This window comes from Hordeum vulgare, chromosome 4H (assembly GCF_904849725.1).
Source record: "Hordeum vulgare subsp. vulgare chromosome 4H, MorexV3_pseudomolecules_assembly, whole genome shotgun sequence".
NCBI classification, from domain to species: Eukaryota; Viridiplantae; Streptophyta; class Magnoliopsida; order Poales; family Poaceae; genus Hordeum; species Hordeum vulgare.
The window spans coordinates 475,970,173-476,114,351 of NC_058521.1; positions in this window are offsets into that span (position 1 = coordinate 475,970,173).

A 144,179-nucleotide genomic window follows, 5' to 3' on the forward strand; every position below is an offset into this window, starting at 1 on the left:
TCCTCAACCTGATCAAATTCTTCAACCCGCACATCCAAGGATTGCAAATGAAGTGCAAATTGAAAAAAAATCCTCGATGACATGCACCAGGTCCCCTCACTCGCTCAAATGCTTCACATTTGATTAACTTTTGTGGGCATTCTTCCTTCGTGTCTATCAAGGAACCCTCAAAAGTGGATGAAGCCTCCATGGAACCCGAGTGGATTCAAGCCATGCAATAAGAACTTCATCAATTCAAGCTCAACAATGTGTAGGAACTCGTCAAGCGGTCTGATCCTCACAAGCACAATGTGATCAGTATGAAGTGGATCTACCTAAACAAGCAAGATGAAGATAGTTAGGTAGTGAGTAACAAGGCACAATTTGTATCCCAATGCTACATACAGGTTGAAGGAATTGACTTTGATGAAAATTTTGCACCTGTTGCTAGACTTGAAGCTATTCATATATTGCTTGCTTATGCTAACCATCACAATATCACATTGTATAAAATGGATGTGAAAAGTGCATTCCTCAATTGTAAGCCCGAGGAAGAAGTATATGTTTCTCAGCCCCCAGGTTTTGAAGACCCAAAGCATCCTCACAAAGTCTTCAGACTCAACAAGGCTCTCTATGGCCTCAAGCAAGCACCTCGGGCATGGTACGACACATTGAAGGAATTCCTAGTGAAGAAAGGCTTCAAACCTGATCCACTCGACCATAATCTCTTCACAATATCCCGTGATAATGAACTATTTGTGTGCCAAATATATGTGGACGATATCATCTTTGGTTGTACTGACAAACATTACAGTGACGAATTCACCTACATGATGGGTGAAGAATATCAAATGTCCATGATGGGGGAGCTGAAATTCTTCCCAGGGCTTCAAATTCGTCAACAACGCAAAAACATCTTCATTTCTCAAGAGAAATACCTCAAGGATGTCCTGAAGAAATTCGGCATGCATGAATGCAAAGGTGTCAATGTTCCATGCCTACCAACGGCTATCTCTGCAATGACGAAAATGATAAAAATTTCGATCAGCAGGTATATCGCTCTAGGATTGGATCTTTGTTGTACCTATGTGCATACATGCCAGATATTATCCTTAGTGTTTGCATGTGTGCCCATTTCCAATCAACACTGAAGAATCACACAATAAGGCTATGAAGCGTATTCTTCGATATCTAGCTCACACACCAACGCTTGGATTATTGTACCCCAAGGGCTCAAATCTTCATCTCATTGGATATTCTCACTCTGACTATGCTGGTGACCGTGTGGATCGCAAGTCAACATCAGGCACCTGCCATTTCCTCGGACGATCCTTAGTGTGTTGGTCCTCAAAGAAGCAAAACTGCGTGTCACTTTCCACTGCTGACGCTGGGTACATTGCTGCTGGTTCATGTTGTGCTCAACTGTTGTGGATGAAGCAAACCCTCAAGCACTACAACATCAACATGAAGAATGTGCTACTATTCTGTGACAATGAGAGTGCAATCAAGATTGCATACAACCCAGTAAAACATTCGAAGAGCAAGCACATCCAGATTCGTCATCATTTTCTTCGTGATCATGTACTCAAGGGCAACATCGTCATGGACCACATGAAGACTGAAGGCTAACCAGTAGATATCTTCACTATGCCCTTGGATGAAAATAGATTTTGCAAGTAGCGGTGTGAGCTAAATATCTTAGAATCTTCGAATGTTCTATGAAAGGACACACATCCTAACACTTATGCAAAATTGATGACTTAGATGTGCAACACACGAAGTAACGTTTTTCTTCAATCAATGAAGAATAACACTCTAAGTGTGAAGGAATTAATGAAGAATTTGATTCTCAGGACCCTACGACAATTGTACGCGGTGCCTGAAATCATCATTCTTATACGGTGGGTCACGCCACCAACGCAATTTGAAATTCTTCAAAGTTGAGATTTTTGCAAATTCTTCAAATGTTCAAAGTCTTTAGTTTTTGAAATTCCTCAAGTTTGCAAATTATTCAGAAGTTCAAATTCTTCAAACTTTTCACATTGTGTTGTTAATTGAGTATATAATTATTTGTGAGCTTTCAAGTCCTCAACAACATCCACTTATAGCTAAGTCTTCATGTTGAATTGTTCTTCTAAGTGAATGTGATCGGACCCGTTCCTTTTCTATGCTAAGCTCAACCCAGTCTGTTCTCAAATTCTTCATACGTGTTCTGTTTGAAACTCGTTCAAAGTCTTCATTGAATCGTTGTCAGATGAATAATTTCCGAACAAAGTCCACAAAATTTTATTTCAATTTTTTTCAACTGTTACAGCACAAACCGTTGTTACGCACAAACCGCACCCACTACCCATGATTGGATAAGTACAATCTACAAGATCTCCACTAACTCCACAACTTAATACGTGAGTGCCATGTGTCGAGCGGAGAGGAAGGGCGAGGGGCAATCTGGTTGAAATATTTTGGGCCGGACCGTTTTCACCTGGGCTATAAATACCCCACTCTCACCCCCGAGTCACTTCTTCCTCTCGTTTCCACTTCTCGCTGCTCGAAGCCAGACCTAGTGCCGCCGTTGGAAATCATCGTCGCTGGTCAGGAAGAGATTCACTTCCTCGATCTCGTCGTCACTGTACTCATGCCGGCCGCGGATCTCCTTCCTCCACCGCCATCATAGCTGTCTTGAGCCGCCGAATTAGGGCGCTGAAGATTTGAACTGACAAGCTTCTGTTTCACCCTCCACAGTTCCTCGTGTTCTTCTGTTCTTCAACTAGGGTAATTAAAATATAATTTTACTGCCCCTCTACATCTTTGTGTTTCTGTAAAAACTTCAAAAAGTGTTATTCCTCAGCAAATTCATCAGATGAACACTTCCATGTCTAGAACACTCGAATAATTTCTCCATGTTAATCAATTGTTCATGAGATTCCTCAATTGTGTGAATTTTTGGATATGCACAACTCTGGAACCCAAGACAAGAATACTTAGCGAAATCTCTCAAAAATAGTATTGGCCAATTTCCTCAACTCAAGTCATTTTTAAAAATCTTCTCAGAATGCATATGACCTCTTCAAATTCTTCGCACCTATACTCTGTTCACAGATACAAAATGTCTGTTGACGAATCACTAGGTTCTCATCAACTTAACTCATTTGCAACATTTGTTGAAGAAAATTTGCATACCTCATGATATTCCTCAAAGGTTCATATTCCTCAAGTGAAGAAAATGGCTGATGAGAAGAAACCGAAGGGAGGAAAGAAGGCTGATACCAACACTCCTTTTGAGATACTTGACGACATCTATGTTGAATATTGCACCCCTGATGAATCAGTTTATGGAAAAGATACAAAAGAAAAGTGCAAAAAACGCTTGCAGAAAATTGAGAGAAGATGGGCCAAAGAATGAAAGTAGTACAGGTATTTCACTCCCAAATACATGAAGAATTTCGTCGTGAAGACTCCATGCAAAAGTCCTCATTTGGGAAATCGATGAGTTACTGATCCAACAAGCCTTATAGCCATTGAAGACTATCCCGAAGAATGGGCAAAGAAACAGGCCAAACTGCAAAAAGTTACAAAACAGGTCGTGAAGAAATTCAATGAGGAATCTGCTGCTGCAGCTGTTGCTGAGGCTTCTGGTACTGAAACTGCTCCAAAGCAAGTTATTTTGAAGAAGTCACTTGTCAAGCCTAAGTCCTCAATGTAAAATCCTTCACAGTAAATTCCTCAGTCAGCTCCTCAGCTGGCAGCAAAGTCCTCAGCTGCTGCCACACAATCCTCACCATCAATGAAACTGACCACAAGTTAGAATCCAATGGGTACTTCAATTCCCTCACGACCCTCTGCTTTTGGCTTTGCACATACTTCTTCAAGTGCAAACATGAAGAAGAAGATGACCGCTAGGTGTGGAAGAAGGCCCAGCCCTAGCAAAGTCCCCAACTTGATGATGAAGTACTTGCTGCTATCATCGGAAATAAGAAAGAATGGGTCGCACAGGCCAAAGGCACCACCATTCCCCTCATGATGGATCCAAATGTGATACTAGATTTCATAGATCTATGGTATGAAAATCCTCGAACTCCTATTGACGACTTGAAGCTTCCACCTGGACCATGTCATGTGCCGACTGCCTTCATCAACGAGGAAAAATGGAAGGTTTAGAAAGCTAAACAATCCAGAAAAGCACAGACTCAGAAACAGAACTTTCTGAAGAACATTCTGACTATGTCCCCTGATCAGCTCCTCACCGCTCAAACTGAGATAAAAAACCTCAGTGAAGAATACTATTGCTTTCATGCGGACTGGAAGGGCACTCAGATTCATCAACATTGCAACCAAAGTCTTCATCGACCACAACAAATGGGTTGTAACTTCTACGCAACCTCAAATATCTCATGTTTGCTACACTGTTGAACTACGTGACGACACTGATGACGAAATTCCTCCAACTGACGAACCTGCCAGGGCAGCTGAAGAAATGACTGTGCATGAAGAAACTATTACTGTCAGGACAACTGCATCAGCCGTGCGTGAAGAATCTGCTCCAACTCCAAAATCTTCACAAGTGAGGAAAGTGAAGTTTCTTTCTGCATCGGAAGTGAAGAAATTGAAGGCTGCTGAAAAACAAGCAACAAAGAAGAGAAAGGCTTCAACGAGCTCAGAGTCCTTAGAAGCAAAATGCTTGAAGACTTTGACAATTTCCTCAACAACACCAATCGACGCCACTCCTATCAACACATCACCCTCCTACATGATGTTGCCTCCAGAAGGGGATGAAGAAATGGAAGATACTCAGTCTGTTGCCTCCAGAAAACCACTTGATGAACAAATTGAAGCTGATACAAATCCTTCAATTCCTCAAGCCTCATCTCCTCAAGCACAACAGAAATCAAGTGTGGGAGATGAAGAAAAATATGAAGAAGTTGATATTGGAAGCGCAACTCTAGTGATCAATACCGACTACTGGGAAGAGGCTCATCCCAACTCACCATTAACAACTCCAATTCCTCAAGTTCCTCAGCCCCCTTCAACAACTGAAGAAATTCATTTAGGGTCTGAATACAAGAACACTCCGATAAAGTCCATCCCGAAGACTGAATGAGCTGCATCGGTTGAAGAAAAACTAACAATCAAACATCAACTGAAGAAACTGTTGCACCAAAAATTGATGAATGTGCGCAGCATATTCCTCAAACTGAGAAAAGTGTGGCTCAAGACCATGTTCCTCAGAGTGAAGACACTGCCTCTGAACCTCATGTTGATAATCCTCAGTCCACTCTAGTCTTGGCTTATATTCCTCAGACTGCAGATCTTCAAAGACTTGTGGGCCGCTTCAAGCCAAATCTTTAACCCAAAACTCTTCACCCTTACATTGGAACAAGAAGGCGAAAGTTTGACAAGGCGAGATTCTTTGATGAACAACACTATTTCATCGGAACAAATCCCTTTAAATCTCCAAGGATAATGCGCAATAGATTCTGGACCACTACTCAGCTGAACTACTATGGTGTTGTACTCTTCAACAAGAACAAAGTTTTTCAGCATCGACAAATTCCTCATGCAGATATGGAGAACATTCCTTGCTTTTTCGAGTCTTCGGGTTATTTTTGATGTTGGACTACTGCCATTTTGCATGGACATCTGTGATTGGAATGAGGAAATCAAGCTTGAATCTATGCTACCTTGCACATGTCAGGTGAAGTATCAGATGTCAACACTTGGGTTCTGGACTGGATGACTAAAAACACTCATTACAAAGCTCCTGCCACGGAATTACTTCGTGCAGCCCGAGTTCCAATTCCCTCAGAGGGAGTCAGATGCATCTATGAAGAAACTGAACTGCCCAATCATATGATGCAAGTGATGATGAAGCCTTTGGCTCCTAGAACGCCGCCAAGGACCACATTCTCGTGAAGGAATCCATTTATGTGCCCATGACATTATACTGCATATTGACCAAACCCCTCAGTCCTATCAAAGGCCATAACTCTGAAGATGAAGATGTAGTGAGAATCATGAGGAATTTTCTATTCAATATCATCCATGGGATTCCGATAAATATTCACGATTTCTTCATGAGGACTTTCTCCAACAATGCTATGTCTCAGGGTGGGCATTCGGTATAAACCGAAAATTTGGTTTGTACCAATCGGTTTTTAATTAAATTCTGTTTGGAAATCTAGAAAGCAAAAAATTATGACTTGAAATAACTAACCAAAACTTTGGTTAACCGACAATTTGGTCCGATTTTCGGTTTTATACAGAAGTGTCGTGCTAAAGTAGTTATGCTTAGGCTGCAGCAATGGTTCCCTCTTATATAGGCAAAATGTCCTGCTCATTTTCTCAGTCGCGCGAGGTGGGACTAAAGGAAACACATGACCTGACCGACTGTTCATAAGATACGCACACGCTCCACAAAAATGCCATGTGAATTGGGCCTTGCATTATTGCATTCTTGCATGTAGTATGGCTAGGTAGGCCCACCACCCACGTTATGTGAGACATTCTGCATAGCTGCAGGCTGCACCACTGTAGTATGGCTAGGTAGGTCCTTCACCTACTAGTGGAAAGCCACGTGCTTGCGCTGGTTGCTCCTTTTAAGCGATCGTGGGTGCGTAACCCCCGAGGTCCCGAGAGACATCGTGCGGCCAGACTACAGCTAACTCGGTGTTGCTTCTTCAGGTAACTTCAGTTTTTGTTCCAGTTAAAAGGTATAAAACTGAACCGACCGAATTGATTTCGGTTTATACATATGAAAATCAAATTTTACTATATAAGTGATAAAAACCCAAAATTCGGTTTTTTCGGTTTCGACATCGGTTCGGTCTTTGGTTTGTCGGTTTTTATGCCCACCTCTAGCTATGTCACCTTTTGATCTAAAGCCTTATGCGCCATAGATTATGAAATTCATGAGGGCCAGATTTTCAATTCCTTACAAGGCAGATTTTCATAATCACCTCAGCTACTCGCCTCCACTTGAAGTCGTCAATAAATCCTTTGAACTGATTGAAGGAAAAGGAAAATTTGCGATTGATGAAGGATCTCGGCCCTTTGATGGCCAATTTTGCGAAGCTGCGTCCTACTCCACTAATGATGACACTGTTCCTGAAGACTCAGTTGCAAGAGATAAATCCCCTCATGAATCTGCACCATGTTTGACGATTGACCGTGAGCTTTTGCTAAGTCTTCATCAGAATGTTGATCGCAACCACAAATGGGTAAAGCATCATTTTGGTGCCATTGTGCATGATGTCAATGCAACTAAGAATTATGTGAAGAAACATCACTATTATGTTCATGGGATTTTTGACCGCACATGGGGCATTCTGTCTCACCTCAAGACCTCTTAGGAACTCACTGAAATGGAGTTCTAGCAAGACTTTGATTGGTCCTGGCCGCCCAAGAAGAAGTTCAAGAACATTCCAGTTCCTCACTTGGTGGCCAGTTCATATTCTTTAACACGCACCATTGATGAAGTTGAAGATCTTTACGACACAACTACGATGAACGACCCGAACAACACCGACGCTCCTCCTCCACTAACAAGTTGATATTCTTCAAGGGCGTTAGTTCTCTATTTCGTCCCTTTTCATCACTTGATGACAAAGGGGGAGAAATCTGAGTTAGTCTTCAAGCGGGTCTACTTTATGGGCTTTTGAACTATATTTTCCTTAAGTTGAAACTCTTGTTCTTCTGAAGTGTTTGGTTGTATGAGTTGTAAACTTAATGCTGGTGGTGGTCTAACACTTCTCAACCGTTTTTCCTTGCATGATTATTCCTCACGTTGATTAATGCACGAATGCTGAAATTCGCTAGACTCCACTTTCCATCATGCATTTCAATTTCCTCATGATATATTTCAAATGCCTGCATGGATTACAAGATATAGGGGGAGATCTCCATGAATAAATCCTCAATGTGCATTTGCAGTCCAAAGCAAATTCCTCAAATATAAACATATTTAGTGGGAGTTTCTCTATATCTTGCATTCAAATTCCTCAAACTGTGTACTTACACTTCACATTATTATCCCCGTTGAAAACTTGACCTATTTGTCATCAATCAGCAAAAGGGGGAGATTGTAAGTGTATCTAGTGCCCCTTAGTGATTTTGGTGTATTGAAGACTTATAGGTTAAGAGACTGATGTGTTTGTGAGTGTACATGGGCTCTATAAGGCACTGAGGAGTTTGAGTTATTCAAAGAATATCGACCCCTAAAAATGTATGTCTTTGGTTGAAGACTATGGTATTTCCTCAAAGACCTTGGAAGTGAGGAAATTGGTGTGTCCATGAAGAAATTGATGCGAGGACTTTGAAGCGTGAAGACTTTCATTTTCATAGTTTCATTTTTGTATTCTGTGACATAGGACCACCGTACTGTTAAAGGGGTCGATGTAAAAATAAGGAAAAGTTTCCAAGTGATGCTCATATCAAAGCCTACACATACAAACCCTTCAAGTGAAGCCTTTGGAAATCTTCAATAGTCTAGTCAAGTTTTTGAGTGATATAAACGAAGATCTTCTAGTCTCCGAGGAATTTGCTCTAACTAAGGAGTAAGGTTTTTGCTAGTGGGAATCACCTACCTCTGAGGAACATGAGTGACATGAGGACTTTCACAGTTGAAACATTCTAACTGTTGCTGCGCCACGTGCCAGTTGTCCCTAACCTTATCCACATAACGGTCATATCATTAGGGCATTTTTGTGAATTCATGTCAGGATTGCTCCCTGACTATAAATAGCCAGCCCAATAACCACTAGTTGGTTGGCTGCTCCGCGAGAGAAACTGACACTTGTCATTTGAGGTCAACCCATTCCTCGAAGACTTTGAGAGAAAATCATCAATGAGGAAAAACCCCAAATAACAAACCAAAACCCAGAAACCCCAAAGTGATTGAACATCATTGAAGAGATTGTTCCTGTGTGGAACCGATGCTTGTTACCTTTGAGGACTGTGCATCCTACAGATGGTTAGACGTCATTGTCTAGAGCATCCAGCAATGAATTATGGATCACCAGGTGACCAAGTTTGTGAGGGTTTGGAAGTCTGCCCTAAAGACTTACCACGAGTGTTGGGCGAGGACTATGTGTCCTTATCTTAAGGAGAAAATGGTAAGGACTGTGTTTCCTGGGACCGTGTGTCCATTGGTTTAAATACCAAGCCACACCAAACTAGACGTACGACTGTCACAACACTTGGAACTGGGTTATCAAACCATTGTCTTCATCGAGCACCTGGTTCCAATTCCTCAACCCTTTCATTTCCTCAATTGTATGTTGATAACTTTGATCATTACTGTTTGAAGAATTTGACTGAAGGCATTCTCAATTTCCTCACCCCAAATTCTTCACTTAACTTATTCTTTACCTACATGTCCTTATCACGCTACTTGTGCAATCCGAATGTTTCATTTCACTCTGACGACTATGCTATTGCTGTTTTCCACACCTGCGTGAGTATTTCTTCCGCTGCATGCAGTTCGTGACTGAGGACTTTCCTGAAAAGGAATTTCCTCAGTGATGAATTTATAAAAATCGCCTATTCACCCCCTCTAGTCGATATAACGCAATTTCAATAACACTTCTATTATAATGCTTAAAGAAGTTATTTTCCCTAGCTTTGAAGTCCCTACATACTTGATGACTGATGGTGGTTCACATTTTATTCATGGTGCTTTCCATAAACTTCTAGCTAAATATGATGTTAACAATAGAATTGCATCACCTTATCATCCTCTATCTAGTGGTCAAGTTGAATTGAGCAACAGAGAAACAAAATTGATCTTGCAAAAGACCGTCAAAAGATCTAGAAAGAATTGGTCTAAGAAACTTGATGAAGCATTATAGGCTTATAGAACTGCTTATAAAGATTCTATGGTATGTCTTCGTATAAAATGGCCTATGGGAAAGCATGTCATTTACCTCTTGATTAAGAACAGAAAGCTTATTGGGAAATTAAAAAACTTAATTATGATTTCAAACTTGTTGGTGAAAAGAGGTTATTTGATATTAGTTCTCTAGATGAATGGAGGACGCAAGCTTATGAAAATGCCAAGTTATTTAAAGAGAACATTAAAAGATGGCATGACAAAATAATCCAAAATGGGAATTTAATGTAGGAGAACAAGTTCTTTTGTATAATTCTCATTTAAGATTCTTTGCAAGAAAGCTCCTCTCTAAATGGGAAAGAGCATATACCGTCAAAGAAGTTTAGCTCCCCGGAGCTATTAAGATCAACAATGTCGAAGGGACAAATTTGAGAGTGATAAATGGAAAAAGAATTAAGCACTATATCTCAGGTACACCCACTAATGTTGATGACACCGGAACAACACATAGGAGAGACCTTCCAGAACACTCGAGAACCCTGAAAAAGAGTAGGTATGTGATACGGTAAGTAAAATGACTCCGTGAATTCCATAAAAAATATTTATGACTGTTTTGGAATATTAGAAGAACTACAAAAATAAGAATCATCCGAGGGGACCCATGAGGAGGTCATAAGGCAACATGGCGCACCCTGCCCCCTCAGCATGCCCGGTTGCCTTGTGGGACCCTCATGTGCCCTCCCGACTCCGTTTTCTTCCACGACATGTATTCTGCCATAGAAAAATTCATTATATATACTCCTATATGTTTTGACCAACGTAACGCAAGTTTCTCCCATGTTCTTGTTTTGGGATGTTTTTTCTTTGTCAAATATCGAGGTCCCAAAGCTATGTCGTCCTCCTCGTCCAACAATGTTGGGGATGATGCTTGGTTGCTGCATATGGAGCTCGAGAGAGAAGGCTGATACGTCTATAACATATCTATAATTTTTGATTGTTCCATGCTATAATATTACCATTCTAGGATGCCTTTTGAGCATTTGTTTACTAATTCATATTATTTTTTAGCACTAACCTATTAACCTAGTGCCAAGTGCGAGTTTTTTTCCTGCATATATTTGACCTTTGAGGTTTACACTACCAAACGGAGTCCAAATACCACGAAACTTTTTGACAATTTTTTGGATCAAAAGAAGACTTCGAAGCTTTGGGAGAAGGCCCGGGGCCACACGAGGGCCCCACAAGACAACAAGGCATGAGAGGGGGTGGTCGTGCCGTGTTGGGTCGTGGGCCTCTCATGGATCTCCCGACCTTGTTCTCTAGCTTATAAATTCTCATACACCCTAGAAACCCTAGGGGAGCTCCCAAAACACTTTTTTCGCTGCCTCAAGTCTCTATTCGGCCGTGTGCCCATCTGAAGCCCTATTCCGGTGCCATGCCGGAGGGGGATAGATCATGGAGGGCTTCTACATCATCCTTGCTACTCCCATGGTGATGTGCGAGTCTTATTTGCTCCATGAAGATTTGAGTCTTCTCTGAATTATATGATTCTTATTTGCATAATTATTATAGCTTCGTAAATCTCTGTGATCTATTGTTCATTTGGCCAACTAGATTAATCTTTCTTCAGTGAGAGGGATGCATTTTAGTGGGTTCAAATTGGTGGTGCTTTTATATCCCAATGACATAAAGGGACAAGACACGTCTTTGTATTATTTCCACTAAGGATAAAAGATGGGTTTAATTCATATTGATTACATTATGTTTGTCTACATCATGTCATCATTCTCTAAGCATTACTCTGTTTTACTTAATACTCTAGATGCATGCTGGATAGCGGTCGATGGGTGGATGATAATCCCCAAGTGAAGGAATCATCGTAGCACTTTCAAAAGATGGAAGTTATAAGTATGGAGTGTCAAACCCACAAGGAGCTAAAGGTAAGATCAACATTCTCTCAAGTCCTATCTGCTGCAGATACGACTCTACGTACACTCAACGCTTGCTTCTATCTAGTAACGAGAAATAAAGTTGTGTTATGGGTATAAAGAGGATAGCTTTGAAACAAGTTGGAGAAAATATATGAAAATATTAGCTACCTAAACAAATTTAGAATATATTACAATATATTACAAATAGCAAGTTTGGAATAGTGATGGTATGGTGCGCGGAATCATCCTAGGCAATTCATAACAAGACCGGTAATCATTCTTGCAATTTTATATGAGCGAGAGGCATGAGCTAACATAATTTCCATACTTGGATCATATGAACTTATGATTGGATCTCTAGCAAGCATCCGCAACTACTTGAAATCTTTAAGGTAAACCCAACCATAGCACTAAACATCAAGTCCCCTTTACTCCCATACACAAATAACTCCCTTTGTCGGGTGTAAGCTTCTGTCACTCTAGCCACCCACTATAAGCGAATCATGAACATATTACAAACCCTACAACGAGAATTCCCTCATGTGTGCATGTCACAAAGGGCACCATAGGATAACACCAAAAAAACATACACTCAAATAAATCAAGATAATCAATCAACCCAAAATACAACATGAATCTACTCAAACATCATAGGATGTCAACACATCATTGATTAATAATATGTGCTATGAAACACCATGTTAAAGTAGGGTATTATAGCAGGGTGCGGCACAGTGGACCACTGAAAAGAGATGAGGAATGTAATTAAGATGGTGATGTTGATGAAGACGTTCATCACGGCGATGGCTCCCCCCCCCCGCGGCACTCCGGTGCCATTGGGAGAGAGGGGGAGATAGTCTCCCCCCTTAGACTTCCTCCTCCCCGACCTCTCCCTAGATGGGTAGAGGTTCTCCCTTCTGGTCCTTGGGCGCTATGGCCCCCGGAGGGGCGAGAGCAACTCCGATATTGGATCTCTCTCTCTGTTTGGCTCCCGTTTTCGCTGTTGTATTCTGGTCGTTCACCGTTTCTTAAATATTTGGAGATCCGTAACTCCGACCAGACTAAAATTTTGAGGGGATTTTTATCGGAAAAATATCTTTCTTGTGGCAAAATAAGGGCCCCAACCGAGTTAAGGGGGAGCCACAAACCTTAGTGCATGCCAACCCCCTGAACGCGCCCTGTTGGCTTGTGCCTCCCTTGGGCACCGTGTTGTGTTGTTCTTCCCAAAATTCCCATATATTCCAAAGAAGTCTCTGTAATTTTTTATCGTATTTGGACGTCATTTCATATGGAATTTCTGCAAAACAAAAAATACAGAAAAACAAGAACTTGCACTTGGCACTGGATAAGTTAGTCCCAAAAATAATATAAAATGTTGCCAAAAGTATATGAAAGTTGTAGAACATTGGCATGAATACTTCATAAATTATCGATACGTTAGAAACATATCAGCATCCCCATGCTTAGTTCCTACTCATCCTCGAGTAGGTAAATGATAAAAGAAATAAAGTGTGAATCTAGGATAGTGTATAAGTTTAACCAATGTTACTTCAAATCACTTTTTCTAGCATCATAAAACAACAACTCTTTTATCATAGAAATTCTCATGATCAAGTAACAAGCTATTCACATGTTAAAGTATAGACCATAAACTTTATTAAAACTAGCAAACTATGTTTTTAGTCATCAAACCAATACAATTCATCTTATTTTCATGAAGGGTCTATGTAAGAGCTTTGATTTAGCAAATTCCAGATACTCAACTATCATTTAGTCTTCCATGATTGCTGACATTCAAGGCATATTTTTAGAACAAGAAGTTTCAATCAAAAACATAGGAATATAGGGGCTTAATGTTCCATCTTCTAACTTATTGATCTCAGGGATAATGTCAACAACAATGAATCATGATCACCTAACAATTGGATATATGTGTGTGGATCTTTCCCCACCACATGATGCTTGCCAACTAAATAATTAATAGATTGGAATAGGGATGAACGTTATTGATTCTTGCATAAAAGAAAAAATATAAAATTAAAAGATAATCCCTTCATAGAGGGAAGCAGAGGTTGTCATGCGATTTTTTTGGATGTGCAATCTCTTAATGAAAAGGAACGCCACTTTATATTGCCCCTTGTGATAGCAAACTTTATTTTGCAGTCTGTTGCCTTTATTTCTTTGACATCACAAGATCGTACAAAAGCTTATTTTCTATTACAATAAAAGATCATACATGTTTAGGAGCAATTTTTATTGCTTTGTGCACCGATGACAACTTACTTGGAGGATCTTATTCAATCCATAAGTAGTTATGGTGGACTCTTATGGGAAGAAACTAGGTTTTAAGGGTTATTGATGCACAAGTAGTATCTCTACTCCGTGCGATTTTTTTGCTAGCAAAAGATCCTAAGAAAGCACCACACGTTATAGGATCCATGACAATATAACTACTATGTGAATATAAGCAAGCATAACCATCCATTGTCTTCCTTGTCCAATGTCAACTATTTGATTAAGATTGAAAATAATTGATGGGGGCTCACAATCATTGAAGATGTCCAAGATATCATATTTATATGTGAAATCTCTATTCCTTAAATATTCTTTCATGAATTGTTCAACTGACCAATGCTATGTTTGCTAACCTCCAATAAATTTTATTGCTTATACTCTTAATATGTGAAGTCGTTGCTCCCCATGGGAAAGGCATATTGTCCGAATTGGGGCTCCGGGGACCCAAGAAGTTCGAACTCTCGGGTGCGCAGGCTATCCTGCCCCACTCTACAACACAACACCATGACAACACTCCGGCGTGTTCGAGATAAGGAAGAGGAACTAAGCACACGACATCTACCGAGGTTCGGGCCACCTCGCGGTGTAAAACCCTACTCCTCCTTGTCTAGATTGCTTGAAAGTGTGTGTGAGAGAGAGTACAAAGGTGTGTCCTAGCTAGTTCTGGGGACGATCCCCTTCTACGGCGGCAACCCGCCTTATCTTATACTGGCCCCGTCCTCTTCCTCCGAAAACACATGGCGGGAAGGGTTGCCACAACGGCCAGTTTGAAGGGGGACAAGATCATAGTATACCATGGCAAAAGCAGTCGACGCCTGCAAAAGCTTTCTTCATGATGCGTTGGGGGGCTCGGGGATGACCTCCAGCCCCGACGATCCTCCCATCCTCGTCTCCTTGCACCAAAGAGGAAAACCTTTAGGGATTGCTTTGTGAACTAGCGGTGGCCCTACTCCCTTAGCACAAAAGGGGAAAAGCCTCCTCATCCACGCCCGCTTGTGCGCTTCTTGGAACCGCCTAGCGCGGAGCTCGTCACCCATGCAACACTGCAGGGTCATTCGACCTGCTGAGCCACCTTTGACTGGCCCGCCCCGCAAGAGTCCCCACGGCAGCCTCGGGGAGTCCCCTAGCGAGACGGGGCTTGACGTGGCGCCCGACATCGCCCGCGGGGGTTCTCCTCGTGAGGCGGCGGTCCTTGCGAGGGTCTTGGTCACGAAGTCCGAAAACGGGTCACGGTGGTCCCCGACACAAGTTGTGCCTGGGACCGCAGGCACACGCTCCTCGATACCCCTGGTCCGACGGGCCCGACACATATGAAATATATATAATTTCATGTTTTATGACATTCGATTTATTCGACATTTTCTCTTAGGATATAAGTGAAGCACAAGAGTGATCATCAAACTACTCTCAACAAGATATAAATGAAGTTGATAGAAAATTCTTCAATGAATTTAGAGAGACCAATATCCAAGTTCAAAATATATAAGTGAAGCACATGAAGCATTCTACAAAGCCATACTCAAAAATTGAAGGGAAGCACATGAAACATTCCATAAATCAACCAAGGATTATCTCATACCAGCATGGTGCATAAAATAAAAGTGAATAGTAAACACAAAATATGCTCCAAGAATAGCACATGTGAACGAATGAAAACTTAGGATAAACATTGGCTAACCGATAATTGTTGACGAGTAGAGGTGGGATGCATAGCTTCCCCAAGCTTAGATGCTTGAAACTTCTTGTAATATTTACTTGGGTGCCATGTGCATACCCAAACTTGAGGTTTTGTATCCTGTTCAATCCTCTCATATCCGGTTTCACATAAGTCTCAAAAACTTCATCCACACAAAACTTGAAAAGAACTTGTGAGATAGGTTAGTACTTATAAGAATGAATCAACACTTCATATGCTGACAAGACAAGTTGCATACTAAATATCAAGAATTTGGTATCGTATTACTATCATTTACAAAATTTATATCCACCAATATAAGCCATGACAACTCTAGGACAAGTAGATAACAAAACTATGACAACAATCTATCCAAACAGAATTGTCTGTAGTAATAAATTTAAATAGTGTACTTATGTATCTCCAAAAATTCTGAAATTTTATGAAAATCTAAAGAGTTTGTATGTAAGTACCGTGTAAAACCTTTATAAACTTTCCACGTTCCAGTAAAATCTCATAATTGAAATACTACGGAAAAAGTTTGTGTTTTTATACAACACACCTCACACATGCAATTCAAGCATTCTAAAGACAATTCTTGGAACTTTTTGTTGAAAACAAGATTATAAATAACATAAGGAAAATACTAACAAAATAAAAAATGATTCTACAAGCAAAACACATATTATGTGACGAATAAAAATATAGCTCCAAGTAAGATATACCGATAGTGTTGAAGATGAAATAGGGGATGCCATCCGGGGCATCCCCAAGCTTAAATGCTTGAGTGTTCCTTGGATATTATCTTGGGGGTTCCTTGGGAATCCCCAATATTAGGGTCTTGATGCTCCTTATTCTCCTCATATCGGTATCTCACCGAAAACAAGAAAACTTCAATCACACAAAACTTAATAGAAATCTCGTGAGATCCGTTAGTATAATAGGCAAATCATAATCTTTCTATACTTTTATAAATTGATTAATATTTAATTATTGCAAAAGGTACTGTATTCTAACTTATCCATGGCTTATACCCCCCGATACAATCCATAGCATCATTAAAACAAGCAAACCACGCAAGCAGAAAATCTGCCTAAAATAGAACATTCTGTAATGATTAGCACAAACGACATACTTCCGTAACACAAAATTATGAAAAAAATAGAAAGACATGGAAAATTTGTATATTAACATTGTTTAAAAACTGCTGATCAAAAACATATTCTAGTAAAATCACAGAAATTTTGCACTGGACATCAAAGTTTTTGTTTTTGCACCGTATCAATTCTACTTATCATCAAAATAATCCCAATGGCTTTACTGGCACATTATTGAAATAGGAGACACAAAACATGATTAATATAGTATTTTAATCATGTGAAAACACAAAAATAGAAAGGATAAGTGTTGGTTTGTTTTCCAACAACCACTTTTCTTTAAAGCCTTTTAGCTAGGCATGATAATTTCAATGATTCTCACATAAAAATGGTAGATGAAACAAGCAAATGAGCATCGTGAACATTATGACAAGCACATTATTTTTATGGTGTAGTGGTATATACAAGGGGATAATTATTTTTATGAGAAACTTCCATGAAAAATTCTACATTTTTCCATTAGCATGAACAGAAGTGTTCAAGGTCGACCCTCACTTCTCTAATGCATAACTTTCCAATCATTTCTCTTATAAAAGGCAAGTAAATTCTTCCCTATTTTTATTTTTCCAATTTTTTTGTTTGCTTCACCCACAACTAAATAAAAAATAGAAACAAAACGAAAACAAATTCTACTTAGCGATGGAAGCAAACAAGCATGCACGTAAATATTAACCCCACACTATTGCTCCCTGGTAACGGTGCCAGAAAAGAGCTTGATAATCCCCACGTGCCAGGAATCATTGTAGCACTTTCCAAAGATGGAAGTGACAAGTATGGAGTGTCGAACCCATGAGGATCTAAAGGTAAGATCAATATTCTCTCAAGTCCTATCTGCCATCGATACGACTCTACATACACCGAACATTTGCTTATATCTAGTAATGAGAAATAAAATTGTGTTGTGGGTATAAAGAGGATAACTTTGCATGAAATTGGAGAACAAAAATATGAAAATAGTCGCTGCCTAAATAAAGTTAGAATATATTACAAGTAGCGAGTGTGGAATAATGATGATATGGTGTGCGGAATCATCCTAGCCAATTGATAACAAGATAAGTAATCATTCTTGCAATTTTATATGAGGAAGAGGCATGAGCTAACATACTTTCCATGCTTGGATCATATGAACTTATTATTGGATCTCTATCAAGCACACACAACTACTAGAAATCATTAAAGTAAACCCAACCATAGAATTATACATCAAGTCCCCTTTACTCCCATACGCAAATGACTCCCTTACTCAGGTGTAAGCTTCTGTCACTCTAGCCACCAACAATAAGAGAATAATGAACATATTTCAAACCTACAACAATAATCCCCTCACGTGTGTAGCACACAAAGGGCACCATAGGACATCACGAAAATAAAACATACACCAAATCAATCAACCCAAAGGACAACATAAATCTACTCAAACATCATAGGATGGCAACACATCATTGATTATTAATACGTGGCATGAAACACCATGTTCAAGTAGGAGATTACAAGCAGGTGCAGGATAGTGAACCACTTAAAATAGATGAGGAAGGTGATGAAGACGGTTATGTTGATGAAGATGACCACCGCGATGATGTGTCCCTCGATGGCACTCTGGCGCCATCGAGAGAGTATCCCCTTATGCTTCCTAATCCATGGCCTTTCCCTAGATGGCGAGAGGTTCTCCCCTCTGGTCCTTGACCGCCATGGATACTGGTGGGGCAAGAGCACCTTCGAGTTTGGATCTCTCTCTCTCTCTCTCTCTCTCTCTCTCTCTCTCTCTCCAGTTTTCGCTGTTGTTTTCTGGCCCTGCATCATTTCTTAAACATCCCGAGATCTGTAACTCCGAACAGGCTGAAATTTTGAGGGGACTTTTATCGGAAATTATCTTTCTTGCGGCGAAACAAGGGACCCAACCGACTTAAGGGGGAGCCACAAGCCATTAGGACGCGACCAACCCCCCTAGCCACACCCTGTTGGCTTGTGCCTCCCTCGGTCACCGTGTTGCGTTGATTTTTCTTATCAAAATTCACATATATTCCAAAATAATCTCCGTAAATTTTATGGCCTTTGGACTTTGTTTGATATGGAATTTCTGCAAAAACACACACACAGAAAACAGGAACTGGCACTAGGCACTAGATAAGTAACTTAGTCCCAAAAATAATATAAAATGTTGCAAAAAGTATATAAAAGTTGTAGAACATTGGTATGAATACTTCATAAATTATCGATACATTGTAGACGTATCAGTGGAGTAATATGATGGGGAACACTACATGGGAAACAAAAAAAATTCGCTGCACACTGAAGATCTATCCACGGAGATGCATAACTATGAGAGGGAAGTTGTGTACGTTTCCTCTTAGCGATCAATTGATGTAGTCGTACGTGTCCACGATCCAATCGAGATCCATCCCGATCTAGTCCCGAATGGACGACACCTCCACGTTCAACACAGGTGCGTCTCGATGATTTGTCCGCCTCCTCGATCCAGGGAGTGAGGGTAGAGTAGTAGATGAGTTCTCCGGCAACACGATGACCTGGTGGCAGTGCTGGTGGTGCTATCCCGACAGGGCTACGCTGAGTGCTACCAAAACCGCAAACAAAGAAGAAAACGATCTAGGGAGAGAGAGGGGCGCCAAGGGCTTGTTGTGCCCTCTTGCGGCACCCCTCCTATCTCTCTCTCTCTCTCTATCTATCTATCTATATATAGGTGGATGGGCTTGGGGAATAGCCCTAGGACGCAACCAAATGGGAGGAGGTGGAATCCTAGTCTTCCACCTTCCCTTCCATACAAAGGTGGACTTTCCACCTTTCCCAACTGCATGGGCCTTGAGGGACTTGTGCACCTGACCCAATAAAGCCAGGACACTTCCGCTCAGCTCATGCAAACCCGTGGGATGTGGTGGAATACTTGGTGGACTTCCGGTCTCCCCCGGAAGTTTTTGGAACCTTCTAGAAGCTTCTCAATATAATACCAAAATATGACTTCCATATATTAATCTTTCCCTCCGGACCGTTTCGGAGCTCCTGTGACATCCGGGACTTCGAACAACATTATATCACCAACAACATAACCGAATAATACTATATCGTCACCGAATCTTAAGCGTGCGGACCCTACGGGTTCAAGAGTCATGTGGACATGACCGAGACACCTCTCCGATCAATAACTAATAGAGAGACCTGGATGCCCATATTGGTTCCCACATATTCCACGAAGATCTTTATCGGTCGAACCACGATGCCAAGGATTCAATCAATCGCGTATGCAGGTCCCTTTGTCCAGCGGTATTTTACTTGCCCGAAATTCGATCATCGGTATCTGCATACATAGTTCAATCTTGTTACTAGCAAATCTGTTTACTCATTACGTAATACAATATCCCTTGGCTAACTCCTTAGTCACATTGCTTACAAGCTTCTTGCGATGTTGTATTACTGAGAGGGCCCGGAGATACCTCTCCATCAAAAGGAGTGACAAATCCCAGTCTCGATCCATGTCAACTTAATAGAAATCCTTGAAGATACTTGTATATCATCTTTATGATCACCCATTTACATTGTGACGTTTGCTACACACAAGGAATTCCTTTGGTGTGAGGGAGTTGCATGATCTCATGGTCTTAGGAACTGATACTAGACATGTAGAAAGAGGAAGCAATAAACTTTGTGATATGATCAAATGCTATACTTACAGTTGGGTCTTTCCAGCAAATCATTCTTCAAATGATGTGATCCCGTTATCAAATGACAACTCATGTCCATGTTTAGGAAACCTTAACCATCTTTGATCAATGAGCTAGTCTAGTAGAGGCTCACTAGGGACACAGAGTTATTTATATACCCACACATGTATGTGAGTTTCCAACCGATACAATTATAGCATGGATAATAAATGATTATCCTGAACAAGGAAATATGATAATAACCAATTTGTTATTGCCTCTAGGGCATATTTCTAACAGTATCCGAGTTGCACTAGAGTCAATAATCTTGTTCACATCGCCATGTGATTAACACCCAATGTGTTCTTGGGTTTGATCTTGTTTTGCTTGTGAGAGAGGTTTTAGTTAAAAGCTCTGCAAAATTCAGATATATGTGTACTTTGCAATTATCTATCTCATACTGTAGATATTGCTACCATGCTTCACTTGGAGCTATTCCAAATGACTGCTTCACTATACATATCCGATTTCCTACTTAGATTCATCCGGATAGGTGTCAAAAGCTTGCACCAATGTAACCGTTTACGACGAACTCTTTAACACCTTCATAATCGAGAAATATTTCCTTAATACACTAGTTACTAAGGATAATTTTGGCTGTTGTCCAGTGCTGCACTCCTGGATCACTCTTGTACCCCTTACCAAACTCATTGGAAAGGCACACACCAGGTGTGGTACACAACATGGCATACAATAGAACCTATGGCTAAGGCATAGGGGATGACCTTCGTCCTTTCTCTTTTCTTTGTCGTGGTCGAGCTTTGAGTCTTACTCAAATTCACACCATACAATACATGCAACAAATCCATCTTTAAATGATCCATTTTGAACTCCTTTAAAATCTTGTCAAGGTATGTACTTATTGGAAGTTTTATCAAGCGTCTTGATCTATCTCTATAGATCTTGATGCCCAATATTTAAGTAGCTTTATCCAGGTTTTACTTTGAAAAACTCCATGCTTTGCAGAAATTCTACATCATTTCTGATGAATAATATGTCATCCACATATACTTATGAGAAATTCTATAGTGCTCCCAGTGACTTCCTTGTAAATACAAGTTTCTTCATAACCCTTGTGTAAACCCAAAAACTTTGATCACCTTATCAAAGCACATATTCCAACTCCGAGATGCTTGCACCTGTCCATAGAAGGACCGCTGGAGCTCGCATGACTTTTAGCATCCTTAGGATCGATAAAATATTCTAGTTGTATCACAAACAAACTTTCCTTAAGGAACCCATTAAGGAAATGTTGTTTTGATATCCATCTGCCAGATTTCATAATCAAAATATGCAACAATGGCTAACATAACCCCAACAGACTTTAGCATCGCTACAGGTGAGAAAGTCTCATCATAGTCAACTCCTTGAACTTGTCAAAAACCTCTTTGCAACAAGTCGAGCTTTATAGACGATGATATTACCATCAACGCGTGTCCTTTTCTTAAAGATCCATTTGTTTTTAATAGCCTTACGAACATCAGGTAATTCTTCCAAAGTCCATACTTTGTTTTTATACATGGATCCTATTTCGGATTTCATGGCTTCTAGCCATGTGTTGGAATTTGGGCCCACCATCGCTTCTGCATAGCTCGTAGATTCACTCTTGTCCAACAACATGATCTCCAAGACAGGATTACCATACCACTCAGGAGTAGTACATGTCCTTGTAGACCTATGAGGTTCGGTAGTGACTTGATCTGAAGCTTCATGATCATCATCATTGGCTTCCGCTTCAATTGGTGTAGGCGTCATAGAAACACCTTTCTGTGTCGTGCTAATCACTAATTTAAATGACACTTCAATAACCTCATCAAGTTCTACCTCCCCCACACCCAATTCTTTCGTGACAAACTCATTCTCTAGAAAGGATCTATTCTTGGTAACAAAGACTTTGCCTTCGGATCTTGGATAGAAAGTGTACCCAATTATTACCTTAGGGTATCCTATGAATATGCACTTCTCCACTTTAGGTTCAAGCTTATGAGGCTGTAGCCTTTTGAAATAAGTGTCGCTGCCCCAAACTTTTAGATATGACAGTTTAGGTTTCTTGCGAAACCAGAATTCGTACGGTGTCATCTTAACAGATTTATATGGTACCCTATTTAAAGTGAATGTGGTTGTATCTAATGCATAACCGCAAAACGATAGTGGAGAATTGGTAAGAGACATCATAGTACACACCATATCCAATAGAGCATGGCTACGACATATAGACACACCATTACACTATGGTGTTACAGGTGGCGTGAGTTGTAAAAAAATTTCCACGTTGTATTAAATCCATACCAAACTCGTAACTTGGTATTCACGTCCACGATCATATCATAGAAACTTTATCTTCTTGTTACGACGATTCTCAACTTCACTCTAAAATTGCTTGAACTTTTCAAATGTTTCAGACTTGTGCTTCATTAAGTAAATATATCCATATCCACTCATCATCAGTGAAGGTAAGAAATTAATTATATCCACAACGCGCTTCAACACTCATTGGACTGCACACGTTAGTATGTATGATTTCCAACAAGTCACATGCCCGTTCCATTGTTTTGGAAAATGGGATTTTTGTCATCTTGCCGATGAGGCAGGGTTCGCATGGATCAAGCAATTCAAAATCGAGTGATTCCAAAAGTCCATCAGCATGGAGCTTCTTCATATGTTTTACACCTATACCTAAGAGGCAGTGGCACAAGTAAGTGGTATTATCATTACTAACTTTGCATCTTTTGGCATCAATACTATGAACATGTGTATCACTACGATCTAGATTCAATGAACAATTCGCATTTGGTGCATGATCATAAAGATATTATTCATATAGACAGAATAACCATGATTTTGTAACTTTAAATGAATAATCATCTCGCAATAAACAAAATCAATATAATGTTCAGGCTCAATGGAGGCACCAAATAACTTCTATTTTCATTTAAAACAAATCTCAAAGGTGGAGCGAGTGTGCCGATGGTGACCACATCAACCTTGGAAACACTTCCAACACACATCGTCACCTCACCCTTAGCTAGTCTCCGTTTATTCCACAACTCGTGTTTCGAGTTACTAATATTAGCAGCCGAACCATTATCAAACTTCCATGGGTTACTACGAGCACTAGTAAGGTACACATCAATAACATGTATATCAAATATACTTTTGTTGACATTGCCAACCTTCTTATCTGCCAAATATTCGAGACAATTCCGCTTCAGTGATCGTTCCCTGTTACAACAGAATAACTCAGTCTTGGTTTTGGGCCCAACCTTGGGTTTTTCTATTGAGCGACAACTGGCTTGCCATTCTCGAAGTTTCTGTTCTTTCCCTTTGGCCTTATTGAAACTAGTGGTTTTACTACCCATCACAGTTCATGCTCCTTCTTGATTTCTACCTTCGCGGTGTAAAACATGGCGCATAGCTCAGGGATCATATTCTCCATCCCTAGCATGTTATAGTTCATCACAGAGCTCTAGCAACTTGGTGGCAGTGACTTGGAGAACTCTGTTAGTCACTATCTTATCTTGAAGATTAACTCCCACTTGATTCAAGTGATTGTAGAACCCACACAATCTAAGCACATGGTCCTCCATATTGCAGGCAAAGAACTTGTCGGAGGTCTCATACCTCTCAACACGAGCATGAGCCTGACATTCCAATTTCAGCTATTGGAAAATCTCATATGCTCCATGACGTTCAAAACATCTTTGGAGCCTCACTTCTAAGTTGTAAAGCATGACACACTGAACTATGAAGTAGTCATGAAAATGTGCGTGTGAGATGTTCACAACACCCACACACAATGCTTGGTGGGGGGAGGGGGGGTGGGGGTGGCAAACCAAGTTGTCCATCAAGGACATAAACCTTCTATGTAGCAATGAGGACAATCCTCGTATCACGGACCTGGTCCACATAATTTCTACTATCGTCTTTAAACTTAATTTTCTCTAGGAACGTATCAAAATACAGGAGCTATTGATCAACAACATAATTTGGAAAGACAACCTTAGAATATGTTCATGAGAATGAGTTTAATTACTCATATTACTAAAGAACTCCCATACAAATCAACCTCCCTCGGGTTGTCTAAGTGTGACATGATCCAGACCACCAACCCAAGTTTGATCACCACGTGCAATGAGGTGGTTTCAATGGTGAACATCTCCATGTTGATCATATCTACTATATGAATCATGTTAGAAGTTTTGGTCTCATGTGTTCTGAGGCCATGTTTTAGCATGCTAGGCTCGTCAAGTTTAACCCAAGTATTCTGCATGTGCAAAACAGGCTTACACCATTGTATGAAAACATAGAGTCTATCACACCCAATGAGCATGAGGTGCTTCGAAACTTCTGCAACGGTGCATACTTGGGGAGAACACAATTTTATCTTGAAATTTTACTGAGAGATCATCTTATAATTCTACCATCTTCCTAAGCAAAATAAGATGCATAAAAGGTAAACATCACATGAAAACCATACAAGTGGCATGATATGGCCATTATCATCTTGTGCTTTTGATCTCTATCTCCAAAGCACCCGCATGATTTCCATCATCACCGACATGACACCATGATCTCCATCATCATGTCGTCATGTGGTTGTCACGCCAACTATTGCTTCTACAACTAGTGCTAACTCATAGCAATAAAGTAAAGAAAATGGCACAAATAAATTAAACACAATCCTATGACTCCTGCCAGTTTTGGTTCTCATCGACATGAAAGTCATGATAACTATACAAAACATGACCATCTCATACATCACATATATCAAATCGTGTCTTTGGCCATATCACATCACAACATGCCCTACATAAACAAGTCATACGTCCTCTACTTTGTTGTTGCAAGTTTTACGTGGCTGTTATGGGAAACTAGCAAGAACCTTTCTTACGTACGCAAAGCCATAACGATGATATTCTAGTTGCTATTAAATCTTCTACAAGGACCGCCTCTATCGAATCCGATTAAACTAAAGTGGGAGAAATAGACACCTTACGCAACCAAGTTGCATGTTAGTCGGAGGAACCGGTATCTTGTGCGTGGACAAGTAAAGTTGGTCCGAGCTGCTTCATCCTACAATACCGCCGAATCAAGATAAGACTAAGGAAGTAATCTATATGAACATCAACACCCACAAACACTGTGTGTTCTAGTCGTGCATATCATCTACGCATAGACCTAGCTCATGACGCCATTGATGGGGAACGTTGCATGGGAGACAAAAAATTCCTACGCACACGCAAGATCTATTCATGGAGGTGCATAGCTATGAGAGGGGGAGTGTATCTACATACCCTTGTATATCGCTAAGCGGAAGTGTATATAACACCGTTGAAGTAGACGTACGTCTTCACGATCCAATCGTGATCCATCCCGATCTAGTGTCGAACGGATGACACCTCCGCATTTAGCACACGTGCGGCTCGATGACGTCTTTGCTTCCTCGATCCAATGAGCAAGGGTGGAGTAGTAGCTGAGTTCTCTGGCAACACGATGGGGTGATGGCCGCGGTGGTAGTGCTATCCTGGGAGGGCAATGTCGAGCGCTACCAAAACCGCGAACGAAGGAGAAACAATCTAGGAGAGAGAGGGGCGCCAAGGGCTTGGTGTGTCCTCTTGGGGCGCCCCTCCCCTCTATATATAAGTGGAGGGGCATGGGGAACATCTCCTATAAGCTATAGGGAGCAGCCAAGGGGGAGGAGGTGGAATCCTAGTCCTCCTCCTTCCCTTCCATACAAAGGTGGAGTTTCCACCTTTCCCAACTACATGGGCCTTGAGGGACTTATGCGTCTGGCCCAATAAGGCCAACGCGCCTCCCGTCATCCCATGCAAACCCTCAGGATGTGGTGGAACCCTTCGTGGAATTCTGGAATCCTCCGGAAGTTTCTAGAACCGTCTCGAAGCTTCCGAGTACAATACCGAAAAACATGAAACTTTTCCTGTAGCCAAAATATGATTTCCCATATATAAATCTTTACCTCCAAGCGATTCTGGAGCTCCTCATGATGTCCGGGATCTCATCCGGTATTCCAAACAACATTCGGTCACCAACATATATAACCCAATGATATAATACAGTCACCGAACATTAAGTGTGTGGACCCTACGGGTTCGAGAATCATGTGGACATGATCGAGACACCTCTCGTGTCAGTAACCAACAGAGGGACTGATACGTCTCCAATGTATCTATAATTTTTGATTGTTCCATGCTAATATATTATCATTCTAGAATACTTTCGGTGGTATTTATTTACCAATTTATGTTATTTTTGATCACTAACCCATTGACCCAGTGCCAAGTGCCGATTGCTGTTTTCTGCGTGTTTTTCACTTTTTAGGTTCTCCATACCAAACAAAGTCCAATTGCCCTGAAACTTTTGGTGATTTTTTCTGGAACAAAAGAATACCAACGAGCATAGGAAGAAGCGTGGAGGCCTCACGAGCGGCCCACAAGCCAACATGGCGTGACGTGGGGGGTGCGCCCCCTGATGGCTTATGCCTCCCTCGTGGCCCTTCCAACTCCGTTCTTTGGATTATAAATTCTCATCTACCCTAAAAACACAGAGGGAGTCCCGAAACACTTTTTACGCCGTCGTAAGTCTCTTTTCTGATGGGAGACCATCTCGAGCTCCATTCCGGCACCCTATCGGAGGGGGGGGGGATCAATCACGGAGGGCATCTTCATCAATCTTGCTGCCCTCACGATGATGTGTGAGTAGTTCACCATGGACCTACGGGTCCATAGTCACTACCTAGATGGCAATCTCACTCTCTTTGATCTTCAATACAATGATCATCACATCTTTGCTTGATACATATGATGTAATTTATTTTGTGTGGTGTGTTTGTTGGGATCCAGCCAACGACATCACACCAACGAGGGCAAGCAGCTGTGGCAGCCCAAGTACACCTTGGAGAAAATGCTTGACGGGTCATGCAAGATCCACAACGGGTCCCAGCCGGCTAGGCACATGGCCTGACAGTGTAGTTGGTTCACCAAGATCGTGCTTGGTGACGCCTTGCCTGCGCCTCCACCTTCGCCGCCCGCCACCTGCTCCCATAGTAGGCGCTGTCCATGACAACTACCCCCGCCAAGACACGACCTACGTTTTCTTCACCACTGAAGATGATGACAGGCGCAACCAACGTAGATGTGCGCATTGACGACAATAGCAACATCAACATCCTCTACCATGACACGATGAGAAATTGGGCAACAAGCAAGCCCAGCTCGAGCCGAGCCGAATGGTCTTCCACGACATCGTGTCGGCCTCTCTTGTTCCCTGATTGGCAAAATCAAGATGGACGTTTCATTCAACACTGCGACGAATTTACGCTACGAGCCCATCTGGTTTTTGGTGGTTGACTTGACCAGCCCCTACCATGCACTCCTAGGTCATCTCGCCCTGGCCAAGTTCATGGATGTCCCCCACTATGCTTACTTGAAGATGAAGTTGTCAGGCCCCAAGGGCATCATCACCATCACTAGTGAATACAAGAAGTCCTTCGAGTATGCCCTGGCCGGCTCCAAGCTGGCAGAGTCCCTCGTCATCGTTGAATAGCGGCACGAGATTGAATAGCTCATGGTCGTGGCCCGCAAGAAACCACCCATGCCCGAGCCTAATTTAAAGCAACCAGCTAGGGAAAATCAGTTCCAGCCGGCAACCGACAAGGATACCAAAAGGGTCCTGCTCAACTCGGCTAATCCGAGCAAGTTCGTTGTGGTTGGAGCCAGTCTCGACATCAAATAGAAAAGTGAGCTCGTCGACTTCCTCCATGAGAATGCTTGTCAACTTCCTCCGTGAGAATTAGGATATCTTCGCATGACCCCCCAAAGAAATGCCTGGAGTTTCGAGGAAGCTCGTCGAGCACTTCCTACATATTTAGCCAAATGCCAAACTAGTCAAGTAACGATGTGTCGCTTTTCCAACGAGAAGGAGAAAACCATCGGTGAAGAGATCGCCTAGCTGCTAGCAGTCGAAAGTTTTCCATCCGGATCGGCTAGCCATCCCAGTCCTGGTGCTGAAGAAGAATAAGACTTGCCGCATGTGTATCAACTATGCGGTCCTCGACACGACATACCCCAAAGATCCTTTCGCTCTGCCGCGGATTGATCAAGTGATCGATTCCACGATCGTGTTTAACTACTGTCCTTTCTGGACACCTACTCGGGCCATCACAAGATCGAGCTCAATCTAGCAGAACGGATCAAGACAGGTTTCATCACCCCCTTCAGGGTGTTCTCCTACGGCACAATGGCATTTGGGCTAAAAAATGCCGACGCGACCTTCTAGCACTACTTGCAGCGATGCCTCTTCATGCAACTTGGCTGCAACATTCGCGTGTACGTGGACGATGTTGTGGCCAAGACCAAAGAAAGCCACACCCTCTTGGCCAATCTCAAATATACGTTTGTGAGCCTTCTCGTATTCGAAATCCGACTGAACTTGGAGAAGTGCGTGTACGACGTGCCAGCCGGCTAGGTCCTTGGTTTCCTTGTTTCTGAGCGCGGGATTGAGGCCAACACAGAGATGATCAGGGCCATCAAGCGCATGGACAAGCCGACTACTCTAGTCAGAGTCCAAAAGACCACCGACTCTTTGGCTCACTCAGCTGATTCTTCAGATGGCTAGGGGAGAAGTTACTCCTCCTCTACCGGTTGCTTAAGAAGACATATGTGTTCGACTGGTCCGCGCATGCCGACGAAGCATTTTGCGACCTCAAGCGTGCGCTCTCCACTATGCCCATTCTGGCCGCACCGGCTTACAAGGAGCCCATGCTACACTATATCATAGCCACCAGACGGGAGGTCAGTGTCGTCATGGCAGTGGAGTGCTTCAGCCGGGCCGCACCTAACCGCTCTAGCCACCAGTCTACTACTTCAGTGAGGTGTTGTCTGCCTCAAAGCAGAACTTCCCCACTACCAGAAGATGTGCAATGATGTCTTCCTTGCGGCTCAGGAGCTCAAGCCATACTTCAAGGAGCACCCCATTACGATGGTGAGCACTGCACGCTCAGGGAGATCATGGGCAACCGGGACGCAGTTGGCCGAATCACCAAGTGGTCCGTCGAGCTGGCCGAGCACCACATCACCTATGAGCCTGGAACAGTCATAAGTACGAGGCCTTGGAGGATTTTCTTGTTGAATGGTCGGAGACGGGGTACCTCACTGGCGCATGCACCTCGACGACTCGAAGATGCGCACCGGCCTGGGAGCCGACATTGTCCTCACCTCCCCCAAGGGGGACCTACCGCAGTATGTTTGACAGATCCACTTCACCGCCTCGAACAACATGGTGGAGTATGAAGCACTCACCCATGTCCTCTAGATAGCCATGTATATCAATATCCAATGCATCCCGTGCTTAGGTGATTCCGACCTGGTGGTGTAGCAAACGGGTGGGATGCTAGGGACACGAACTTGGCCAGCTAATGGTTCCTGGTCAAACAACTTATGGGCGGTTTCAAGGGTTATGAGTTCCACCACATCCCCCGGGCTCGCAATGAGGCTTTAAATATGCTCGCCAAGATTGGCTCCACCCGACAGCCCATCCGAGCAAGCGTCTCCCTCGAGCATCTGCGCAAGCCCTCCACCAAGCCTTCCCGAGACCCCGAGCCCATTTTCATCTCGACCGACCCGAGTGTCGTGGGAATGATCCTAACAATAGTACTAGGGGTATGAACTACGAGGCGAAGTCTAGCTAGGCGCAGTGGATGCACTCAGATTTACGAGTGCAGGCCCCACTCGGAAGTGGTAATAGCCCTACGTCTCGAGTCGTGAGGCTGGTGTTTTCTTATGGGGTGTAAAATATTACAAGTGCTCAACACTTGAGCAGGATCCCGGGAGTGGCTTACATAGAGTGTGGCACGACCGGCCGAGCACCATCACTAGGGGATTTAATGCTAATAACTAGGGGAGTTACTAGAAACTGTGACTTTAATTACAATATTACAGGTAACGTGGGTCTTCATGGGCCTTCACGCACATGTTTAAGTCCTTGGTCGTTGCAGTCTCTTCGTTGTCCCTGCCTTGCTGTGGACCGAGTACTGGGGAGTGTCTGATTGCCGCAAACCAGACCGAGTGACCTCATGTTACCGAGTGAGAGCACAATGACCGAGTGTGGTTGAGATTATCACGCTGACTTGTAGGACACTGATGTCCTTACCGGTACTTAGGTCGGCCCTATGGAAACGGGTCCATAGGCCTACCACTTAAGTATAACCCCGTCAGTAGCCCCCGAATCAGTAGAGGTTTTCTGGCAGAGTGACTGACTCCCTTGGTGTTTCAGAGACACAGGGGTTGCCATTAGAGGCAGCGTCGTTCACACTCTTAGATAGCCACTGCGGATTCAAGAGTAAGAAATCCTGAATGTCCGGGCATGCCGAAAGTTCACATTTAGTGAGACCGAACACCTTTTAGGGAGATTTGTTCGTTGATTCGGACGATCATGGGCCCAGAGCTCTATGTATCCAGTCGGTGAGTCGAAACGGATCCGCTCGTACCGGGGTAGGGTGACCTGATCGCCTTTTTGTGTTGCCCGAATGATTGGGGTCCCACGGAGGGACAGGCGGGCAGAGCGCTCGGCCATTCTCGTCACACGCCGTGGACGCGGAGTCCATTCGGGTCGCGAGGGGAGCAGTTTCCTCCGTAGATTTTGAATTCAAAGCGCGCAGGGGTGGCCAAATTGGAGGCGACGTGGTTAGTGGAGGTAGTGGCGCGATGCCTCGATTTCCATGCCTGCACTGTCGTGTTGTGCTATAGTGCGCGCTATCACTGGGATCCTATGGATCTTCCGCGGGACGGCAGTGCACTTGATGGGGCATCTTCTTCATTGTATTTAAAGCCTTCAGCTGAGAGTGGGAAGGGACTGTGCCTCAGATGCGAACTCTTCTCTCCCCGTCTCTAGGCCTCACATCTAAAACCAGACACGGCGTTCCGACGTCGGAATCTCCTCGTCCATCTCCTCCCACTGAGCGCCATGGTTAAAGGGGTGACGACGAAGGCCGAGCGAGCCAAGAGGGGATTACTCGGATCTTCTTAGAGCATCGGGACGCTCCTGCCGGGCTACCTCCAGGGCAATTGGTTGCCATCTTGGGTCATGGCCGGGCGTCTGCAGGAGCTGGAGGGCGAGGGCCTCATTACTCCAGGAAGCTGGCGGCTGCCCGGCGCCGGCGACTTCGAGCCAGCGCCGAGAGATGATGATCGAGTGCTGCTTGTCACTCACGTCGAGAGAGGTTTCTCCCTGTCTCCAAGTTCTTTCCTTCGAGCTTTCTTAGCCTTCTTCGGTGCACAGTTGCACCATCTCCGACCGAATGTTGTCTCCTACATAGCTGCTTTTGTATCTCTCTGTGAGAACTTCCTAGGTTGCCATTCACACTTGGGTTCGTTCAAACACCTATTTACTTGTCGAGTGATGACTGTTAAGAAGTCTTCTCAGTCGGGGGCAAAACCAACGTAGTGTAACTCTGCGGAGGTCTAGGTATCCAGCTCACGGGCAAGAGTAGCTTCCCTCAAATGTGCTTTCCCGATTCCGTGAAAGGGTGGCAAGACTCTTGGTTCTACTGCCAATATGTTTCTGTTGGCGAGGGTCATTCGGATCTTCCACCATATTCCACCTATAGGGTTCAGTCGGCTCATGCCTTGACCATGTCAAAGGGTGAGAAAGTTGATGTAGAGATTCTGGTGATTGCGCTACTTGTTGTGATGTGTAAAGGCCTCAACGGAATGGACCTCCTGGAAGTCTTCTTTCAGCGTAGGATCAAACACCTTCAGGCCACAGCCCATCGCATGTTGATGTACAAGGGGCCGGATGACCAAACTCGTGTTCACCCGGAGGAGCTCATAGAGAAGCAGCTGGAACAAAACATCATGGCCATCACTCCTATCAGGGACAATCCCACGGGGACTAGGGCCGTGCCTCCTTTCTTAGTGGAGATTCTGCCGAATGAGGTAAGCTACTGCCCTTTACGTCCGAGTGATTTCTTCATTGTCCGAGTACTTGTTTATAACGTGATCTTCTCCATTCGGCAGGCTTTTACTAGGCTAGTCAGCTCCATCCCGGTGGTTGACCAAATGCCCATAGATGTGGAGGGCGACACCGAGCACCCGGAGGGCTCGGATGCAGGTGCCGATGAAGATGATGGTGATGAAGACGACAACGAGGAGGTGGAGGAGAGTGACAACGATGATCAGGGGGATGAGGCGGAGTCCTCTCCGTCGGATGAGGTCCCGCCCGAGGCCCACAACAAGGCACGCCAGAATCGCTGAACCTGTGCTGGCACCTTGAGGACCCCGAGGGTGAAAAAGCCGAGTGTATCAAGCAATGCCGACCCGCAGTTCCAAAGGGGGCAGAAGTGAGGCTACGATGCCGCCAGAGAAGACTGCCAAACAGCCAAAGGTCGCAAGCTCCAAACCTCGGAAGGCTGTCCTGCCGCGTAACAAGGTCGATGTACCCATCACTTTGGCGTAAGCTTCATCGCCGAATGACTTTGTCTTTGTTGGCTATGTTTCACCGAATGATTGTTGTATTCTTGTTGTGTTCATTGCAGACCCGATACTTCGACCGCTTCTCTGGAAGCTAAAGCAATTGACAAGGGGAAAACTAACACTGATGCTGCTTCTTCCAAAGGTAAGTATTGACTTTTCTGAAGGTTCACTCAGTGTTCTGCGCTTGGCCATTTACTCCTTGTGAACATGTGCAGAACCACGGGACGTGATTGAACTTGACCCTGAGGCTCCTTCTGCAGTTGAAGAGGCACCCAAGCAGGCCGCCACTCCTAGTCGAGTGGTTGCTAGAACCAAGACTTCCGTGGCCCATGAGACCACCTCGGCCGGGACATCACTTTGAACGGGTTCGTTGTCTCCTCCATCGGATCGCCGCATGTTCTAGCTCCAACAAATCCCAAAGGATCAAGAGAAGGCGCGCAAGGAAGCCTTGGCTCAGCTGGACCTGATGGTCAGACGATTGAAGGAGGCGTATGACGCGAGTGAGGCCGTGACAAAGATGTTCACATAAGTTTGAATCCGAGTGGGTACACACCCACTGGGTGTTGGTGTTGCTTTACAGTGGGGGCGCGCTGAGCGCACCCACTCGGTTTAGTCCCCGAGGCTACTATCGGCTGAGTCAGTAGGCAGTAGTCTCAGTTTTTTTGCTTTTTTGATTGACAGAATCTTGGAGGGTAGAGAGCCCTTGCCTTTCTTCCATCCTTCCAATGGGGGCGCGTTGAGCGCACCCACTGGGTCTAGTCCCCGAGACTACCATCGACTGTGGCTGTCGGCAGTAGTCTAATGTTATGCCCTTTTTCATATATGTTGATTGCAGACTACTTGGGGACCCATTGGTCATGATGATGCCATGGAAGAAAAGCTACGAGGACTCCGGCTGGACCTAGATGCTGAGAAGGCCAAGAACACAAGCGATTGGAGGAGGAAAAACGAACGGTTGAAGGTATGTCCTTGCAATCCAATTGACACTCCATTCGGCCATCTTTTCTTATCCGACTGAGGCTGTCTTGTCACATCGCCTTTCTGAGAGGCTGAAGAATTCCATTTCTCTACTCACCATGAAGGAAGTCCTCGAAAAGAGGGACGAAAAACTTGCAACCTCTTGGAAGGAGATCAAGCAAAAGACACTGGCGGTCGAGTCCAAGCTCAAGACGGTTGGCACTCCGGAGGAAGAAAATCAGCTCCTGAAGGTCGGCGCTAAGAAGACCGCGAGACAGCTTGCTGAACTGAAGATGCATAATTCCGAATTGGAAACCAACTTCAAGAATGCCACCGCCAAGAAGGCTGAGTTGGATAAGTTTGTTGAGGACTTCAATGTAGTACTCTGTGAGAAACTCCGAGGTGCGTCGAGTGTTTTAAAGTTTTCCCATGATCACTCTGAAGCCTTTGAGTAACGTTTCTCATCCTTCATTTTTTGCCGAGTGTAGCCTTTGCTGCTGACGCTGAGGAGGAGACGTCCCGGATCGAGAATGAGCTCAATCCCAAGAGAGGGCTCCTGAAGGACAGTGCTGCCTTGTCTCTCCTCAAACTAGAGGAACATGTCGGATATGTGGCGTCTTGTTTCAAGCTTCTTTAGTCGGGTGTTGGAGATCTCGACTAGGATAAGGCGCCCGAGGACACTCCTATGAAAGATGCTCAAACCGCCATGAGACGAGTGAAGGCCATCACTAGTGAGCTCAAGTCGTGGAAGAAATCATCGGCGAGGACATGCCAACATCGCCCTCTCGCTTGTCTGCATCCATCTCAAGGGAGTGGATGAATAGACGTTGAAGAATCTTCGGGTCATGAACCGCAAGAGCGCCAAGTTCGAAGACTTCATGGAGATGTTCATGGCGGCGGCCACATGGATCGCGGAGGGCATTGACCTTGATAACTTCGTCAAAGCAGTGGAGTCTTCGGCCTCCAAGTGAAACTCGGAGGAAAAACATTAAGTTTAAATTTGCCTCGGTATGCCGAGTGCTTTGATGTAACGCCAAACTTCGAGCGGGCCCTAGGGATGCTCTTTTGCGCACCAAGAGTTGAACTCTATCTATGTTATCTGCAGCTGGTCTTGGGTTTCATCTACTCGGATTTTCTTTTGTTCGGGGTTGTTTATACTCGGCCGGACGTGGGTTCGTGCTCGAGTCCCCGAGTGTGGAGGTTGTCCTCACTCGGGTATGTTTGTGACTTAGGCGAGAGCTGGTTCGTGGCTAAGCCTCCGAGTGCAGAGGTTGTCCTCACTCAGACCCGTTTCTCCCTCGGTGAAAGCAGAATCATAGCTCGGGATGATTGTCCTGTTCATCTTGGCGCCCGAATGAAGTTCTTGCCTTCATTCAGAACCATTTTAACTTAGGCGAAGGCTGGTTCGCGGTTAAGCCCCCGAGTGTGGAGGTTTCCACGATCACTCAGGGTAGGGTTTGCCTTACGCGAAACTGGGTTGCTATCAAGAAATGATCGTCCTTTTCATCTAGGCGCCCGAATGAAGGTCTTGCCTTCATTCAGAACCCCTTTAACTTATGCGAAAACTAGTTCACGGCTAAGCCCCCAAGTTTGGAGGTTTCCATGATCACTCGGGGTAGGATTCACCTTTGGCGAAACAGGTTCGCTACTGAGATGATAGTTCTTACGAACTCGCTGATGGTCCTGTCCATCAAGGTACCCGAATGACGATCACGATTTCATTTGGAACCATCTGACTTAGGTGAAAGCTGGTCCGTGGCTAAGCCCTCGAGTGAACAAGTCGTCTTCACTCGAGGCAGGATTTTCCCTAGGCGAAAGCAGAATCGCTGTTAAGGAATGCTTGTTGTGTTCATCTTGGCGTTCGAATTGAGGTCTTGCCTTCATTCGGAACCCCTTTAAATTAGGCGAAGGCTGGTTCACGGCTAAGCCCCCGAGTGTGGAGGTTTCCACGAACACTGAAGGAAGGGTTTACTGTAGATGAAATAGGTTCGCTACCAGGAAATGAACATCCTATTCATCTTGGCGCCCGAATGAAGGTCTTGACTTCATTTAGAACCCCTTTAACTTAGGCAAAAACTGGTTCGCGGTGAAGCTGTCGGTGTTCTCGGAATGGGGGTACCTAGACCTGCCTGCCTGTGGGCCAGGGCTGTCCCACTTCACCAAGCAAGCACCATCGGGCGCAACATCGCTCAGGGCAAGACCCTCATGAGGGGCCAAGCCTCGCGAGGAGGAACAACATCAAGACCCGCATGGGGCCTCATCAGGACCCCTCCGGAGTGGTGGATATTCCGAGGCGTAGCCTAGCTGCAGGAGTTAAGGATGACGTGGAGGAAGGACAGGCGAGCAGTAGAAAGCAGGACGGAGCAGGTTCCCCTTTGGTGCAAAGGGGGCGAGGACGTACCAGGGTTGGCAAGGCATCTTCCGAAGTTTTCCTTTCTGGTGCAACAAGGCCATCACTGCCCGCCAGCAGGTCAGACATCATCCCTCGACCCGTCCCTGCAGCGCTGACAGCCACTTTGCACGCGAAGACAACCTTTGGGTAGGGGAGCAGGTTCCCCTGTTCCCCTTCAAAATTGGCCGTTGTGGGATCCCTTCCCGCCAAAACGATAAGGGAAGAGGACCATGACCGCCACTATAAATATAGAGGGTAGGTTACTTCGTAGAGGGATCCAATTTCATTCGCTCGCCCACTTGTTCCACACAAATGCCATCCAGCCTCCGGAGACCCTCGGGCACTATACTAGTTCATCCACCAACCTCTACGAGAGGCAATCCACCAAAGCAGGAGTAGGGTATTACGCTTCTCAGCGGCCCGAACCTGGGTAAACTGCCTTGTTTAGTGTTTTCCTCACCATCGAGTGAGTCCTCTGCCATCCACAACGAGTAGCGAGTTAGGTGAGGTGAGGCCGCGAGAGATCTTTGTACACGCCCCTGAGTTTGAATCTTTAGGGTTGTGCGGAGCCCGAAATCCGACATTTGGCGCACCAAGTAGGGGACCTGTCAAGGTTTCCTCCAAGCTCCGCCTTCACCAAGCTTTGCCGCTCCGATGGATGACGCTTGCCGGGCTCGCGCCGAGCGCCGCACCACCCGCATTGCTCAGACAGCGCCCGTGGGCTCCGCCAGCGCGCGCCGGTCACCGTCACCCATGGTGAACGCTGCCACGGGCCTCAAAGCTCATGAACAACAAGGTTCCTCCCAGCCGGCTATCGAGCAGGCCGACGGCCGCACAACCACTCCGTCGCTCGTCCACGCTTTCGGGCCGGCCTCGCGCGCATGGATGGAGATGCCGCACGGACGACGCGTGCTTGCCATAGCCACTAAGCTGATCCGCTACCGGCTCGCTCCTGACTACCACAATGACTCGCTCCAGCACATCGAGGAGCTCGTCGCCACTGCCGGAGACTCCGCAGTGCTCTCGTGCTCGCTTCCACCCCAACTGTCCCTGGCGAACGACGAGGAGCAAGAAGCGCCACCCCCACCCTCGGAGTGGCGTGCAACCTGAGCCCATGCAGGAAGGGCGCCCCCGCGACCAGCCTCGCGAACCCGAGGCAGGGCCAGGAGACGAAGCAAGTTGCGAGGTGGTTCCTTGGCCTCGCGCCGATGCGCGCACTTCCCGTCGTTGCAAATCCCGCGCCGCAAGCGTGCCCCGCTTGAAGCAGACCCATTGGAGCAACAAGACCCGGTCGTTCCCGCGTGCGCCACACTTGTCGTGCCTGTGGGGTGCCTCGCCATCGCCCCTGAGCTCTACCCAACTACGTGGCCCTACAAGTTCAAACCCGACCTACCCCCGCGCTACGATGGCACCCTGGACCCGACTGACTTCGTGCAACTCTACATGCTGAGCATCAGGGCGGCAGGATGAGGCGACACGGTCATGGCATGTTGGTTCCCTATGGTGCTCAAGGGTGGCGCGCTCTCTTGGCTCCTCAACCTCCCAAGGGCGTCCATCACCTCCTGTGATGATCTACGTGAACACTTCATCGCCAACTCCCAGGGCAGCCGCAATCGTGCTCCCACCGTGAACGACCTGCGATGCATCAAGCAGCAGGATGGGGAGACCCTGCACAAGTTCATACAACGCTTCATGGCTATGCGCCTCAAGATCCCCAAGGCGTCGGATGAGGCCGTCATCTCGGCCTTCTCCGACGGGGTCACCGACCTCAAGATGAAGGAGGAGCTCACCATGAATGATGAACTGAGCACTGCACTGGAGATGTTCAACATGGCAAGCAAGTGCGCGAGGGCTGAAGAAGGTCGCCTGTCGCTCCTCGGGCCCCAGTCGGCGGACCGAGAAGAGAAGAAGGCCAAGGCCAAGGAGACGAAGTGCAAGGCTCCGATGGTGCTCGCCGCCGAGCCTGAGGCAAAGCACGACCGAGGGGGAGAACGTCCGTCCGGAGGGTGGCTGACACATCTCCAACGTATCTATAATTTTTTATGGTTTCATGCTATTATCTTGTCAAAGTTTGGATGTTTTGTATGCCTTTTATATATTTTTTGGGACTAACTTATTAACTCAGTGCCAAGTGCCAGTTCCTATTTTTCCATGTTTTATACCCCTTTCAGAGGAGGATTTTAAACAGAGTCCAAATGGAACGAAACTGCCAAAAAGATTTTTTCCGAAACAGAAAAAGATTGGGAAGCCTGAGAATCAGGGCAGGGGGCCTTCAGGGACCCCACAAGCCCCTAGCCGCGGATAGGGGGGCCCGCGCCTCCCAGGCTTGTGGGCTCCCTGGGCCACCTCTGCCCTAGGTCTTTCGCCTATAAATTCCCTAAAATCCCAGAAAAAAATCAGGAGATCATCGAAAGTACTTTTCCGCCGCCGCAAGCTTCAGTCTCCGCAAGATCCCATCTGGGGCACGTTCTGGTGCCCTGCTGGAGGGGGATTTGGATACGGATGGCTTTTTCATCAACACCATGATCTCTCCGATGATGCGTGAGTAGTTCACCATAGACCTACGGGTCCATAGCTAGTAGCTAGATGGCTTCTTCTCTCTCTTGTATCTTCAATACAAAGTTCTCCATGATCTTCATGGAGATCTATCCGATGTAATCTTCTTTTGCGGTGTGTTTGTGGAGATCCGATGAATTCTGGATTTATGATTAGATTATCTATGAATCTTATCTATGATCATATTATCTATGAATCTTTTGCGGTGTTGTTGCCATCAAGGGTAAAAATATGGGTTTTTCATCATTGGTTTGAGATTATCCCTCTACATCATGTCATCTTGCTTAAGGCGTTACTCTGTTCGTCATGAACTCAATACACTAGATGCATGGTGGATAGCGGCCGATGTGTGGAGTAATAGTAGTAGATGCAGAAAGTATCGGTCTACTTGTCTCGGACGTGATGCCTATATGTATGATCATTGCCTTAGATATCGTTATGACTTTGCGCGGTTCTATCAATTTCTCGACAGTAATTTTTTACCCACCGTGATATTTGTTATTTTGAGAGAAGCCTCTAGTGAACACTATGCCCCCCGAGTCTACTCCACACCATATTTTTAGCCTTACACTTTTTCTTCGTTTCACTTTCCGCCTTCAGATCTCACTTTTGCAATCAACCTTGAAGGGATTGACAACCCCTTTATAGCGTTGGGTGCAACCTCTTTTGTGTTTGTGCAGGTACTCTGGACTTGACGAGATTCTCCTACTGGATTGATACCTTGGTTCTCAAACTGAGGGAAATACTTACTGCTCCTGTGCTGCATCACCCTTTCCTCTTCAAGGAAAAAACCAACGCAAGCAAGTCTCCGTCAACGTGTCAATTTCTGGCGCTGTTGTTTGAGAAGTAGCAGAAGGATTTCTGGCGCCGTTGCCGGAGAGGATCAAGTCAATAACTCATCCAAGTAAGTGTTGCAAACTCATCTCTTGCATTTACTTTGTTTGCCAGTTGCCTCTCGTTTTCCTCTCCCCCACATCACCAATTTGCCTTTTTTGTTTGCCTTTTTCTTTCGCCCTTTTCTCTCTCTTGTTTTCTGTTCGTCTGTGTGGGATAGTCTACCTGTCCTCATGGCTAGATCCACCACTTAGAACGATAATGCCGAGAGTAAAGTTCTCAATTTAAAAAAAATTGAGGAAGAAAACTTAAAGGATGCTTGGTACAGGATTTGCAATGCTCAGAGTAGATCTACTCATAAGCAATCCACTACCGTCCTGCTTCGTAGTTTTTATGTTGGTGTTTCTCCTTGGAATAGGTATATTCTTGACACCATCGTAGGTGGAAATTTCTTGGGTAGCCATACCGTTGATTCTTACGGAGCTGTAATAAATTTGGTAGGCTCACCCCCACTCATGGTTAATGGAACTACCTTAACTCTGGAACATGTGATGCGTAGGCTGGACGTCATTGAAAATAAAGTTGCTACAATCAAACTCATCGAGAATTTGGATAAAAAGATCCACAATCAAATCACTCAGTACGGATCCAAGGTGGGAATGGTTTTGAAAAATTTAAAGGAGAAGGCACCCACAGTTAACGAAAAGCTAGGTCATGATTCCACTAGGATTGGCAAACTAGAGGATGGTATAACCAACTTGGGTTCCGATTTTGCCGCTGTGCAGAATACTCCAAATTTTGCCCACAATAAAATCACCAAGTCTATTTTTGTTCCTAAAAGTAGTGGTGAATCATCTAGCAAGAAAGATGAAAACCTTAAGATGATAAGTGATCACGCTACTTATGGTTTGAGCACCAAAGACGACGATACGTGATTCTATCGCCTTATGCCTAGCTAAGGGCGTTAAACAATAGCGCTTGTTGGGAGGCAACCCAATGAATTTATTTCTTTTTCTTTCTGTTTTGTTGCATCCACAATATCATAATTCTGTTATGATTGTGTTTTTGTGTTTCTTTTTGTGTTTGAGCCAAGAAAAACCTTTATGATTAGTCTTGGTAATGGTTGTTTGATCCTGTTGGAAAAAGACAGAAAATTTTCGCTCAAGAGATGATTTTTCCTGTTTATTCAGAAAGGGCTTTTGAGTTGATTCTTTTTGCTTCTGGTTTATATGCCTTTTTCCCAGGTGGTCGTAATTGTTCATAATTTTTGAGGTACCAGAAGTATATGAAGTATACAGATTCCTATAGACTGGTCTATTTTTGACAGATTCTGTTTTTGTTGAGTTGGTTGCTTGTATTGATGAAACTATGGTTAGTATCAGGGGGTACTAGCCATGGAGAAGTGAGAATACAGTATCCCAACACCAATATAAATAGAAATCAAGATTTCTACAGTACTTAAAGAGGTGGTAGTTTGTTTTCTTGTGCTAATGATATCATGAGTTTCTGTTTAAGTTTTGTGTTGTGAAGTTTTCAAGTTTTGGGTGATGTTCTCATGGACAAAGAGATAAGGAGTGGAAAGAGCTCAAGCTTGGGGATGCCTAAGGCATCTCAAGCCAAATTAAAGGACACCAAAAATCCTAAGCTTGGGGATGCCCCGGGAAGGCATCCCCTCTTTCGTCTTCAATCCATCGGTAACATTACTTGGAGCTATATTTTGCTTGGAGCTTCTTGTATCTTAGGAGTCTTTTCTTTTTGTGGTGTCACAATCATCCTTGCTGCACACCTTTAGAGAGAGACATGCACTCATCGTGATTTTGCTAGAATGCTCATTGTGCTTCACTTATATACTTTGAGCTAGATAATTTTGCTCTATGTGCTTCACTTAGATATTTTAGAGCACGTCGGTGCGTGACTTGGTAGTTGGCTTATGCTATTAAAGTAGTCCCAAAGGTGATAGGTACCCAAATAGGATACAAAAACCTCCATCTTCATGTGCATTCAGTAGAAAGAGAAGTCTTGATTCCTCTCAATTAGTTTTGTGACATGGATTTGGTAATATTAAGAGCTATGTTAGTAGGGTGTTGTGAATCTAGAAATACTTGTGTTGAAGTTATTGATTCCCTTAGCATGCACGTATGGTGAACCGCTATGTTAGGAAGTCGGAACATAATTGATCTACTGATTGTCATCCTTTGTGTTGAGGTCGGGATCGCGCGATGGTTAACACCTACCAAACCTTCCCCTCGGAGTATGCGTTTAGCACTTTGTTTCTATTACTAATAAAAACTTTCACAACAAGTATGTGAGTTCTTCATGACTAATGTGAGTCCATGGTTTAGATGCACTTTCACCTTCCACCATTGCTAGCCTCTCTAGTGCCGCGCAATCCTTGCCGGTGCACAAACCCACCATATGCCTTCCTCAAAACAGCCACCATACCTACCTACTATGGCATTTTCATAGCCATTCCAAGATATATTGCCATGCAACTCCCACCATTCCGTCTCATGACTTGTGCCGTCACTCTCATATTGCCATTGCATGATCGTAAGTGTTGGAAATATGCCCTAGAGGCAATAATTAAATGGTTATTCTCATATTTCCTTGTTCATGATAATCGTCTACTGTTAATGCTATAATTGTATTAACAGGAAAGAGTAATACATGTGTGAATAAATAGATCACAAAGTGTCCCTAGCAAGCCTCTAGTTGGCTAGCTCGTTAGTCAATAGATGATCATGGTTTCCTGATCATGGGCATTAGATGTCATTGATAACAGGATCACATCATTAGGAGAATGATGTGATGGACAAGACCCAATCCTAAGCATAGCACTAGATCGTATTGTTCGTATGCTAAAGCTTTTCTATGTCAAGTATCTTTTCCTTCGACCGTGAGATTGTGCAACTCCCGGATACCGTAGGAGTGCTTTGGGTGTATCAAACGTCACAACGTAACTCGATGACTATAAAGGTGCACTACGGGTACCTCCAAAAGTGTCTGTTGGGTTGGTACGAATCGAGATCGGGATTTGTCACTCCGTGTGACGGAGAGGTATCTCTGGGACCACTCGGTAGAACATCATCATGAGCTCAATGTGACTAAGGAGTTAGTCACACGATGACGTGCTACGGAACGAGTAAAGAGACTTACCGGTAACGAGATTGAACAAGGTATTGGTATACCGACGATCGAATCTCGGGCAAGTTCTATACCGACAGACAAAGGGAATTGTATACGGGATTGATTGAATCCTTGACATCGTGGTTCATCCGATGAGATCATCGTGGAGCAAGTGGGATCCACCACGGGTATCCAGACCCCGTTGATGGTTATTGGCCAGAGAGGTGTCTCAGTCATGTCTGCCTGTCTGCCGAACCCGTAGGGTCTACACACTTAAGGTTCGGGGACACTAGGGTTATAGGGAATTTTTATACGAGGTTATTGAAAGTTGTTCGGAGTCCTGGATGAGATCCCGGAAGTCACGAGGAGCTCCGGAATGGTCCGGAGGTAAAGATTGATATATAGGACGGATGGTTTCGGACACCGGAAGTGTTTCGGGCATCACCGGTAACGTACCGGGACCACCGGGACCACCGGAGGTGGCCCCGGGGGTCCACCGAAGGGGGCAACGACCCCGGGAGGTAAGATGATCCAAGTGGGGGAGGGAACCAGCCCCTAGGAGGGCTGGTGCGCCTCCCCACTCAGCCCAATGCGCAGGGTAGAGAAAAGAGGGGGGAAAACCCTAAGCCAGGTGGGCCTAAGGCCCACGAGGGGTGCACCACACCCCTCCTCCCCCCTTTGGCCGCCGCACCATCCCCCATCTAGGGCTGCCGCCCCCCCAGGAAGGGGAAACCCTCAAGGGGGCGCAGCCCCTCCCTTCTCCTATATATACCGGGCACTTTTGGCCATTGGGAGATAGACTTCTCCCTCTCCCTCGACGCAGCCCTGCCCTTCTTCCTCCTTCTCTCTGCCGGTGCTTGGCGAAGCCCTGCTGGGAGACCTCGTCTCTCCACCGACACCACGCCGTCGTGCTGCTGGAGTTCTTCCCCAACCTATCCCTCCTCCTTGCTGGATCAAGGTGCGGGAGACGTCACCGGGCTGCACGAGTGTTGAACGCGGAGGTGCCGTAGTTCGGCACTAGATCGGAATCGCTGCGAGTACGACTCCATCAACCGCATTCTAGCAACGCTTCCGCTTAGAGATCTTCAAAGGTATGAAGTGTTGGAATTATGCCCTAGAGGCAATAATAAATATAGTTATTATTCTAATTCCTGTATCAAGATAATCGTTTATTATCCATGCTATAATTGTATTGAATGAAGACTCATTTACATGTGTGGATACATAGACAAAACACTGTCCCTAGCAAGCCTCTAGTTGGCTAGCTAGTTGATCAAAGATAGTCAGTGTCTTCTGATTATGAACAAGGTGTTGTTGCTTGATAACTGGATCACGTCATTAGGAGAATCACGTGATGGACTAGACCCTAACTAATAGACGTAGCATTTTGATCGTGTCATTTTGTTGCTACTGTTTTTTGCGTGTCAAGTATTTGTTCCTATGACCATGAGATCATATAACTTACTGACACCGGAGGAATACTTTGTGTGTATCAAACGTGGCAACGTAACTGGGTGACTATAAAGATGCTCTACAGGTATCTCCGAAGGTGTTAGTTGAGTTAGTATGGATCAAGACTGGGATTTGTCACTCCGTGTGACGGAGAGGTATCTCGGGGCCCACTCGGTAATACAACATCACACACTAGCCTTGCAAACAATGTGACTTAGTGTAAGTTGCGGGATCTTGTATTACGGAACGAGTAAAGAGACTTGCCGGTAAACGAGATTGAAATAGGTATCTGGATACTGACGATCGAATCTCGAGCAAGTAACATGCCGAAGGACAAAGGGAATGATATACGGGATTATATGAATCCTTGGCACTGAGGTTCAAAAGATAAGATCTTCGTAGAATATGTAGGATCCAATATGGGCATCCAGGTCCCGCTATTGGATATTGACCGAGGAGTCTCTCGGGTCATGTCTACATAGTTCTCGAACCCGTAGGGTCTGCACACTTAAGGTTCGACGTTGTTTTATGTGTATTTGAGTTATATGGTTGGTTAGCGAATGTTGTTCGGAGTCCCGGATGAGATCACAGACGTCACGAGGGTTTCCGGAATGGTCCGGAAACGAAGATTGATATATAGGATGACCTCATTTGATTACCGGAAGGTTTTCGGAGTTACCGGGAATGTACCGGGAATGACGAATGGGTTCCGAGAGTTCATCGGGGGGGGGGGGCAACCCACCCCGGGGAAGCCCATAGGCCTTGAGGGTGGCGCACCAGCCCTTAGTGGGCTGGTGGAACAGCCCAAAAGGGCCCTATGCGCATTGGAAGAAAAATCAAAGAGAAAGAAAAAAAAAGGAGGAGGTGGGAAGGGAAGGAAGGACTCCCACCCTCCAAACCAAGTCCAACTCGGTTTGGGGGGGGGAGACCTTCCCCCCTTGGCTCGGCCGTCCCCCTTGGGGCTCCTTGAGCCCCAAGGCAAGGCCCCCCCTCTCCCACCTATATATACGGAGGTTTTAGGGCTGATTTGAGACGACTTTTCCACGGCAGCCCGACCACATACCTCCACGGTTTTTCCTCTAGATCACGTTTCTGCGGAGCTCGGGCGGAGCCCTGCTGAGACAAGGTCATCACCAACCTCCGGTGCGCCGTCACGCTGCCGGAGAACTCTTCTACCTCTACGTCTCTCTTGCTGGATCAAGAAGGCCGAGATCATCGTCGAGCTGTACGTGTGCTGAACGCGGAGGTGCCGTCCGTTCGGCACTAGATCGTGGGACTGATCGCGGGATAGTTCGTGGGGCGGATCGAGGGACGTGAGGACGTTCCACTACATCAACCGCGTTCACTAACGCTTCTGCTGTACGGTCTACAAGGGTACGTAGATCACTCATCCCCTCTCATAGATGGACATCACCATGATAGGTCTTCGTGCGCGTAGGAAATTTTTTGTTTCCCATGCGACGTTCCCCAACAGTGGCATCATGAGCTAGGTTCATGCGTAGATGTCTTCTCGAGTAGAACACAAAAGTTTTTGTGGGCGGTGATGTGTGTTTTGCTGCCCTCCTTAGTCTTTTCTTGATTCCGCGGTATTGTTGGATTGAAGCGGATTGGACCGGCATTACTCGTACGCTTACGAGAGACTGGTTTCATCGCTACGAGTAACCCCGTTGCTCAAAGATGACTGGCAAGTGTCGGTTTCTCCAACTTTAGTTGAATCGGATTTGATTGAGGAGGTCCTTGGATGAGGTTAAATAGCAACTCATATATCTCCGTGGTAGTGTTTGCGTAAGTAAGATGCGATCCTACTAGATACCCATGGTCACCACGTAAAACATGCAACAACAAAATTAGAGGACGTCTAACTTGTTTTTGCAGGGTATGCTTGTGATGTGATATTGCCAACGATGTGATGTGATATATTGGATGTATGAGACGATCATGTTGTAATAGATAATATCGACTTGCACGTCGATGGTACGGCAACCGGCAGGAGCCATAGGGTTGTCTTTATACTAATGTTTGTGCTTGCAGATGCGTTTACTATTTTGCTAGGATGTAGCTTTAGTAGTAATAGCATGAGTAGCACGACAACCCCGATGGCGACACGTTGATGGAGATCATGGTGTGGCGCCGGTGACAAGAAGATCGTGCCGGTGCTTTGGTGATGGAGATCAAGAAGCACATGATGATGGCCATATCATGTCACTTATGAATTGCATGTGATGTTAATCCTTTTATGCACCTTATTTTGCTTAGAACGACGGTAGCATTATGAGGTGATCTCTCACTAAAATTTCAAGACGAAATTGTGTTCTCCCCAACTGTGCACCATTGCTACAGTTCGTCGTTTCGAGACACCACGTGATGATCGGGTGTGATAGACTCAACGTTCACATACAACGGGTGCAAAACAGTTGCGCACGCGGAACACTCGGGTTAAGCTTGACGAGCCTAGCATGTGCAGACATGGCCTCGGAACACATGAGACCGAAAGGTCGATCATGAATCATATAGATGATATGATTAGCATAGGGATGCTTACCACTGAAACTATACTCAACTCACGTGATGATCGGACTTGAGCTAGTGTAAGTGGATCATGAACCACTCAAATGACTAGAGAGATGTACTTTTTGAGTGGGAGTTTAGCGAATAATTTGATTAAGTTAAACTCTAATTATCTTGAACATAGTCTAAGTCCACTTTGAATATATTTGTGTTGTAGATCATGGCTCACGCGACAGTCACCCTGAATTTTAATACGTTCCTAGAGAAAGCTAAGTTGAAAGATGATGGAAGCAACTTTGTAGACTGGGCTCGTAATCTTAAGCTAATCTTACAAGCTGGGAAGAAGGATTATGTCCTTAATGCTGCGCTAGGAGATGAACCACCCGCTACGGCTGATCAGGATGTTAAGAACGCTTGGTTAGCACGTAAGGAGGACTACTCAGTAGTTCTATGTGCAGTCTGGTATGGCTTAGAACCGGGACTTCAACGTCGCTTTGAGCGTCATGGAGCATTTGAGATGTTCCAGGAGTTGAAGTTTATCTTTCAGAAGAACGCCCGGATCGAGAGGTATGAGACCTCCGATAAATTCTATGCTTGCAAGATGGAGGAAAACTCGTCTGTCAGTGAACATGTGCTCAAAATGTCTGGGTACTCAAACCGTTTAGCTGAGCTGGGGATTGAACTCCCGCAAGAGGCTATCACTGACAGTATCCTTCAATCATTGCCGCCAAGCTATAAAAGCTTTGTGTTGAACTACAACATGCAAGGGATGAACAAGTCTCCCGACGAGTTGTTTGCGATGCTGAAAGTCACAGAGTCTGAACTCCGTAAAGAGCATCAAGTGTTGATGGTGAATAAGACCACTAGTTTCAAGAGAAACGGCAAAGGCAAGAAGGGTAATTCAAAGAAGAGCGGCAAGCCTGTTGCCAATCCGATGAAGAAACCCAAAGCTGGACCTAAGCCTGAAACGGAGTGTTACTATTGCAAGGGTATGGGTCACTGGAAGCGCAATTGCCCCAAGTATCTGGCAGATAAGAAGGCGGCCAAAGAAAAATTAGGTATATTTGATGTACAAGTTATTGATGTGTACTTAACCGGCTCTCGTAGTAGTGCCTGGGTATTCGATACTGGTTCTGTTGCTCATATTTGCAACTCAAAACAGGAACTGCGGAATAGACGAAGGCTGGCGAAAGATGAAGTGACGATGCGCGTAGGAAATGGTTCCAAGGTTCATACAATTGCCGTCGGCACAGTTTCACTTCAGTTACCATCAGGATTAGTTATGAACTTAAATCATTGTTATTTAGTGCCTGCGTTGAGCATGAACATTATATTTGGATCTTGTTTATTGCGAGACGGTTACTCTTTTAAGTCAGAGAATAATGGTTGTTCTATTCTATGAGTAACATCTTTTATGGTCATGCACCCAATGTGAGAGGATTGTTCATATTGAATCTTGATAGCGATACACACATACATAACATTGAGACCAAAAGAGTTAGAGTTAACAATGATAGCGCCATATTTTTGTGGCACTGCCGCTTTGGTCATATTGGTGTAAAGCGCATGAAGAAACTCCATGCTGATGGACTTTTGCAGTCACTTGACTTTGATTCATTTGACACGTGCGGACCATGCCTCATGGGCAAGATGACTAAGACTCCGTTCTCCGGAACAATGGAGCGTGCAAGTGACTTGTTGGAAATCATACATACCGATGTGTGTGGTCCGATGAGCGTGGAGGCACGCGGCGGATATCATTATTTTCTCACTTTCACTGACGATTTGAGTAGATATGGTTATGTCTACTTGATGAAGCACAAGTCTGAAACATATGAAAAGTTCAAGCAATTTCAGAGTGAAGTTGAAAATCATCGTAACAAGAAGATCAAGTTCCTACGGTCTGATCGTGGGGGTGAATATCTGAGTTTCGAGTTTGGTGCTCACTTAAGACAATGTGGAATTGTTTCAGAGTTGACATCGCCTGGAACACCACAGCGTAATGGTGTGTCCGAACGTCGTAATCATACTTTATTAGAGATGGTGTGATCTATGATGTCTCTTACCGATTTGCCGTTATCGTTTTGGGGTTATGCATTAGAAACAGCTGCATTCACTTTAAATAGGGCACCATCAAAATCCGTTGAGACGACACCATACGAACTGTGGTATGGCAAAAGGCCAAAGTTGTCGTTTCTTAAAGTTTGGGGATGTGATGCTTATGTCAAAAAGCTTCAGCCTGAAAAGCTGGCACCCAAAGCGGAAAAGTGCGTCTTCATAGGTTACCCAAAAGAGACAGTTGGGTTCACCTTCTATCTCAAATCCGAGGGCAAAGTGTTTGTTGCTAAAAACGGAGCTTTTCTCGAGAAGGAGTTTCTCTCGAGAGAATTGAGTGGGAGGAAGATAGAACTTGACGAGGTTGTCGAACCTCTCATCCCTCTGGATGGTGGCGCAGGGCAAGGGGAAACCTCTGTCGTTGCAACGCCGGTTGAGGAGGAAGTTAATGATGATGATCATGAAACTCCGGTTCAAGTTTCTGTCGAACCATGCAGGTCGACGAGACCACGTGCTACTCCAGAGTGGTACGGTAATCCCATCTTATCAATCATGTTGTTGGACAACAATGAACCTGCAAATTATGAAGAAGCAATGGTGGGCCCAGATTCCAACAAATGGCTAGAAGCCATGAAGTCCAAGATAGGATCCATGTATGAGAACAAAGTGTGGACTTTGGAGGAACTGCCTGAGAGCCGCAATGCTATTCAGAACAAATGGATCTTTAAGAGGAAGACGGACGCTGACGGCAATGTTACCGTTTATAAAGCTCGACTTGTGGCAAAGGGTTTTTCACAAGTTCAAGGAGTTGACTACGATGAGACATTCTCACCCGTAGCAATGCTTAAGTCCGTGAGAATCATGTTAGCAATAGCTGCATTTTTCGATTATGAAATCTGGCAGATGGATGTCAAAACGGCGTTCCTTAACGGTTTCCTTAAGGAAGAATTGTATATGATGCAACCCGAAGGTTTTGTCGATCCTAAGAATGCTAACAAGGTGTGCAAGATCCAGCGATCCATTTATGGACTGGTGCAAGCATCTCGGAGTTGGAACAAACGCTTTGATGAGGTGATCTTGTATTATATGGTTGGAGAATCTTGTATTTACAAGAAAGTGAGTGGGAGCTCTGTGGCGTTTCTAATATTATATGTGGATTACATATTGCTGATTGGAAACAACGCAGAGTTTTTGGAGAGCATAAAGGATTACTTGAATAAAAGTTTCTCTATGAAGGACCTAGGAGAAGCTGCTTACATTCTAGGCATTAAGATCTATAGGGATAGATCAAAACGCCTGATAGGACTTTCACAAAGCACATACCACATAAAGTTTTGAAGAGGTTCAAAATGGAACAGTCCAAGAAGGGGTTCTTGCCAGTTTTACAAGGTACGAGATTGAGTAAGACTCAGTGCCCAGCAACTGATGAGGATAGAGAGCATATGCGCTCCGTCCCCTATGCTTCAGCCATAGGCTCTATCATGTATGCAATGCTGTGCACTAGACCGGACGTTAGCGTGGCCATAAGTATGGCAGGTAGGTTCCAGAGTAATCCAGGAGTGGATCACTGGACAGCGGTCAAGAATATCCTGAAGTACTTGAAAAGGACTAAGGAGATGTTTCTCGTGTATGGAGGTGACGAAGAGCTCGCCGTAAAAGGTTACATCGATGCAAGCTTTGACACAGATCCGGACGACTCTTAGTCGCAAACCGGATACGTATTTATTCTTAATGGGGGTGCGATAAGCTGGTGCAGTTCCAAGCAAAGCGTCGTAGCAGATTCTACATGTGAAGCGGAGTACATGGCTGCTCCGGAGGCGGCTAAGGAGGGTGTCTGGATGAAGCAGTCCATGACGGATCTTGGAGTGGTGCCAAGCGCACTGAATCCAATAACCTTGTTCTGTGACAACACGGGTGCCATTGCCTTAGCAAAGGAACCACAGTTTCACAAGAAGTCCAGACACATCAAACGACGCTTCAACCTCATCCGCGACTACGTCGAAGGGGAGGACGTAAATATATGCAAAGTGCACACGGATCTGAATGTAGCAGACCCGCTGACTAAACCTCTTCCACGGCCAAAGCATGATCAACACCAGAACTGTATGGGTGTTAGATTTATTACAATGTAATTCGCATGATGATGTGAGGGCTAGATTATTGACTCTAGTGCAAGTGGGAGACTGTTGGAATTATGCCCTAGAGGCAATAATAAATATAGTTATTATTATAATTCCTGTATCAAGATAATCGTTTATTATCCATGCTATAATTGTATTGAATGAAGACTCGTTTACATGTGTGGATACATAGACAAAACACTGTCCCTAGCAAGCCACTAGTTGGCTAGCCAGTTGATCAAAGATAGTCAGTGTCTTCTGATTATGAACAAGGTGTTGTTGCTTGATAACTGGATCACGTGATGGACTAATAGACGTAGCATGTTGATCGTGTCATTTTGTTGCTACTGTTTTCTGCGTGTCAAGTATTTGTTCCAATGACCATGAGATCATATAACTCACTGACACCGGAGGAATACTTTGTGTGTATCAAACATCGCAACGTAACTGGGTGACTATAAAGATGCTCTACAGGTATCTCCGAAGGTGTTAGTTGAGTTAGTATGGATCAAGACTGGGATTTGTCACTCCGTGTGACGGAGAGGTATCTCGGGGCCCACTCGGTAATACAACATCACACACAAGCCTTGCAAGCAATGTGACTTAGTGTAAGTTGCGGGATCTTGTATTACGGAACGAGTAAAGAGACTTGCCGGTAAACGAGATTGAAATAGGTATGTGGATACTGACGATCGAATCTCAGGCAAGTAACATACCGAAGGACAAAGGGAATGACATACGGGATTATATGAATCCTTGGCACTGAGGTTCAAACGATAAGATCTTCGTAGAATATGTAGGATCCAATATGGGCATCCAGGTCCCGCTATTGGATATTGACCGAGGAGTCTCTCTGGTCATGTCTACATAGTTCTCGAACCCGCAGGGTCTGCACACTTAAGGTTCGACGTTGTTTTATGCGTATTTGAGTTATATGGTTGGTTACCGAATGCTTTTCGAAGTCCCAGATGAGATCACGGACATCACGAGGGTTTCCGGAATGGTCCGGAAACGAAGATTGATATATAGGATGACCTCATTTGATTACCGGAAGATTTTCGGAGTTACCGGGAATCTACCGGGAATGACGAATGGGTTCCGGGAGTTCACCGGGGGGGAAACCCACCCCGGGGAAGCCCATAGGCCTTGAGGTTGGCGCACCAGCCCTTAGTGGGCTAGTGGGACAGCCCAAAAGGGCCCTATGCTTATTGGAAGAAAAATCAAAGAGAAAGAAAAAAAAGGAGGAGGTGGGAAGGGAAGGAAGGACTCCCACCCACCAAACCAAGTCCAACTCGGTTTGGGTGGGGGGGGAGACCTTCCCCCCTTGGCTCGGCCGACCCCCTTGGGGCTCCTTGAGCCCCAAGGCAAGGCCCCCCCTCTCCCACCTATATATACGGAGGTTTTATGGCTGATTTGAGACGACTTTTCCACGGCAGCCCGACCACATACCTCCACGGTTTTTCCTCTAGATCGCGTTTCTGCGGAGCTCGGGCGAAGCCCTGCTGAGACAAGGTCATCACCAACCTCCGGAGCGCCGTCACGCTGCTGGAGAACTCTTCTACCTCTCCGTCTCTCTTGCTGGATCAAGAAGGCCGAGATCATCGTCGAGCTGTACGTGTGCTGAACGCGGAGGTGTCGTCCGTTCGGCACTAGATCGTGGGACTGATCGCGGGATAGTTCGCGGGGAGGATCGAGGGACGTGAGGACGTTGCACTACATCAACTGTGTTCACTAACGCTTCTGCTGTACGGTCTACAAGGGTATGTAGATCACTCATCCCCTCTCATAGATGGACATCACCATGATAGGTCTTCGTGCGCGTAGGAAAATTTTTGTTTCCCATGCGACGTTCCCCAACATGAAGATGCTCTTACCCCTCTCTCGTTGCTGGTCTCTCCATAGGAAGATCTGAATATGCGTAGGAAAATTTTCAATTTATGCTACGTTACCCAACAATGGCATCCGAGCCAGGTTTTCTATGCGTAGATTCTATGCACGAGTAGAACACAAAAGTTGTGGGCGATGATTTGTCAATTTGCTTGCCGCTACTAGTCTTATTCTTTTCCGACGGTATTGTGGGATGAAGCGGCCCGGACCGATTTTACACGTATGCTTACGTGAGACTGGTTCCACCGACAGACATGCAAACCGTGCATAAAGGTGGCTAGCGGGTGTCTGTCTCTCCTACTCTAGTCGGATTGGATTTGATGAAAAGGGTCCTTATGAAGGGTAAAGAGCTTTGGCATATCATCGTTGTGGCTGTCACGTAGGTAAGAAGGCGAACCCAAATCAGCCACCTAAAACTTGCAACAACAATTTGAGGACGTCTAACTTGTTTTTGCAGGGTTTGACATGTGATGTGATATGGCCAAAGTTGTGATGTTGCATGTATGATGTATGAGATGATCATGTTACTGTAATAGGTTTTACGACTTGCATGTCGATGAGTATGACAATCGGCAAGAGCCATAGGAGTTGTCTTAATTTATTGTATGAGATGCAACGCCATGTGCTTACTACTTTTACTTCATTGCTAACGGTTAGCTATAGTAGTAGTGATAGTAGTAGTTGGCGTGACGACTTCACGGATACACGATGATGGAGATCATGATGATGGAGATCATGGTGTCACGCCGGTGATGATGATGATCATGCGATGCCTGAAGATGGAGATCGAAAGAGCAAAGATGATAATGGCCATATCATGTCACTATATGATTACATTGTGATGTTTATCATGTTTTACATCTTATTGCTTAGAACGATGGTAGCATAATAAGATGATCCCTCTTAAAATTTCGAGAATGTATTCCCCTAAGTGTGCACCGTTGCGAAGGTTCGTTGTCTCGAAGCACCACGTGATGATCGGGTGTGATAGATTCTAACATTCGCATACAACGGGTGTAAGACAGATTTACACACGCGAAACACCTAGGTTGACTCGACGAGCTTAGCATGTACAGACATGACCTCGAATACAAGATACCGAAAGGTCGAACATGAGTCGTATGGTTGAATACGATCATCATGAAGTTGCTCACCATGGTGACTAGTCCGTCTCACGTGATGATCGGACACGGGTTAGTCAACATGGATCATGTATCACTTAGATGACTAGAGGGATGTCGATTTAAGTGGGAGTTCATACTTAATTTGATTAAATGAACTTAATTTTCATGAACTTAGTGTAAAAGTTGTCTTCATAAATATTGTAGATGGCCAACGTCAACCTCAATTTGAACGCATTCCTAGAGAAAAACAAGCTGAAAGATGATGGTAGCAACTATGCGGACTGGGTTCGCAACTTGAAGATCATCCTTGAAGGAGCTAGAAAGGCTTATGTCCTTGATGCGCCGCTAGGTGACCCTCCCGCTCCCGCAGTAGCCCAGGACATTCTGAACGTCTGGCAAACGCGGAGTGATGACTACTCTCTGGTTAGGTGTGGCATGTTATACAGTTTAGAAATGGGGCTCCAAAGGCGTTTTGAGCAAGATGGAGCAAATGAGATGTTCCAGGAGCTGAAGCTAGTTTTTCAAGCTCATGCCCGTGTCGAGAGATATGAAGTATCCGACAAGTTCTTTAGCTCTAAGATGGAGGAGAACAGTTCTGTCAGTGAGCACATACTCAAAATGTCTGGGTTACACGATCGTCTGACTTCACTTGGAGTCGAACTTCCGGATGATGCTATAATTATTAGAATCCTCCAGTCTCTCCCACCAAGCTACAAAGGCTTTGTGCTTAACTACAACATGCAAGGGATGGAAAAGACCATTCCTGAGTTGTACTCGATGCTCAAGTCTGCAGAAGTAGAAATCAAGAAAGAGCATCAAGTGTTGATGGTCAACAAGACCACTAGTTTCAAGAAAGGCAAGGGTAAGAAGAACTTCAAGAAAGACGGCAAAGCTGTTGCCGCGCCCAGTAAGCCAGATGCCGGGAAGAAGAAAAAGAATGGACCCAAGCCTGAGACTGAGTGCTTCTATTTCAAGGGAAAGGGTCACTGGAAGCGGAACTGCCCCAAATACTTAGAGGACAAGAAGGCCGGAAACATTAAAGGTATATGTGATATACATTTTATAGATATGTACCTTACCAGCGCTCGTAGTAGCTCCTGGGTATTTGATACCGGTGCTGTTGCTCACATTTGCAACTCAAAGCAGGAACTGCGGAATAAGCAGAGACTGGCCAAGGACGAGGTGACGATGCGCGTCGGGAACGGTTCGAAGGTCGATGTGATCGTCGTCGGCACGCTACCTCTACATCTACCGTCGGGATTAGTTCTAAACCTTAATAATTGTTATTTAGTACCAGCTTTAAGCATGAACATTGTATCAGGGTCTTGCTTAATGCGAGGCGGCTACTCATTTAAGTCAGAGAATAATGGTTGTTTTATTTATATGAGTGATATGTTTTATGGTCATGCTCTGCTGGTGAATGGTTTATTCTTGATGAATCTCGATCGTGATGTTACACATATTCATAGTGTGAGTACCAAAAGATGTAAAGTTGATAATGATAGTCCCACATACTTGTGGCACTGCCGCCTTGGTCATATCGGCGTTAAGCGCATGAAGAAGCTCCATACTGATGGACTATTAGAGTCTCTTGATTTTGAATCATTTGACACATGCGAACCATGCCTCATGGGCAAGATGACTAAGACTCCATTCTCAGGAATAATGGAGAGAGCAACCGACTTATTGGAAATAATACATACTCATGTGTGTGGTCCAATGAACGTTGAAGCTCACGGTGGCTATCGTTATGTTCTCACTCTCACCGATGATTTGAGTAGGTATGGGTATATCTACTTGATGAAACACAAATCTGAGACATTTGAAAAGTTCAAGGAATTTCAGAGTGAGGTCGAGAATCAACGTGACAGAAAAATCAAGTGTCTACGATCTCATCGTGGAGGAGAATATTTGAGTCACGAATTTGGCACACACCTACGGAAGTGTGGAATCGTTTCACAACTGACGCCGCCTGGCACACCGCAACGCAACGGAGTGTCTGAACGTCGTAATCACACCTTATTAGATATGGTATGATCTATGATGTCTCTTACCAATTTACTGCTATCATTTTGGGGATACGCATTAGAAACTGCAGCATTCACTTTAAATAGGGCACCGTCTAAATTCGTTGAGACGACACCGTATGAACTATGGTTTGGCAAGAAACCTAAGTTGTTGTTTCTTAAAGTTTGGGGTTGCGATGCTTATGTGAAGAAACTTCAAACACAAAAGCTCGAACCCAAAGCGGAGAAATGCGTATTCATAGGATACCCTAAGGAAACTATTGGGTATACCTTCTATCTTTGATCCGAAGGTAAAACCTTTCTTGCCAAGAACGGATCCTTTCTAGAGAAAGAGTTTCTCTCGAAAGAAGTAAGTGGGAGGAAGGTAGAACTTGATGAGGTAATTACACCCCCTCTCGAACAGGATAGTAGCACAGCGCGGGAAGTTGTTCCTATGGCGCCTACACCAACTGAAGAGGAAGTTAATGATGATGATCATGAAGCTTCGGATCAAGTTACTACTAAACCGCGAAGGTCCGGAAGGGCACGCTCCGCACCAGAGTGGTACGGCAACCCTGTGATGGAAATCATGTTGTTAGAAAACGGTGAACCTTCGAATTATGAAGAAGCGATGGCGGGCCCGGATTCCAACAAATGGCTTGAAGCTATGAAATCCGAGATAGGATCCATGTATGAGAACAAAGTATGGACTTTGGTGGACTTGCCCGATGACCGGCGAGCCATAGAAAATAAATGGATCTTCAAGAAGAAGACTGATGCAAATGGTAATGTAACCGTTTATAAAGCTCGACTTGTCGCAAAGGGTTTTCGATAAATTCAAGGAGTTGACCATCAAGAGAATTTCTCTCCCGTAGCGAATCTGAAATCAGTCCAAATCATGTTAGCAATTGCCGCCTTTTATTATTATGAAATTTGGCAAATGGACGTCAAAACAGCGTTCCTTAACGGGAACCTCAAGGAAGAGTTGTATATGATGCAACAAGAAGGTTTTGTCGACCCTAAGGGTGCTAACAAAGTGTGCAAGCTCCAGCTCTCCATCTATGGGCTGGTGCAAGCATCTCGGAGTTGGAACATTCGTTTTAATGAGGTCATTAAAGCGTTTGGGTTCATACAGGTTTACGGAGAAGCCTGTTTGTACAAGAAAGTGAGTGGGAGCTCTGTAGCTTTCCTCATATTGTATGTGGATGGCATATTATTGACGGGGAATAATATAGAGATGTTGGAGAGCATAAAGGCCTATTTGAACAAGTGTTTTTCAATGAAGGACCTTGGAGAAGCTGCATACATATTAGGCATCAAGATCTATAGAGATAGATCAAGACGCCTCATAGGTCTTTCGCAAAGTACATACCTTGACAAGATATTGAAGAAGTTCAATATGGAAAACTCAAAGAAAGGGTTCTTGCCAGTTTTGCAAGGTATGAGATTGAGTAAGACTCAGTCGCCGACCACGGCAGCAGAAAGAGAGAAGATGAGTTCTATCCCCTACGCTTCAGCCGTGGGCTCTCTAATGTATGCCATGCTGTGTACCAGACCTGATATAAACCTTGCCATAAGTTTGGTAGGGAGGTACCAAAGTGATCCCGGTATGGAACACTGGACAGCGGTCAAGAATATCCTGAAGTACCTGAAAAGGACTAAGGAAATGTTTCTCGTTTATGGAGGTGACGAAGAGCTCGTCGTAAAGGGTTACGTCGACGCTAGCTTCAACACAGATCCGGATGACTCTAAGTCACAGACCGGATACATATATGTGTTGAATGGTGGGGCAGTGAGCTGGTGCAGCAGCAAGCAAGAAGTCGTGGCAGCATCTACATGTGAAGCGGAGTACATAGCTGCTTCAGAAGCAGCTCATGAAGGAATTTGGATGAAGGAGCTCATCACCGTCCTTGGAGTGGTTCCAAGCGCGTCGGGTCCAATGACACTCATCTGTGATAACACTGGGGCCATTGCCATAGCCAAGGAGCCCAGGTTTCACCGGAAGACGAAGCACATCAAACGCCGCTACAACTCCATCCAGGACCATGTCCAGAGTGGAGTGATAGATATTTGTAAAGTACACACGGATCTGAATGTTGCAGACCCGTTGACTAAACCTCTTCCACGAGCAAAACATGATCAACACCATAATCCTATGGGTGTTCGATACATCACAATGTAACTAGATTATTGACTCTTGTGCAAGTGGGAGACTGTTGGAAATATTCCCTAGAGGCAATAATAAAATGGTTATTATCATATTTCCTTGTTCATGATAATTGTCTATTGTTCATGCTATAATTGTATTAACAGGAAACAATAATAAATGTGTGAATAAATAGATCACAAAGTGTCCCTAGCAAGCCTCTAGTTGGCTAGCTTGTTAGTGAATAGATGATCATGGTTTCCTGATCATGGGCATTAGATGTCATTGATAACGGGATCACATCATTTGGAGAATGATGTGATGGACAAGACCCAATCCTAAGCATAGCACTAGATCGTATTGTTCGTATGCTAAAGCTTTTCTAATGTCAAGTATCTTTTCCTTCGACCGTGAGATTGTGCAACTCCCGGATACCGTAGGAGTGCTTTGGGTGTATCAAACGTCACAATATAACTGGGTGACTATAAAGGTGCACTACGGGTACCTCCGAAAGTGTCTGTTGGGTTGGTACGAATCGAGATCGGGATTTGTCACTCCGTGTGACGGAGAGGTATCTCTGGGCCCACTCGGTAGAACATCATCATGAGCTCAATGTTACTAAGGAGTTAGTCACACGATGACGTGCTACGGAATGAGTAAAGAGACTTACCGGTAACGAGATTGAACAAGGTATTGGTATACCGACGATCGAATCTCGGTCGAGTTCTATACCGACAGACAAAGGGAATTGTATACGGGATTGATTGAATCCTTGACATTGTGGTTCATCCGATGAGATCATCGTGGATCAAGTGGGAGCCACCATGGGTATCCAGACCCCGCTGATGGTTATTGGCCAGAGAGGTGTCTCGGTCATGTCTGCCTGTCTCCCGAATCCGTAGGGTCTACACACTTATGGTTCGGTAACGCTAGGGTTATAGGGAATTGTTATACGAGGTTACCGAAAGTTGTTCGGAGTCCTGGATGAGATCCCGGAAGTCACGAGGAGCTCCGGAATGGTCCGGAGGTAAAGATTAATATATAGGACGGATCGTTGCGGACACCAGAAGTGTTTCGGGCATCACCGGTAACGTACCGGGACCATCGGAGGTGGCCCCGGGGGTCCACCGAAGGGGGGCAACGACCCCGGGAGGTAAGATGGGCTAAGTGGGGGAGGGAACCAGCCCCTAGGTGGGCTGGTGCGCCTCCCCACTCAGCCCAATGCGCAGGGGAGAGAAAAGGGGGGGCAAACCCTAAGCCAGGTGGGCCTAAGGCCCACCAGGGGTGCGCCACACCCCTCCTCCCCCCTTTGGCCGCCGCACCAGCCCCCATCTAGGGCTGCCGCCCCACCAGGAAGGGGAAACCCTCAAGGGGGCACAACCCCTCCCTTCCCCTATATATACCGGGCACTTTTGGCCATTGGGAGATAGACTTCTCCCTCTCCCTCGGCGCAGCCCTGCCCTTCTTCCTCCTCCTCTGTGCCGGTGCTTGGCGAAGCCGTGCCGGGAGACCTCGTCTCTCCATCGACACCACGCCGTCGTGCTGCTGGAGTTCTTCCCCAACCTCTACCTCCTCCTTGCTGGATCAAGGTGCGGGAGACGTCACCGAGCTGCACGTGTGTTGAACGCGGAGGTGCCGTAGTTTGGCACTAGACCGGAATCGCTGCGAGTACGACTCCATCAACCGCGTTCTAGCAACGCTTCCGCTTAGCGATCTTCAAAGGTATGAAGATGCTCTTACCCCTCTCTCATTGCTGGTCTCTCCATAGGAAGATCTGAATATGCGTAGGAAAATTTTGAATTTATGCTACGTTACCCAACAGTAAGATAGTTAGCGAGATGTTCCAACGTCATACGCCAAGCTAGATCGCTGCACATCCCGGTACACTGCCGGAGGCATTTCCTATAAAGTCATTTCTAAGCTTTGAGCTGTGATTAAATAAAAGTGTGATGATCATCATTATTAGAGCATTGTCCCATGTGAGGAAATAAAAAGAGGCCAAAGAGCCCAAATAAAAAAAAGGGAGAAAAAAAGAGGCCCAAGCGCCCAAATAAAAAAAAGAGAGAAAGAGAGAAGGGACAATGCTACTATCTTTTCCACAGTTGTGCTTCATAATAGCACCATGTTCTTCATGATTGAGAGCCTCTCGTTTTGTCACCAACATATGCTAGTGGGAATCTTCATTATACAACTTGACTTGTATATTCCAATGATGGGCTTCCTCAAAAATTTCCCTAGGTCTTCGTGAGCAAGTGATACATCTCCAACGTATCTATAATTTTTGATGGTTTCATGCTATTATCTTGTCAAACTTTGGATGTTTTGTATGCCTTTTATATCTTCTTTGGGACTAACTTATTAACTCAGTTCCAAGTGCCAGTTCCTTTTTTTCCGAGTTTTTGACCCTTTTCAGAGGAAGATTTGAAACGGAGTCCAAACGGAATAAAATCACCGAAAAGATTTTTTCCGAAACAAAATAAGATCGGGAGACTTGAGAACCAAGGCAGGGGGTCCCCAGGGACCCCACAAGCCCCCCAGCCCCGGCCAGGGGGGAGGCCGGGCCTCAGAGGCTTGTGGGCCCCCTGGAACTCCTCTGTCCTAGGTTTTGCGCCTATATATTCTCTAAAATCCCGGAAAAAATCAGGAGATCATCGAAAATACTTTTCCGCCGCCGCAAGCTTCTGTGTCCGCAAGATCCCATCTGGGGCACGTTCTGGTGCCCTGACGGAGAGGGGATTCGGACATGGACGGCTTCTTCATCAACACCATGACCTCTCCGATAATGCGTGAGTAGTTCACCATAGACCTTTGGGTCCATAGCTTGTAGCTAGATGGCTTCTTCTCTCTCTTGGGTCTTCAGTACAAAGTTCTCCATGATCTTCATGGAGATCTATCCGATGTAATCTTCTTTTGCAGTGTGTTTGTCGAGATCCAATGAATATATGGATTTATGATCAGATTATCTATGAATCTTATTTGAGTTTCTTCTGATCTCTCTTATGCATGATTTCATATCCTTGTAATTCTCTTTGAGTTGTGGGTTTGATTGGCCAACTAGATCTATGATTCTTGCAATGGAAGAAGTGCTTGGTTTTGGGTTCATACCGTGCGGTGATCTCACCCAGTGACAGAAGGGGTAGCGAGGCACGCATCATGTTGTTGCCATCAAGGGTAAAAAGATGGAGTTTTCATCATTGGTTTGAGATTATCCCTCTACATCATGTGATCTTGCTTAAGGCGTTACTCTGTTTGTCGTGAACTCAGTACACTAGATGCATGCTGGATAGCGGTCGATGTGTGGAGTAATAGTAGTAGATGCAGAAAGTATCGGTCTACTTGTCTCGGACGTGATGCCTATATGTATGATCATTGCCTTAGATATTTTCATGACTTTGCGCGGTTCTATCAATTGCTCGACAATAATTTGTTCACCCACCATAATACTTGCTATTTTGAGAGGAGCCTCTAGTGAACACTATGGCCCCCGGGTCTACTCAACCCATATTTTCAGCCTTACACTTTTACTTCGTTGCACTTTCCGCCTTCAGATCTCACTTTGCAATCAATCTTGAAGGGATTAACAACCCCTTAATAGTGTTGGGTGCAAGCTCTTTTGTGTTTGCACAGGTACTCTGGACTTGACGAGATTCTCCTACTGGATTGATACCTTGGTTCTCAAACTGAGGGAAATACTTAGTGCTCCTGTGCTGCATCGCCCTTTCCTCTTCAAGGGAAGAACCAACGCAAACTCAAGAGACGACAAAAGGTTTCTGTCGCCTTAGCCAAAGGATTTCTGGCACCGCTGCCAGGGATAGCAGAAGAATTTCTAGCGCCGTTGCCAGGGAGGATCAAGTCAAGAACTCATCCAAGTAAGTGTCGCAAACTCATCTCTTGCATTTACTTTGTTTGCCAGTTGCCTCTCGTTTTCCTCTCCCCCACTTCACAAATTTGCCTTTTTCGTTTGCCTTTTCGTTCGACCTTTTTTCTCGCTTGCTCTTTGTTCGCTTCTGTGCTTGCTTGCTTGCCGAAGTCACCAAGAATGAAAACCCCAAACTTTGTGACTTCTCGAATACTAATAATAATGATTTTATTAGTACTCCGATTGCTCCCGCCTCTAGTGCGGAGTCATACGAAATCAATGCTGCTTTGTTGAATCTTGTTATGAACGAGCAATTCTCCGACCTTCCTAGTGAAGATGTCGCATCCCATCATAATACCTTCATTGAGCTTTGCGATATGCAAAATAAGAAAGATGTGGATAATGATGTGATTAAATTGAAGCTTTTTCCTTTCTTGTTGCGAGATCGAGCAAAAACTTGGTTTTCGTCTTTCCCCAAAAATAGTATCGATTCTTGGGATAAGTGCAAAGATGCTTATATATCCAAGTATTTTCCGCCGGCTAAGATTATCTCTCTCCGTAATGATATCATGAATTTTAAGCAACTTGATCATGAACATGTTGCACAATCTTGGGAGAGAATGAAATTGATGATTAGAAATTGTCCCGCTCATGGCCTGAGTCTTTGGATGATTATACAAATCTTCTACGCTGGTTTGAATTTCGCTTCTAGAAATATCTTGGACTCCGCCTCAGGTGGAACGTTCATGGAAATCACGTTAGGAGAAGCCACAAAACTCCTAGACAATATCATGACGAACTACTCTCGGTGGCACACTGAAAGGTCACCTACTAGTAAGAAAGTACACACTATAGAATAAATTAACTCATTGAGAACTAAGATGGATGAGTTAATGAATATGGTTGCTAGTAGAAGTGCTCCTTTAGATCCTAATGATATGCCCTTGTCTTCCTTGATTGAGAGTAGCAGGACTAGCTTGGATGTTAATTTTGTTGGTAGGAAAATTTTGGCAACAACAATGCTTTTAGAGGAAACTATGTTCCTAGGCCTTTTCCTAGTAACTCCTCTAATAACTTTGGCAACTCCTACAACAACACTCATGGAAATTACAATAGATTACCCTCTGATCTAGAGAGTAATATCAAAGAGTTTATCAACTCACAATTTTTTTCAATGCGTCCATAGAGGAAAAACTAGTCAAAATTGACGATTTGGCTAAGAGCGTTCATAGAATGTCTAGTGATATTGATGCTTTGAAAGTTAGATGTGCTCCTCCCAAGATCAATATGGATGAAACTTTGAAAGCTATGTGTGTTTCCATGATTGAGAGCAAAGAAAGAACCGCCCAAATTCGTGCTAGACATGAATGGCTTAAAAAGGCGTGTTCTCGTGATAAGAATCACGAAGATCTTAAAGTGCTTGGTGTGACTCCCATTGAATCTTTGTATTCTTGTGTCAAACCTAATGACGATGGGGCTGGATATGAATCCACTTTGGTTGAAAAGAGCCCCAATGATTCGGAGTCCACCTATCTTGATGCTAAAATCATTGAAAGTGGAGTAGAAGATATTAAAACTTTGAGTAGTAATGAAATTACTACTTTGGATTTCAAGGAATTCAATTATGATAGTTGCTCCTTGATTGAATGCATTTTCTTGATGTAGTCCATCCTAAACTCTCCACACGCTTATAGTCAAAACAAGGTCTTTACCGATCATATCGTCGAAGCCATGATAAAATCTCTTGAGGAGAAACTTGAATTGGAAGTCTTTATCCCTAGAAAGCATCATGATGAGTGGGAACCTACTATCAAAATCAAAATCAAAAACTATGAATGCAATGCTTTGTGTGATTTGGGTGCTAGTGTTTTTGCGATTCTAAAGTCTTTATGTGATGTTCTGGGTTTGAATGATCTTGAAGAGTGTTGTCTTAATTTGCATCTTGCGGATTCTACTATCAAGAAACCCATGGGAAGGATCAATGATGTTCTAATTATTGCAAATAGGAACTATGTACCCCTGGATTTCATTGTGCTTGACATTGATTGCAATCCTACATGCCCTATTATTCTTGGTAGACCTTTCCTAAGGACTATCGGTGCTATCACCGATATGAAGGAAGGGAATATTAGATTTCAATTTCCTTTAAAGAAGGGCATGGAACACTTTCCTAGAAAGAAAATAATATGGCCTTATGAATCCATGATGAGGGCCACTTATGGTTTGAGCACCAAATTCGACGATACGTGATTCTATCGCTTTTATGCCTAGCTAAGGGCGTTAAACAATAGCGCTTGTTGGGAGGCAACCCAATGAATTTATCTTTTTCTTTCTGTTTTGTTGCGTCCACACCATCATAATTCTGTTATGATTGTGTCTTTTGTGTTTCTTTTTGTGTTTGAGCCAAGCAAAACCTTTATGACTAGTCTTGGTGATGGTTGTTTAATCCTGCTGGAAAAAGACAGAAACTTTTCACTCACGAGATGATCTTTCATTTTTATTCAGAAGAGATTTTGAGTTGATTATTTTTTCTGCTGATTTATATGCCTTTTTCCCAGGCAGTCGTAGTTTTTCAGAATTGTTGAGGTACCAGAAGTATACGAAGTATACAGATTGCTACAGACTAGTCTGTTTTTGATAGATTCTGTTTTTGTTGAGTTGGTTGCTTGTTTTCATGAAACTATGGTTAGTATCGGGGGGTACAAGCCATGGAAAAGTGATAATATAGTATCCCAACACCAATATAAATAGAAATCAAGATTTCTACAGTACCTAAAGTGGTGGTAGTTTGTTTTCTTGTGCTAATGTTATCACGAGTTTTTGTTTAAGTTTTGTGTTCTGAAGTTTTCAAGTTTTGGGTGATGCTCTCATGGACAAAGAGATAAGGAGTGGAAAGAACTCAAGCTTGGGGAGGCCCAAGGAATCCCTAGCCAAATTCAAGGACACCAAAAAGACTAAGCTTGGGGATGCCCCGGGATGGCATCCCCTCTTTCGTCTTCAATCCATTGGTAACATTACTTGGAGCTATATTTTTATTCACCACATGATATGTGTTTTTCTTGGAGCGTCTTGTATCTTAGGAAGTCTTTTCTTTTTGTTGTGTCACAATCATCCTTGTTGCACACCTTTAGAGAGATACATGCACTCATCGTGATTTTGCTAGAATGCTCATCGTGCTTCACTTATATCTTTTGAGCTAGATAATTTTGCTCTATGTGCTTCACTTAGATCTTTTAGAGCACGGCGGTGCGTGACTTGGTAGTTGGCTTATGCTATGAAAGTAATCCCAAAGATGACAGGTACCCAAAGAGGATACAAAGACCTCCATCTTCCTGTGTATTGAGTAGAAAGAGAAGTTTTGATTCCTCTCAATTAGTTTTGAGACGTGGATTGTGTAATATTAAGAGTTATGTTAGTAGGGTGTTGTGAATCTAGAAATACTTGTGTTGAAGTTAGTGATTCCCGTAGCATGCACGTATGGTGAACCACTATGTTAGGAAGTCGGAGCATAATTGATCTATTGATTGTCATCCTTTGTGTTGAGGTCGGGATCGCGCGATGGTTAACACCTACTAACCCTTCCCCTAGGAGTATGCGTTTAGCACTTTGTTTCGATTACTAATAAAATCTTCTGCAACAAGTATGTGAGTTCTTCATGACTAATGTGAGTCCATGGTATAGATGCACTTTCACCTTCCACCATTGCTAGCCTCTCTAGTGCCGCGCAATTCTCGCCGGTACACAAACCCACCATATGCCTTCCTCAAAATAGCCACCATACCTACCTACTGTGGCATTTTCATAGCCATTCCGAGATATATTGCCATGCAACTCCCACCGTTCCGTCTCATGACTTGTGCCGTCACTCTCATATTGCCATTGCATGATCATAAGATAGCTAGCGAGATGTTTCAACATCATACGCCAAGCTAGATTGTTGCACATCCTGGTACACTGCCGGAGGCATTTCCTATAGAGTCATCATCATTTTGAGCTTTGAGCTGTGAGTAAATAAAAGTGTGATGATCATCATTGTTAGAGCATTGTACCATGTGAGGAAATAGAAAAAAAGAGGCAAAGAGCCCAAATAAACAAAGAGAGGCCAAGAGCCCAAAAAAAAGGAAGAGAGAAAAAGAGAGAAGGGACAATGCTAGTATCTTTTTCCACACATGTGCTTCATAATAGCACCATGTTCTTCATGTTTGAGAGCTTCTTGCTTTGTCACTACCATATGCTAGTGGGAATCTTCATTATATAACTTGGCTTGTATATTCCAATGATGGGCTTCCTCAAATTTCCCTAGGTCTTCGTGAGCAAGCAAGTTGGATGCACACCCACTAGTTCTCCTTTTGAGCTTTCACATACTTATAGCTCTAGTGCATCCCTTGTATGGCAATCCCTACTCATTCACATTGATATCTATTAATGGGCATCTCCATAGCATTTTGATACGCCGAGTCAATGTGACCATCTCCTCCTTTTTGTCTCACAACCACCGCCACACTCTATTCCACCTATAGTGCTATATCCATGGCTCACGCTCATCTATTGTGTGATAGTTATAAAAAGTTTGAGAAAGTAAGAGTGCGAACACAGTTACTTGGCCAATATCGGGGTTGTGCACGATTTACATTAGTTGTGTGAGGATGATGGAACATAGCAAGACTATACGATTTTATAGGGATAACTTTATTTGGCCTCGTTATTTTGAAAGTTCATGATTACCTTGCTAGTTTGCTTGAAGTATTATTGTTTTCATGTCAATAGCAAACCATTGTTGTGAATCTTATGTATCTGAACATTCATCTCACATAAAATAAGTTACAAAGGACAACTATGCTAGGTAGCATTCCACATCAAAAATTCAGTCTTTATCACTTCCCTACTCGAGGACGGGCAGGAGTTAAGCTTGGGGATGCTTGATACGTCTCCAACGTATCTATAATTTTTGATGGTTTCATGCTATTATCTTGTCAAACTTTGGATGTTTTATATGCCTTTTATATCTTTTTTGGTACTAACTTATTAACTCAGTGCCAAGTGTCAGTTCCTATTTTTCCGTGGTTTTGACCCTTTTCAGAGGAAGATTAGAAACGGAGTCCAAACGGAATAAAATCCCTGAAAAGATTTTTTCCGAAACAAAAGAAGATCGGGAGACGTGAGAATCAGGGATCGGCCAGGGGGGAGGCCGGGCCTCAGAGGCTTGTGGGCCCACTGTACCTCATCTACCCTAGGTTTTGCGCCTATATATTCCCTAAAATCCCAGAAAAAATCAGGAGATCATCGAAAATACTTTTCCGCCACCGCAAGTTTCTGTCTCCGCAAGATCCCATCTGGGGCACGTTCTGATGCCCTGTCGGAGGGGGGATTTGGACACACTACTGGAAAATAGTTTTTTGCCATCTGCCAAATATTTGCCGTCTGCTTGCTGATGGCAAAGAGTGTCTTTGCCGTCAGCTCCCAGAAAGCAGATGGCAAAGAAGGTCTTTGCCAGCAGTCAACTCTTTGCCGTCTGCCGCAGACGGCAAAGAAGGGGCCAGCAGATGGCAAAGAAGCTCATCTGACCGGGGGAACCTTAGGTCAAACTACTCCCTTCTTTGTCGTCTGCTGGCTGACCGCAAAGATGCGAGAGGCAGACGACAAAGAGTATAGACCCCTTTGCCGTCCGCCAGCAGGCGACAAAGGTCCCGAATCTAGTAACGGCTGACCCGCCCCACCCCGGCCCTCTCTCTCTCAAACGGCCACTCTCTCTCTCTCTCTCAAACGGACAACCCCGGTGCTGGCCCCGAAGCCCCACAACCCCGCGGCGCACCTGGTGCCGCCCCCGAAGCCCCACCGCCGGTGCCGCTGGTGCTCCTGGTGCTGCCCCCGCAGCCCCAACCCCGGTGCCCCTGGTGTCGCCCCCGCAGCCCCACCGTCGGCGCCGCCGGCCCAGGCACTGCCCCGCAGGCCCCGGCGCCGCCCCCGCAGCCCCAACACTGCCGGTAAGCCCATCCACCCCACCCCCTTGTTATTTAGTTATTTGGAGGAAGAAGAAGAAGAAGAAGAGGAGGAGGAGGAGAAGAGGAGAAGAAGAAGAGGAGTAGGAGGAGGAGTAGGAGGAGAAGAAAAAGAAGGGGGAGAAGAAGAAGAAGAGGAGAAGAAAAAAATTAAGAAGGAGAAGAAGAAGAAGAAGAAGAAGAAGAGAAGAAAAATTAAGAAGGAGAAGAAGTAAAGAAGAAGAGAACAGAATAAGAAAAAATAAGAAGGAGAAGAAGAGAAAAAGAAGAAGAAGTTGATTTTTTATTGTTTGGTATTTAGTTTTTTGGAATTAGATTATAACTACTGGCATGATTTTTTATTGTTGTTGCAGTAGTTGTTCTTGTTATTGTAGTTGTTGTAGTTGTTGTTGTTATTGTAGTTGTTGTGGCATATATGGTTTAGTTGGTAGGTTAGTTAATTAGTAGTTTTAGTGGTAGTTTAGTTAGTTGGTAGATTTAGTTAGTTAATTAGTAGATTTAGTAGGTAGTTTAGTGGTAGATTTTGTTTTGTTAATTAGTGGTAGCTAGATTCTTTTTTAGTTACTTAGTGGTAGATTCTGTTTTTGTTATTTTTTTGCTGTTTAGTGCTATATAGGTTTAACGATAGGTTTAGTTAGCTTGGTTAGTTAGTTAGCTTAATAGAAAGAATAGGAAGAAGAAGAAGAGGAGGAGGAGGACAAGAGGAGAAGAAGAAGAAGAAGAAGAAGAGGAGGAGGAGGAGAAGACAAAAATAAGAAGGAGAAGAAGAAAAGAAGAAGAAAAGAAGAAGAGAAGAAGAGAAGAAGAATACCTTCTCCTCCTTCTCCTTCTTCTCCTCCTTCTTCTCCTCCTCCTCCTTCTCCTTCTTGATTTCTTCTTCTTCTCCTCCTCCTCCTCTTTCTTCTCCTCTATCTTATTCTCCTTACCTTATTTTCCCCCAACAATGAGATAATTAGCCCATTTAGCTACAAAATGGCATAAAAACCATGGTTAGCTCATGAATATTATATTCTTAACTTGTTTTCCTCTAAAATGACATAATTAGAATATTTGTGTTGATCGGGTGGATTTACGTGTGATAGTTGTCTCATCGCTGTGAGGTTTGCTGTGCGAAGACCTCCCCGTGCGGTGTACGAGCTCCGCCCCTGCATTCGTGGGTCAGTACAAATTTCATCTCCTCCTCGCCCCTTCATTTACTGTGGCTCGGTTTACGGATGAACCTTTCTAGATTTAGGTAATTAAATTAATTTATTAGTATGCGCGACCAGTATGCGTCTCCCGTTCGAAAGGGCGACATCTATTAATATGCATGTCTTTGCATATTTATAACCGCCATCCTTTAGAATTGTCCAACATTATCCATGGATAGTACGAGTATGTGTAGATTGGGTTCGTTTTCCCGTATGCTGTGCTCTGGATCCGATGCGGAATTTCGTCAGTGCCTCCCTGTTGTTCTCCGGATGCACATCCTCTCTGTTTATTGCAGAGATGTGTATCAGGAGAACAACGGGGAGGTGCTGCCGAAATTTTGCGTTGGATCCAGAGCAGAGCATGGGAAAACGAACCCAATCTATACATAGTCGGGTGGGATTAGGACCTATCTTTACCTAGTAGTGTGTAGGTTGCCTGGACGTAATAAAAATGGGGAACCTGATTAACCGATGAATATAAATGCTAAATTGTATATAAATATATTTCTTCTGTCTTTAGTAGCTAGGCAAGATGAGTGATCGGGCGTGGATGTATATCGGTCACCCTAGTCAGAAAGAGATGACGAAATAATGGTTTGTAAAAACAAAGGAATTTGTGATAGCCGCATTTGCAAATGGCCAGGAAAGAAACTATTGCCCCTGTCCTGGATGCGACAACTATAAAAAGACGACAGAGGCTGTAATGATTAAACACCTGCAGAGGAGGGGTTTTAAGCCTAATTATACGGCGTGGACATTTCATGGTGAGTTTATACAACGCACAAGAGCTGAGGTGGTCCGTCGTCGCACAGACGAGCATGGTACCGGGATCGAAGACATGGTGCAAGACTTTGATGACGCTCGGGATTCGGAAGATGAGATGGAGGAATCTGCAAAGGCCTTTTATGAAATGTTGGAGTCTTCAAAACGTCCTCTCCATGAGCACACTGAACTCTGTCAGCTGGATGCAATTGCACAAGTAATGGCTCTGAAGGCTCAGTTCAACTTGGGAAGAGAATGCTACGACGCGATGATGACACTATTTGGACGCTTCCTACCCAAAGGCCATGTCATGCCTGCAAACCTGTACCAGTCGGACAAAATACTTCGTGTACTTAAGATGCCCTATGAGAATATAGATGCATGTGAGAAAGGATGTGTCTTATTTAGGAAGGAGTATGCACACTTGGACTATTGTCCCAATTGCGAGTCTTGTAGGTATCTTGTGGTAGACAACGGTATGGGTGAGAAGAGGCAGACCAAAATCACAGTTAGTGTTCTTCGGTATATCCCAATCGTACCAAGACTTCAACGTCTTTCCATGGTCGAAGAGACAGCCAGACAGATGACATCGCACAAATTGGGCAAAAGAACCTAACTAGATGCTGATGGGAATAAGATGGTGGCACACACATTGGATGGGGAAGCGTGGAAACATTTCGTTGGATTGCATCAGGATAAAGCGGCACATCCAAGGAATCCTCGAGTCTGCATCGCCACGGATGGTTTTAATCCCTTCAGCATGACGGCAACCAAATATAGTTGTTGGCCTGTATTTGTCATTCCAATCAATCTCCCCCCCGGACAGATTATGCAAAGGAAGAACATATTTCTGACATTGATAATTCCAATGTTGGTTAACGTAGCATAAAATCAAAAAAATTCCTACGCATATCCAGATCTTCCTATGGAGAGACCAGCAACGAGAGAGGGGTGAGTGCATCTTCATACCTTTGAAGATCACTAAGCGGCAGCGTCGCTAGAACGCGGTTGATGGAGTCGTACTCGCGGCGATTCAGATCGCGGTGTGATTCCGATCTAGTGCCGAACCACGACACCTCCGCGTTCAAAACACGTGCAGCCCGGTGACGTCTCCCGCGCCTTGATCTAGCAAGGAGGAGGGAGAGGTTGGGGAAGATCTCCGGCAGCACGACGGCGTGGTGTCGATGGAGAGACGAGGTCTCCCGGTAGGGCTTCGCCATGCACCGTGGGAGAGGAGGAAGAAGGGGGCAGGGCTGCGTCGAGGGAGATAGAAAACTGCGTGTGAAACAGCCCCAAAACCCCCACTATATATAGGAGGAGGGGAGGGGGGGTGCGCCACCCCTAGGGTTCCCACCCTAGGTGGTGCGACAACCCAGATGGGAGAGGGGGGCGGCGGCCAGGGCATGGAAAGGGGGGGGCGCCCTAGGTGGGCCTTGGGCCCCCCTGAGCCTAGGGTTCCCCTCCCTCCCTCTCTGGTGCACATGAGCTGGGTGTGGGGGGCGCACCTGCCCACCTAGGGGCTGTTTACGTCCCGCACTTGGCCCATGTAGCCCTCCGGGGCTCGTGGCCTCTCCCGGTGGGCCTCCGGAACCCTTCCGGTGGTCCCGGCACTTTGCCGGTGGTGCCTGAAACATTTCCGGCGTCCAAACCATCCATCCTATATATCAATCTTTACCTCCGAACCATTCCGGAGCTCCTCGTGACGCCCGGGATCTCATCCGGGACGCCGAACAACTTTCGGTAACCTCGTATAACAATTCCCTATAACCCTAGCATCATCGAACCTTAAGTGTGTAGACCCTACGGGTTCGGGAGACATGCAGACATGACCGAGACAACTCTACGGCCAATAACCATCAGCGGGGTCTGGATACCCATGGTGGCTCCCACTTGCTCCAAGATGATCTCATCGGATGAACCACGATGTCATGGATTCAATCTATCCCGTATACAATTCCCTTTGTCCGTCGGTATAGAACTTGCCCGAGATTCGATCGTCGGTATACCTATACCTTGTTCAATCTCGTTACCGGTAAGTCTTTTTTCTCGTTCTGTAGCACGTCATCGTGTGACTAACTCCTTAGTCACATTGAGCTCACGATGATGTTCTACCGTGTGGGCCCAGAGATACCTCTCCGTCGCGCGGAGTGACAAACCCCGATCTCGATTCGTACCAATCCAACAGACACTTTCAGAGGTACCCGTAGTGCACCTTTATAGTCACCCAGTTACGTTGTGACGTTTGATACACCCAAAGCACTCCTACGGTATCGGGGAGTTGCACAATCTCACGGTCGAAGGAAAAGACACTTGCCATTAGAAAAGCTTTAGCATACGAACAATACGATCTAGTGCTATGCTTAGGATTGGGTGTTGTCCATCACATCATTCTCCCAATGATGTGATCCCATTATCAATGACATCTAATGGCCATGACCAGGAAACCATGATCATCTATTGACTAACGAGCCAGCCAACTAGAGGCTTGCTAGGGACACATTGTGATCTATTTATTCACACATGTATTACTGTTTCCTGTTAATACAATTATAGCATGAACAATAGACGATTATCATGAACAAGGAAATATGATAATAACCATTTTATTATTGCCTCTAGGGCATATTTCCAACATCCAGGGCCCAATTATCCGGGGAAGAATATGAATGTGTACCTGCAGCCGCTTAAGGATGAATTGGAAGACGCTTGGGATAATGCGGTCAAGACATACGATGCTGCTAGAAAACAAAACTTCAAAATGCATCTGTGGTACATGTATTCTATGCATGACTTGCCGGCGTATGCACTATTCTCTGGATGGTGTGTGCATGGAAGGTTCCCGTGCCCCCAATGCAAGGCAGCTCTTCAGTTTCATTGGTTGCAGGAGGGTCGGAAGTATTCTTGCTTTGACTTGCATAGACAGTTCCTCGATCCTCACCATCAGTTCAGAAAAGACAAGAAGAACTTTACCAAAGGTAAAGTTGTCAAAAACTTGGCACCACCTGCGTTGACAGGCCAACAAATCCTGGATCAGTTAAACGCCCTCGAGCCTGATCCAGAGCATCCAGGGTATTTCAAGGGGTATAATTCAAAACACGCCTGGACTCACAAGCCATGCTTCTGTGATCTGCCTTACTTAAAAGACCTCCTTCTTCCACAGAATATCGACATGATGCACACTGAAAAGAATATCGGAGATGCTATTTTTGGTACATTGTTCGACATAGACGGGAAGAGAAAGGATAATACTAAGGCTAGAGTCGATCAAGAGACACTATGTCATAGACCGTTACAAAACATGCGAGAAGGCAGAGGAAAGCAGAAGTGGTCGAAGCCAAAGGCCTGGTTCAATCTTGGAAGGCCAGCTATGAGGGAAATTATTTTGTGGCTCAAAATGCACTTGATGTCCCCGATGGGTATGCAGCGAATCTAAAGAGGGGAGCGAGTCTTGAAAAATTAAAAAACTTTGGTATCAAGATTCATGATTGGCACATATGGCTAGAGCGGGTAATGCTGGTGATGTTACGTGGCTTTATTCCTGAGGATGAATGGCTAGTACTGGCAGAGCTGAGCTATTTCTTCCGTGTTCTTTGTGCGAAAGAATTGTCGCCTGGCGTGGTAGAAGACATGGAGGAGTTTGCACCGGAGTTGTTGTGCAAGTTAGAGAAGATCTTTCCACCGGGCTTCTTTAATCCAATGCAACATTTGATTTTACATCTACCGACCGAGGCAAGATTGGGTGGGCCCGTGCAAGATCGTTGGTGCTATGCAACTAAGAGAATGCAGAAGACCCTTTGAGCTAAATGTAAAAATAAGCGTAGAATTGAAGCATCGATGGCTGAGGCATTCATTACTGAGGAGGTGGCAAACTGTGTGACAACACACTACGAAGCCAAAAATCATCATTTGCATAATCCGAAGCCTCGGCACAATGATGCAGACCCTAAAAAAGGTGGGTCCAACCTCAGCCTATTCAAAGGGAAGCTCGCACCAGCAGGTGCTTCGAAACCAATAACGTTGGATGTCGAAGAATGGCGGAACATTTTGTTGTATATCTTCAACAACCTAACAGAAGTGCGGCCGTACACCGAGTGAGTTCTCGGCACATTTTCCCGTAACTTCTAATTCATTTGAACTGCTCTCATTCCCGGATATTTCAAACAACCGTTACGTCGCCAAATTCTCGGATGGAGTGGTGATCGAAAATGATTCCGTCGAAGAGTATGAGCTTCTGTCAAAGACAGGAGGCGGCTATCCCGGTTTCATCTCTTGGTTCAAACAAATGGTAATTATCAATAATGGACCATTTCATTTCTTGGTCTAACTTGCGGCTAATGCAACAATCGTTTTGTATTAAACTTGTAGGCTAATTCATAGTCTATGGACGCCGAATTGAGACAAGTCGCTAATGGTTTTGTCTATAAGGTCCGTTCATTTGAGAAATACAACATCAACGGGTATCTCTTTCATACCTTTGGCAAAGAGCTATCTATGGCCGACCGGAAATCTACAAATTGTGGTGTCTCTGCTATCGGCGAAGGTGTTATCGAGTATTATGGAAGAGTTGAAGCAATTTATGAACTTCAATTCTATGGTGAAAACCCACCGAACATCGTAGTCTTCAAATGTTATTGGTTCTAGCCGAAGTAGACCAGAAGGACTCATGAACATATATGACTAGTCGAAATCAATCCAAACACCCATTTAGATGTTCCCGATGTCTATATTACGGCTCAACAGGCGACCCAAGTTTTCTTTCTACCGTGGGCATGCCAAACGGATAAGAATCTGGAAGGTTGGTATGTTGTTTATGAAGTGCCGCCACATGTCATACCACCTATCCCAAATGAACATGATTATGAACCTCAGATTAACCCAGACACATATGATGGAGAATTCTTCCAAGAAACACGTCTTTCCAAGAAACGTTTCAAGAACCGCCGTGCTTCACCCAAGAACATGGAAGTAGACAGCGACAATGAATCGGACTCCACCCCTGAGCCGGAACCAGAAGACCTGGAACTCGTAGAGGTTACTGATGCGTATAACCTGTCAATGCTTCAACGATTAAAGAAAGGCCTTTCACAACTTCACGCCGTTGAACCCGACGAGCACGTCATTCATGAAGACATGCGTGATAGTGATGATGATGATGCATTTATTGATGATGATTATTAGTTTGTAAGATTCACAACTTAAATTATATATATATTTTGATCTTTATTATTCATGTACATATTATTATTCATGTCAGTTATTCAATTTTTTATGTTGTACTAATTTCTTTTAATCTTTATCATGCCAGGTGACCAGGTGTTGAAACATGGTGGGCGCTGGTCCAGAGCGCTCGACGGGTTCTTCCCCGCTGCCCCGCACGAGGGGTGGTACTTCCCTTCCACCCCTATCTCTCCATAGAGCCTTGGCAGACAATCTGTCGACACCACCCGTGGGTTCTTCTTCGTCGGCGGCATTGCCCACTGGGACATGTGTTGGTCGGGTAGGGAAGAAGGGGAAGGGTACAGGGAGAGATGGTGGCCGCGGAAGATCCAGGTGGACTGTTGAGCCGTCCTCGCCACCACCACCAGCTCATTCACCCGACCGTAGGACAACTATGGTCGACCCGTTTGCGGAGGAGGCTACGGGGACTCCGGTCCAGGAACCTGGTGTTGACGGGCATTCGTCCCATGAGACTCCAGTCCAGGATCAGCCTCGTGTTGAGGTGCATTCGGCCCACGAGACTATGGTTCCGGAGGCTTCACCCGACGTGGAGAGGCCCGGATGGGATACCTGGCCGGATCGGACCGAGTTGCCGGATTGGACCGAGGGTCCGGGTGGCTCAGGGGGCGGGGATGGCGGGGATGAGTTTACGGATAGTGAGGGCGATGTGCAGGTGGACGGGGCCACCGTGTATAAGTGTGGTAGTACATGTCTCCCGGTCGTGCCGGCTACCCGTGAGCAGAGGCCGATGATTGAACCTGAAGGAGATAGGTAAGTACATTTACTCTTTTTTAGCTTTGGCCTTCAAGTTTGTTCAAATATCTAATGCGTTGACCTTATCATACTGCAGGGGATGGGTACACCCTCTTGGAGTCCGCAGGCCGAACTCCGTCCTTGGTGTGCTTTGCCGGACAAATTTCCCGGGGTTTGTCACGTTGCCTGGTGAGGGTCAGGTTCCTACACTAGGATTTTCCTGGGAGCACTACCAGGCTGCGCAGACCCCGCTGGAGGAGATTATAGATGGTGTCTTGTGCCACACGAGGGCCGAGATGGTGATCAAGAGCTTTTGGGTAAATTATCCTTTTACACAATCCAAAATTAACAATATAGCTAATTATTGTACTAATCGTTGTTTTCACGTTTGATTGCAGACCTTCTATAGGTGTGAGGATGGATATGAGGAGGAGGCGGCCAAGGTTCTCGAGGCCGAGTGTAGGCGGTTACTACAGAACTTACGCCACGAGGCTCGGCCGCAGGCTATTCGAGACTACTACGCCACGCGTGGTATTAAGAAGCAGAAGAAGGATTTCCGCGGAAAGTTTCTGAAGAGGGAGCAATACATGAAGTTAATTACCTATTCTTAAGTCCTTCTACGTAGTTTTCTTGATTTCATTCATAGGCATAGCGCTCAAAATTCTTTCTAATAACTTACAGGTGCCCCCGAGATGGTGTGCGGATAAGATGGATTGTTGGGAGGCGTTGGTTGATGAGTGGTGCACAGGCAGCTGGCGAGCCGTCCACGAGAATGCGAAGGATCGGCGTAGCCAAATGGTTGGTGTGCCACACCATCAAGGCAGCGCCAACTTACTTTAGTTCAGACGAAACTGGGCATGTGATTTGCTTCATGATTCATGCAATTCATTCTTCATGCTAATATTTTGTTACTCTCTTTTAGGCACATCACAATAAGACGGAGATGCCACACTTGTACGACCTTTATGGCATGGCCCATACTGCCTCGTACAAGAAGGCGAAGGTATTCTCTGAGTCTGACCTGGATGATCCCAATAACTTCACCAACATATCATCCCACCACAAGCTCGTTGCATACAGGGACGCGGGGAAGGCTATGAAAGGGGATGACTTTAACCCTAGCCAGGAACCTTTGGATCCAGAGCTGGTGATGATATCTGGTGGCGGGAGGCCCCATGGCTCGATAGCCATTGGAGATGGGATAATACGTTGTCCACTCACTCTCTCGGAGATCAAGGCACGCCAGTCGAGCAGCTGTCCTGAGATAACGCGTCGTCCACGGCCAGTCGATCTTGCCATCGAGGTTAGTTGTACGGACTAAGAAAAATTTCATCCATTTCATTATGTGTGTCACCATAGATCTTTACTGTGGTAACGAGGAATGGTGTTTCAGGATGCTCTTCAGAAAGAGAGATTGGCAAACCAGGCTGCTCTTGAGAAAGAGATATTGGCAAACCAGGCTGCTCTTGAGAAAGAGAGATTGGCAAGCCAGGCTGCTCTTCAAGCTGCTCTTGATGAGAGGGACCAGACCACGACACGATTGATTGAGGAGGAGAGGTCCCGGAATGAGGCGGGTCAATGGGCCTTGTACGAGCTTTTTGTGGTAAGTTTTTTTTCACATTAGCCAAATCATGTGTGTAATGTCTGTTTCATTACTAACTAATACGACCCACTCTTCAGGGTCTGTGCGAGAAGAGCGGTCAAGTCCCTCCGTCGATGCCCGTCTTCTCTTTGGTTGGCATGGTGAGTTTCATTATAAACTAGTATTAATAATTGAGTGTCATCATGCTAATAGAGACATTGCAAAATATCTATTCTGCAGAATAACTCCCGAGCGGCACGCACGACCCTTCTCCAGGTGTTTCTCCTCCTTGATGACCACTGCGGTAAGTTTCTCTTCTCCTCTTTCATATTATCCTAGCCTTAATTTCCCCAACAATGACATAATTAGCCCATTTAGCTCCACAAAGACATAGTTAGCTAATTTAGCTCTAAGAAGAGGAGAAGAGGTGAAATGAAAAGGAAGAACAAAAAGAAGAAGAGAAAGAGAAGAGAAGGAGAAGGAGAAGAAGGAGGAGGAGAAGAAGAAGAAGGAGGAGGAGGAGGAGGAGGAGGAGGAGAAGGAGGAGAAGGCCAAGGACCTTCTAGTCCTTCTCCTCCTCCTCCTCCTCCTTCTCGTCCTTCTTCTTTATTTCTTCTTATTCTCCTCCTCCTCCTCTTTCTTCTTCTCTTTCATATTCTCCTTGGCTTAATTTCCCCAACAATGACATAATTAGCCCATTTAGCTCCAAAATGCCATAATAACCTCAAAATGGCATAAGAACCTTGGTTAGCTCATTAATATTATATACTTAGCTTGTTTTCCTCTAAAATGGGATAATTAGCCCATTTAGCTCCAAAAAGACATAGTTAGCTAATTTAGCTCCAAGAAGAGAAGAAGAGGAGAAGAAATAGGAAAAATGAAAAGAAAGAAGAAGGAGAAGGAGGAGGGGGAGGAGGAGAAGGCCAAGGACCTTCTAGTCCTTCTCCTCCTCCTCCTCCTTCTCCTCCTTCTTCTTTATTTCTTCTTCTTCTTGTCCTCCTCCTATTTCTTCTCTTCTTTCATATTCTCCTTGCCTTAATTTCCCCAAGAATGACATAATTAGCCCATTTAGTTCCAAAAAGACATTATAAGCTAAAAATGGCATAAGAACCTTGGTTAGCTCATTAATATTATATACTTAGCTTGTTTTCCTCTACAATGACATAATTAGCCCATTTAGCTCCACAAAGACATAGTTAGCTAATTTAGCTCCAAGAAGAGGAGAAGAGGAGAAATGAAAAGGACGAACAAAAAATAAGAAGATAAAGAGAAGAGAAGGAGAAGGAGAAGAAGGAGGAGAAGAAGAAGAAGGAGGAGGAGGAGGAGGAGAAGGAGGAGAAGGCCAAGGAACTTCTAGTCCTTCTCCTCATACTCCTTCTCCTCCTTCTTCTTTATTTCTTCTTCTTATCCTCCTCCTCTTTCTTCTCCTCTTTCATATTCTCCTTGCCTTAATTTCTCCAACAATGACATAATTAGCCCATTTAGCTCCAAAATGCCATAATAACCTCAAAATGGCATAAGAACCTTGGTTAGCTCATTAATATTATATACTTAGCTTGTTTTCCTCTAAAATGGGATAATTAGCCCATTTAGCTCCAAAAAGACATAGTTAGCTAATTTAGCTCCAAGAAGAGGAGAAGAGGAGAAGAAATAGGAAAAATGAAAAGAAAGAAGAAGAAGAAGAAGAAGAGAAGAAGGAGAAGGAGGAGGAGGAGGAGGAGAAGGAGGAGAAGGCCAAGGACCTTCTAGTCCTTCTCCTCCTCCTTTATTGCCTCTTCTTCTCCTCCTCCTCCTCTTTCTTCTCCTCTTTCATATTCTCCTTGCCTTAATTTCCCTAACAATGACATAATTAGCCAATTTAGCTCCAAAAAGACATTATAAGCTCAAAACGACATAAGAACCTAGGTTAGCTCATTAATATTATATACTTAGCTTGTTTTCCTCTAAAATGACATAATTAGCCCATTTAGCTCCAAAAAGACATAGTTAGCTAATTTTTCTCCAAGAAGAGGAGAAGAGGAGAAATGAGAAGGAAGAACAAAAAGAAGAAGAGAAAGAGAAGAGAAGGAGAAGGAGAAGAAGGAGGAGGAGAAGAAGAAGAGAAGAAGGAGAAGGAGCCCTCCTTATTCTCCCTCTTCTTCCCTCCTTCTTCTCCTCTTCTTCTTCAATTTAGCTTATTTCCCCCAACAAAGACATACTTAGCCAATTATCATCCAAAATGACATAATTAGCTTAGTTAGGTAAAAATATCATAATAACCTTGGTTAGCTCAATAAAATGACTAATTAAGCTCCTAAAAGACATAATAAGCTCAAAATGGCATAAGACCCTTGGTTAGCTCATTAATATTATATACTTAGCTTGTTTTCCTCTAGAATGACATAATTAGCCCATTTAGCTGCAAAAAGACATAGTTAGCTAATTTAGCTCCAAGAAGAGGAGAAGAGGAGAAATGAAAAGAAGGAAGAAGAAGAAGAAGAAGAGAAGGAGAAGGAGAAGGATAAGAAGAAGAAGGAGGAGGAGAAGAAGAGAAGAAGTAAGGAGAAGGAGGAGAAGAAGGAGAAGGAGCCCTCCTTCTTCTCCTTCTTATTCTCTCCTGCTTCTCCTCCTTCTCCTTCTTCTTCTCTTCTTCTTTTTTCTTCTTCTCCTCCTCCTTCTCCTTCTCCTTCCCCTCCTCCTCCTCCTCCTCCTCCTTCTTGTTTTTCATCTCCTTGTTCTCTTCTTGCTTATTCTCTTTCTTCTTCAGTTTAGCTTATTTGTCATATATATGTTGTTGTTGTTCTTTTTCTGACTTTCTAATTCCCATTTTGCAGATTGGATGTACTACATGCATGGAAGCTGGCATTGATGGAGTGCTTTAGTTCTAGTTTTCATTTGAGTTGATGAACAATGTGGAATTATATGTATATGTATATATGGATGAACAGTATATGTGGAACTATATGTATATGTGTTGTCACCTATATATGTGCTATGAATATGGATGAAACTTTGTCCTATGAATATGTGTTGTGACCTATATATGTGCTATGTATATGTATATGTGTTGTGACCTATATATGTGCTATGTATATGTATATTTGCTGTGAAATAAACAAAACAAACAAAACTGTGACAATATGGGCTCTTTGCCATCTGCCAGCTGATGGCAAAGGCCTTTGCCATCAGCTGACCGACGGCAAAGGTGCCACGTGGCGCCCAGCCGTGCAACTTGGGCAGCAACAGTTGGCCATATAGTATCTTTGCCGTCTGCTTCCAGGGGGAGCAGACGACAAATAAGAGGGCACAGAGGTGGGGGAGGAGGAGGTGGAGGCAGACGGCAAAGAAGATGGGGAGGTAGACGGCAAAGAAGAGGGGGGAGGCAGACGACAAAGAAGAGGGGGAGGCAGACGACAAAGCCTCCGTTAGCCCCTAACGGAGGCAACGCCTGCCGGCTGCCGTCTCGACATATTTGCCGACTTCTCTTATGAAAAGAGGACGGCAAAGCTCTTTGTCGTCCGCTTCGGTGAGGCAGATGGCAAAGAAGCTACAATGTCGTCATAGGCTGACGCGGAAATTTTACCGACAGTGGGATTCTTTCCCGTTTGTGATATACTCTTTGCCGTCTGTGATATACTCTTTGCCGTCTGTGATGGCAGACGGAAAAGAAGCTAATTCCTGTAGTGACACAGAGGGCTTCTTCATCAACACCATGACCTCTTCGATGATGCGTGAGTAGTTCACCATAGACCTTCGGGTCCATAGCTAGTATCTAGATGGCTTCTTCTCTCTCTTGGATCTTCAATACAAAGTTCTCCAGGATCTTCATGGAGATCTATCCGATGTAATATTCTTTTGCGGTGTGTTTGTCGAGATCCGATGAATTGCGGATTTATGATCAGATTACCTATGAATCTTATTTGAGTTTCTTCTAATCTCTCTTGTGCACGATTTCATATCCTTGTAATTCTCTTTGAGTAGTGGGTTTTGTTTGGCCAACTAGATCTATGATTCTTGCAATGGGAGAACTGCTTGGTTTTGGGTTCATACCGTGCGTTGACCTCACCCAGTGACACAAGGGGTAGCGAGGCACGCATCGTGTTGTTGCCATCACGGGTAAAAAGATGGGGTTTTAATCATTGGTTTGAGATTATCCCTCTACGTCATGTCATCTTGCTTAAGGCGTTACTCTGTTCGTCATGAACTCAATACACTAGATGCATGCTGGATAGCGGTCGATGTGTGGAGTAATAGTAGTAGATGCAGAAAGTATCAGTTTACTTATCTCGGACATGATGCCTATATGTATGATCATTGCCTTAGATATCGTCATGACTTTGCGCGGTTATATCGATTGCTCGACAGTAATTTGTTCACCCACCGTAATACTTGTTATTTTGAGAGAAGCCTCTAGTGAACACTATGGCCCCCGGGTCTACTCCACACCATATTTTCAGCCTTACACTTTTACTTCGTTGCACTTTCCGCCTTCAGATCTCACTTTGCAATCAATCTTGAAGGGATTGACAACCCCTTTATAGCGTTGGGTGCAAGCTCTTTTGTGTTTGCTCAAATACTCCGGACTTGATGAGATTCTCCTACTGGATTGATACCTTGGTTCTCAAACTAAGGGAAATACTTACTCCTCCTGTGTTGCATCGCCCTTTTCTCTTCAAGGGAAAAACCAACGCAAGCTCAAGAGACGATAGAAGGTTTCCCTCGCCGTAGCCAAAGGGTTTCTGGCGCCGCTGCTAGGGATAGCAACAAGCAAGTTGGATGCACACCCACTAGTTCTCGTTTTAAGCTTTCACATACTTATAGCTCTAGTGCATCCTTTGTATGGCAATCCCTACTCATTCACATTGATATCTATTGATGGGCATCTCCATAGCCTTTTGATATGCCGAGCAATGTGACCATCTCCTCCTTTTTTGTCTCACAACCACCACCATACTCTATTCCACCTATAGTTCTATATCCATGGCTGACGCTCATGTATTGCGTGATAGTTATAAAAAGTTTGAGAAAGTAAAAGTGCGAAAAAAATTACTTGGCCAATACCGGGGTTGTGCATTGATACGTTTCCAACGTATCTATAATTTTTGATGGTTTCATGCTATTATCTTGTCAAACTTGGGATGTTTTGCTTGCCTTTTATTTATTTTCTAGGACTAACTTATTAACTCAGTGCCAAGTGCCAGTTCCTGTTTTTCCATGTTTTTGACCCCTTTCATAGGAGATTTTGAAACGGAGTCCAAACGGAAGAAAATCCCCAAAAATATTTTTTCTGGAACGGAAGAAGATCAGAGAGCTTGGGGGGCAAGCCAGAAGAGCCCCAGGGGCCCCACAAGCCCCCACCCCGCGGCCAAGGGGGCACGCCATGCAGGCTTGGGGGCCCCCTGGAGGTCCCCTGACCTAGATCTTGCGCCTATAAATTCCCAAATATTCCCAAAATAATTAGGGGAGCATCGTAATCACTTTTCCGCCGCGACAAGCTTCTGTCTCCGCAAGATCCCATCTGGGGCACGTCCTGGTGCCCTGCTGGATGGGGGATTTGGACAGTGAAGGCTTCTCCATCAACACCATGACCTCTCCGATGATGCGTGAGTAGTTCACCATAGACCTACGGGTCCATAGCTAGTAACTAGATGGCTTCTTCTCTCTCTTGGATCTTCAATACAAAGTTATCCATGATCTTCATGGAGATCTATCCGCCGTAATCTTCTTTTGAAGTGTGTTTGTAGTGATCTGATGAATTGTGGATTTATGATCAGATTATCTATGAATCTTATTTGAGTTTCTTCTGATCTCTCTTATGCATGATTTCATATCCTTGTAATTCTCTTCGAGTGGTGGGTTTTGTTTGGCCAACTAGATCTATGATTCTTGCAATGGGAGAAGTGCTTGGTTTTGGGTTCATACCATGCGGTGACTTCACCCAGTGACAGAAGGGGTGGCGAGGCACGTATCATGTTGTTGCCATGAAGGGTAAAAAGATGGGGTTTTCATCATTGGTTTGAGATTATCCCTCTACATCATGTCATCTTGCTTAAAGCATTACTCTATTCATCATGAACTCAATACACTAGATGCATGCTGGATAGCGGTCCATGTGTGGAGTAATAGTAGTAGATGCAGAAAGTATCGGTCTACTTGTCTCGGACGTGATGCCTATATGCTAGATCATTGCCTTAGATATCGTCATGACTTTGCGCGATTCTATCAATTGCTCGACAGTAATTTGTACACCCACCGTTATATTTTCTATTATGAGAGAAGCCTCTAGTGAACACTATGGCCCCAGGGTCTACTCCACACCATATTTTCAGCCTTACACTTTTCACTTTGTTGCACTTTCCGTCTTCAGATCTCACTTTTGCAAACAATCTTGAAGGGATTGACAACCCCTTTGAAGCGTTGGGTGCAAGTTTGTTTCTGTTTGTGCAGGTACTTTGGACTTGACGAGGCCTTCCTTTTGGTTCAATACCTTGGTTCTCATACTGAGGGAAATACTTACTCTTCCTGTGCTGTATCACCCTTTCCTCTTCAAGGGAAAAACCGACGCAAACCAGAGAAGTAACAAGAAGAATTCCTACGCGCCAGGGAAGGACTTTTGTTGCCGCAGCAGAAGAATTTCTGGCACCGTTGCCGGGGAGGAATATCAAGGCAATAAATCATCCAAGTAAGTGTCGCAAACTCATCTCTTGCATTTACTTTGTTTGCCAGTTGCCTCTCGTTTTCCTCTCCCCCACTTCACCAATTTGCCTTTTTCGTTCGCCTTTTCGTTCGCCTTTTCGTTTGCCCTTTCTCTCTCGCTTGCTTTCTACTCGTCCATGTGGGATAGTCTATCCTGATGGCTAGATCCACCACTTCGAACGATACTCCCGAGAGCGAAGTTCTCAATTTCAAACAAATTGAGGGAGAAAACTTAAAGGACGCCTGGTATAGGATTTGCAATGCTCAGAGTAGATCTACTCATAAGAAATCCACCACCGTCTTGCTTCGCAGTTTTTATGTGGGTATTTCTCCTTGGAATAGGTATATTCTTGATAGCATCATAGGTGGAAATTTCTTGGGTATCCATACCGTTGATTCTTACGGAGCTATGATAAATTTGGTAGGCTCACCCCCACTCATGGTTAATGGAACTACCTTAACTCTGGAACATGTGATGCGTAGGCTGGACGCTATTGAAAATAAAATTGCTATGATTGAACTCATTGAGAATTTGGATAAAAAGATCCACAATCAAATCACTCGGTACGGGTCCAAGATGGGAATGGTTTTGAAAAATTTAAAGGAGAAGGAACCCACAGTTAGCGAAAAGCTAGGTCATGATTCCGCTAGGATTGGCAAACTAGATGATGTTATAACCAACTTGGGTTCCGCTTTTGCCGCTGTGCAGAATACTCCCAATCTTGCCCACAATAAAATCACCAAGCCTGTCTTTGGTCCTAAATGTAGTGGTGAATCATCTAGCAAGAAAGATGATACGTGATTCTATCGCTACTATGCCTAGCTAAGGGCGTTAAACAATAGCGCTTGTCGGGAGGCAACCCAATGAATTTATCTTTTTCTTTCTCTTTTGTTGCGTCCACACTTTCACAATTATGTTGTGATTGTGTTTTTTGTGTTTCTTTTTGTGTTTGAGCCAAGCAAAACCTTTATGAGTGGTCTTGGTAATGGTTGTTTGATCTTGCTGGAAAAGAACAGAAACTTTTCGCTCACGAGATGATTTTTCATTTTTATTCAGAAAGAGGTTTTGAGTTGATTCTTTTTGCTGATGATTTATATGCATTTTCCCTAGACCGTCGTATTGTTTCAGATTTTTTGAGGTATCACAAGTATACGAAGTATACAGATTTCTACAGAATGGCCTGTTTTTGACAGATTCTGTTTTTATTGAGTTGGTTGCTTGGTTTGATGAAAGTATGGTTAGTATCGGGGGGTACTAGCCATGGAAAAGTGAGAATATAGTAGCTCATCATGAATATAGATGGAATTCAAGTTTGCTACAGTACCAAAAGAAGTGGTAGTTTGTTTTCTTGTACTAATGTTATCACAAGTTTCTGTTTAAGTTTTGTGTTGTGAAGTTTTCAAGTTTTGGGTGACGTTCTCATGGACAAAGAGATAAGGAGTGGAATGATCTCAAGCTTGGGGATGCCCAAGGCCCCCTAAGACAAATTCAAGGACACCAAAAAGCCTAAGCTTGGGGATGCCCCGGGAAGGAATCCCCTCTTTCGTCTTCAATCCATCGGTAACATTACTTGGAGCTATATTTTTATTCACCACATGATATGTGTTTTGCTTGGAGCGTCTTGTATCATAGGAGTCTTTTATTTTTGTTGTGTCACAATCATCCTTGCTGCACACCTTTTTGAGAGAGAGAGACATGCACTCATCGTGATTTTGCTAGAATGCTCATTGTGCTTCACTTATATCTTTTGAGCTAGATACTTTTGCTCTAGTGCTTCACTTATATCTTTTGAGCTAGATACTTTTTGCTCTTGTGCTTCACTTATATCTTTAGAGAACGATGGTGCGTGATTTGGTAGTTGGCTTATGCTATGAAAAAAGTCCCATGTGCTAGGTACCCAAAGAGGACGGAAAAACCTCCATCTTCATGTGCATTGAGTGGAAAGAGAAGTTTCGATTCCTCTCAATTAGTTTTGAGACACGGATTCGGTAATACTGAGAGTTATGTTAGTAGGGTGTTGTGAATCTAGAAATACTTGTGTTGAAGTTAGTGATTCCCGTAGCATTCACGTATGTTGTACTGCTATGTAAGGAAGTCGGAGCATAATTGATCTATTGATTGTCATCCTTTGTGTTTAGGTCGGGATCGCGCGATGGTTTACAACTACCAACCCTTCCCCTCGGAGTATGCGTTTAGCACTTTGTTTCGATTACTAATAAAAACTTTTGCAACAAGTATGTGAGTTCTTTATGACTAATGTTGAGTCCATGGTATAGATGCACTTTCACCTTCCACCATTTCTAGCCTCTCTAGCGCCGCGCAATTCTCGCCGGTGCACAAACCCACCAAATTCCTTCCTCAAAACAGCCACCATACCTACCTATTATGGCATTTTCATAGACATTCCGAGATATATTGCCATGCAACTACCACCGTTCCGTCTCATGACTTGTGCCGTCACTTTCATATTGCCATTGCATGATCATACTAGATCGTTGCACACCCCGGTACACTGGCAGAGGCATTTCCTATGGAGTCATCATCATTGTTATTTTTGAGGTTTGAGTAACTAAAAGTGTGATGATCATCATTATTAGAGCATTGTCCCATGTGAGGAAAAAAAAGAGGCCAAAGAGCCCAAAAACAAAAAAAGGGGAGAGAAAAGAAAAAAAGAGGCCTAAGAGCCCAAATAAAAAAAAGGAAATCTATACCTAATAATAAAGCGGCTATTGCTTCCGTCGGAAAACTCACCACGATATTTCTATAAAAAAGCCTCTGTGATTTTTGTTATTCAACCCGCGCTCCATCATTTATCTGCAACACAAAAGGAAAAAAACGATTCGTTGCAAAAATTATACCCGTACGCATCGCCTCCTCTCGTCGATCCTAGGCCACCCTGGCCTGTGCCCAGGCCGCCGTGGCCAACCTCAACCGCCACCGCTATCGATCTCAACCCACCCGCCTCCGCGGCCGTACCTCTCCCCGCTCACTGCCCCCGTTGCGACGCTCGAGCGCATCGCGTCGACCCTGGTCCGCCCTGGCCTGTGCCCAGGCCGCTGCCACACCACTCGCCGCCGCGGCCGACCTCAACCACCACTGTTGTCGATCTCAACCCACCCGCCTCCGCGGCCGTACCTCTGCCCGCTTGCTGCCCCCGTTTCGGCGCTCGAGCACAGCTTCTGGATCAAATCAACGCGACAGCTACAGTGACTTGGGATGATGCGTCTGCTCGATGCAGAACGGCGGTGGCGTGCAGATAAGGCGCGGCGGAGCAACACGACAGCTATAGTAACTGGGGATGATGCGCCTGCTCGATGCAGAACGGTGGCGGCGCACGAATAAGGCGCCGGAGCGAAGTACTTGCAGGTGGAAGCGGCCTCCATGGCTCACACGGGGAACTCCGAGGTTATGGCGCGGCAACAACCACTCCTTATGGCCAGATAGAGGCGCCTAACCCTTGCTCCCCTCATCGTATCCCCTCCTCCGGCAGGAACTCATCATCTGGTGAGATCCCCTCCCCATGCCTCCAACCGTGTGCCAAGCACCGGCAAGAAATTTTGTTTTGTGGGGATTTGTTTGCTGATGAATGAATGTATTGAATGTAAGAATGCATTGTTGTAGAGACAGAGAGTGGAACACCGCCTTTAGTTTGTCATCTGAGCCCACATTCTCTACCCCATGAGTGAAATGAGATAACAGTGCATCGATCAATTCACGTAGCCTCTTTGTTTTGCTTTGCTTGTTCCGCTCAATTTCTCATCATGGTGGAATTAACAATGGACGGGTTGATTTCTCAACAAAATATGATAGGACTGACTACATTAGTTAGTTAGCTTATTATTTTAATAAATCAAAATGATTATAAAAAGATTAAAAGCGTGTGGTATTTTTTTCTTCCGTTGCAGCTATTGCTTCCGTCGGAAAACCCACCACGGCATTTTTGTAAAAAAAACCTATAATTTTTGTTATCCAACCCACGCTCCATCATTTATCTGCAACGCAAAAGGAAAAAAACAATTCGCTGCAAAAATTATACTCGTACGCATCGCCTCCTTCCGTCGACTCTTGGCCACCCTGGCATGTGGCCAGGCCGCCGCCACACAACTCGCCGTCGCGGCCGACCTCAACCGCCACCGCTGCCGATCTCCACCCACCCGCCTCCACGAACGTACCTCTTCCCGCTCACTGCCCCCGTTGCGGCGCTCGAGCGCATCGCGTCGACCCTCGTCCACCCTGGCATGTCCCCTTCAGTTTGTCATCTGATCCCAAATTCTCTACATCATGAGTGAAATAAGATAACAGTCCATTGATCAATTCACGTAGCCTCTTTGTTTTGCTTTACTTGTCCCGCTCAATTTCTCATCATGGTGGAATTAACAAAGGACGTGTTGATTTCTCAACAAAATAGGATAGGACTGACTACATTAGTTAGTTAGCTTATTATTTTAATAAATCAAAATGATTATAAAAAGAATAAAAGTGTGTGGTATTTTTTCTCCCGTTGTAACGCACGGGCCCTTTTGCTATAACAAATAAAGCGGCTATTGCTTCCGTCGGAAAACCCATCACGACATTTTTATTAAAAAAGCCATGTAATTTTTGTTAGTCAACCCGCGCTCCATCATTTATCTGCAACGCAAAAGGAAAAAATGATTCGCTGCAAAAATTATACCCGTACGCATCGCCTCCTCCCGTCGACCCTGGGCCACCCTGGCCTGTGCCCAGGCCGCCGCCACACCACTCACCGCCGCGGCCGACCTCAACCGCCACCGCTGCCGATCTCAACCCACCCGCCTCCGTGGCTGTACCTCTCCCCTCTCACTGCCCCCGTTGGGGCGCTTGAGTGCATCGCGTCGACCCTGGTCCACCCTGGCATGTGCCCAGACCACTGCCACACCACTCGCTGCTGCGGCCGACCTCAACCACCACTGTTGTCGATCTCAACCCACCCGCCTCCGCGGTCGTACCTCTGCCCGCTTGCTACCCCCGTTTCGACGCTCGAGCACAACTTCTGGAGCAAATCAACGCGACAGCTAGATCGACATGGGATGATGCGTCTGCTCGATGCAGAACGGCGGCAGCGCGCGGATTAGGCACATCGGAGCGAAGTACTTGCAGGTGGAGGCGGACTTCCATGGCTCACACGGGCAACTCCGAGGTTATGGCGCGGCAACGACGACTCCTTATGGCCAGATAGAGGCGCCTAACCCTTGCTCCCCTCATCGTATCTCCTACTCCGGCACGAACTCATCATCTCGTGAGATGCCCTCCCCATGCCTCCAACCGTGTGTCAAGCACCGGCAAGAAAATTTGTTTACCGATGAATGAATGTATTGAATGTAAGATTGCATTGTTGTAGAGAGAGAGAATGAAAAACCACCTTCCAATGTCATCTGATCCCACATTCTCTACCCCATGAGTGAAATAAGCTAACAGTCCATTGATCAATTCACGCAGCCTCTTTGTTTTGCTTTGCTTGTCCGGCTCAATTTCTCATCATGGTGGAATTAACAATGGATGGGTTGATTTCTCAACAAAATAGGATAGGACTGACTACATTAGTTAGTTAGCTTATTATTTTAATAAATAAAAATGATTATAAAAAGATTAAAGTGTGTGGTATTTTTTTCTCCCGTTGTAACGCACGGGCCCTTTTGCTAGTGAGAGAAAAAGAGAGAAGGGACAATGCTACTATCTTTTTCCACACTTGTGCTTCATAATAGCACCATGTTCTTCATGATTGAGAGCTTCTTGCTTTGTCACTACCATATGCTAGTGGGAATCTTCGTTTTATAACTTGGCTTGTATATTCCAATGATGGGCTTCCTCAAAATTGCCCTAGGTCTTCGTGATCAAGCAAGTTGGATGCACACCCACTAGTTTTCCATTGAGCTTTCACATACATATAGCTCTAGTGCATCTCTTGTATGGCAATCCCTACTCATTCACGTTGATATCTATTAATGGGCATCTCCATAGCCTATTGATACGCGGAGTCAATGTGACCATCTCCTCCTTTTTGTCTCACAACCACCACCACACTCTATTCCACCTATAGTGCTATATCCATGGCTCGCGCTCATGTATTGCGTGATAGTTATAAAAAGTTTGAGAAAGTAAGAGTGCGAATACAATTACTTGGCCAATTCCGGGGTTGTGCATGATTTACATTAGCTGTGTGAGGATGATGGAGCATAGCGAGACTATATGATTTTGTAGGGATAACTCTCTTTGGCCTTGTTATTTTCAAAGTTCATGATTACTTTGCTAGTTTGCTTGAAGTATTACTGTTTCCCTGTCAATAGCAAACTATTGTTTCGAATCGTACGGATCTGAACATTCATGTCACGTGAAATAAGTTGCAAAGGACAACTATGCTAGGTAGCATTCCACATCAAAAATTCATTCTTTATCACTTTCCTACTCGAGGACGAGCATGAGTTAAGCTTGGGAATGCTTGATACGTCTCCAACGTATCTATAATTTTTGATGGTTTCATGATATTATCTTGTCAAACTTGGGATGTTTTGCATTCCTTTTATTTATTTTATGGGACTAACTTATTAACTCAGTGCCAAGTGCGAGTTCCTGTTTTTTCCATGATTTTGACCCCTTTCAGAGGGGATTTTGAAACGGAGTCCAAACGAAAGAAAATCCTCGAAAAGTATTTTTCTGGAACGGAAGAAGATCGGAGAGCTTGGCAGCCAAGCCAGAAGAGCCCCATGGGCCCCATAAGCCCCCACCCCGCGGCCAGGGGGGCGCCATGCAGGCTTGTGGGCCCCCTGGAGGTCCCCTGACCTAGATCTTGCGCCTATAAATTCCCAAATATTCCCAAAAAAAATCAGGGGAGCATCGTAATCACTTTTCCGCCGCCGCAAGCTTCTGTCTCCGCAAGATCCCATCAGGGGCACGTCCTGGTGCCCTGCTGGAGGGGGGATTTGGAAATGAAAGGCTTCTCCATCGACTCCATTACCTCTCCGATGATGCGTGAGTAGTTCACAATAGACCTACGGGTCCATAACTAGTAACTAGATGGCTTCTCCTCTCTCTTGGATCTTCAATACAAAGTTCTCCATGATCTTCATGGAGATCTATCCGATGTAATCTTCTTTTGCAGTGTGTTTGTCGAGATCCGATGAATTGTGGATTTATGATCAGATTATCTATGAATCTTATTTGAGTTTCTTCTGATCTCTCTTATGCGTGATTTCATATCCTTGTAATTGTCTTCGAGTTGTGGGTTTTGTTTGGCCAACTAGATCTATGATTCTTGCAATAGGAGAAGTGCTTGGTTTTGGGTTCATACCGTGCGGTGACCACACACAGTGACGGAAGGGTTAGCGAGGCACGTATCATGTTGTTGCCATCAACGGTAAAACGATGGGGTTTTCATCATTGGTTTGAGATTGTCCCTCTACATCATGTCATCTTGCTTAAAGCGTTACTCTGTTCGTCATAAACTCAATACACTAGATGCATGCTGGATAGCGGTCGATGTGTGGAGTAATAGTAGTAGATGCAGAAAGTATCGGTCTACTTGTCTCGGACGTGATGCCTATATGCTAGATCATTTCCTTAGATATCGTCATGACTTTGCGCGGTTCTATCAATTGCTCGACAGTAATTTGTTCACCCACCGTGATATTTTCTATTATGAGAGAAGCCTCTAGTGAACACTATGGCCCCCAGGGTCTACTCCACACCATATTTTGAGCCGTACACTTTTCACTTTGTTGCACTTTCCGCCTTCAGATCTCACTTTTGCAATGAAGGGATTGACAACCCCTTTGAAGCGTTGGGTGCAAGTTTGTTTGTGTTTGCGCAGGTACTTTGGACTTGACTAGGCCCTCCTTTTGGTTCGATACCTTGGTTCTCAAACTGAGGGAAATACTTACTCCTCCTGTGCTGCATAACCCTTTCCTCTTCAAGGGAAAAACTGACGCAAACCAGAGAAGTAACAAGAAGAATTCCTACGCGCCAGGGAAGGACTTTTGTTGTCGTATCATGCATGATTTACATTAGTTGTGTAAGGATGATGGAGCATAGCCAGACCATATTATTTGTAAGGATAACTTTCTTTGGCCTTGTTATTTTGAAAGTTCATGATTACCTTGCTAGTTTGCTTGAAGTATTATTGTTTTTACGTCAATAGAAAACTATTGTGTTGAATCTTACGCATCTGAACATTCATGTCACACGAAAGAAGTTGCAAAGGACAACTATGCTATGTCCAACGTATCTATAATTTTTGATGGTTTCATACTATTATCTTGTCAAACTTTGGATGTTTTGTACGCCCTTCATATATTTTTTGGGACTAACTTATTAACTCAGTGCCAAGTGCCAGTTCCTGTTTTTCCATGTTTTGACCCCTTTCAGAGGACAATTTTAAACGGAGTCCAAACGGAACGAAACTGCCAAAAAGATTTTTCCAAAACGAAAAAAGATCGGGAAGCCTGAGAATCAGGGCAGGGAGCCTGCAGGGACCTCACAAGCCCCCTAGCCACGGCCAGGGGGGCGCCTCCCAGGCATGTGGGCTCCCTGGGCCACCTCTGCCCTAGGTCTTTCGCCTATAAATTCCCTAAAATCCTAGAAAAAACCAAGAGATCATCGAAAGTACTTTTCCGCCGCCGTAAGCTTCTTTCTCCGCAAGATCCCATCTGGGGCACGTTCTGGTGCCCTGCCGGAGGGGGGATTCATATACGGAGGGCTTCTTCATCAACACCATGACCTCTCCGATGATGCGTGAGTAGTTCACCATAGACCTACAGGTCCATAGCTAGTAGCTAGATGGCTTCTTCTCTCTCTTGGATCTTCAATACAAAGTTCTCCATGATCTTCATGGAGATCTATCCGATGTAATCTTCTTTTGTGGTGTGTTTGTCGAGATCCGATGAATTGTGGATTTATGATCAGATTATCCATGAATCTTATTTGAGTTTCTTCTGATCTCTCTTATGCACGATTTCATATCCTTGTAATTCTCTTTGAGTTGTGGGTTTTGTTTGGCCAACTAGATCTATGATTCTTGGAATGGGATAAGTGCTTGGTTTTGGGTTCATACCGTGCGGTGAATTCACCCAGTGACAAAAGGGTTAGCGAGGCACGCATCGTGTTGTTGCCATCAAGGGTAAAAAGATGGGGTTTTCATCATTGGTTTGAGATTATCCCTCTACATCATGTCATCTTGCTTAAGGCGTTACTCTGTTCGTCATGAACTCAATACACTAGATGCATGCTGGATAGCGGTCGATGTGTGGAGTAATAGTAGTAGATGCAGAAAGTATCGGTCTACTTGTCTCGGACGTGATGCCTAAATGTATGATCATTGCCTTAGATATCGTCATGACTTTGCGGGGTTCTATCAATTGCTCGACAGTAATTTGTTTACCCACCGTGATATTTGCTATTTTGAGAGAAGCCTCTAGTGAACACTATGGCCCCCGGGTCTACTCCACACCATATTTTCAGCCTTACACTTTTTCTTCGTTTCACTTTCCGCCTTCAGATCTCACTTTTGCAATCAATCTTGAAGGGATTGACAACCCCTTTATAGCGTTGGGTGCAAGCTCTTTTGTGTTTGTGCAGGTACTCTGGACTTGACGAGATTCTCCTACTCGATTGGTTTTTTGGTTCTCAAACTAAGGGAAAATACTTACTACTCATGTGCCGGATCACCCTTTCCTCTTCAAGGGAAAAACCAACGCAAGCAAGTGTTCGTCAACGTGTCAATTTCTGGCGCTGTTGTTTGAGAAGTAGCAGGGGCCAACGTGCATCTTCCACGACACCAGTGGCCATGTTACCTCTGAGTGCCACGTGCTCCGATTGGTCCGTGTCGAGCACTTCAGCAAGTGCCGCGGACGAGGAGACAGAGGTACCGCATGCGGCGGTGGCCGCAGTGGAGGCCGCTGGGATGACCCGGAGCCGTGTCAAGGGTGCTATGAAAAGCCTCATGAAGACCGTTAGCGCGGCCAACCTCAGGAGGACCGCTTGTGCGATGACCTTTAGGAGGGGCAACGACACGGCCAACCTCGTGAGGCTTGCCCTAGTGAGGTTGGGCTGCCTCCGCCACCCAGAAGGAGGGATGAAGACATGCAAAATGATGGGGCTGGGGGCTACCAGGAGGTCACGGCGGGGGCTTCCATCCTTGGCGGCGTCCAGACACCGGCCTCGAACTGCACCTTCAAGCAGTTTGCCTGGGAGGTGAATTCCGCTCTCCCGAAGCCTGAAGCAATGCGCCCCCTCAACTGGTCCCAGACCACCATCACCTTGGACCCAAGTGATCAGCTCGGGTGCTCGTTCATGGCCAGCAAGCTCCCCATGATGGGCACCCCTGTCGGCGTTCTGGGAATGGGGGTACCCAGACCTACCTGCCTATGGCCCAGGGGTGACCCACTTCATCGGGCAAACCAACCAGCATGGCATCACTCGAGGCAGGGCCCTCGTGAAGGGACAAGCCTCACGAGGAGGAACGATATCAAGACCCGCAGGGAGCCTCGTTAGGACTCCTCCGGAGTGGCGGATATTCCGAGGCGAGGCCTAGCCTCAGGAGTCAAGGGTGACACAACGGAAGGATGGGCGAGTGGTAGACAGCAGGACAAAGTAGTTTCCCCTTTAGTGCAAACGGGGAAAGGACGTACGAGGGTTCCGAAGGCATCTTCCAAAGGTTTCCTTTCTGGGGCAACAAGGCCGTCGCCGCCTGCCAGCAAGACAGACGTCATCCCCGGGCCCGTCCCTACAGCGTGGGAAGCTACTTTGCACGCGATGACCACCTTTGGGCAGGGGAGCTTGTTCCCCTTCAAAATTGGCCGTTGTGGGATCCCTTCCCGCTAAAACTATAAGGGAAGAGGACCGGGACCGCCACTATAAATAGAGGATAGGGTGCTTCGTAGGGAGGGATTCATTCGGATTCACCCACATTCACACCACTAAGGCCACCTAGCTTCAGGAGGCCAAAGAACGATGTACTAGTTCATCCACCAACCTCCACGAGAGGCGATCCACCAAAGAAGGATTAGGGTTTTATGCTTCGCAGCGGCCCAAACCTGGGTAAATTGTTGTGTTCTGTGTTCGCCTCACCATCGAGTGAGTTTCTTGCCATCCCAAGCGAATAGCAAACTAGGTGAGGCGAACTAGTGAGTGATCTTCGTGCACACCCCTGAGTTCGAATCTTTAGGGTTTTGCGGAGCCCGAAATCCGACAACCCCGACCATCAGCAACGTCCTCGTCACCAAGACCCTTATCGACAGTGGAGCGGGGCTCAATGTCCTCTCGGTCAAGACCTTCAAGACACTCCATCTGCCGTATGAACAAGTCATGCCGACCAAGCCCTACTCAGGGGTCATTGAAGGGTCCACCGTGCTCATCGGGAAGGTGCGCCTGCCAGTCACCTTCGGCAAACGCAAGAACTACCACACTGAGATCATCTTCTTCGATGTCGTGCACATCCACCTGCCGTACAACGCGATCCTTGGGTACCGGGCCCTCGCCAAGTTCATGGCGGTGACCCATAATGGCTACAACACCCTCAAGATGCCAGGGAGCGGCGACGTCATCACCATCGCCTTCAACGAAAAAGATGACGTCTGTACACTCAAGCGCGCCTACTGCACAACGGTGGTAGAATGCTCAGACGACGAAAAAGACGAGCAACCTCGCGAGGACCCACGCAAGAAGAAGAAGAAACTCCTCCCTACGGAGCGTCGTGGGTCATCGGACTGAGAGCCCGTGGATGGGGTCATGCCTCCCAACGTATAGGAAGGCGCGCTCGGCGCGCCCTTGGTTTAGGCCTGGGGGCTCCACCGGGGAGGTTCCCGTCCTGACCAATGAGGCGAGGGTGGCGCTCGAGCACAGTCGGAGGGCGCACTCCGGCGCGCGTCCGCCCAACTCCTGTGAGTCTGTCATCAGAGCAATCCAGGAACTTCGGGAGGCCTAGGCCGTGCGAGGCAGGGACTTCCGTGCATCACCAATCACAGTCGCCTTCGTCGGCACAGTTGATTGGCCCCGCATCTGCATCAACGCGCACGCGATCGACAAAGCCGCGGCTCAAGGCCCCTTCTGGCCCGCACGAGCTAACCATCGGTGGGTGTACCTGGGCGTCGGCACCCTCATGCCCTTCGGGCTGGGGAACGCGTCTGCTACCTGCCGGCGGTTCTAGCAGGCCATGCTCATGCCATGCGTGCAGTGCCATGGTGAGGAAGAGGAGGAGATTCTTGGGCCAAGCGAAGGCCCCGAGCCTCGGGAGATGACGGGCCCGTGAGGGTCACGACCGTGGAAGCAGGGGATCGGGCGACGACGGCGCCCTCGGCACTTCAGCCGCAGGGCCGCCAGGTGACTTTTGTTGGCTGCTGCCACGTAACTTTTTGGCTCACTCCCTCTGAGGGCGCCCACAGGGCCATGTGGCGTCTAGGAGTTAAGGGCATTTCCCATCCACCACTTTCATTTAAGCATCCTTCGGTTGTTTCTATCGCACCCACTTTGAACCCTAACGTTCTACCTTGCTTGCGCCTTTGGGCGGTCGGCCCCCCGCTCGGGGGCTCCGGCAAAGCTTATCCTTGTAGGCCTCCTCAGGCAGCAGACACCTAGTCTCACTCCCAAAGAAGAAGAAGTTGGTAGGGTTTACCAATGAACCAAATGGAATCAGGTGCCTATGCTTCAGGGGTAGGGACACTCGCGAGGCCAAAGCATCCTCGTGACCTCCCAGATACACCCCCACCGTGACACTCTCACGTAATAACGAGCTGCGACTGTATATGCTCGAGGCCCCCCGATGACGCGGAGAGGTCCCTCCCATGCCTAGTGGTAGCCCTATGCTCCGCGAAGGGGAGAAGACGGGTCCCCCAATGACCCAAAAGGAATCACGCGCCTATGCCTCAGGGGTAGGGACACCCGCGAGGCCAAAGTGTCCTCGCGACCACCCATACACACCCCACCATGAAAATCTCACGTAATAACGAGCTGCGGCTGTATACGCCCCCCCCCCCCCCCCCCCCCGAGGACGCGGAGGGGTCCCTCCCACGCCTAGTGGAAGCCCTATGCTCCATGTTGGGGAGAAGACGGAGGCAATCAACTCAGTCCGCCAATGACTATGCTCGCAGTTGGCAAGGAAACCAACACATTTCACCAATGACTATGCCCGCAGCTAGCAAGGAAATCAACACAGTCCACCAATGACTATGCCCATAGCTGGCGAGGAAGTCAACCTAGTCCACCTACGACTACGCCCACGTCTAGTGCAGCGGACGAACAAAAGAAGGTACGAAGCCGCTCGTACCTCAAGGGGTCCCCTCGGCATCGTGAGTCAGGAGCCTAACTGCGCCCGTAGCCCCTTCCCTCGTGGGCCGTCCTGGAATCCGATCCGTTCAACAGTGGTGGAGGTACGCGCGGGGTGGGCCCTGCCGACGCAGAGCCTAGTGCGCTCAACAAGCCACTTGAAATCTCTTAGGAAGAATGCTGGAGTCACTCGTACGTCAAGGGGGACTCCTGAGCATCACGACTCAGGAGCCTGAACTGCGCCCGTAGCCCCTTCCCTCTTGGGCCGCCAGGCGATCCAACGGCGACAGAGGTACGCGCGGGGCGGGCCCTAGCGACGCAGAGTGCTAAAGGAGTTCAGGAGGCTCATATTGTCAGTTTCTTAGGAGGGACATTGGAGTCACTCGTACGTCAAGAGGGTCTCCTGAGCATCGTGACTCAGGGGCCTAACTGTGCACGTAGCCCCTTCCCCCTTTGGGCCGTCCTGGAATTCTGATCGGTCCAATCGCGGCGAAAGTACGCACGGGGTGGGCCCTACCTGCGTAGAGTGCTGAAGGTGATTTGAAGTTTCAAAATCCTCGTCGCGTTCCCCTCATGAGGGCTGCTCGAACGTCAAGGGGAACTCCTGAGCATCGCGACTCAGGGGCCTAACTGTGCTCATAGCCCCTTACCCCTTTGGGTCGTCCTGGTATCCGGTCTGTCCATTGGTGACGGAGGTACGCGTGGGGCGGGCCCTGCCGACGCAGAGTATCACATCAAGCATTAAAGACATGAAGCAAAGAAAACATTCAAGCGGTCAGCCAGTTATTACAAGCCTTAACAAGTTCTTGAAAACGCAAACGAGTTTGATGCCTCCACAAGGCACGATGTGCATTGCAGGGAAAAGACAGGGGAAGAAATCAGGAAGAACCACCACCGCCGGTCGATCCATGTTCAAGGGGCTTGTCGTCGGTGTCAGTGACGCCGTCCTCCCAATCGTGGGCTTCAGCGGCATCCGGAGACGAAGGAACTGCGACGCGGGCGAACCTCTTCACCAACGCCTCCACGGGGCCCTACACCGCCTCTACGGCGCTGTTGCGGGCTTCAGCAGGGACCGGCAGGATCACGGAGTCGAAGTCGAACCTTGGCTCACGAAGATGAAGGTAACTGAAGATGCGTGTCGTGACCTGAGAGAAGAGGTCGCGACACTCACTGTCCAAGATCTTGTTCACCTGGATGAGGGCGTCCTCCAACGCCACGGCGAGCTCCGTCGCGAGTACGACGAAGCCGCCCTCTGGGGTTGGCAGAGGCTTGTCGAACCCGTCCTGGCAGAGGGTGTGGAGCGTCGTACGAAGCCTGAGCTCAATGGCGGGGAAGCCGACCAGCTCCACGACCTTCTTCTTCTCAGCCGCGGCGAGGGCTTCCTCCTTGGCATCGAGAAGGGTCTTCTTCGAGGTGATCTCCTTCTCATGCTCATCCAAGCTCGCCTCCTTTACACCCAGGCGAGTTTCCTCCTGGGACAACTCTCCTTCCCGGGCGGCGAGCTTGGCCTTGTGGACCTCGAGTTCTTCCTCCGGCAGGCGATGCTGCTCGGCTAGCTTGGCTTGTTCCTCTTGGGAGGACTTTAGGCAAATCTCCGCCTCTTTGCAGCGTTTGGCAGCCTCCGCGGCTCCTTCCATCGCCTCCTCGCACGCAGCACTAGCGGCCTTGGCGTCCTTCCCGCCCTCCGCCATCACGACTGCGAGCCTGCCCACGTCAGCCAAGGCCTTGTTCAGGACGTCCTGGATGTACACCGGAGTCCTCTGGATCTCCCCCTGAGGAGCCTCTAGTGCTGTCGCGGGCGGTGTCGTCAGGGAGGCAGTGTCACGGGGGACACGGAGCTCCGGAGGTTGCTCGGAGATTGTGAGCATCGGCACATCAGCGGACTGAAGGTCCTCAAGAGCCTGCCCCTCGGGCAGCGGCACTGCCATGACGGCCTCACGACGCTTCGGTGGCTCGGGGGGCTCAGCGACCAAGGCCTGGGAGGTCACCCCGCGAACCTCCCCCTCCCCATCAACAGGCAGCGACGCATTGGGGTGGGCCGGCGGTGCTTAGGAGTTGCTTTTGGCTTGACGCCCTCCTTCTTCTTCACCCCCAGCGAGGCAACGCCCCTGGACATCAGGCAAAAAGGGAATCAACCATGCGCGGATGATGAACGCGCGGATTGTGCCAAGACGAGCCACATACTCTTCGACGTCACGCCATTTCCTCTTCCTCTCAACCCGGGAAACGATAGGGGCGACAGGGGCCCCCACGGAGGGGCGCGAGCCCGGCGCTTCAGATTTCCCACTAGCATAGGAAGGATGCGCCGAGGGCGACTCAGCCACGTGCTTCTGGGGGACAAGCACTCAGTCGGACCGCGTGATGCGCGGGGCCGACGTTGCTCCCCTGGAGGCCCTGGTCAGGCATGAAGAGATCACTACGGGGACTTCGCGGCGACATCATCATCTTCAAGCTCGCGCAGAAGGATGACCTATGACGGGAGGGGCGCGCTCGCCGGGCAGTCGTCAACGGTCTTCCCTAAGCCCTCCCCACCGAAGGTGTCGTCCGATAATACCTCTACCGGACTAGAGCCCTCGGCCGAGAAGAGCCCCCGCTCATCGGTGACACGCAGCGCGGCGATCAGGTCAGCCCGGTCATCGAGACAATACAGCGGACCCGGAGCCTCGGGAAGGTCACTAGGGTCGCCGCCCAGCAAGATCGCCACAACCCTGTTTAGCTCCTCAGTGGGAAGGTCATGGGACCGGAGCTTGAGCTCGTCGTCACGAGCCGGGTAGTCCCACAGGGGCCTAGAATGGGCCTGAAGGGGTGCCAGGCACCGCACCAAGAATTCCTTCACTATCATTCCACCAGTCAGCCTTCGGGCGCTGATGTCTCGAGAGAAGCGCTCCAGGATGGGCATGTCCGGAGGGTGGGAGAGCTTTGCTGAGGTCCACGCAGAAGTGTTCTCCGGCAGCACCTTCGGCTCCTCCAGCTGAGGGTTGGCGTCCTTGAGGCTCATAAGAACCCAACGGTGACTGAAGTTTTCCACCTTCTTCCCGGCCATCAGGAGAAAATTTACGCTCTGGGCCGCTACGAAGGAGACGCATGACGACAAATGGGCGCCACCGTGAAGGCGCAGGCTGAAGAAATGATGAAAGAGGGCTACTGAAGGCTGCACACCAACGAAGGCCTCGCAGTAGAAAGCAAAGATGGACAGGAGCAAGATGGAGTTGGGTTGGAGGTGAAGCGCCTGGATCCCATAGTGGTTCAAGATGGCGGTGAAGAACGAGGAGAAAGGCGGCACCAGCTCGGCGAAGACGCTATGGAGGAACAAGGGGTATACTGCTACTGCAACAAAAGACCTTCCAACCGCACCAGAAACGTGCTACGGCACCAGGAATCCTTCTGCTACGGCTACGCCTTAAGGGACTTCCTAGGCAAATATGCAAAGGATTCCCCCCTGTGTCCTTGGAGCCTTGCGTTGGTGTTCCCTCGAAGCGGAAATGGTGATGTAGCGTAGCGGTGGTAAGTATTTCTCTCAGTTTGAGAACCAAGGTATCGATCCAGTGAAGGAGTATCACAAGTGCCTACACAAACACAAAAAGCTTGCTCCCAACGCTATGAAGGGGTTGTCAATCCCTTATAGATTGTTTGCCAAGGGAGAACTGAAAGCAACAAAGTAACAAAGCAAAGTAAAAGCAAAAGCGGAAACGATAGGTGTGAATAGACCCGGGGGGCATAGTGTTTACTAGTGGCTTCTCTCATGAAAGCAAGTAGACGGTGGATGAACAAATTACTGTCGAGCAATTGATAGAACCGCGCAAAGTCGTGACGTCATCTATTTCAATGATTATATCTATGGGCATCACGTCCAAAACAAGTAGACCGATACTTTCTACATCTACTACTATTACTCCACACATCGACCGCTATCCAGCATGCATCTAGTGTATTAAGTCCAAAAGAACAGAGTAACGCCTTAAGCAAGATGACATGATATAGAGGGACAATCTCATATCTACGACAAAGCCCACCTTGTTACCCTTGATGGCAACTACACGATGTGTGCCTTGCTGTCCCTACTGTCACTGGGAAATGTCATCACACGGTAAGAACCCGAAACCAAGCACTTCTCCAATTGCAAGAATCATAAATCTAGTTGGCCAAACAAAACCCAAGACTCGGAGAGACTTACAAGGATATCAAATCATGCATAAAAGAAATCAACAAAGACTCAAATATATATCATAGATAATCAAATCAAAAATCCACAATTCATCGGATCTCGACAAACATACCGCCAAAGAGAATTATATCGGATAGATCTCCATGAAGATCATGGAGAACTTTCTATTGAAGATCCAAGAGAGAGAAGAAGCCATCTAGCTACTAACTACGGACCCGTAGGTCTGAACTGAACTACTCACGAATCATTGGAGGGGCGATGATGTTGATGTAGAAGCCCTCCAACTCCAAAGTCCCCTCCGGCAGGGCACCGAGAAGGGTCTCCAGATGAGATCTCGCGGAAACGGAAGCTTGCGGCGGCGGAAAAGTATTTTCGTGGATCCCTTGATTTTTTTCTGTATTTCAGGGAATATATCGGCGAAGGAGCTAGGTCAGGGGGCGCCAGGGAGGCCACAAGCATGCTGCCGCCGCCCCCTGGTGGCGGATAGGAGGCTTGTGGGCCCCCTGTAGTCCTCCTGGCTTGGCCCTCAAGCCCCCAGATCTTCTTACGTTCGGGAAAATTTATTTCGGGGATTTTATTCCGTTTGGACTCCGTTCCAAAATCAGATCTGAAAAGAGCCAAAAACACAAAAAAACAGGAACTGCCACTTGGCACTGAATTAATAAGTTAGTCCCAAAAAAGATCTAAAAGGTAAATAAAACATCCAAAGATGACAAGATAACAACATGAAACCATCAAAAATTATAGATATGTTTGAGACGTATCATATACCACCTTCGACGCGGGCCGCTTTGCTGTGGCACCGGCCCAAATTAGGGTCCGCCCATGCTCGTTGGACTCGGCCACAATCCAGGGGAGCACGGGGGCGAGATCCACATCCTTGGAGAGGTCACACTCTAGGAGCGGAGGAGTCGGGGCAGGACCTTGCATCTCTGGCTTTTGCTTGCCGGCGGACACCATCGTTGAGCCGAGAAGGGAATGGCGCGGCGCTGGATCTCAGAGGCGCTGGTTGGAGATGGAGACCGAGGAGGAAGAGCGAGTGTGGGGGAAAGGAATGCACTAATGCATTCCTGATAACCTGGGCGAAGATAAAAGACAAGGGAAACCCGACATCAGCCGCGTGATGCGCAATGGCATGGCCCATGTGCATTTAGGGCCCTCGACGCTTCAAGTCGTCCCCAAGGCTTCGCCTAGAAGCCAACCCGAGCACGCCTTCGGCCCCGGGGCTACTGTCGGCGTTCTGGGAATGGGGGTACCCAGACCTGCCTGCCTGTGGCCCAGGGCTGACCCACTTCACCAAGCAAGCACCATCGGATGCGACACTGCTCAGGGCAAGGCCCACCCGAGGGGACAAGCCTCGCAAGGAGAAACGACATCAAGACTGTTGGGGAACGTCGCATGGGAAACAAAAAATTTCCTACGCGCACGAAGACCTATCATGTTGATGTCCATCTACGAGATGGGATTTCCGATCTATGTACCCTTGTAGATCACACAGCAGAAGCGTTAAGAAACGCGGTTGATGTAGTGGAATGTCCTCACGTCCCTCAATCCGCCCCGCGAACCGTCCCACGAACCATCCCGCGATCCGTCCCACGATCCGATCCGATCTAGTGCCGAACGGATGGCACCTCCGCGTTCAGCACACGTACAGCTCGACGATGATCTCGGCCTTCTTGATCCAGCAAGAGAGACGGAGAGGTAGATGAGTTCTCCGGCAGCGTGACGGCGCTCCGGAGGTTGGTGGTGATCTAATCTCAGCAGGGCTCTGCCCGAGCTCCGCAGAAACGCGATCTAGAGGTAAAACTGTGGAGGTATGTGGTCGGGTTGCCGTGGCAGAAGTTGTCTCAAATCAGCCCTAATAGCTCCATATATATAGGAGGAGGGGAGGGGAGGCTTGCCTTGAGGCTCAAGGAGCCCCAAGGGCTGCGCCACCAAGGGAGGAGGAGTCCTCAAATCCTAGTCCAACTAGGATTGGAAGGTGGAGTCCTTCTCTCCTTTCCCACCTCCTTTTTTTTCTTTTCTCTTTGATTTTCTATCTATGGCGCATAGGGCCTTCTTGGGCTGTCCCACCAGCCCACCAAGGGCTGGTGCACCACCCCCAAGACCTATGTGCTTCCCCGGGGTGGGCTCCCCCCCCCCCCGGTGAACACCCGGAACCCATTCGTCATTCCCGGTAACTCCGAAAACCTTCTGGTCATCCTATATATCAATATTCGTTTCCGGACCATTCCGGAAACCCTCGTGACGTCCGTGATCTCATCCGGGACTCCGAACAACATTCGGTAACCAACCATATAACTCAAATACGCATAAAACAACGTCGAACCTTAAGTGTGCAGACCCTGCGGGTTCGAGAACTATGTAGACATGACCCGAGTGACTCCTTGGTCAATATCCAATAGCGGACCTGGATGCCCATATTGGATCCCACATATTCTACGAAGATCTTATCGTTTGAACGTCAGTGCCAAGGATTCATATAATCCCGTATGTCATTCCCTTTGTCCTTCGGTATGTTACTTGCCCGAGATTCGATCGTCAGTATCCGCATACCTATTTCAATCTCGTTTACCGGCAAGTCTCTTTACTCGTTCCGTAATACAAGATCCCGCAAGTTACACTAAGTCACATTGCTTGCAAGGCTTGTGTGTGATGTTGTATTACCGAGTGGGCCCCGAGATACCACTCCGTCACACGGAGTGACAAATCCCAGTCTCTATCCATACTAACTCAACGAACACCTTCGGAGATACCTATAGAGCATCTTTATAGTCACCCAGTTACGTTGCAACGTTTGATACACACAAAGCATTCCTCCGGTGTCAATGAGTTATATGATCTCATTGTCATAGGAACAAATACTTGACACGCAGAAAACAGTAGCAACAAAATGACACGATCAACATGCTACGTCTATTAGTTTGGGTCCAGTCCATCACATGATTCTCCTAATGATGTGATCCCGTTATCAAGTGACATCACTTGCCTATGGTCAGGAAACCTTGACCATCTTTGATCAGCGAGCTAGTCAACTAGAGGCTTAATAGGGACAGTGTTTTGTCTATGTATCCACACATGCACTGTGTTTCCAATCAATACAATTATAGCATGGATAATTAACGACTATCATGAACAAAGAAATATAATAATAACTAATTTATTATTGCCTCTAGGGCATATTTCCAATAAAGACCCACATGGGGCCTCATGAGAACCCATATGGAGTGGCTAATATTCCAGGGTGAAGCACGGCCTCACGAGTCAAGGATGACGTGGAGGAAGGACATGCGAGGAGCAGACAGCAGGACGGAGCAGTCTCCCCTTTAGTGCAAAGGGAGCGAGGACGTACCAGGGTTCCCAAGGCATCTTCCAAAGGTTTCCTTTCTAGTGCAACAAGGCCATCACCGCCCGCCAGCAGGGCAGACGTCATCCCTGGAACCATCCCTACAGCGCTGGCAGCCACTTTGCAGGCGAAGACCACCTTTGGGCACGGGAGTATGTTCCCGTGTTCCCCTTCAAAATTAGCCGTTGTGGGATCCCTTCCCGCTTAAACGATAAGGGAAGAGGACTAGGGCTGCCACTATAAATATAGAGGGTAGGTTACTTCGTAGAGGGATCCGATTTCATTTGCTCGGCCACTGGTTCCACACAAAGGCCACCCAGCCTCCGGAGGCCCTCGGGCACTGTACTAGTTCATCCACCAACCTCCACGATAGGCAATCCACCAAAGTAGGAGTAGGGTATTACGCTTCTCAGCGGCCCGAACTTGGGTAAACTGCCTTGTTTAGTGTTTTCCTCACTATCGAGTGAGTTCTCTACCATCCACAGCGAGTAGTGAGTTAGGTGAGGTGAGGCCACGAGAGATCTTCGTACATGCCCCTGAGTTCGAATCTTTAGGGTTTTGCGGAGCCCGAAATCCGACTTAAGCCCCTTAGTGTCGAGGTTTCCACGATCACTCGGGGTAGGGTTCACCTTAGGCGAAATAGGTTCGCTACCGATATGATAGTTCTTGCGAACTTGCTAATGGTCCTGTCCATCGAGGTATCCAAATCACGATCACGACTTCATTTGAAACCATCGACTTAGGCGAAAGATGGTCCGCGGCTAAGCCCCCGACTGAAGAGGTCGTCCCCACTCGAGGTAGGACTCACCTTAAATGAAGATAGGTTCGTAGTTAAGGTTCACCGGAGTAAAGTATTTGAAGATAGTCGAAAAAAGTAAGCACTTTATTCTTCTATTCATCCAGATTCATTACAGGAATGAAGAAAGTTCTACGTGTAGAACTTACGGAGCAGGTCCGCGTTCCAAGCTGTGGGTTACTCCATGTCATTGTTGATGTTGTACAGTCGGTAAGCCCTATTGTGCAGAACTTTGGAGATGGCGTATGGCCCTTTCCACGGAGGCGCGAGCTTGTGGGGTCTCTGTTGGTCTAATACGTCTCAAACATATCGACTTTTCCAAACACTTTTGTTATTGTTTTAGCCTCATTCTTGCATGATTTGAACGAAATTAACCCGGACTGACGCTGTTTTCAGCAGAGCTACCTGTTTGGTTTTTTTGTGTGCAGGAAAATGAATATTTAGACGTCTCGGAAAAATCCCATAAAAATAGAGAAAATCCATGCACCGGGAGGGACCATGGGCCAGAAAATGGTCCAGAGGGGAGCCACAGGCCCCCCAGGCAACCAGCTGGCGCGGCCTGCCCCCTGGCCGCGCTTGGAGGCCGCCTGGGCAGGCCCACACCCTCTGGTGCCCTACTTTGGCTCCTATTTTTACCCGTGATGAGGAAATTCTAGAACAAAAGTCGTTTTGCAAGTTCTCAACATGGAGTCGCCGCCACCCTCGGTACTTCTTCCCGAAGTCTTCCAAGACTAGGGTCCCTAGTGCCCCAGACTTGTGCACGAGCGCAAAGTGCCCGAGAAAAGCAGTATGCACCTATTATAGTCCGGAACCGGCGATCCCAATGGTGACAGCTTGGGACACCAAAGGGGATAGGCTATAGTTTGAGGATTCCATGTATCCGCTGAGTGTTAATGCTTTGTTCCGGTGCTCTTTGAGAGGAGCACCTTAATCTCCATAAGTTCCTTTTGGCCCCATTGATAGCGGGATGGTAGGACAAAAGATGTTGTGCAAGTTCTTATTGCAAGCACGCACGACTACCACGGGATACATGCCTATTGTTTGATATATGCCTAGATGATCATTACTTTTCTATGTGCCTTGCCCCAAGTTAAATACATAATATTTGTCGGTGCACTCAAGAATGGGGTCCCTAGTGCCCTAGACTTGTGCACGGGTGCAAAGAGCCCCTGACGGCAGGGCGTGGCAGAGTCCAGACAAGATGCACCCCCAAGATTACCAAGGCCCCGACAAGCCTAACTTGCCGGGAAGATATCCAAGGCCACGACCGCTTAGTGGGCATGACAAACTCACCACGCACGAGGCCTCGTCAAACCTCCTTTGCCGGGACGACAACCGAAGGTCGCAGCAAGCTTCCTTGCCGGGACGAAGACCCAAGGCCCTGGCAAGCAACCTTGCCGGGATGACGAGGCTAGGCACTTGAGGGCGACCACCCTTGTCACAGTGCCACCGCCCCCAAGCTCCAGCGCATTCTGCATGTGCCAGCGCGGCGTCCAGGTGTCGAAACACCTGGACACATGTCTTCACCAGCACATTGATGACAAGGACAAGACGTGCACTTAATGCACCTAACAACAGTAGATGGATAAGAACCACTCTAGGTTCACCATAACATCTCGTGAACCTACCATCGAGCATTGTAGGTGACCCCTTTGCCTATAAAAGGAAGCCCTTAGCTCATTCACAAGGGGTTAGACTCTTCGGAGATCGGCCAAGAAGACGGTTATCATCACTGTAACGAAGAACATAACGCTTAATACAATCAGACGAGCAGGACGTAGGGTTTTACACGTAAGCGGCCCAAACCTGGGTAAAAAGGCTTACCGGGTGTTGATCGTTCGATCTGCTCTTGACATTATCTTTCCCCGCCCTACGATCACAAGGGTATCACGTTGATTCCCATAGGTGTCGTCCTAGAAACGCCGACATCTTTGGCGAGCCAGGTAGGGGCGGGGTAGAGACGCGTGAATCGGAGCAAACTCAGCACCGACTCCATCAAAGTTTGGGCGCTATGCCGCATTCCCCCGGAAACGGGGTACCGCGGCGGGCGCCCTATTCTGCTATGGCTTCCCAAGACCTGCGCGAGCACGTTGCTGCACGCGCGCGCGGGGCAGGGATGCAGAGGTTCCAAGAGCAGCGTCGCTAGGCTGATGCGTCACTCGGGGGCCAACGCGCAGCTATCAAGGGCGCGCCTGGGCGCTTCACAGAGGCCCCGGCGCATACTCCAGCGGACGCACCTCCGTGGAGCGATGCATAGTAATTGAGGATGTGCCACACTACCCCGAAGCCCGGGCGCGCGCTCTAGTGCGAGTGTTGCGCCCCTGAGAGCATCGCATCGCCGCCCAAGGACGCGCTCGGGGGCTCCGCAAGCACGGCCTAGCAAGAGAGAAGCAAAGGGTTACACCCTGGCTGGCTCCTTCTCCAAACGACGGTCACGGACCGTCGGCAAGAAGTCCTTGCCGGAGAAGAGACCGTCAGGAGCGGTGATTCCTTGCTTGCCGACGGCTCCAACACCCTGGCAAAAGACTCAAACGCCATGCAACCATGGCATGAGCAGATACGTTTTTAAGCTTAAGATTCAGATCAGAAGTAGATAGATTCTCTGTTCTTTCCCTTTGGAAGTTTCCAACCATTGTGTGTGAAGTTTGCGCATACTGGGACCTTCCCAAAGTTCAGTGCACCTTGTCTTTGTTTCGAAGTCGTTCAAACGACCTCAACGGCCATAGAGCGCCTTCAAACAGTTGCGAACCTGATCAACAAATCAAGTGGCTATGTAGCACCCGATTTCGTCTCAAGCTGCGCTTGGCGATTTCCATGGTTGTGTTGAACGTGGCAAGGACCCTCGCCGGTACTTGCTGGCAAGCTCCCAGATTATGCAAAAGCGAATCATGCAAAGAACGAAATCGGCAAAAGGGGGGAAACAATCTTTTCATTCATTTGTCTGGGATATTCTCAAAGATATTACATGGATGATATGATCTATTCTAACCGAGAACTATTGCCCTTGGCGAGGAACTGCGCTCGCCGGGCTGGAGTTCAGGAAGATGGGAAGCCCCCCCCCCCCCCCCCCGCGCGCGCGCGATCCAGGCTGGTTCCTCCGGGACCAGCATTGCGCGGAGGAGAACGAAGCCCGAAGAGATGGAGGAGAAGGAGTCCGGGCGTTGACGGGAAGATGAGACAGCTCCGGTCAGTCCGGCGCGGGAAAGTGGAGCGGTAGACTGACGGCGATGGTACGGCCGATGGTTTGCCCGAGGGCACGCCCCCTCATGCAGACAATGATTGCAGGGGACCTGACCCGCTTCCGCTGTCGTCATCGTCTGTCCCTTACTCGCTACTCCCACGCGAGGAAGGGCTTTCAGTCCCGCTCGATATTTCTTCGTAGCAACCGAGACGCGCAACCGAGCTCCCATATAGCTTGACGGAGAGCACGTTGCCCACCATATTCTTGAAGCGGAGGACGTGCCTTTCCCAGAGGCTATGGGCGCGGGCGAAGCTGTTCCACCCGCGACCGAGGAATAGAGTTCGAGACCCAGTGCGCTCCGTGACCACCGGCACAGCTGCATTGCCGCAGCCATGCATGCAAAGCCATAGGGTCGGGGCCACCTCTCCTTCCGTTGCCTCGGCAAACACACCAGGGAGTCGACGGCGGGACCGGATAGGTCCTCGTAACTGAACGAGGAACTCCATCGGATCCCTCCCGACGTGGGCCGCCTCAGGAGCAAGCCCCGGGGAAGGCGGAGGCGTTGGAGTAGCGCTCCGCCTCCCCCGGCCTCGACCTCCGTGGCAACCTCGGCCCCTCGCCCTTCCTCCACCACGGGTGTTTGGGCCGTCTTCCGCCGCGGCACCCCCAGAAGTTGTGCATGATCCGAACGGGATCCCCTTGCCGCCCTCACGGCCTATGGTGGCTGACCCCGTCCCATAACCATGGTTAGGGGCAAGTGCCACTAGCAGATAGAAAAGATTATGAAGGCCAAGACCGAGGAGTCGGTGGATTCAGAAGGAGTTGGGTGAGCAAAACCCCTCGCAAACCCTCCCAATTTATAGCACGGGGCGCGGGGCCTAGCCTCCTTTACTCCGGAAGCCACCACCCTCCACGATCAATCGCTCGAGCTGACGGGCGAACAGAGAACCGCCCTGATGCGCCAATGCATGCACGGGCGGGCCCAACCACTATTGTGCCTTTCAAGGCCTCGTCTGCCACCCGTCCATCTATGACTGTGCCTGCCACGCGCGTGGCAGAGGTGCTTCAGGAGGCAGAGAGGCCACTCCGCGCACGACCTCCCACTTCGCGCACCCGATGCACGACGTGGGGAAAGGCAACCGCCAGCAGATCCACCCACGAAGACCAGTGCACCTCTTTGGGCCTGGCCCAACAACACTCTCCGCATGTGTGTGGCCCAGGCCCGGGGGCTCCTGTTAGTGCACTAAAGACTAGGGTCCCTAGTGCCCCACACTTGTGCATCGACGCAAAGATCCCCTGACGGCAAGGCGTGGCAGAGTCCACAAAAGATGCACCCCCAAGATTACCAAGGCCCCGACAAGTGTGCCTTGCCGGGAAGATATCCGAGCCCATGACCGTTCAGTGGGCATGACGAACTCACCAGGCACGAGGCCTCAAGAAACCTCCTTTGCTGGGATGACAACCGAAGCCCCCAGCAAGCTTCCTTGCCGGGACGAAGACCCAAGGCCCCGACAAGCACCCATGCCAGGATGACGAGTCTAGGCACATGAGGGCGACCGCCCTTGTCACAGTGCCACCGCCCCCACTATCCAACGCATTCCACATGCACCAGCGCGGCGTCCAGGTGTAGAAACACCTGGACACATGTCTGCACCAGCACGTTGCTGACAAGGACAAGACATGCATTTAATGCACCTGATAGCGGTAGAAGAATAAGCACCGCTCTAGGTTCACTGTAACATCTCCTGAACTTATCATCGAGTACTTTAGGTGACCCCTTTGCCAATAAAAGGAGTCCCTTAGCTCATTCACAAGGGGTTAGACTCTTTGGAGATCGGCCAAGAAGACAGTTATCATCACTGTAACGAAAAACAAAACGCTTAATATGATCAGACGACGTAGGGTTTTACGCATAAGCGGCCCGAACCTAGGTGTTGATTGTTAGATATGCTCTTGACGTTATCTTTCCCTGCCCTACGATCACAAGGGTATCACGTTGATTCTCATAGGTGTCGACCTAGCAACGTCGAAAATATCTCTCATCCATGACCAACCATCCATCTCCTTAGCCTACAGTGTTTTAATCCTCCTAGTTACGAGTTACTTTACTTTTGCCGTTTTACTTTTATTGCTTTGCCACTTTCATTTACGTTGCCACCATCACTTCCATATCACCGTTGGTACTAATATTTCGTTGCCAAGCAAGTATCTTTCAGGTGCGGTTGAATTCACAACTCAACTGTTAAAGCTTATAAATATTCTTTGGCTCCCCTTGTGTCGAATCAACAAATTGGGTTAACTTACCCGCAAAGACTGTTGTGATCCCCTACACTTCTGGGTTATCAAGACCTTTTTCTGGCGCCGTTGCCGGGGAGCATAACTTTATTTACAAGTCTACTTGGAGCTATTTTGCTTGCTGTGATTTATTCACTATGGGTAAGAAAGGAGACCCCCAAGGTTCCAATTTTACCATCCACTACGAGAAAATCAACGATTCTTAGCACTAGTGCTACGCTTGATTCACCCTCCGTTATGAGTAAGTTCGCTTCACCACCATCACATGCTGCTTCTACTAAGTATGTTACTAAGCCTCATACTTTTGATGATGCTTCCACTACTATTGATGAGCCTGGTTTACTTGGTTATTTTATTGAGTCTCAGATTGCTAAGGCTGCTAAGCAGTTTGGAATTGAACTTCCGGTTACATGCTACCCAATTGGTAGATCTTTTGGTTACCCAGACTTGAGTGATCTCAAGGAAAGAATTCTTGATGATGATTATATTGAACTTGATGATGATTTATGAAGGGAACTTACAGAGTGTGCTGACTCAGACCCTGCTTCTGTTAAGAAGCTACTTGAAAATCATTCTATAAAGAACAAGTTTACTCTTGATCCTAAGTTTGCTTCATATCCTATTTGCATTGAGGATGCTGATTTTGAGTTCTCTGTTGATCTTTCACTTATATCCACAGTTGAAGATGACCCTTTTTATGGCAGAGAAGATGACGATGCTATTGCACACCTTACCAAACTCATTGAGTTGGTGTCTTATTCACTACAGAGGACAACAAGAGAAATTATTATGTTACTAAGCTACTTCCTTTCTCTTTGAAGGAAGATGCTAAGTCATGGTATGACACACTACCGTGTGATTCCTTTAAGAGTCCTCAAGTTTTACCTCAATCCTTTGTTACAAAATATTTTCCTTCTCATAAGCAACATGCTGCTTTACAAAGAATTTATAAGTTTAAACAGTTGCAGGATGAGCATCTCCCTAAAGCTTGGGGGTGGTATTACACTTTGCTTAAGGCTAGACCGGTACATGGAATTCCTAGGAATGAATTGCTTGATATATTTTATGCTGGTCTAACCGATGAATCTAGAACCTATATGGATAGTTGTGCTGGTTGTGTTTTCAGGGAAAGAACAGCGGACGATGTCGAAGAATTAATGGGCAAGATAGCTAAGAATCATGATGATTGGTCCGTTCCTGAACCACCTCCATCGCCCAAAAAGAGAGGTATGCTTTTCTTCATCCCAGAAGTTATGCAAGAAGCCAAGAAGTCTATGAAAGAGAGAGGTGTTAAATTTGAAGATGTGAAGAATCTACCTTCTATTGAGGAATTATGTGAGCCTACTGTTGTAGATATGCCCTAGAGGCAATGATAAAATAGTTATTATTATATTTCCTATTTCAAGATAATCATTTATTATCCATGCTATAATTGTATTGAATGAAAACTTAAATGCATGTGCGGATATATAGACAAAACTATGTCCCTAGTAAGCCTCTAGTTGACTAGCCAGTTGATCAAGGATGGTTATGGTTTTCTTACCATATACAAGTGTTGTCACTTGATGACTGGATCACATCATTGGGAGAATGATGTGATGGACAAGACCCAAATTATAAACGTAGCACGTGATTGTGTCATTTTGTTTCTATTGTTTTCTGCGTGTCAAGTATTCATTCCTATGACTATGAGATCATGTAACTCACTGACACCGGAGGAATACCTTGTGTGTATCAAACTTCGCAACGTTACTGGGTGACTATAAAGGTGCTCTACAGGTATCTCTGAAGGTGTCCGTTTAGTTAGCATGAATTAAGACTGGGATTTGTCACTCCGTGTGACGGAGAGGTATCTCGGGGCCTACTCGGTAATACAACATCACATATAAGACTTGCAAGCAATGTGACTAAAGTGTTAGTCAGGGGATCTTGTATTTACGGAACAAGTAAAGAGACTTGCCGGTAACGAGATTGAAATAGGTATAGGGATACCGACGATCAAATCTCGGGCAAGTAACATACCGAAGGACAAAGGGAATGGTATACGGGATTATATGAATCCTTGGCACAGAGGTTCAACCGATAAGATCTTTGTAGAATATGTTGGATCCAATATGGACATCTAGGTCCCGTTGTTGGATATTGACCGGGGAGTGTCTCAGGTCATGTCTGCATAGTTCTCGAACCCGCAGGGTCTACACACTTAAGGTTCATTGACGTTTCGGTATAGTTGAGTTATAGGTGTTGGTGACCGAAGGTTTGTTCGGAGTCCCAGATGAGATCACAGATGTCACGAGGGTATCCGGAATGGTCCGGAAACGAAGATCGATATATAGGATTGTTTCATTTGGCTTCCGGAAAGATTTCGGGCATTACCGGCAGTGTACCGGGAGTGACGAATGGGTTTCGGAAGTGGCGCACCAGCCCTTGGTGGGCTGGTGAGGCCAGCCCAAAAGGGCTATTTCGGCCAACAAAAAAAATCAAAGGAGAAAGAAAAAAGAAGGAGGTGGGAAGGAAGGAAGGGACTCCACCTTCCAAACCGAATTGGAGTAGGAGTCCTCCTCCTCCCTTCGGCCGGCGCCCTTGCGGCTCTCTTGAGCCTCAAGGCTAGCCCCTCCCCTCCTCCTATATATACTAGAGGTTTTAGGGTTTTTGAGACACAACTTTATCACGTGCAACCCTAAACCTCTACTTCGTAGTTCTTGCTCTAGATCGGTTTTCTGTGGAGCTCGGGAGGAGCCTTGGAGGAATAGATCATCACCATCACCGGCGCGCCGTCACGCTGCCGGAGAACTCATCTACTTCCCCGTCTCTCTTGCTCGATAAAGAAGGCAGAGATCGTCATCGAGTTGTACGTGTACTTTACGCGGAGGTGACGTCCATTCTGTGCTAGATCTGGACGGATCATGGGACGACGGTGATTTGAATCACGAAGATGTTCCACTACATCAACCGCATTTCTTAATGCTTCCCGCTTAGCGATCTACAAGGGTGTCAAATCCGATCTCCCTCTCGTAGATGAACATCACCATGATAGTTCTTCGTGTGCGTAGGAATATTTTTTGTTTCCAATGCAACTTTCCCCAACAGTGGCATCATGAGCTAGGTTCATGCGTAGATGTAATCTCGAGTAGATCACAAAATTTTTTGTGGGCATTGATGTTCGATTTGCTGGCCTCCTTAGTCTTTTCCCGATTCGGCTGTATTGTTGGATTGAAGCGGCCCAAACCAACCTTACTCGTACTCTTACGAGAGACCGGTTTCATCGACTAACATGCAACTTGTTGCATAAAGATGACTGGCGGGTGTCTGTTTCTTCAACTTTAGTTGAATCGGATTTGACTGAGGCGGTCCTTGGAGAGAGGTTAAATAGCAATTTGCATATCACCGTTTGTGGTTTTGCGTAAGTAAGATGCGATCATACTAGATACCCATATCAGCCACGTAAAACATGCAACAATAAATTTGAGGACCTCTAACTTGTTTTTGCACGGTATGCATGGCATGTGATATGGCCAAAGACACGATGTGATATATTGGATGTATGAGATGATCATGTTGTAATAGTTAAATATAGACTTGCACGTCGATGCTACGGCAACCGGCAGGAGCCATAGGGTTGTCTTTAAACTAACGTTTGTGCTTGCAGGTGTGTTTACTATATTTCTAGCTCATAGCTTTAGTAGTGATAGCATAGATAGCACAACAATCTCGATGGCGGAGATCATGATGTGGCGCCGGTGACGATGAAGATCATGTCGGTGCTTTGGTGATGGCAATCAAGAAGCACAAGATCATGGCCATATCATGTCACTTATGAATTGCATGTGATGTTAATCTTTTTATGCACCCTATCTTGCTTAGAACGACGGTAGCATTATAGGGTGATCCCTCACTAAAATTTCAAGATAAAATTGTGTTCTCCCGGACAGTGCACCGTTTCGATAGTTCGTCGTTTCGAGACACCACGTGATGATCGGGTGTGATAGACTCAACGTTCACGTACAACGGTTGCAAACAGTTGCACATGCGGAACACTCGGGTTAAACTTGACAAGCCTAGCATGTACAAACATGGCCTCGGAACACAAGAGACCGAAAGGTCGAGCATGAATCGTATGGTTGATATGATTAGCATAGAGATGTTTAGCACTGAAACTACACTCAACTCACGTGATGATCAGACTTGAGTTAGTGAATTTGGATCATGCCACACTCAAATAACTACAGGGATGTCTATTTGAGTGGGAGTTTATTAGTAATATGATTAGCTAAACTCAAATTGTCTTGAACATAGTCTAAGTAAACTTTGCAATATTTTTATGTTGTAGATCAATGGCTCGCGCAGTAGCAACCCTGAATTTCAACACGTTCCTAGAGAAAGCTATGCTGAAAGATGATGATAGCAACTTTGTAGACTGGGCTCATAATCCGAGGCTTATCCTTCAAGTTGGGCAAAAGAATTATGTCCTTGATGCAGCAATAGGAGATGAACCACCCGCTACGATTGATCAATATGTTTTGACCGTTTGGCAAGCGCGTAAGGAGGACTACTCAATAGTTCAATGTGCAGTCTTGTATGGCTTAGAACCGGGACTTCAATGAAGCTTTGAACGCATGGAGCATATGTGATGTTCCAGGAGTTGAATTTTATCTTTGAGAAGAATTCCCGAATCGACAGGTATGAGACCTCCGATAAATTCTATGCTTGCAAAATGGAGGAGAATTCGTCTGTCAGTGAACATGTGCTCAAAATGTCTGGGTACTCAAACCGTCTAGCTAAGCTGGGGATTGAACTCCCACAAGAGGCTATCACTGACAGAATTCTTCAATCACTTCCACCTAGCTACAAGAGATTTGGGTTGAACTATAACATGCAAGGGATGAAAAGTCACCTGGCGAGTTATTTGCGATGCTGAAAGTCGCGAAGTCGGAAATCCGGAAAGAACATCAAGTGTTGATGGTCAATAAGACCACTGGTTTCAAAAAAAGCGGCAAAGGCAAGAAGGGTAACTCCAAGAAGAGCGGAAAAATTGTTGCCCCTCCGATGAAGAAACCCAAGGCTGGACCTAAGCCGGAAACTGAGTGCTATTATTGCAAGGTGATGGGTCATTGGAAGCGCAACTGCCCCAAGTATTTGGCTGATAAGAAGGCGGCCAATGCCAAACCAGGTATATGTGATATACATGTTATTGATGTGTACCTAACGAACTCTCGTAGTAGTGCCTGGGTATTTGATACCGGATCTGTTGCTCACTTTGCAACTTGAAGCAGGAACTGCGGAATAAACAAGGCTGGCGAAGCATGAAGTTACGATGCGCGTGGGAAATGGTTCCAAGGTTGATGCAATCGCCGTCGGCACGGTCACACTTCAGTTACCGTCGGGATTAGTTATGAACTTAAATAATTGTTATTTAGTGCATGCGTTAAGCATGAACATTATATCTGGATCTTGTTTATTGCGAGACGGTTACACTTTTAAGTTAGAGAATAATGGTTGTTCTATTTATATGAGTAATATCTTTTAAGGTCATGCACCCAATGTGAGGGGTTTGTTCAAATTGAATCTTGATTGTGATGACACACATATCCATAACATCGAGACCAAAAGATGTAGAGTTAACAATGATAGCGCCACCTTTTTGTGGCACTGCCGCTAAGGTCATATTGGTGTAAAGCGCATGAAGGAACTCCATGTTCATGGGCTTTTGGATTCACTTGATTTTGAATCACTTGACACGTGCAAACCTTGCTTCATGGGCAAGATGACCAAGACTCCGTTCTCTGGAACAATGGAGCGTGCAGGTGACTTGTTGGAAATCATACATACTGATGTGTGCGGACCAATGAGTGTGGAGGCACATGGCAGATATCGTTATTTTCTCACCTTCACTAATGATTTGAGTAGTTATGGATATATCTACTTGATGAAGCACAAGTCTGAAACATTTGAGAAGTTCAAACAATTTCAGGGTGAAGTTGAAAATCATCGTAGCAAGCAGATCAAGTTCCTAAGATCTGATCGGGGGGGGGCGAATATCTGAGTTTTGAGTTTGGTACTCACTTAAGACAATGTGGAATCGTTTCACAGTTGACGCCGCCTAGAATACCACAACGTAATGGTGTGTCCGAACGTCGTAATCATACTTTGTTAGATATGGTGCGATCTATGATGTCTCTTACCGATTTGCCATTATCGTTTTTGGGTTATGCATTAGAGACAACTGCATTCCCTTTAAATAGGGCACCATCAAAATCCATTGAGACGACACCATATGAACTATGGCATGGCAAGAGGCCAAAGTTGTCATTTCTTAAAGTTTGGGGATGCGATGCTTATGTCAAAAAGCTTCAGCCTGAAAAGCTGGAACCCAAAGCGGAAAAGTGCTTCTTCGTAGGTTACCCAAAAGAGAAGTTGGGTACACCTTCTATCTCAGATCTGAGGGCAAAGTGTTTGTTGCTAAGAACTGAGATTTTTCTTGAGAAAGAGTTTCTCTAAAAAGAATTGAGTGGGAGGAAGATAGAACTTGATGAGGTTGTGGAACCTCTGCTCCAACAGAATGGTGGCGCAGGGCAGAGGGAAATCTCTGTCGAGGCAACAACAGTTGAGGAGGAAGCTAATGATGATGATCATGAAGCTTCGGATCAAGTTACTATCGGATTTCATAGGTCGACAAGATCACGTACTGCTCCTGAGTGGTATGGGAATCATGTCTTATCTATCATGTTGTTAGACAACAATGAGCCTACGAATTATGAAGAAGCAATGGTGGGCCCAGATTCCAACAAATGGTTAGAGGCCATGAAGTCCGAGATAGGATCTATGTCTGAAAACAAAGTATGGACCTTGGAAGTATTACCTGAAGGTCGCAAGGCTATTCAGAAGAAATGGATCTTTAGGAAGAAGACGGACGCGGATGGTAATGTTACCATTTATAAAGCTCGACTTGTGGCAAAGGGGTTTTCACAAGTTCAAGGAGTTGACTACGATCAGACATTCTCACCGGTAGCGATGCTTAAATCCGTTTGAATCATGTTAGCAATAGCTACATTTTTCGATTATGAAATCTGGCAGGTGGATGTCAAAACGCCGTTCCTTAATGGGTTTCTTAAGGAAGAGTTCTATATGATGCAACACGAAGGTTTTGTCAATCCAAAGAATACTAACAAAGTATGCAAGCTCCAGCGATCCATTTATGGACTGGTGCAAGCATCTCGGAGTTGGAATAAGCGCTTTGATGAGGTGATCAAGGCATTTGGGTTTATAAAAATTGTTGGAGAATCTTGTATATACAAGAAAGTGAGTGGGAGCTCTATAGCGTTTCTAGTATTATATGTGGATGACATATTGCTGATTGGAAACAATGTGGAGTTTTTGGAGAGCATAAAGCATTACTTGAGCAAAAGTTTTTCAATGAAAGACCTAGGAGAAGCTGCTTACATATTAGGTATCAAGATCTATAGAGATAGGTCGAGACGCCTGATAGGACTTTCACAAAGCACATACCTTGAGAAAGTTTTGAAGAAGTTCAAAATGGAACAATCCAAGAAAAGGTTCTTGCCTATGTTACAAGGTGTAAAGTTGAGTAAGACTCAATGTCCAGTAACTGCAGAAGATAGAGAAAAGATGAGTATCGTCCCCTATGGTTCAACCGTAGGGTCTATCATGTATGCAATGTTGTGCAAAAGTCCGGACGTCAGCCTGGGCATAAGTATGGCAGGCAGGTTTCAAAGTGATCCAGGAGTGGAACACTGGGCGGCGGTCAAGAATATCTTGAAGTACCTGAAAAGGACTAAGGAAATTTTTCTCGTTTATGGAGGTGACGAAGAGCTCGTTGTAAAGGGGTACGTCGATGCAAGCTTTGACACTGATCCGTATGACTCTAAGTCTCAAACCGGATACGTATTTATTCTTATTGGGGTGCGGTAAGCTGGTGCAGTTCCAAGCAAAGCGTCATAGCAGATTCTACATGTGAAGCAGAGTACATGGATGCCTCGGAGGCGGCTAAGGAGGGTGTCTGGATGAAACAGTTCATGAAAAATCTTGGAGTTGTGCCGGGCACACTAAATCAAGTAACACTGTTCCGTGACAACACTAGTTCCATTTCTCTAGCTAAGTAACCAAGGTTTCACAAAAAGACCACACACATCAAATGACGCTTCAACCTCATCCGCGACTATGTCGAAGGAGAGAACGTAAATATTTGCAAAGTGCACACGGATCTGAATGTTGCAGATCCACTAACTAAACCTCTTCCACGAGCGAAGCATGATCAACAACAGAATTGTATGGGTGTTACATTCATTCCCATGTAAATTGCATAGCGATGTGAGACTAGATTATTGACTCTAGTGCAAGTGGGAGATTGTTGGAAGTATGCCCTAGAGGCAATGATAAAATAGTTATTATTATATTTCCTTTTTCAAGATAATAATTTATTATGCATGCTATAATTGTATTGAATGAAAACTTAAATGCATGTGTGGATATATAGAAAAAACTATGTGCCTCGTAAGCCTCTAGTTGACTAGCCAGTTGATCAAGGATGGTTAAGGTTTTCTGACCATATACAAGTGTTGTCACTTGATGACTGGATCACATCATTGGGAGAATGATGTGATGGACAAGACCCAAACTATAAACGTAGCATGTGATCGTGTCATTTTGTTGCTATTGTTTTCCGCGTGTCAAGTATTCATTCCTATGACCATGAGATCATGTAACTCACTGACACCGGAGGAATACCTTGTGTGTATCAAACGTGGCAACGTTACTGGGTGACTATAAAGGTGCTCTACAGGTATCACCGAAGGTGTCCATTTAGTTAGCATGGATCAAGACTGGGATTTGTCACTCTGTGTGATGGAGAGGTATCTCGGGGCCCACTCGGTAATACAACATCTAGGCCTGGGCGTTCGGTTTAACCGAACCGATCGGTTCGGTTTCTCGGGTTTAGAAAAAAATCGGTTTCCTAGTTTTCTTGACCGATCGGTCCTTTCAAAAAATACTAACCGCTGCTTCGGTCAGCCAAAAACTCGGTTCGGTTATCGGTTATGATTAACTAGGACCGAACTTTGACTGATAAGGGAGGGAATCTCAGATGGGAATGACCCCAAGTGTTGTGCACCGGGCCAAGAAATAAATGCTCGCAGCTGCAATAAGAATCCAAAGTGGCTCTTTCCCACAACTAAAAGAAATGCAGCGAGCGGGATTCCAAGGCGCGCACTCACCCGCATCGCATCAAATTGATGGGTCGCCATTAATAGTGGTCGCCGCCGGCCCGGCCACTAGCAATTTTATTAGCCGCTAGCCGGGATTAGAAGGAGAATCTGAATTGAGTACTAGAGCTGTTGCTTGTTGGGATTTTATTAAGACATTGATTGCGTGGGCTATTAAGATATACTGTCACATGGACATCGGCCATATTTATTGGGTAATTCGGTGTTCTCGGGGACTTGAGACATAAACCATAATCACCGATCTAAGTTCGGTTTTTGAGGATTGCTGACCGAAGCTCTATCTGAATTATTCGGCTTCGGTATATTCGGGTTCGGTCCCGGTTAATTCGGATCGGTACTTCGGTCATCGGTTTATATGCCCACCCCTAACAACATCACATATAAGCCTTGCAAGCAATGTGACTAAAGTGTTAGTCACAGGTTCTTGTATTACGGAACGAGTAAAGAGACTTGCTCGTAACAAGATTGAAATAGGTATAGGGATACCGACGATCAAATATCGGGCAAGTAACATATTGAAGGACAAAGGGAATGGTATACGGGATTATATGAATCCTTGGCACACAGGTTCAATCGATAAGATCTTCGTAGAATATGTAGGATCCAATATGGACATCCAGGTCCCGCTGTTGGATATTGACCGGGGAGTGTCTCAGGTCATGTCTGCATAGTTCTCAAACCCGCGGGGTCTGCACACTTAAGGTTCAGTGACGTTTTGGTATAGTTGAGTTATAGGTGTTGGTGACCGAAGGTTTGTTCGGAGTCCCGAATGAGATCACAGACGTCACGAGGGTTTCCGGAATGGTCCGGAAATGAAGCTTGATATATATGATTGTTTCATTTGGCATCCGAAAAGATTTCGGGCATTACCGGCAGTGTACCGGGAGTGACGAATAGGTTCCGGGTTTTTACTGGGAGGGGCCACCCACCCAGGAGAGAACCTAATAGCCCATGGGTAGCACACCATCCCTTGGTGGGCTGGTGAGGCGAGCCCAATAGGGCTATTTTGGCCAAGAAAAAAATCAAAGGAGAAAAAAAAGAGAAGGAGGTGGGAAGGAAGGAAGGGACTCCACCTTCCAAACCGAATTGGTGTAGGAGTCCCTCCTCCTCCCTTCGGCCAACGCCCTTGGGGATCTCTTGAGCCTCAAGGCGAGCCCCTCCCCTGCTCCTATATAAACTAGAGGTTTTAGGGTTTTTGAGACACAACTTTGCCACGTGCAACCATAAAACTCTACTTCGTAGTTCTTCCTCTAGATCGGTTTTCTGTGGAGCTCGGGCGGAGCCCTGTAGGAATAGATTATCACCATAACCGGCGCACCGTCATGCTTCCGGAGAACTCATCTACTTCTCCATCTCTCTTGCTAGATCAAAAAGGCAGAGATCGTCATCGAGGTGTACGTGTGTTGAACGCGGAGGTGTCGTCCGTTCGGTGCTAGATCGGGACGGATCATGGAACGACGGTGATTTGAATTACGAAGTTGTTCCACTACATCAACCGCGTTTTTAACGCTTCTCGCTTAGCGATCTACAAGGATATGTGGATCTGATCTCCCTCTCATAGATGAACATCACCATGATAGGTGTTTGTGTGCGTAGGATTTTTTTTTGTTTCCCATGCATCGTTCCCCAACACCTACCACTCACCCACCTATGGTAGAGGTACACTCTCTTTTAGAATTCAATGCAAGTGACATCCCTCATGGTAAGCCTCTTGATAAATGTTTAGATGAGCTTGACAATTTCATTGTCAAGCAAAGTCACTTTAATGAGAGGATTCAAAGCCAATTGCATGATAATTCCCTTGCTATCAAAAGTTTGCTTGAAGTTTTAAGTAGAACTGTTAATGATGTTAAAGGTCTTGTTAAGCATTTTCATATGGTTCAAACTCAGTTTGAACAAATTCCTAATGTGCAAAAAGATTATCTTTCTAACAACGCCAAACAAGTTGATACGCATGCATGTAGTATAAAGACCCGAGGAGGTACTCATACCAAGGACCCCCTTTATCCGGAGGGGCATCCAAAGAGGATCGAGCAAGATTCTCAATCGCAGGAAGAAGACATTGTGAGCTACCCGAATAAGAAGAAGAAACACAAGGAGGCTAACAACTACAATGATCCCATGGTTGTTGAAGAACCAATTGTTGATCCTAATAGTATATCTATTTCCGATGCTGAACCTAAAGATGGTGCTGAACCTAATAAAGATAACGAGAAGATTGATCCTCCTGAGATACGAGAAGAAGAAGCACCAACAAGCGCAAAAGTTATACTAAAGAAGATTTTGTTGCAAGAAAACATGGGAAGGAAAGAGAACCATGGGTACAAAAATCAATGCCCTTCCCAGGTAAGTCTTTCAAAACTAAAGAAGAAGAGCATTACAATAAATTTTGTGAATGGATGAAACCTCTTTTTTCTTCAATTTCCTTTGGCTCATGCTATTAAGTTGCCTCCACACTCAAGGTATATGAAAGATATTGTTACTAACAAAAGAAAAGTTCCTAATGAGGCAATATCTACTATGGTTGCTAATTACGCTTTCAGTGGCAAGATTCCTGAGAAGCTTGGTGATCCAGGTATACCCACCATTCCTTGCTCCATTGAAAATAATTATGTCAGAACTGCTTTATGTGATCTTCGTGCAGGAGTAAGTGTTATGCCTTTCTATATTTATAAAAGTATTTGTCTAGATAAACTAATTCCTACAGATATCTCCCTTTAAATGGTTGATAAGTCAACAACCGTTCCTGTAGGTATTTGTGAGGATGTTCCCGTTGAAGTTGCTAATTGCTTGATCCTTACTGACTTTGTTGTGCTTGACATTCCCGAGGATGGGAGCATGTCTATCATTCTTGGTAGACCTTTTCTTAACACCGCAGGTGCTATTATTGATTGCAATAAAGGAAAGGTGACTTTCAATGTTAATGAGAAGGAGCACACGATATATTTTCTAAAGAAGATTGATAAAAGGCATGGCCTTAATTCCATTGAGAATATTGGGACCATGAAGGTTGGAGAGTGGGATTGTGCTCTACATGTGCACCACAAATACAAAACCATTATGGTGGGGACAATATCCATTGAGATAAAGGTACCATGATTGCTTTATAAGAAGTTAAACTTGTTTGCTCAATATAACACCTGTTTGGTAGTGAGACTTGATCAACCTTGCTAACAAATACGTTTTACATGAGTAAAAAGAGAAGCTTCTTATGTTTTCACTTCCTTTATCTCTCATCCTCCTTGCAATGCCAAAGTTTTATGTTTTTGAAACTTCATATGTTTAACCTTTGTTTCGAGCTCTCCAAAAGTTGTGCAGCTTTCAGTATTTCGAAATGTTTTTGAAAGTGAAGTTGTCAGAAAAATTCCAGAAAATTTAAAATAAAAATTTCCATCAAAAAAGAGATGCAGGGGCACCTAGAGCCAGCCAGGGGGTGATACGTATCCAACGTATCTATAATTTTTGATAGTTCTGTGCTATTATCTTGTCAAACTTTGGATGTTTTGTATGCCTTTTTATCTTTTTTGGGACTAACTTATTAACTCAGTGCCAAGTGTCAGTTCCTGTTTTTTCCGTGTTTTTGACCCTTTTCAGAGGAGGATTTTAAACGGTGTCCAAACGGAATAAAACTTTCGAAAAGATTTTTTTCCGGAACAGAAGATACGCGTCAGACTTGAGAACCAAGGCAGGGGCCAGCAGGAGACCCCACCAGCCCCCTAGGCGCGGCCAAGGGGGGCCGCGCCTAGCAGGCTTGTAGCCCCCATGTGGAATGTCTGCCCTACCTCTTCCTGCTATAAATCCAGAAAAATTCCAAAACTGCGGGAGAGATCCAAGAAAATACTTTTCCGCCGCCGCAAGCTTCTGTCTCCGCAAGATTCCTTCTGGGGCACGTTCTGGTGCCCTGCCGGAGGGGGGATTCGAATACGAAGGGCTTCTTCATCGACACCGTGACCTCTCCGATGATGCGTCAGTAGTTCACCATAGACCTTTGGGTCCATAGCTAGTAGCTAGATGGCTTGTTCTCTCTCTTGGGTCTTCAATACAAAGTTCTCCATGATCCTCATGGAGATCTATCCGATGTAATCTTCTTTTACGGTGTGTTTGTCGAGATCCGATGAATTGTGGATTTATGATCAGTTTATCTATGAATCTTATTTGAGTTTCTTCTGATCTCTCTTATGCATGATTTCATATCCTTGTAATTCTCTTTGAGTTGTGAGTTTTGTTTGGCCAGCTTGATCTATGATTCTAGCAATGGGAGAAGTGCTTGGTTTTGGGTTCATACCGTGCGGTGACCTCACCCAGTGACAGAAGGGGTAGCGAGGCACGCATCATGTTGTTGCCATCAAGGGTAAAAAAGATGGGGTTTTCATCACTAGTTTGAGTTTATCCCTCTACATCATGTCATCTTGCTTAAGGTGTTACTATGTTCGTCATGAACTCAATACACTAGATGCATGCTGGATAGCGGTCGATGTGTGGAGTAATAGTAGTAGATGCAGAAAGTATCGGTCTACTTGTGTCGGACGTGATGCATATATGTATGATCATTGCCTTAGATATCGTCATGACTTTCGGTTCTATCAATTGCTCGACGGTAATTTGTTCACCCACCGTAATATTTGCTATTTTGAGAGAAGCCTATAGTGAACACTATGCCCCCCGGGGTCTACTTCACACCATATTTTCAGCCTTACTCTTTTACTTCATTGCACTTTCCGCCTTCAGATCTCACTTTGCAATCAATCTTGAAGAGATTGACAACCCCTTTATAGCGTTGTGTGCAAGCTCTTTTGTGTTTGCGCAGGTACTATGGACTCGACGCGATTCTCCTACTGGATTGATACCTTGGTTCTCAAACTGAGGGAAATACTTACTACTCCTGTGCTACATCACCCTTTCCTCTTCAAGGGAAAAACCAACGCAATCTCAAGAGGCAGTAGAAGGATTTCTGGCACCGTTGCCGGGGAGGATCAAGTCAAGAACTCATCCAAGTAAGTGTCGCAAACTCATCTCTTGCATTTACTTTTTTGCCTCTTGTTTTCCTCTCCACCACTTCTGAAAAACAAAAATTTACAAAAATATTTTCTTTTTTCGTTTGCCTTTCCTTTGCTTGTGTGCTATGTGCCTTCAATATGCTTGCATCTTCGCTTGGTGAAAATCTAGTGATATGGATCCTCACCCACTTGCTAATCTCTTTAAGAGATCCAATTATGTTGATCCAATTGCTAGTGAGTTGAGTGCACTTGACTTTCTCTATGGAGTTTTGCTTGAGATGCATGAATCTGAAAATCGTGATGAGGAAATTTATGAAGTGATTCACGAGGGCTCCTTGAATGAAAAGCATGATTGCAATGGTTTCACTATGAATTCTATTAATGGCAATCATGCTAAAAATATGCAAAACCCTAAGCTTGGGGATGCTAGTTTTGCTATGTCCACTACTTGTTGCAATGATCGTGATTGGGGTGACAATTTTTTTTATGATCTTGAAAATTTGTTTAAGCCTCATGATGATTATGATATTTTCAATAATATTGAAAGTGGGATTGGAGAAGTCATGACTTTAGTTGATGATAATCCCAGTATTTTTGAAGAGCGTCAACTTTGCATGCATGTGGATCATGAAAAGAATATCCTTTGTGATAGCTATATTGTTGAATTTTAAAATGACCCCACATGTAATTGCTATGAGAGAGGAAAATATTGTGGTAGAAACTTTCATGTTACCAAATCACCTCTCGTTATGTTGAGATTGATATTGTCTCTTTCTTCTCCCTTGCATATGGTAACTATTGGTTGTCTTGACAATCTGTTTTCCTATAAAAGGCCTATGCATAGGAAGTATGTTAGACTTATATGTGATTTTCACATGCTTTATGATGCTCTCTTTGTGCTTCAATTCTTGTCTTTTATGTGAGCATCATTGAATTATCAATGCCTAGCTAAGGGCGTGAAACAATAGTGCTTCTTGGGAGGCAACCCAATGAATTTATCTTTTATTTTTATTTCTGTTTTGTTGCATCCACACCATCATAATTCTTTTATGATTGTGTTTTTTGTGTTTGAGCCAAGCAAAACCTTTATGACTAGTTTCGGTGATGGTTGTTTGATCATGCTGGAAAAACACAGAAACGTTTCGCTCACGAAATTATTTTTCATTTTTATTCAGAAAGACCTTTTGAGTTTATTCTTTTTGCTTCTGGTTGATATGCCTTTTTCCCAGGAAGTAGTAGATGTTCAGAATTTTTGAGGTACTAGAAGTATACGAAGTATACAGATTGCTACAGATTGGTCTGTTTTTGGCAGATTCTGTTTTTGTTGAGTTGGTTGCTTGTTTTCATGAAACTATGGACAGTATCGGGGGTACTAGCCATGGAAAAGTGAGAATACAGTAACCTTACACCAATATAAATATAAATCAAGATTGCTACAGTACCTAAAGAGGTGGTAGTTTGTTTTCTTGTGCTAATGATATCACGAGTTTCTGTTTAGGTTTTGTGTTGTGAAGTTTTCAAGTTTTGGTTGATGTTCTCATGGACAAAGGGATAAAGAGTGGAAAGAGCTCAAGCTTGGGGATTCCGAAGGCATCCCAAGCGAAATTCAAGGACACCAAAAAGCCTAAGCTTGGGGATGCCCCGGGAAGGCATCCCCTCTTTCGTGTTCAATCCATCAGTAACATTACTTGGAACTATATTTTTATTCACCACATGATATGTGTTTTGCTTGGAGCGTCTTGTATCGTAGGAGTCTTTTCTTTTTGTGGTGTCACAATCATCCTTCCTACACACCTTTTGAGAGAGACATGCACTCATCGTGAATTTGCTAGAATGCTCATCGTGCTTCACTTATATCTTTTGAGCTAGATAATTTTGCTCTTTGTGCTTCAATTAGATCTTTTAGAGCACGGCGGTGCGTGACTTGGTAGTTGGTTTGTGCTATGAAAGTAGTCCCAAAGGTGATAGTTACCCAAAGAGGATACAAAAACTTCCATCTTCATGTGCATTGAGTAGAAAGAAAAGTTTGATTCCTCTCAATTAGTTTTGAGACGTGGATTTGGTAATATTAAGAGTTATGTTAGTAGGGTGTTGTGAATCTAGAAATACTTGTGTTGAAGTTAGTAATTCCCGTAACATGCATGTATGGTTAACCGCTCTGTTAGGAAGTCGGAGCATAATTGATCTATTGATTGTCATCCTTTGTGTTGCGGTCGGGATCGCGCGATGGTTAACACCTACCAACCCTTCCCCTAGGAGTATGCGTTTAGGACTTTGTTTCGATTACTAATAAAAACTTTCGCAACAAGTATGTGATTTCTTCATGACTAAAGTGAGTCCATGGTATAGATGCAATTTCACCTTCCACCATTGCTAGCATCTCTAGTGCCGCGCAATTTTCGCCGGTACACAAACCCACCATATGCCTTCCTCAAAACAGCCACCATACCTACCTAATATGGCATTTTCATAGCCATTCCGAGATATATTGCCATGCAACACCCACCGTTCCGTCTAATGACTTGTGTCGTCACTCTCATGTTGCCATTGCATGATCGTAAGATAGCTAGCGAGATGTTTCAACGTCATACGCCAAGCTAGATTATTGCATATCCCGGTACACTACCGGAGGCATTTCCTATAGTCATCATTGTTCTAAGCTTTGAGCTGTGAGTAAATAAAAGTGTGATGATCATCATTATTAGAGCATTGTCCCATGTGAGGAAAAAAAAGATGCCAAAGATCCCAAATAAAAAAAGAGAAAAAAAGAGAGGCCAAAGAGCCCAAATAAAAAAAGAGAGAAAAAGAGAGAAGGGACAATGCTACTATCTTTTTCCACACTTGTGCTTCATAATAGCACCATGTTCTTCATGATTGAGAGCTTCTTGCTTTGTCACCACCATATACTACTGGGAATATTTATTATATAACTTGGCTTGTATATTCCAAGGATGGGCTTCCTCAAATTGCCCTAGGTCTTCGTGAGCAAGCAAGTTGGATGCACACCCACTAGTTCTCATTTTGAGCTTTCACATACTTATAGCTCTGGTGCATCCTTTGTATGGCAGTCCCTACTCATTCACATTCATATCTATTAATGGGCATCTCCATAGCCCTTTGATACGCCGAGTCAATTTGACCATCTCCTCCTTTTTGTCTCACAACCACCACCACACTCTATTCCACCTATAGTGCTATATCCATGGCTCATGCTCATGTATTGCGTGAGAGTTGAAAAAGGTTTGAGAAAGTAAGAGTGCGAAAACAATTACTTGGCCAATACTGGGGTTGTGCATGATTTAAATTAGCTGTGTGAGGATGATGGAGCATAGCGAGACTATATGATTTTGTAGGGATAACTTTCTTGGGCCTTGTTATTTCGAAAGTTCATGATTACCTTGCTAGTTTGCTTGAAGTATTATTGTTTTCATGTCAATAGCAAACTATTGTTTTGATTCTTACGGATCTGAACATTCATGCCACATGAAAGAAGTTACAAAGGACAACTATGCTAGGTAGCATTCCACATCAAAAATCCAGTCTTTATCACTTCCCTACTCGAGGATGAGCAGGAGTTAAGCTTGGGGATGCTTGATACGTCTCCAACGTATCTATAATTTTTGATAGTTCCATGCTATTATCTTGTCAAACTTGGGATGTTTTGTATGCCTTTTATATCTTTTTTGGGACTAACTTATTAACTCAGTGCCAAGTGCCAGTTCCTGTTTTTTCCGTGTTTTTGACCCTTTTGAGAGGAGGATTTTAAACAGTGTCCAAACGGAATAAAACTTCTGAAAAGATTTTTTTCGGAGCAGAAGATACGCGTCAGACTTGAGAACCAAGGCAGGGGCCAGAATGGGACCCCACAAGCCCCCTAGGCACGGCCAAGGGGGGGCGCGCCTAGCAGGCTTGTGGCCCCCCTGTGGCACGTCTGCCCTACCTCTTCCGCCTATAAATCCAGAAAAAATCCAAAATTGCGCGAGAGATCCACGAAAATACTTTTCCGCCGCCGCAAGCTTCTGTCTCTGCAAGATCCCATCTGGGGCACGTTCTGGTGCCCTACCGGAGGGGGTATTCGGATACGGAGGGCTTCTTCATCAACACCATGACCTCTTCGATGATGTGTGAGTAGTTCACCATAGACCTTTGTGTCCATAGCTAGTAGCTAGATAGCTTGGTCTCTCTCTTGGATCTTCAATACAATGTTCTCCATGATCTTCATGGAGATCTATCCGATGTAATCTTATTTTGCGGTGTGTTTGTCGAGATCCGATGAATTTTGCATTTATGATCAGATTATCTATGAATATTATTTGAGTTTCTTCTGATCTCTCTTATGGATGATTTCATATCCTTGTAATTCTCTTCGAGTTGTGGGTTTTGTTTGGCCAATTTGATCTATGATTCTTGCAATGGGAGAAGTGCTTGGTTCTAGGTTCATACCGTGCGGTGAGCTCACCCAGTGTCAGAAGGGGTAGCGAGGCACGCATCGTACTGTTGCCATCAAGGGTAAAAAGATGGGGTTTTCATCATTGGTTTGAGTTTATCCCTCTAGAGCATTTTATCTTGCTTAAGGCGTTACTCTGTTCGTCATGAACTCAATACACTAGATGCATGTTGGATATCGGTTGATGTCTGGAGTAATAGTAGTAGATGCAGAAAGTATCGGTCTAGTTGTCTTGGACATGATGCCTATATGTATGATCATTGCCTTAGATATCGTCATGACTTTGCGCGGTTCTATCAATTGCCCGAAAGTAATTTGTTCACCCACCGTAATATTTGCTATTTTGAGAGAAGCCTCTAGTGAACACTATGGCCCCCGGGTCTAGTTCACACCATATTGTCAGCCTTATTCTTTTACTTCGTTGCACTTTCTGCCTTCAGATCTCACTTTGCAATCAATCTTCAAGGGATTGACAATCCCTTTATAGTGTTGGGTGCAAGCTCTTTTGTGTTTGTGCAGGTACTCTGGACTAGACGCGATTCTCCTACTGGATAGATACCTTGGTTCTCAAACTAAGGGAAATACTTACTGCTCCTGTGCTGCATCACCCTTTCCTCTTCAAGAGAAAACCAACGCAAGCTCAAGAGGCAGCAGGAGGCCACCCTCTGTCAAGGCGGCCAGCTGGCACAGCCTCCCCCTGGTCGCGCCCACAACTCGCTTGGGCCCACCTGGGCCTCTTTCCAGGTACTTCTTCCTCCCTTCTCTCTCTCTCTCACTCCAAAAGTCCCCAATTTTTCTGCTGGAGCTCGAGTTCTTGCTGTTCTTGGTGGCAAATTTCGATCTCTCTCTACAGCCCATCATTTGCATTGAGAATTTGAGCATTTGCTCCCTGGTATGTGACTCCTCCACTCCTCCAATTAAATTTTTTATTTGTGGTCTTATTTGTGAGTATGTAGGAGCTCTTGGTGCTGTTCATATGAGCTTGCTTGCATAACTAGAAATGTATTTGTGAAGTTTTGATGCAAGCTTATGCATAAGGGGAGTGAGTAGAATAGTTTGCTCCAGCTCATTTTTGCTTAAACCTCCATTTTTGTGGTGACCCAAAAATTTCAGAAATGAGCTTGTTTGGAAAGGCAAGGGGATGGTTTGGGAAGAAGAGACTCGAGCCTACGGATAGATTAACTAGAGCTACAGCTTCATCCTCTACTATGAGGACACGTTACAATGATGATATCGTGCCACCAGAGTTGTTCCACGAGACGGACACCGCACGTGCCATGGCATACCCGTGTTCAAATTTTCTTATGGCGGCAGGTAATAAGAATGAGTTTGATAACCTATGTGCAGCTACAGGTTTGACACATCTCGTAACACGACGTGTGCAACAATATCCAAAACTCGCCTATTGTTTTGTCATCTGGTTTAGATATAATGATAAAACTTCCATGATTGAATTAAGATTATAAGAGGATGTCTTTATCATGTCTTTGGCAGAATTTTGTGATATTATTGGTGTGCGGAATGTTGGGAAGACGACCAAAATAAACGTTCAACCATACGAGCTAAAATCCCTATTTTCTTCCCTTTGCAGTAAGGAACCGCGAGAAATTCACCGGGGGAAGATCTCCATCATCTTGTTTCCCCAAATCATGAATTTCGCATATTATATTGCTTGAGGGGTGTTAGGTCGTGAAAACACGAGCAACATTTCGGCTCCGGATCTCACTATCTTGGTAGCCGCCCTCTTAGGTAACACGTAGAATATTGGTGCTTTGATTGCTCGTCGAATCGTCGCTAATAGCAGCAAAGGACCTCACTTTGGTGGCATTTATGCCACGGTTATCCTCGAGCACCTCGAGCGCACAGTGTGCATGGATGATACGCCTTTTTCACTCACAAGCTTTGATCTTACCACTATGAAGAGGCATGAGTTTATTACTAGGACTTCCGAGTTTGGTAACCTTGTTTATATTATGAGATTTGGTGAGCTTACTACTCGCGAGATCCGTCTACCTGCACCACTTTTGTTTGATTACACTAGGAGGAACGGATGGTCTTTCAGCTCGACTGAGCTGGACGAGTTCGTGATCCAGCAGCAGTTCCACAACGCCATGTAGGTGGTTGTTGCCGAGGAAGAAGAGCCTTTTCCTTGGGAGGCCAGCCGGGCATCAGTGTACGCGCCCGAGGCTTCGTATGATTCTTGGAGCCACCAGTACCTCTCCGAAGCCAGAGGAAGCTCCTGGAGCCTGCAGTAGCCGAGCTCAACTTAGGCCAAAAGCCTAAGCTTGGGGGAGTACATATCCTTCTCCCCTTTCGTTGTATCATCCGTAGTTTCCTTTTAAAGTCTTTTCAGAGTAGTTGCCTATTCTTCGTTGTTCTTTCTTTGCAAAAACAACAAAAAAATTCTCGTTTCTTTTGTTTTCATTTAACCTTTGGAAAACCCCAAAATATTTCTTTTCTCTCTTTAGTTTACTTTGTTTGCATAGTTCAGCTCACATCCATGGTTGCAATTGCACTTGATCATATCTTTCTACGTTCGATCGTGCAAGTGACAATGCAATAATGACAAAGATCGACGGAAGGAATGCAACAAGGAATGTCGGTATGAACTCTATTTGTTTCTACTTTTGTACATATGCATGTACTTATGATCTAGAGACCAGCTTGTAGCAACATAGTGCTATGATTACAATGCTTTCCCAGTAGTTTCATGTTTTCTTTGTGACTAGTCTCAAATAGCTGGAGTGCATAATGTATTATTGAAATGATTTGCATCCATTGCATCGTTCATGGTTTGGCATATTAGAGTGGTATTTCCCTTCAGAGAGTTTTTGCATTGACTTGGCACATGCTTACACATGTTTATGACTAAAAGTCTATCAAGCCTTGACGATCTTTTTATTTCAGAATAGTTATATCGCTTTCATGCCCGATTCAGTGTTGCTTTGTCGCTCTGCATCATTATGACCATTATTGCTCTCTAGTTGGTCGCTTCCCCGTCTTTCTCTAGCCTTCGATTGTACTAAGCGGATTGACTCCTTGTGCATCCAAAGTCCTTAAAACCAGTTGCGCCATATGAGTCCACCATATCTACCTATATGCGGTATTTATGTGCCGTCCTAAGTAAATTTGCATGTGTCGTGTTCTAAATTTTGAGGTGAAAATTTTGTTTTGTATGCCTGAATCGCTCATGTAGTGACTAGGGGCTAACAATATCTTCCATGCTAAGTAGGTTATTCTCAAGATATGTGTTGATTCACTATCATTCATGAGAAAGTGGCTGGTAACCGGGATGCCCAGTTCCATGCTCGGAGTCAAACCAAATTTAATGAAACAAAACTCCCCTAGGATGGTTGTTTGTATGGACGGTACCCGTGGATTGGGCCCGCCATGGAGTGTGATTGATTTGTGGAGGGGAGTTAAAACTTTGTTTTTCTGTTTGGTAACCGCCTATAATGTATTTAGCATGGAAGATATTGAGATGTCTTAGTTGCTACGTTGACAATTAAATCATACCATTCAAAATGTTGATTTATCTATGTTTTAAAGCTCAAGCTTTGGCACCTCTACAAATCAATGTTCCCTCTGCGAAGGGCCTATCTACTTTACTTTTCTGTTGAGTCATCCTCTTCTTACAAAAAGCACGAACTGTAGAGAGCATAATTGTCATTCTGAGTATAATGTGCATTGTCCCAAAGCACCACATTGTCTTCTGCATGATTGTGACATTTAATACTCCGAAGGAGCGTCTGCATTTATATTTTGCTTCACTCATGGGGGCTAATGAGATACCACTCTACTATATCCAAGTCATGTGCATTGTGATCTCGCTGTGATTTTCAGTTACATATTATTCTTTCTTAGTTGTTTGAAATTCTTCACATGATTGCAGGATTGCTTTGTGTATTGTTTTTGTAGCATTACTGCAATACTTGTTGGACTTGTTCGTAGTGCATGCTTATATACATCTGATGAAGCAAAAGAGTTTGTTAAACTTTTCTTTGTCGCGTCCACTTTGTTAAACCGAATTGCTTGAGGACAAGCAATATGCTAAGCTTGGGGGAGTTGATACGTCTCAAACGTATCGACTTTTCCAAACACTTTTGCTATTGTTTTGGCCTCATTCTTGCATGATTTGAACGAAACTAACCCGGACTGACGCTGTTTTCAGCAGAGCTGACTGTATGGTTTTCTTGTGTGTAGGAAAATGAATATTTAGACATCCCGAAAAAATCCCATAAAAATAGAGAAAATCCACGCACCGGGAGGGACCATGGGCAAGAAGATGGGCCAGAGGGGAGCCACAGGGCCCCCAGGCGACCAGATGGCGCGACCTGCCCCCTGGTCGTGCCGGGAGGCTGCCTCGGCAGGGCCCACCCCCTCTGGTGCCCTACTTTGGCTCCTATTTTTACCCATGACGAGGAAATTCTAGAACAGAAATTGTTTTGCAAGTTCTCGATGCAGAGTTGCCGCCACCCTCGGTTCTTCTTCGGGAGAGCTAATCTGGAGGTTGTTTTGGCCTTAGGAGACGGCAAATCGTCGCCATCGTCATCACCATCACCACTCCCTCATCCTCCCATGGTTTCTCCCATCATGTGTGAGTAATTCCCTGCTGTAGGTGAAGGGAATGGGAGAGATTGGATGAGTTAGATCATGTAATAGTTCGTCTGATTGTTGGGGCATGTTGCCTATCATCTACTATGGTGTTTATCATCTTTGCTACTACTTGTTACTCTTAATGCTTGTCACTTTGGGCCCGAGTGCCATGATTTCAGATCTGAATTCATTATGTTTTCATGAATATATTTGTGTTCTAGATCCTATCTATGAGTTAGTATGCACCTATTATAGTCCGGAATCGACGATCTCGATGGTGACAGCTTGGGACACCAAAGGGGATAGGCTATAGTTTGAGGATTCCATGTACCATTGATTGTTAATGCTTTGTTCCGGTGCTCTTTGACAGGAGCACCTTAATCTCCATAAGTTCCTTTTGTCCTCGTGGATAGTGGGATGGTAGGACAAAAGATGTTGTGCAAGTTCTTATTGCAAGCACGCACGACTACCTCGGGATACATGCCTGATGTTCTATATATGCCTAGAGGATCATTACTTTTCTATGTGCCTTGCCCCAAGTTAAATACGTGATATCTCTCATCCATGACCAACCATCCATCTCCGTAGCCTATAGTGTTTTAATCCTCCTAGTTACGAGTTACTTTACTTTCGTCGTTTTACTTTTGTTGCTTTGCCACTTTTATTTCCGTTGCCACCATCACTTCCATATCACCGTTGCTACTAATATTTTGTTGCCAAGCAAGTATCTTTCAGGTGCGGTTGAATTGACAACTCAACTATTAAAGCTTATAAATATTCTTTGGCTCCCCTTGTGTTGAATCAATAAATTAGGTTAACTTACCCGCGAAGACTGTTGCGATCCCCTACACTTGTGGGTTATCACGGTCCAGTTGGAGGACCAGATCCCCCTCTTGAAATGTGCGGCGCCTAACTTGTCTGTCATGGTAGAGTCAAAGGTCTTGCTGGTACGCCGTGGATCAGATGATGGCTAGCTCCCTCTCTTCCTCTAGAAGATCAAGGTTATCTTGGCGTGCTGCTTCATCTTCAGCTTCATTGTACAGCTCCACTCGAGGGGAGTTGTGACGCAGGTCACTCGGCAGGACGGCTTCCGATCCATACACCAAGTAGAAGGGAGTTTGCCCGATGGAACGATTCAGAGTCGTTCGCATACCCCACAAGATGGATGACAACTCCTTGAACCAGGAACCAGTGGCGTATTTGAGACCCCTCATCAGCTGGGGCTTCAGGCCTTGGAGTATCATGCCATTTGCCTGCTCTGCTGATGACGAGTTGATGGATATACTTCTCGCCCCTCGTTTGTTACCCCAAGTGGAAGGTGGAGATGTAGTCAGCAGCAGATTTCCCTTACACGGGGACTGTAAGGTTTATCGAACCAGGAGGACTCCGAGGATCAACAAGTAGGTGTGCCCTGCTCTGGCGCTAGCAGAAGACCTGGACCTCTACACACAACAAATAACTTTGCTCCCAACGTGTTAAAAGAGGTTGTCAATCTCTCCGGCCTTGTAGTTTGCAAAGGATCAAAACACAAGCGGGAATAGTGATAGTGATTACAACGGAAAAGTAAATAAAAGCAGTAAATCGTGGAGGTGTAAAAAATGGTGGTAATATGGAGCAGAGTCCCATGATGTTCACTAGTGATGTCTCTCTCCCAAAAGACGATAAATAACTATGATGGGTAAACAAATTATAGCTGGGAAATTGACAGAATTATAAACGCACCGCAATGCTAATCATGCTACTAGAAAGTTAGAGGCTCAAAAGTAATGGGCAGTATGCCAAGACAAGTAGACCGTTTATCCATCAGCATCTACTCTCTAATCATCCACCTTGAGATATCTATCTAGAACATCTCGCTCGTATTAAGATGCGAGCCCCACCCAAAGTGTAAACTCAAAGCAACGGACAACTGCATTAACGAACTTTGCGTAAGGTAAACAATCCTTGCAACCGTGGTCACAAGCACCGTTGTTTTCTCCCTGGTGGCAACAACACATACCCTAGTCTCATGTTTCTATCACTCAGGCTAGTCATCAGGAGGCACGAACCCACAATCATGCATAATGCTCCCTCTTGGAGTTACAATCTACTACTTGGCCAAAGCAATAAAAAGCAACGGAGAACATGCATGAATTACTCAAGAACGTAATATAAAAGGAGAACAAAATATATAACTCATCACAATCTGAACATAATCTCATAATCCATCGGATCCCAGAAAACCAAGCATAGCAACAGCAGGTATATTACATAGATGCCTTGATCATGTAGGGAAGCTCACAAGGGCTAAGCATTGAAGCACAAGATTGGAGAGAAGACATCACATAGCTACTGGTCATGTACTCATGGTCCAAGGAGGACTACTCACGGCACGTCCGAGAAGAATCCATGGTTGTGGACAAGCTCCCGGAGGTCAATCCTCCCTCTGGCAGGGTGCCGGGAAGGGATCTCTTAACGCTCTCGATCTTGGAAGCGTTGCGGCGGCGGAATGATGGAGATATTCGCGATTCTGGATATGTTTATAGGATTTCAGTCGGAGAGGTAAATATAGGCCGAAGGAGGGCACCAAAGGAGGTGGGCCCCACCCAGGCGGCCTGGTGGCGCGGCCAAGAGGGAGCCCACGCTGGGAGGCTGCCTGGGCTGGCCGTGGCTCCCCTCTGGCCCCACTTGATGCCTCGTGAAGCTTCCGTCACACTGATTTTTATATATTTTTCTCAGGATTTTTGTGGCTGTGTAAATTGGGGTAGAAGTCCGTGCAAAAAAAGACATCAGCAGACAAAAATTGGCACTGGGTGCACTGAGTTAGTAGGTTACTCCAAATATGTGTAAAAAGGTATAAAAGTGTAGCAAAACATATAACTATGTCACTCAAAATATCATGGACCAAACAGAAATTATAGATACATTTGGGACGTATCAACATCCCCAAGCTTAATTCCTACTCGTCCTCGAGTAGGTAAATGATAAGACAAATAATTTATCTGGTGACATGTTAACACACATATAAGAACTTGAAAGTAAAGCAAGTAAGATATGCAATTCAAGTCAAGAGAATAACAAGTAAGAGTCTATATCTAGTATTGAAATTAGCAAAGTAAAAACATAAAGATGCAAGAGCTCTCGATGTCCGTGACTCAAATGTCTCCAAATGGTGTTTGCGTGCAAGAAGTGGGAGATGGGTTTAGAGCATAAAAATATTATAAAGTTTAATTGAGAACTCAATCTACTAAATCTTCACACTTGGTCTCCTTCGGAATCTTAGTTTGACTCATCCCCATACCACTAGTCAGGCAGAAGTCAGAATGATCCTCTCCCTTTTGACTTTGAGCACTCATGCAATGGATGAGCGCAAGCAAGATATGTTGGCACTTAGGATGGCAAAAATAATAATGATGCGGAAGGAAGAAAAAAAAGGTGTGAAAGGCTCACATCAATGAGGACAACCATAGGCGAGAGAAAGCCAAATGATAGATATAATGTGAGGAGTAGGGATTGCCATGTAACGGATGCACATATGAGCTACGGTAAGCTCTCCAATGGAACTAGTGGAGGTGCATCCAACTTGCTTGCTCATGAAGACTTAGAGCTCATTTGAGGAGGCTCATCATTGGAACATGCAAGCCAAGTTCTATAGTGTAAGGGTCCCCCACATAGTTATGGATGAATGATAATCTCTATGGAGTACAAATATAACAATGGAGTACAAGTGTGGATCTTTCAAAAGAAATAATAGTGTTGCCCCTTCTCTATTTTTATTTCTTTTTTTTATTTTTTTGTGGCCTCTTTGGCTCTTTCTATTTATCTCTCATTTGTCCTCTTTGGGATCTTTTCATTTGTCCTCTTTGGGATCTTTTAATTTGTCCTCTTTGGGATATTTTCCTCACTTAAGGGCAACACTCTATATTCTACAAGAATAAAAAGAAGATCTTCACACTTTATAAGAAGTACTCAACATAAATACAAATGAAAACTATCATGATGTATGCAAATGTATGCATGTGCCAGTGTAGAAGGATATGCAATGATACTAGCGCGTCATGTAGCAATAATAAGGGCAAGGCCCAACTAGCATGCGGCTCCTCGATCAAGCAAAAACATATATGACATGAAGATCAATTCATAAGATGGTGGATGTTGCATGGCAATGTATCTCGGAAAGGCTATGAAAATGCCTTAATAGGTAGCTATGGTGGCTGTTTTGAGGAAGGATATAATGAGGCTTATGATGACAGAGCGTATCATGCCAAGGGTTTGGATGCACCAGCGAAGTATGCACCAACTCTCAAGATGAGAAAGGGCAATGCACGGTACCAAAGAGGCTAGCAAAATATGGATGGCGGAAGTGCCACAATCGAATACTCGCATTAGTCCGAAGAACTCATGCACTTATTATCGGTAACTCTCTATCTAGTCAGGAGATTCTCAAAGAGACAAGTACCCCGAGGAGGAGTGTTTGTGGGTTTGGTTATCCTTGCGCATCCTCGACCCACGATAATGTGAGGTTACTCTATATATTCCAACTCCTCTAGAGGTTAGCGATCCGTCTAGTAGCTAGAGTTCTCAACTAATTTTTAATTTTTGAAAATACACACAGATTTCCCAAAATACGACACCTATCACTAATAGGCTCAATCTCTTGACACCAATAGTCCAAACATTACTCAAATCAATACCTCAAAACTATTGCAAGTTACTATTATACTTAAATAGCAACCTCAATTACCTACTCATGCAAGACACACAACTCAGTGCAACAAGCCAACTCTCTAAACAAGATAAGCATGATAACTCAAGAGAGTTCCAAAAGCAACCTAAATAAAAGCTCTTAAAAAGATAAATCATGAAAACTAAGAGCTAAGCATGACGGCAGCTATGAAAAGATAAAGAACACACAAAAAGATAAGCATGTAAAACTATGTTGTGTTCTAGGGTGGAGTGTGTTGGGGAACGTTGCATGGGAAACAAAAAAATTCGTACGCACAGGAAGACCTATCATGGTGATCTCCATCTACGAGAGGAGATTTGGATCTACGTACCCTTGTAGATCGCACAGCAAGAAGCGTTAAGAAATGCGGTTGATGTAGTGGAACGTCTTCACGTCCCTCGAACCGCCCCACGGACCGTCCCATGAACCGTCCCGCGATCCGGCCCACGATCCGTTTCGATCTAGTGCCGAACGGACGGCACCTCCGCGTTCAGCACACGTACAGCTCGACGATGATCTCAGCCTTCTTGATCCAGCAAGCAAGACGAAGAAGTAGATGAGTTCTCCGACAGCGTGACGGCGCTCCGGAGGTGGTAATGATCTACTCCTGCAGGGCTCTGTCCGAGCTCCGTAGAAATCCGATCTAGAGGTAGAACTATGTGGTCTAGGGTTTAGTTGCACGTGGCAAAAGTTGTCTCAAATCAGCCCTAAAACACCACTATATATAGGAGGGAGGGGGAGGGGCATGCCTTGAGGGCCAAGCCCTCAAGGGGTGTGCCAGCGCTAGGAGGAGGAGGAGGACTCCTCCAATTTGGTTTGGGGATGGAGTAGTCCTCCTCTTCCTTCCCACCTCCCAATTTCCCTTTTATTTTTCTTTTCTTTTTGGTATAACTTTAACTGGCGCCATGGGCCCCTTGGGCTGACTCCACCAGCCCACTAGGGACTTGTGGCGCCACCCTATGGCCTTAGGCTCACTCCCGGGTGGGTGGGCCCCTCCCGGTGAACTCCCGGAACCCATTCATCACAGCCGGTACACTGGGGGAATTGCCCAAAACTTTCCGGTAACCAAACGAAACCATCCTATATATCAAACTTCGTTTCCAGACCATTCCGGAAACCCTCGTGACGTCCGTGATCTCATTCGGGACTCCGAACAACATTCGGTAACCACACATATAACTCAACTATACTAAAACATCATCGAACCTTAAGTGTGCAGACCCTACGGGTTCGAGAACTATGTAGACATGCCCCGAGGCACTCCTTGGTCAATATCCAATAGCGGGACCTAGATGCCCATATTGGATCCTACATATTCTCCGAAGATCTTATTGGTTGAACCTCAATGTCAATGATTCATATAATCATGTATGTCATTCCCTTTGTCCTTCGGTATGTTACTTGCCCGAGATTCGATCGTCGGGATCCGCATTCCTATTTTAATCTCGTTACCGGCAAGTCTCTTTACTCGTTCTGTAATACAAGATCCCGTGACTTACACTTAGTCACAATGTTTGCAAGGCTTGTGTGTGATGTTGTATTACCGGGTGGGCCCCGAGATACCTCTCCGTCCCACGGAGTGACAAATCCCAGTCTTGATCCATACTAACTCAATGGACACCTTCGGAGATACCTATAGAGCACCTTTATAGTCACCCAGTTATGTTGTGACATTTGATGCACACAAGGTATTCCTCCGGTGCCAGTGAGATATATGATCTCATGGTCATAGGAACAAATACTTCACACGCAGAAAACAATAGAAATAAAATGACACGATCAATATGCTACGTTCATAGTTTGGGTCTAGTCCATCACATGATTCTCCTAATGATGTGATCCAGTTATCAAGTGACAACACTTGCATATAGCCAGAAAACCTTGACTATCATTGATCAACTGGCTAGCCAACTAGAGGCTTGCTAGGGACATTGTTTTGTCTATGTATCCACACATGTATCTATGTTTTCATTCAGTAGAGTTATAGCATGGATAATAAACGATTATCTTTAAACAGGAAATATAATAATAACTATATATCATTGCCTCTAGGGCATATTTCCAACAGAGTGGAGCGTGTTTATTTCTCAAAAAAAAGGATAGGTTCCAAATTGTTATGAACAACAAGAAAAACTAAAACAAACTAAAAAGTAAAGAGCGGGACGCTCCAAACATAGCACATAACATCTAAAGTGATAAAAATATAGCATGGAGAAGGACGAACTGATGATTGTTGATGGAGAAGGGGATGCACGGGGGCATCCCCAAGCTTAGACGCTTGAGTCTCCTTGAATATTTCTTGGGGGTGCACGGGGGCATCCCCAAGATTGAGCGCTTGACACTCCTCGATCTTCTTTTATCATCTTCCATCGCATACTTGCAAACTCCCTTCATACGAAACTCATCATAAGCTGATTAGAGTGGTTAGTGCCCATAATAAAATAATTTATTCTCTACTGGAAATAAATATTTTCATGAAGATCTACTGTTTCTCAAGATGGAAAAAAGTTTTTGCAAATAAAAAGCAAGCTTAATATTTGCAAAACAATGAAAACACAAAACATGACAGAATCTGGGAAAAACAGAACAACAGGTAGTCAATAATTTTTTCGGGGCCCTTATGCAACTCAAATCGAAAAACTCAGAACAGACGCGAGAAATACAATTATATAGAGCATACTGTCAAAAACAATCAGATCAAAAAGATAATCTGATGATTTTTGGCGAATGTTTCCGTCAAGCAGACAAAATCTGTTTTTGGACAACATGCCACAACTTCTGAACTTTCTTGCAATCGGAGGCTAAAACTTGGCACAAAGCTTGAAAGTAAAGATACAATGATGTTGCTACAATAGTAACAAGAATCAAGACCACTAAAATTTAAAGAAAAAACAAATTGGGTTGCCTCCCAACAAACGCTTTCTTTTATGCCTTTGAGCTAGGCATGATGCAAAAAGAAGGATCAAAATTCACCAAAGTCGTTGGAATCATCAAAACCTTCAAACGGGTCCTCAACAAGTTCATCCTTATTTTTCCTAGGGAACGGGTACGTACCTTTTTCTTTCCCACGTAAGAATCTGTGTCCTTTACCTATATCAATGAATCCTTTCATGGCTCGGAGGAAATCCCTTCCAAGCACTATGTTTCCTTGGTTTGGCTTTATGATGAACAAATCAACCATTGCATTCTTTTTAGAGAATGTAACCTGGACATCTTTTACCTTTCCCTAGATTTTAGAAATATCCCCATTAGCATGTTCATGATAAGATAAATAAAAATTCCATGTTTAAAAGACTTAGAGAATCATAAACAAGGTATTTATACAGACCATGTATAATATATATATAGCTCTAGCCTCATCACACTCTAAAAAATCTCCTTCAGCTATAATATAAAGAGAGTGTTTACACCATCTAAAAAGACCATGATAAAAATGTCTAAGCACAATTTTGATAGGCAACCAAGGCATAATTCTTTTATGTGCTTCAGAAATTCTATCCCAAGCCTTCTTCATATTTTCTCCATTGCTATGATGGAAATCTAGGACCTTAGATTCCCTCAAAGCATCAAACCCTAACATGTTGGACTAAGCAGAAAGGACAACTAAAAATAAATCAACTAATTTTTTTGTGGTTTTTGGTATAAGACTCTAAAGCAAAAACTAGAAAGCAAACTAACAAGACTAAAAAGCAAAGGTAAAAGATAGTATGCAACTCCCCTATCTTGAAGAATGGAGTCCCCGGCAACGGCGCCAGAAATTTGCTTGATGACGAGTTGATGGATATACTTCTCGCCCCTCGTTGGTTACCCTAAGTGGAAGGTGGAGATGTAGTCAGCAGCAGATTTCCCTTACACGGGGACTGTAAGGCTTATCGAACCAGGAGGACTCTGAGGATCAACAAGTAGGTATCCCCTGCTCTGGCGCTAGCAGAAGACGTGGACCTGCACAGACAACAAATAACTTTGCTCCCAAAAAGTACAGAGAGGTTGTCAATCTCTCCGGCCTTGTAGTTTGCAAAGGATCAAAACACAAGCGGGAATAGTGTTAGTGATTGCAACAGAAAAGTAAATAAAAGCAGTAAATGGTGGAGGTGTAAACAATGGTGGTAATATGGAGAAGAGTCCCATGATGTTCACTAGTGATGTCTCTCTCCCGAAATATTATAAACACCTATGTTGGGTAAAGAAATTACAACTAGGCAATTGACAGAATTAGAAACGCACTACAATGCTAATCATGCTACTAGAAAGTTAGAGACTCAAAAGTAATGGGGAGTACGCAAGACAAATAGACCTTTTATCCATCAACATCTCCTCTCTAATCATCCACCTTGAGATATCTATCCAGAACATCTCGCTGGTATTAAGTTGCGAGCCCCACCCAAAGTGTAAACTCAATGCAACGGACAACTGCATTAACGAACTTTGCGTAAGGTAACCAGTATTTGCAACCATGGTCACAAGCACCGTTGTTTTCTCCCTGGTGGCAACAACACACCCCCTAGTCTCATGTTTCTGTCACTCAAGCTAGACATCAGCGCACATGAACCCAAAATCATGTGTAACGCTCCCTCTTGGAGTTAGAATCTACTACTCGGCCAAAGCAATAAATAGCAACGGAGAACATGCATGAATTACTCAAGAACATAATATAAAAGGAGAACCAAATATATAACTCATCAAAATCTGAACATAATCTCATAATCCATCGGATCCCTGCAATACAAGCATCGCAACAACAGGTAAATTACATAGATGCCTTGATCATGTAGGGCAGCTCACAAGGGATAAGCATTGAAGCACAAGATTGGGGAGAAGACATCACATAGCTACTGGTCATGGACTCATGGTCCAAGGAGGACTACTCACAACACGTCC